Source organism: Electrona antarctica (assembly GCF_951216825.1).
Source record: "Electrona antarctica genome assembly, chromosome: 19".
Classification (NCBI taxonomy): Eukaryota; Metazoa; Chordata; class Actinopteri; order Myctophiformes; family Myctophidae; genus Electrona; species Electrona antarctica.
In genome coordinates this window covers 1,833,223-1,966,321 of record NC_136800.1, presented here as the reverse complement: position 1 = coordinate 1,966,321, position 133,099 = coordinate 1,833,223, and the positions used below count along the sequence as shown (strand labels likewise).

Sequence of the window (133,099 nt, the reverse complement as noted above, 5' to 3'; positions counted from 1 at the left end):
AGCCTGGCTAATAAGCCAGACTAATATCACACAACACTGTCGCGGTATATTAGTCTGGGCTGGCTCCACTTGGATTTCATTTCCCAGGGGGCGGGTTCAAACATTTTCTCTTTGACGCAATTGGTCAGAGCTACTGTCAGTCAAAGGTCTCAAGCATTGAACGTCACTGTACCAAAGCCCGCCCATATTGCATACCGTGTCCCGATTGGCCCGACCTGTTCTCGGTTGTAGGAAAGAGGCGTGCTACTGAGCCTCGCCAGACCCTAATCCGCTGGCAGGCAAAAATTTGCCAACGGCTGATTCGGTCTGGTTTATTAACCAGGCTACCTCCGATGTCCATGGCTGTCAGGTTCTCTGCCTGCAGGATACCTACTACCAGCTGGAGTGTGTGTGTGTGTGTGTGTGAGAGAGAGAGAGAGAGAGAGAGAGAGAGAGAGAGAGAGAGAGAGAGAGAGAGTTTTTGATTGATTGATTGAAATATTTATTAACAGCAGAATTACAGTACATTTCAAGCACAACTCAATACAAAGACTGTTAAAGGTATATTCAGTGATTTTTGAGAGAAATATCACTTACTTTTTCTTTTTTTCTGGATAATCCTCCCTACTATAGAGTGTGCTGACCATATAAGGAGTTCCTCCCTGTCCCCAGTGAGCCCTTCGGGTCAAAAAACCCTAGTTTAAGTTTTGGTGGCGGGTGGCAAAGCCTTCATCCAATCAGGATGAGAGGGGCCTTCCTCCAATCATGATCGACTGGGGGCGGGCCTTGGTGCACATGCTGTTGGCCTGTTGCACTTCTCCCCACTGTAGAGCGTGCATGTGCACATTTTGTTACCGGGGCGGACTGGGTGGTTTTCCAAATCACCCAAATCCCTGAATGCACCTTTAACTGTGAGTGGACGACCCAATTAAGCATTACACTTGTTTACAAGAGGGTCCACCTTGTTCAATTCATCAAAACATTTAGAGACGTACAAATATACACTTCTATATAGCCAGAGAACAGAACAGGAATTCATCATAAAGGAAGTAAAAAGGGAAAAGAAACATATACAGTGAGGGGAAAAAGGGGGGTGGGGGGATGGGGGGGATTCCGAATTTATGGGGGCCAGTTTCGAATTGCAGCCGTCCGTAGGTGCACTTTGAGAGTGGTTTTGAAGGAGTCAAGGGATTCACATGTCTTAATGACTGTTGGTAGGACGTTCCCAAAATGTGGGTCGTCCACTCACAGTTAACAGTCTTTGTATTGAGTTGTGCTTGAAATGTACTGTAATTCTGCAAACTGTTAATAAATATTTCAATCAATCAATCAAAAACTCTCTTTCTCTGTCACACACACTCCAGCTGGTAGTAGGTATCCTGCAGGCAGACTGCAGAGAACCTGACAGCCATGGACATCGGAGGCACCTCTGACCCCTACGTCAAAGTATACCTGATGCCGGAGAAGAAGAAGAAGTTTGAGACCAAGATCCAGCGCAAGAACCTCAGCCCTGTCTGGAAGGAGAGCTTCACCTTTAAGGTCTGTTCAGCTCAGTGTTGCCAGATGCATGATAATTAGTGTATTTGTACGATATTTTTTACCCTCTGTACGATGTATGATCAATAATTACAAACATTGTAATGCCCAATTTTTGTGAATTTTCAAAATTCCCTGCTTGCTGATTCGGGATGTGGTTTGGTTCGGAAAGTGTCCAGTGTGTCCAGTTGCCTGCTTCCACACATCTGATGCGTCTTTTGTCACATTCTTGTCTCAAACAAGGTATTTTCTTACACTAAATACGCTATTCTTTGTGAGATTTATCTTTTTTTTGGTTGTGTATGGTAGTTTTCATTCAAATACGATCATTTTAAGCCTCCGGTACAATCATTTAACATTTCCTATCTGGCAACACTGGTACAGTTGTATATAAGTTACTTATGACTCATTGACGCTTATACTCATTGGCACACACACACACACACACACACACACACACACACACACACACACACACACACACACACACACACACACACACACACACACACACACACACACACACACACACACACACACACACACACAGTCACACAATCTGCATGCATATTCATAGCCTCATTTAAATTCTTCCGCTCTTTCTTTCTGTCCTCCTTCATCCCTCTGCCCCTGGTCTCTCTCTCTCTCTCTCTCTCTCTCTCTCTCTCTCTCTCTCTCTCTCTCTCTCTCTCTCTCTCTCTCTCTCTCTCTTTCTGTCTCCAGATTGTTAAGGTGGTGTTGCAGCACAACGGGAAGCGTCTTAAGAAAAAGAAGACAACGGTCAAGCCGAACACTCTGAACCCGTATACATCAACGAGAGCTTCAGCTTCGAGATCCCCTTCTCCCAGATACAGGTAAGCATGCCAGCCGGCCACGGTTCTATTCTATGACCCCTATACCGTTCCTTCCAAACGTAATACCCCCGTAGTATGACTCTCGCACGATAGAGCATTCATTTACCCATTCAAACCGGGAAAGCATCTGTGCCAAAGATTGATATATATATATTTGGCCGCAGACCAGAATCTGAAAATGTTTGTGCCAGGGTGGTAAAAAATAAATAAAACACTTTAAAGAATTTTCAAAAGGGACCTTTCTTTGTGGAGTTTGCATATTCTCCCCGGCTAGGGTAGGTACCCTCACAAAAAAACATGCAGTGTCCTATAGTCGGGCCCTGCAATAGTCTATACTGCCTCCCCCTGGCCAGCTGGGGAGCCTGATGGAGGGGAAAGGAACTGGTGATCCTTCCACACGGGGAAACTCCCCACTGTCAGCCAGGTGAGGTGATAAGAAGCGACTTGGGACTCCTCATGCATTGAAGGAAGCATGGGGTCAGTCTGTTGCTCTCCCCAGTTTGACAGAGGGAGTTTTGCACCCAGGATTACATTAGACAATTGACGCTGTGTGATAAAAAATGTTCAAAAATAGCAGATGTACAAGCTCGCAGAGTGGCACAAAGATGTGAGCTTGTCCATGGCACAAATCATTTTCAGATTCTGGTCCGCGGCCAAATATACAGTATATCAAGTTGGGGATCCATGGCACTCAAATCTTTGAGAACCACAATACCTCAGGTCTTAATACCCACTTCAGCCAGAGCAACACTGCCACACTATACGGGGGTATTGCCCTGTAGTGTGGCAGTGTTGCTCGGGGTGAAGTGGGTAATGTATGTTTTGTAATAATAATCCAAATCTACAAAGTTTTCAAATGTATGTAGTGGAGTAAAATTAAAATACTTCCAAGATATAGTGGACTAGAAGTTAAAAAAAAGAAAAAGTAAAAAAAAAAAAGCATTGGAAATTGGCAATACTCAAGTCAAGTAAAAATACCTCAAAATTGTACTTAAGTACCCGTACTGCTTAAACAGATCAGTTCTTCCTGGCAAAGGACACCGTTGCGCGATTTCCATATTTAATCGCAAGTCGCAGTGATTATCTCTCTCTCTCTCTATCTCTCTCTCCCCATGCAGAAGGTGCAGGTGCTGATCACCGTGTACGACTACGACAAGCTGGGCAGCAACGAACGACACCATCGGCAAGTGCTGGATCGGCTACGGCCCCTCCGGTGGCCCAGTGGCACGTGCTGCAGCAGCAGGAGGAGGAGGAGGAGGAGGTGAACGAGGCCCTGAAGGCTCCTATCCGCTAAACTACACTGTTTCCCACAAACACTGGGTCGGTCGGGACCCATTTGTGGGTTCGCCGCCCGGGACACATTTTTATTTTAATGGAGCCCTTCATTTTTACTTGAGACATTGGCAGAGGGAGAGGGACTGAATGATGGTGTAGTCGTCTAATGATCAGACTCTCATCACAGATATTTCATGTTCAAATCCCAGTCCTCTTACAGTTCATTGCTTTTCAACTTTACCTAACTGAAGGCTAAAATACAAAAGACCACTTCAACAGTACTCAGAGATGGTGTACTGGAACTGGTGTGATGATCAGGCTCTCAACACAGAGGTTCCATGTTCAAATCCTGACTGCTGATTAAACTAAACAGACTGTCAGTTTGACAATACTATTCTTGTACCATTTTCCTCCTGTCTAATAAAATAAGACTCTTCTATCTACAGTTGAGTCCGGTCTAGAGCCCCGCCTACTGTATCCTGTAATTTAAACGCAGGAATACAGAAGGCTATTTCCATATCCGCTCTAGAGAGGATATGCAAACTGAAAGCAAATTGGATCTATGTTAATTTACGTTCCGTGACCATTTTCTTAATCAACATGGCCAACCCAGCATTCTGACAAAACGTGCATGTCATACATGTGTTTAGTAGTGAACTTTTGCATTCTATCATTGCCTGTTTGATTTCTTGTCCGCACAAAAGCAAAGGCGTAGATAGCAGCTTCGGTGACCCTGTAACAGATGACCTTGATGTCACCGTTGACCATGTGATTGGCTGGCTGAGCGAGCTCGCAGAGCCACAGACTATATACACACGGGCCGAGCAAGGTATCGCATCCGGAGTGATGTAAGACCATTGAGTTAGTTTCAATGGAAATAAACTACGGGAATTTGAGCTTACTTTGGCTGTTAACCGAGAGGATGGTGGTTCGAGACCACTCAGGGACGGCTACTGCACTAGTGAAATGTTCAGGTTTCATGTCTGTAAAATACTCACTTCAATGTATCCGTCAGCGTACCCAGACACACTGCTCACGCCTTGAACCTGTGACATTCTGCTCACCACTGTGATAGGACACTGTCTACATGATCAGAATGTCATGGGTTCAAATCTTCCTGGATCTTTAACTTGTGAAATGGGATATTCTGCATTACTTTTTGTACTTTGTTGATGCCATACTTTCCTGTACTACATTGCCATGTTGATACTTTTATTTCATAAAACACATTGAATACTTCTGTCTTCTTATTTCTTAAGGCCTATTCATATACTCCTGTTTTAGCTCATAGTGTGCTTCGCTATGAGCATGTAGATCTATTTTTGAGAATTGTGAAAATGTGTGCAAGTCCTGAATATATTAATGTAGCCTGGGTTCCATGTCACTCTGCTCATTTTGAAATGCTTTGTAGTTTCTGAGTTATTTAACTTAAACGCCCAATACATTCTCAATGGCAATAGCACAAACTTTGGCATGCTACATACTTACACCTAGAAACCCCATTCAAACCTATTTAGGTTCATCTTACGGTGGACATGGCCTGAAAAGGAATCTTTGAAATGTTTCATAGTTTTAGAAATATAGTGCTTTCAAATTTGAGACATTTATAATGGGGCTCAATGGCAGCTCTATGGCATGTCAAAAAGTCACTTTCACCTATAAACTCCATTCACACTTTTTATAATTCAGCTTACTGTGGGCACACATGCTGGAACTTTTTACTTTGAAATGTTTTGTAGTTTCTGAGTTATTTAACTTAAACGCCCAATGTATTCTCAATGGCAATAGCACAAACTTTGGCATGCTACTAGTCCTACATATTTACACCTAGAAACCCCATTCAAACCTATTTAGGTTCATCTTACGGTGGACATGTTTGCCTGAAAAGGAATCTTTGGAATGTTTCATAGTTTTAGAAATATAGTGCTTTCAAATTTGAGACATTTATAATGGGGCTCAATGGCAGCTCTATGGCACGTCAAAAAGTCACTTTCACCTAGAAACTCAATTCACACTTTTTATAATTCAGCTTACTGTGGGCACACATGCTGGAACTTTTTACTTTGAAATGTTTTGTAGTTTCTGAGTTATTTAACTTAAACGCCCAATGCATTCTCAATGGCAATAGCACAAACTTTGGCATGCTACTAGTCCTACATACTTATTACTTACACCTATAGAAACCACATTCAAACCTATTTAAGTTCATCTTACGGTGGACATGTTTGCCTGAAAAGGAATCTTTGAAATGTTTCATAGTTTTAGAAATATAGTGCTTTCAAATTTGAGACATTTATAATGGGGCTCAATGGCAGCTCTATGGCATGTCAAAAAGTCACTTTCACCTAGAAATTCCATTCACACTTTTTATAATTCAGCTTACTGTGGGCACACATGCTGGAACTTTTTACTTTGAAATGTTTTGTAGTTTCTGAGTTATTTAACTTAAACGCCCAATGCATTCTCAATGGCAATAGCACAAACTTTGGCATGCTACTAGTCCTACATACTTACACCTAGAAACCCCATTCAAACCTATTTAAGTTCATCTTACGGTGGACATGTTTGCCTGAAAAGGAATCTTTGAAATGTTTCATAGTTTTAGAAATATAGTGCTTTCAAATTTGAGACATTTATAATGGGGCTCAATGGCAGCTCTATGGCACGTCAAAAAGTCACTTTCACCTAGAAATTCCATTCACACTTTTTATAATTCAGCTTACTGTGGGCACACATGCTGGAACTTTTTACTTGGGCGTTTAATTTAAATAACTCAGAAACTACAAAACATAGTTTCTGAGTTATTTAAATTAAACGCCCAATGCATTCTCAATGGCAATAGCACAAACTTTGGCATGCTACTAGTCCTACATACTTACACCTAGAAACCACATTCAAACCTATTTAAGTTCATCTTACGGTGGACATGTTTGCCTGAAAAGGAATCTTTGAAATGTTTCATAGTTTTAGAAATATAGTGCTTTCAAATTTGAGACATTTATAATGGGGCTCAATGGCAGCTCTATGGCACGTCAAAAAGTCACTTTCACCTAGAAACTCAATTCACACTTTTTATAATTCAGCTTACTGTGGGCACACATGCTGGAACTTTTTACTTTGAAATGTTTTGTAGTTTCTGAGTTATTTAACTTAAACGCCCAATGCATTCTCAATGGCAATAGCACAAACTTTGGCATGCTACTAGTCCTACATACTTATTACTTACACCTATAGAAACCACATTCAAACCTATTTAAGTTCATCTTACGGTGGACATGTTTGCCTGAAAAGGAATCTTTGAAATGTTTCATAGTTTTAGAAATATAGTGCTTTCAAATTTGAGACATTTATAATGGGGCTCAATGGCAGCTCTATGGCATGTCAAAAAGTCACTTTCACCTAGAAATTCCATTCACACTTTTTATAATTCAGCTTACTGTGGGCACACATGCTGGAACTTTTTACTTTGAAATGTTTTGTAGTTTCTGAGTTATTTAACTTAAACGCCCAATGCATTCTCAATGGCAATAGCACAAACTTTGGCATGCTACTAGTCCTACATACTTACACCTAGAAACCCCATTCAAACCTATTTAAGTTCATCTTACGGTGGACATGTTTGCCTGAAAAGGAATCTTTGAAATGTTTCATAGTTTTAGAAATATAGTGCTTTCAAATTTGAGACATTTATAATGGGGCTCAATGGCAGCTCTATGGCACGTCAAAAAGTCACTTTCACCTAGAAATTCCATTCACACTTTTTATAATTCAGCTTACTGTGGGCACACATGCTGGAACTTTTTACTTTGAAATGTTTTGTAGTTTCTGAGTTATTTAACTTAAACGCCCAATGCATTCTCAATGGCAATAGCACAAACTTTGGCATGCTACTAGTCCTACATACTTACACCTAGAAACCCCATTCAAACCTATTTAAGTTCATCTTACGGTGGACATGTTTGCCTGAAAAGGAATCTTTGAAATGTTTCATAGTTTTAGAAATATAGTGCTTTCAAATTTGAGAAAGTTATAATGGGGCTCAATGGCAGCTCTATGGCACGTCAAAAAGTCACTTTCACCTATAAACTCCATTCACACTTTTTATAATTCAGCTTACTGTGGAACCTTTTACTTTGAAATGTTTTGTAGCTTCTGAGTTATTTTCGTCTTTTTTTTCCAAACAGGCTTTCATCTGCTTGTAAGGAGTTTGGTCTTACCATCAGTATAAAGAAGACCAATGTCATGGGACAAGATGTTGAAACTCCACTCTCCATTGACATCGATAATCAGACTCTGGAATGTGTTAACACCTTCACGTACCTCGGATCTGCAATCTCCAGCGACCTTTCACTTGACACAGAACTAAATACCCGTCTTGCAAGAGCCGCCACAGTGATGGCCAGGCTGTCACAAAGAGTATGGTCAAACAACCACCTATCTACGCGCACAAAACTCCAGGTCTACCAAGCCTGCGTCGTCAGCACACTGATGTATGGCAGCGAGGCCTGGACCACATACACCAGACATGAGAAACGGCTTAACAGCTTCCACCTGCGTTGTCTACATCGCATCCTGGGAATCTCTTGGCAGGACAAAGTTCCCAACACAGAAGTCCTGGAACGTGCTCACTCCACCAGCATGTTCACCATGCTGAGCCAGCGCCGCCTCAGGTGGCTTGGCCATGTCCACAGGATGGACCCCAGCCGGCTCCCCAGGGCCGTCCTGTATGGAGAGCTGTCAACAGGCTCCAGACCTCTTGGTCGCCCACGCCTGCGCTTCAAGGACGTTTGCAAACGTGATATGAAGCAGGCAGGCATTGACCACAACAACTGGGAGGAAGCTGCAAAAGACCGTGGCGTTTGGAGGCAGACTGTCGCTGCAGGAACCCGCCGTGCTGAGGAGAGACACATCTCCTTGTTGCAGGCGAAGAGACAGAAGAGGAAACTGCGTGAAGCAGCCCCCACTCCTGTTCCAGTCCCCTCTCGTTTTGTCTGCGCAAACTGCGCTAAAGACTGTCACTCCGGAGCAGGGCTGTCCAGCCACAGCCGCCGCTGCAAAAAAACATGACCACTCAGGCGCAATCCATCGTCAACACTGACGGACGGATGCCTATGATAGTATTCCATCTGAGACCATGCGCTATAAATTATGAAAAACAAGGATTTTAAAAAAAGACGAAAATGACTCCGAGACCATGGGCTATATATAGTCCATGGTCTCGGAGTGATTTTCATATTTTTTTCAAATCCTCAAAAATGATGAAAAACGGCATGCTATAGTATGCTGTCTGAGACCATGGGCTATATTATAGGGGGTGCATACTTAGTTTAGACTAGTAGTCATTGGTTAGACATGGGCTGGGCGTTTGTTAAATAACTAAAAAACTACAAAACATTTCAAAGTAAAAAGTTCCAGCATGTGTCCACAGTAAGCTGAATTATTAAGTGTGAATAGAGTTTCTAGGTGAAAGTGACATGCCATTCTGCCATTGACCCCCATTATACATTTCTCAAATTTGAAAGCACTATACAAATACAAACATTTTTCGGCCACCTTAGGCGGTACCAAAATCTGGCTCGGACCCTGGACTAGGTGTGTACCCTGATCTAGAAAACATTGAGAATCATACTGTTGCATATTTTATTTTACAATCAGTCCAAACGGTAATGCTGAGGCTAAATTAAGGCACAGAACAAACATGTGGGAAAATAACCAATCTATATTGTACATTTACTGTACATTGTTAGGCTACTTTCTATATTTACACATTTTCAAAGATGTTATTTTCTCCAATAACTTAAGTACATCATGTATGTACAGTTTTAATATAACTGCACTGAAACAAACAAAAACATCTACACAACATACTATAATTTCCACTTTCAAATTTTGTATAATATATAAAATTGTTTTTGAGAACAATTAAACCGCCTCTTATTCCAAACAGTATATTTGGAGGACACCAAAGAACATTATCTTTGTCTTTTCAACTTAAAAGTGTTGATATTTAGTGGCCTGCCTAACGTGACAGGCTACAAGCTCGTAGATCGGCTATTCTCGGTGCACAAGAACGCAAATACATCGCATGGATGCAACTGGGACGTATCCTCAGTGATGTATCCCAAGGTCATCAGGGTTTCGGGTCTCGCGAACATCATACCCCTCACTCGGGTGACCCAGCCGGGGTGATCAAGTCCCGACTTACGTCCCAGTAGCTACCCTTGATCAGACCCACTAGGGAAAGACCAGGGCCACACAATCCGTTGGAACCACTCCGGAACTACTATGTCGGGACTGAGAGGTACAATTCTGGCATGTGGAGGGACTAGGCTCTGTGGGTTGCCTCCTGTCCGGGCCCCTCCTATGTCTCACCAGGTCCACTCCTGCTCACCTGCTCACCAGGAGTACAGCGAGGACCTGTGCGTTGCACCAGACTCCCAGCACCAGCAACCAAGTAAAACAGGGGTTACAGTGTCACTCGTCTGTCTACCCGAACCTAGTACCTACTAAGCATACTGATGCTATACCACAGAATCTGCATTATGTGATATTTATTTATATTCTGATAGTAATCATTGTTATAGGTTATATAGAGTGTTTTTCCAGTAACAGGAGTCTCCATGTTTCTCCAGCCCTTTAGAAAACAGAAAATGCATTTTCAGGTGGGGCCCGGGGATACCAATTTCATCCAATCAGGAGGCAGATAGAGCTCACACGGGATAAAGAATAAACAAGTGAAATTGGAAGTGATGATAAAATTGGAACACGATACAAATGAAGCTGATAAATTTATTAAAGAGCGGGCTCTTTAATAAAGGGACGGACCTCTGTTACTGAACAAATACTATAGCAACAATTACTATCAGAATATAGTGCCATAACAAAACAGTTTCAACCAAAACATTTGGTTTCCTACAAGAGTAGTTTTTTTGGGGAAAATCAAGGGTTCCAATAACTGTTACTGGATATACGTGTGCATACTGAATGTCTTGGTCAAAGTGTCTTATGCCTGATTAGAGAGGCACCACTCTCCTGATGCTCTGCCTACATATGGGACAGTTGGGCTGGCTGTGGCAGGCAGGGCCTCATGCCTGATAGAGAGGCACCGCCACACCACTCGCCTGATGCTCTGCCTACACATGGGACAGTTGGGCCGTGGCAGGGCCTGGTAGCAGCTGAAGCAGCAGCACACATGTCCACAGCCGCGCCGTCCTGCTGCGAGGCACCCGTCCCCGCCGTCTCCAGTCCCTCCAACTCCCTCCTCGGTTGCTCGCGGTCCCACCTCCTCTTCAGGGTGCCGTAGTAGCGCCGGCCCACTCACAGCGGCACGGCCGCCCCGGCCAGGCGAACGCGGAGGCCAGCACCTGCCACACCACAGCCTGGCTCTCCTGCTCCGCTCGCAGCGTCTCGAAGTCCGTCGTGGTCAGGAAGTAGTCCGAGCCGTTGCTTCAGGACCCGGTCCGTGTCCAGGATCAGCTCACCCACGCCTGTGAGCGCAGCGCCCACCTGCCCAAAAAGATTATCCTGTGGTGTATCGATAAGGTGTGGTGCTATCAGATTGAAAAAGATCGGCTAGTGTAAGGCAGCCTTTAACAGTGCCGCAGTTGTGAAACACAGGAAAGATAAGTAGTGTGTGTGTTTTACCTGGGGTCCCTGCTCAGTGTGCATGTTGTATCATAAAACATCATAAAAGCCGTTTTAAACAGCACTACACAACTCCAAATGAAATATAGCAGCTGCTAGATGAAAAAAAAAAGAATCAGAACAGCAGACCAGTATCTATGACAAGCCTTTAAGCACACTTAGGTAATTGACAAAAATGTCTTCTCTAAAGAAATGAAAGTGATGACACTAAAATATGTCACTCAAATAATAGTGATTAATGATCTAATTGTGTGTTTGGCATTGAACATTGGAACATATGAATCAAAAAGGAATGTCTGTTTGCCTTTTAGGCATGACAACTTAAATATACAATGAAATTATTGACATTTAATCATTTTTGAGTGGCGCTAGGCCCTCCTATAAACAGCTATAGTGTACATTCTGTCTGAACACAAACATTAAATGCCATTGACAATGAATAGAGAATGTATGTCATGTGTCTGAGCAAATCGGCTGTGTATGTATGTCGGTGGCCACCCTTGGCCAATAAGGGACCACCATTCTTGATGATGATGTAGGATGATTAGAGCGCCCCTCACTTCACACGGGTGTGATTTTATGATCTACATATCAGCCTCTGTCTCAATTCATCACTGTTGTGCCCAGGTCTTAACCAGAGGTCCATATTGATAGTTGCTGAGTAAGCAGGCCACAGTCCACAAAGAGTTAATGCTTCCCATCAAGGCGACAGGGATGTCAGACTGGAAGAGCTTGCACAGTTTAATTCTTCCAATTATTCTCTCAACATGGACTCGAAGGTGTGCAATCTCCTGGGTTTTATTAACATCTGCTGCTGGCATCTGGCTTTGTTTTGAGAGGAAGGGCGGGCGATACAGTTGACCTGGGATACAGTCAACAAACAAAACCTTGTCTGCCATCACAGCCATATCGTCTGTCAGCAGGTCTTGGAGGCCTGACTGCTTAAACAGCTCTTTGTGACTGATGGAGCCAGCATACAGGTCTGAGATGAAGGTGACTGCACCGTGAGGCGCCATACCGATCAGGCCCTTCAGGGTGGAATGAGACTTGTAGGATGAGAACATCTCACTCTGAAGAGACACACTGTCTGGCTGTTGGCATCTTAGCTCTGTGCAGTCGACAATCACCTACAAAATGAAGTAACATCAGGAATTATTTTTCAAACATCAAAGTGATGCAGAGAAAACAGTTCTCAGGTTTTAACAATGTCTGGAGAGATACATTGATCCGCCCATGCTCACACAACATTAAGACTACACTGCCCTCTACTGACCACCCTATGCGCGCTGTGGACCCCCTTTCCATCTAGACCAGAGGTGGGCAACTTTGACGATGGAGAGGGCCACTATATTTCCACACTCACTCCAGAGGGCCACATTGCATACTTCCAATTGGCAAAAATAGCCAATCTACAAGCTCAAAATGTGTTGCACTGCGACGCATTTTGAGCTTGTAGATCAGCTATTTTTTCTATATTTGAATTTAAATCCTGAATATTTTTTGGCTATTTTTTAATTGGAATCCTGAAAAGTAACCTTTTTATATAATTTCAGTTACCGTAGTTATGTTGACTTTATGAACAAAATACAAATGCATTGGAGATAAAACAGACTAACATTTTAATACTACTCATTAAGCTACTAATCTATAGACTGAAGTAATTAAAGCGGGTCATGTTTGCATGTTTGGAATTGTATTGTAACAGCTGAAATAAATAATATATGGGCCGCATTAAATGAATGTGGGGGCCGCATGTGGCCCCCGGGCCGCCAGTTGCCCATCCCTGATCTAGACTAATGCCAGTGATCGTGTTTACCTGTGTATCAGCGTATTTGCTCTGCCTGAACTCCCTCGGCAACACAGCCTGAACCTCCTCTTGGGACATCCAGAGTTTCAGTGAGCCCAGCAGAAAGTACAGGTAATATGTCCACGTTGTTATGATCCGGCTGACCGTTGATGGGTGGATCCCGAAACGATCTGCCAGGTCAACTTCTGTGGACCCCAACGCCAGGTACATGAGGAAGAGGAAGAATTCATCCAGCGGAAGAAGAGCATGTCTCTGACAGAGAATGTGCAAAACATAGACAATTATGTCTAGCAATGTTGTTACAGAATAGGAAAAAAATGACATGCATTTGCCACATTGTATAATCCAGGGCAGTGGCATGACTTATGCATACTATACATATTCCTGCCATTGTACACCCCCAGTACTTTAACTTCACATGGTCTTGATTACACCATTACGGGTATGTGGTATAGCAGAGTTTGGCAACCTTTTTCACATGAAGTGACATGTTTTTATTTTCTTGATAGTCAGTGTGCCATTCACATCTTAAGTTTAATTATGACAACACATCAATTAATATTTCCAACATATTTTGATTGTCGATATATTATTTTCTTTCACATCAGGATGCAAGGATCAGTAGATTCAGTCAAATAACCCACCTATCTCTCAGACTCCCTCCCCAGTCAGAGTTCTGAGTTTGAATTAATGTAGAATTATGTGCAGAATATAATTTGCATACATATGTGAGACTACTACATTTAATTATTTTATTTTTTAAATATCCTCTCTCCCTCTCACACACTTATGCCAGTGTGCCAGTGTTCCCCTCCCCTGTGCCAATGTTGGCCCCAGTGCTAGGTTGCCTACCCCTCTGGTATAGCGATTCTACAGTAACGGTTAGCACAGTACAAAATATTAAAACAGCCCGAGTAAACTTACTGAGTAAGTACATGGAATAAATATTTCCTCATTCCTCTGCTGGGCTCTCCGTGCCCGGGTGACTCGGATCATGTTGCCTGTGGATGGTTCAATCAGGTGCCAAAACGCCACCAGGTGCTCATAGGTAGCAAATCTTGGAGACAAATTAGGACCATGAGCAAGGTTACACTTTCATGTAATGACATTTACATAAATAAATAATGCATATGAAATTGGTATGCTTTATGCAAGTTATTCTCACCTTGTGAAGTTTCTAATCTGTGAGTCTGAGCCTTCAAATCGATGTAGCCCAAACCTACATTTCAGTGACAACTTCAAGTCCTCCACCTGCTTCTTCAGTCGAGTGATTTCATCCTCCATCTCATCCCTCTCACTCCATGTCAGGCCAACATCGGCAGGTTCAGGGGCTGTGCAGTAGTCGTGGTCACAACAAGGCACTTCCATCGCAGTTTCAGCATCACCATCCACGTCTCTGACTCTGACAGTCTGATCTGGGCAGTTAGTGGGTCTTTCTCTCCTCTGCCAAACACTAACGCGTTGACGGACTTCATATCCATGATTCCACTCGAACAACACAGGCAAGGCCCCCTTTCTAAGCCGATGAAGTCCAGCTGGAGTCTTCTTTATCACGTCTTCTTTCATAAAGTGCCTACTACACACATAGCACCGAGGAGTGACGGTGAAGTAGTCCCTTCTTATATTAACCAGCCATTTGGCCCTCAGTTCAGCATCTTCTGGGAAACGGTGAAAACTCAAAGTTGTAAACTTTGCTGATGAAGTGCAAAGAGGCACTGAACAATGCTCCGTAGAGCCCACCGCCCTCTGCATCAACTTCACCGTGCCTTTCTTCATGTCGAATGAAGTCACTACACTTCAAAGACACTGTCTGATCAACACAACGACAACACGTGAAAACGAACGATAAAAACGAACGGCAAGTAAATTAAGAATATAAACACAACAAAAACGAACAATTTCAAGTAGTTTTAAGTATCGGAATAAAGCGTGGGTTTGTTACGACCGCAGCATTCCTCCACTCCACCATCTGTTTACATACTAGACGCGGAAGTAAAGCGGAAGTGACCGCATGTGAAGAGGAATGCTCGACTCCGCCCCTTTCTAGACATTGAGCAACAGTGCTGCCTAGCAACGGTTTGCGCGAAAGCGCTGACGTCACCCGAATCAACAAACGGGTTGCCATGGCGACATCTCCACGTCTGTCTGTGTCCCTGTAATGCCCATATATGGAGATCTATGATGACATTGCTAGGCAACGGTTTGTGTACTGCTGATGTCAGACAGGTGTGCTGAGTCAGCGTGATGTCAGACAAACCTGCCTGTATAAAAGGGGAAGACATTTTATTATTAATCACTCTGAGAGATACAGCAAGCAAGATACTTATACATACAAAGCCAAAGCGAGAGACATCATTTTACACTAAGCCATGTCTCCCCGGTATGCCTTGAGCATTCTCTATGCCTTGTGCGTTCTTTGTGGATTTCTTCTCCCGTCCTGTAGCGCGTTCACCAGTCATGACAGCATTCCACGAAAGACTCTGGCCTACCACCACGGGCTGAAGACGTTCAGAGAGGATGGCGTTTGGAACTACACCACTATGCTCCTGAGAGAGGATTTGGGTCTGCTGCTTCTTGGGGCCAGAGATGCCATCTATGCCCTGGATATCGACAACATCACTGACAAGAAGGCTGCAGAATATTGGCCAGTTAACGAAGATGAACGTGTCACCCGTCACAATAGCTGATAATGACATACTGAAACCGTGAGTATGTGGAAAATGTCCATACTGGGCCCATTGTATGGTCCTAATATCATTATCAACGGATACAATACATGATAACAACATACTGACTCGGCTGGTGACATTGTTCAAACAACAGTATGGGCATTCTATAATGAAAATACCCTTATCACCCGTCACAATAGCTGATAATGACATACTGAAACCGTGAGTATGTGGAAAATGTCCATACTGGGCGCATTGTATGGTCCTAATATCATTATCAACGGATACAATACATGATAACAACATACTGACTCGGCTGGTGACATTGTTCAAACAACAGTATGGGCATTCTATAATGGAAATACCCTTATCACCGGTCACAATAGCTGATAATGACATACTGAAACCGTGAGTATGTGGAAAATGTCCATACTGGGCCCATTGTATGGTCCTAATATCATTATCAACGGATACAATACATGATAACAACATACTGACTCGGCTGGTGACATTGTTCAAACAACAGTATGGGCATTCTATAATGAAAATACCCTTATCACCCGTCACAATAGCTGATAATGACATACTGAAACCGTGAGTATGTGGAAAACGTCCATACTGGGCCCATTGTATGGTCCTAATATCATTATCAACGGATACAATACATGATAACAACATACTGACTCGGCTGGTGACATTGTTCAAACAACAGTATGGGCATTCTATAATGAAAATACCCTTATCACCGGTCACAATAGCTGATAATGACATACTGAAACCGTGAGTATGTGGAAAATGTCCATACTGGGCCCATTGTATGGTCCTAATATCATTATCAACGGATACAATACATGATAACAACATACTGACTCGGCTGGTGACATTGTTCAAACAACAGTATGGGCATTCTATAATGGAAATACCCTTATCACCGGTCACAATAGCTGATAATGACATACTGAAACCGTGAGTATGTGGAAAATGTCCATACTGGGCCCATTGTATGGTCCTAATATCATTATCAACGGATACAATACATGATAACAACATACTGACTCGGCTGGTGACATTGTTCAAACAACAGTATGGGCATTCTATAATGAAAATACCCTTATCACCCGTCACAATAGCTGATAATGACATACTGAAACCGTGAGTATGTGGAAAACGTCCATACTGGGCCCATTGTATGGTCCTAATAACGGTTGATAACGCCTATTATATGCACTGATAACAGTCGAATGGGGTGCCTGCTTTCTATATCAGAAACAGTGTTTGAGTGAGGATGTGCATCTCCTGTTCACCGTTTTAACAAGATAGAGGCAGTAATCCTCAAACTTGCATTCTTTTACCCACACCTATTGCTCAGGAATCAGGATAGATGATGTCAACTCAAATTACTGTAACTTTTAAATGCAATGACGCAAGAATACAATGCTGAGCCACACACACACAGTATGATTACTGGAAGGTGAGTTCAACCATCACTGTGCACAAAGAGATCGAAAAAAAGAAAATGATACAGAGGGGAAGAAGGCAACAGGGGAAGATAGGTAGTTACCGGTAGACACAATGTCAAATGTCCTACATATCACAGATTTTCAATACAGTACTGTCAGACGGAAAGACAGACGTACATAATTACAGACAAGTATTTCAAATGTTATTGAATGTTTACCAGATTTTCCATAAGAAACCGCACTTTTTACACTCTCTATTCAGTAAATATGAACTGGGATCATTATCGTTATATTGTGTTTTTGCATTCTTTAATTCTTACATAATTTTGTCCCAACGACAATTAGCAAAGATCTACAAACTTAGGACATCACATCATCCTGTTATGAGCTTGTAGATCTGCCATTTTTAGAAAAAACGTCACCTACAGTATAATGACATGTCCAAACTAGGGATGCCAGGTTGTAAGTTGTAAATTGCATTGTTGTTCAATGCAGCCTACAGAAGTAATAGTAGTGTGTTTTACCAGATGGTTCCAGCACCAGGAGCTTTAGAGATGTAGTGAGCCTCGTCCATGTCTTTGGTGAAGACAGCAGCTGCCAGGCCGTCTCTCTCCACAACCTCCTCCAATGTCTTGAACTTCAGAATCTGCATCACTGGACCAAAGATCTGCAGACGGTAGAAGCCTTCAATACACATTTAGACCCGATGCCACGTCTGTGTCACCTTACAGCCTTTAACCACTTTATTTTAAACTTTAGCTGTTGAAAAATGGCAGATCTACAAGCTCATAGCGCAGCACAGTGCCGTAAAAATGTCTGTCCTGATTCCTCAGTGGATCAGACATACCTACTCCCTAAGGCTAGCGATGGTCATGTTGTCATGGACGTCTCCGAACACGGTGGGCTGGATGGCCACGCCTCCTCCACACATCACCTTCTTCTCATTGCTGATGTAGTAAACTGCTCCTCATCCACCTGCACAGATGTTGTGGTTCATATACTGACTCAATACAGTTCACCATTGTCATGCCTCAAATCATTCAGTGCATAATCAATGAGTAGTTCGACCTGACATTTAATTTAGAACAGTGATTCTCAACCTTTTAAATTTCCAGTTTGATGAGCATTCAGCCACGGATCCCCATTTTTAGACAACTTTCTACACTGACATTTTTACTAATTTAGTGTGACCGTCTTTTTTCATGAACCCATTTTGACCTGAGATCAGATTCTAAAAATGTCTTCTACATCCTGACAGTTTTCTGAAAAAGCTATGTTTCTATGTCAGTCGTTCGATTTTTCAAAAATAGCAGACCTACAAGCTCGTAGCGCACCACTCGGTGGCTTGTAGATCTGCTATTTTTCAATAGCTAAAGCATAACATAATGCTAACACCAAAAGGGGTTCCCGCCCAAAATGGGTTAACCCAATAGCACCCGAGCCCGATTCTACAAATCCCTTCAAAATCAGTAGTTCTCAAATTGATGATGTTCACAAATGGCAGATATGAGCTTGTATATCTGCTGATGTCCAATGCAATAATCTAAAATGACACTTTGACGGTTTGAATGGGTTAAGTGTGCCGCAGTTGTGAAACAGGAAGGATAGAAAAGAGATGAAACTACTTGAGAAAGGCAGTGTGTGTGTGTGTGTGTGTGGGGGGTGATTTACCTCGGGTCCCTGCTCAGGCCTCATTCACACGTACCAAACACCAATCAAGCAATGTTTGGTCGTTTTTTTGGGCCACCACAATGCTTTTCCAATGGGAGTCACATGGTTTGATCAAACATTTGTGTTTGATCGCTGATTAATGATTGCTCCCCCCTCATCAAACAAAAATGTTTGGTCAAACCATGTGACTCCCATTGAAAATGAATTGGAGCAGCAATCAAAAAGCAATCAGGCATCACACACGGACCAAACATTTGTTGTGTAGGTGTGAACTAGGCCTCAGTGTGCCTGGTCTCCCACCGCCACCACACCTCCTAGCATGATCCATGGTGGTATCTCGGATACCATTGTGGTGATTTCTGTAACACAGGTTTGTTCTGTCTACGGATTGTCCTTAGTTGATCTCTTTACCCTTTGAGCTGTCCGGCATGTACCTGCCATGACCTGCTCTCTGGGTTAAGAAATACATAAGCTCCTCCGCCAACGTCAAGGCGACAATCCATGGGAGGAGACCCAATTTAGTCATCACCAATTCCCAATTGCCCCAAGTGTTCTTGAGTCCCTGTTGCTGGCACCACCACCCCCACAGCTGGGGAGGTATAAACTACTGTGTGCATCCTCCCATACACACTTGCAAGTAGCTTCTGCAGTGCAGCAAAAGGGACTTGATCCATCGCCAGATTAAGTTCCCACCCGTAAACACGGCATCAACATGATCAACATGATGCACCCCCGTTGTTGAGGAAAAACCCTGTGCATGCAGCTGCTACAATGAACACCGCACCCCAGGTCTGTCTGAGTTACAGTCTTAGACCAGTCTTGCTTCGAGGAGGGCCTCTGTCGATGGTCACATCGGCATCGGTCTTCCTCTTCAGCGATGGCGAAGGCGCCCCGTCACTAAAGACGATACGCCTCCTTACCTTTTCTTCAGGGAAGCTACAGAACACGGACAGCTGCATCTGTCCGTCTGACCTATAGACAGTGACCCTCCACTGCCGCTGGACTGGCTTTCCGCCGAGCTCCCATGTGGCGGAGACACCAGAGATGACTCTGGCCAGCTGCTGACCGTTCACCTCCACGAGGTCATAACGGTTGCCACGGGAGTTCCAACACCTGAAGGGGGGAATTAGGGTATCAGGGTGTGGTGGAGTCACAAGGGACCCAGAAAACTACCCAGAGCAAAAGAATGTTGCTCTGGGTAGTCACTACGGCTTTTGGTGGCGTGGGAGGGCGGACTAGCACCCACGTCTTAGTACTGTGGACGTACCGCGAACAGAGACACCGCGGGACCGAAGTAATGAAAGCTGGTCTCCACTGCTTTCTACGGCGGTCATAGCGTGCTCGCACCGGCCTCCACTCGTTAGTGAGGTGGTCATAGTAGCATGCACAGGGTCTCTCCTCAACAAAGGGTGTGACATCCTTCGGAGGTCTGAGCAGCTGCTTCTCAACTACTACTAGTGAGGAAACGTCACATACCTGGCGGTACAGTTCAGGGACGGACGCTGTGATGGCGGCCAAGTCGTCATTGGTCAGGGCACGGTTCATCAGGTTGTCCACGCGGACGTCTACCTGCCTTCTGGAACGAGCCCTCAACTTACCTGCACGTCCAGAGACAGCCGGCTCGATGATCAAACTGATGCGATACTGCTCCATTCTGTGGAGAGAGAGAGAGAGGTGCTGCTCTGTGGAGAGAGGTGCTGCTCTGTGCCTATGGAGAGAGTGAGGTTCTGCTCTGTGACTGTGGAGAGAGAGAGAGAGAGAGTACTGAGAGATAACTGAGAGAGAGCTGAGGGTTGTACAAGGCGAGCTCTGATACACCTGTGAAAGAGAAATGTAAAAAACAAAAAAAACACAGATCTAACAGTATTATTGATGCTGCAAGTGGTTAGCTTAGGTCTGGTCTTTAACAGACACGGTGACTGATTTGAATGCAGCTATGTTGTTATAGTTTGATTCAAAATGTAATGGCCGAGCCACAATTTGAGTTAACTTTTAAATGTAGGCCGCCTAACAGGCAATAATTAAGACGGGAACCTGACGACGGTGGCAGGTGCAAAAAACAATTGCCCTCTGTGATAGTAGTTGTGGCCAAGCTAGGCTACAACGGCTACCGACAGCTTAAATGCTTACAAACGTATTTGAAAAACACAACTACAGACGTTATCGACGCAACTATACTGACAGGTGGCAACGGTAACAGACCGTTCCCCGGCCCTTACCCCAAGCCTAGCCTCGGAAACCCAGACGTTTTTATTTCCAGGAGTAATTCGAAAATAAAACTCACTGTTGAAGAGGAAAAGCTAACAATATTATCACTGCTGCAAGATAAACACTGGTTGGCGATGTATATCCTCTCTGTAACTGTGTGCAATGGTGGTCCGTTAGTGATGTAGCTGATGAGCAGGTAGGTTGCTGTTTAGGCAAGTGGTAAATGCGACTGGTTCTGTAAAAGTCTCAGTGCATCTGACGTGAAAATCGGTGTGAGCCCTTTTAAACTCCAGCCTCTACGCGAGCTGTGGCCCGCCCCTCGTCGTTGATTAGTCGGCTCGGCTGACGTGGCCTCTCGCTGGTCGCTGATTGGTTCGGCTGTGGGCTGTCGCTGGTCGTTGATTGGTCGGTTTAAATGTCAGTTTCAGTTAGAAGTTAAAAGTACGAACGCTCGTTTATTGCGTGTGTGCTGCGTGTGTGTGTGTAATAATAATAATACTAATAAATAAAATAAAAATGTGACTTTGGTTTGGTTGCACCACACACACATACAGTCGAGTTACATTTATGACAGATAACAGTGATAACAGTTCACTTCTTTCGAAAATGTATCGCGATACTATACGTACATACGTCTTCTCATAGAAACCGCAGCACGCATGCGCCACGCGTGCGACGCGAGGCCTCATTCCTGATTCTGATTTGTCAACTCAACGTGCGGGCCTCAGTCATTCCTGATTCTGATTGGTCAAATCAACCGATTGGCCAAACTTTTGAACGCTTCGGCGGTAAATACCGTCGACGCGAGCAGAGCAGGTGTAGTCTTGTAACGAGAGAGGAGAGAGAAGCCACGAAAAGAGAGAGAGAACCAGTTATCACTACAAGTACTACCGACCAACCAACCAACCAACCAACTGACCAACTGACTGACGGACTGACTAACTGACCGACCCGGACCAACCAACCAACCAACTAACTGACCGACCGACCAGTTACCCGTCCCTAACCAACCGAGCAACCGTCCATCATGGGCCAGTGCGTCTCAGGACCAAAACCCCGTCGTCCGGATCCAGTCGACGACACCCAGAGGACCAGCTGGGACTCCCTTCAGCCCTTTAATCAGGTAAATGTCATTAATATCATCATCATCCAGCCTGCTTTAGTTTGATGGGACAGGGGAAGTTGACATAACGGTGCATTTAGAGACGACATGCTTGTGCGACCACACTATGGTTTTGTATGGGAGCCTGTGGCTGTGCCGTGTGCCTGTGCTCCAACAACGGGCGTTTAAAAATGGAAGCCGGTTAGCTCTAAAGTGGTGGACTTCTCGTTCCAAACGGCCTCTGCGCTATATGTTGTTTATTGTATTGTGGTTCTTATTTTGATATCATTTGAACTTGTGTTAACGGTATAGTAAATGTAGCTAGCTAAATTGTTTTGATTTTAAATTAGACCGGTAACCCGGACTGTCGTTGGTCTATCCGTGTACAGTAGGTCCTACATGCAAGTTTGGATTTGAAAATAGACTGGACGTTAAACGTATTACGGTTACGGGTCTGTAACGCGGAGACTTGTACAAATGCAACCAAATGGATTGACCATTGGCTCCTTTCTGGCTAACACACTTTGTTGTGTTTAGGACGACATCGTCCTCCCAGAGTTAAATTGACACTTTACAGTGAGATTGTACTGTAGTATCAAATGGTGGTCCTTGGCTTGGCCTAATGTAGGCTATATTAAAACCAACATGGTCTTCCTTAGGTAGTCAGAGGGATACATGTTAGGTTGAAATGTGTCCGTTGCTCTGTCCGTGGAGAGGTAAATGGAAAAGGACATTAACTGTGGGCTGCTTTCTCGGTGTGTGTGTGTGTGTGTGTGTGTGTGTGTGTGTGTGTGTGTGTGTGTGCGTGCGTGCGTGCGTGTGTGTTCAATCAGATTAATCTTGGAGAACTAAATAAATAACAATATTCTCATCTGTTTAATTTCCAGGTTGATCTGAAGATGAATGGTGCCATCCTGCCACTCCCAGCTACAGGACCCACACTGGAGGTAAGTGTTTCATGAGGAATTATATGAGCAAACAACCATGAATGTCATTTCCTCATAAATGTATTTACTAATGTTAAATGGACATGCTTGACACATTAAAGCAAAATTACACCTGGGTAAATGGTGCATTTATATAGCGCCTTTATTAAAGGCGCTTCACAAATTGACATACAGTAGATTGTGCATTTACATTCACCCATTCACACACGTTCATACACCGATGGAAACCATGCAAGGCACCAACCAGCACATCAGGAGCAATTAGGGGTTCAGTGTCTTGCTCAAGGACACTTCGACACTAACTCTGGGGGAGCCCGGGTTTGAACTGGCAACCTTGCGGTTACCGCTTGACACATTAAAGCGAAATTACACTTTGAGTTTCCCTGTTGATTAAAAAAAAGAGAATTCTAAATATTCTCCCAATTAACTTTGCACAATGAAACCGGTCTCAAAGTCAATCTTTTAGCATACAAACAAACAAAGTGGATTCTGACCATAATGTAACATGATCCTCTGAGATTCACTGTGCAATGTAATTCAATAGGGAGACTATTTTGGACTATCAATTTCTAATCAACAGAACTGAAGATGTCTCACCATTTATTTGAAATTACATCCTGTGCCTATTAAAGATAATGTTATTTTTAAAGAAAAAGTTGAAGTTCTAATCATCGCTTAGAGTGTTTGTTCAGTAACTGGTGTTTCCCTTTCTCTCAAGCTCTTTGATATTTTTATTTATTTTTTGTAGTCATATCTTTTTGTTTCACTACCAGCTCTACTTTAAATGAAATATTGTAGTTAATCTGAAATAAGTATTACGATGGTTAACACTATTCTCTTCTGCCAGGTTGCAGTAAACGACGAGGGATACGGCACTCTGGAGACAGTCCGTCGCACCAGCTCTAAGAAGCCTGTGAAGAGAGTCACATTTAACCCTCAAGTTCAGGTAGGAGTATTTCATTAATAATACGTTAGTTACATTGGCATGATTGCATTTGCATATCTCTGGCTCTGCTGTCGGGAAGAAACCACCTAACTCCAAAATGTTCAAATTTCAGGAAATTAAGAAAACCATATATTTTTAAAACAAAGCAATACTGCCTCATCAAAGCTGGTGTTGTGACTTTATATATTATCAATTACTTGCATGAGAGGGGAGAGGTGGTGGAGTTAGTTTCTTTAGTCGTTTCCTCCTGACAGCAACGATATATAATATTTAAACAAATAAAATGATAACGGCTTCTTAATAACAATATAAGATTTCAAATCTTTGTATGATTTTAAGGCACTAACCCATTTTCTTTTTTCTTTTCTACACAGGTGCAGGAGTTCGAATGGGAGACCCACGAGAGAATCAGACTCGTAATCATACCTGATTCTGAGTCTGATTCTCTCGAGTCACCCGTTCCTCCTAGGGCTAGGGTGGCGAGGAGGAAGCCGAGGCAGAATGTGGTGACCTTCAAGTGGGAGGACGTTTTGGCCCAGGTGTATGGACAGCCTCTGGCCATGCCCGTGAACCCAGGCCTTATTTAGGGTGGGTTCATCTTCTACTGGCTGGACAACAAGCCATATCTGTTCAATGGACAAGAACATGTGCTACTGTTTGGTACAGCAGTGAACACTATACAGGACACTCAGAGAACATCATCACTGGAACATTCAGACAGTGGAAGGAAGTTACCACTAAAGCCCAAACCACACCAAAGGGTCGGGTCGGGACAAAACGGTTTTTAAGGTCAACCACAACCACATTAATGCAACTCATTGCAGTGGTTGATCTTAAAAAACGTTTTGTCCCGACCTGACCCTTTGGTGTGGTTTGGGCTGTGAGAGTGATAGAGTGATGCCTTGGAGACTTGTAAATATGTGTAAATATCTTTGTACTTTTATATTGTTATTGTGTGAATTTGACTTTTTTGCATTTATTTAGCTGTTGCCTGTTATAATTATACTGTTTGTGGAGTTATTGTAAATAAATGAGTGTGTGAAATTAACATTTTTGCTTTTATTTTTACCTGTGAAACAGATTACTTGAATACAGAATGTTATAAACATCCTCAATTTAGCGGTTCTCAATTTTTGACGGTGAGATGAGTTGAAAAATATTCAGCTGTAAGAAATGAGGTAGGTCATCATCAGAAACGCTACTTGTTACATGCAAGGAGTGAAGATCTTACTTGGTAATACGACAAGTGACACTCTTATTTTTTTTAAAGATTTTTGGGGCTTTTTTGCCTTTATTGATAGAAGTACAGTAGGTAGACAGAAACGGGGAGAGAGATGGGGGAGGAAGACACAGCAAGGTTCGTCGGGATTGGGACTCAAACCCGCAACACACTGTCGTGCTGGATTACCAGCCTAGGTGCCTGGACCGCTAAACCGGCCCAGGCCCAAGTGACACTCTTATGACTGAGGGAGTCTGTAGTGCTGGGGTTGTCACTTGACTTGGGGTATTGGTATTGTTACACCCATATCTGTCAACACCGCCTTGTCTTCCATGTGGCTGATAGCTGATCATTGTGCCTAACAAATACTGGCAGTAAGACACATGTAGAGAACACTGTCTTTAAAATAACATTTTATTTTATTCAGTTTTGCTCTCAAAGATTTAAAGCACTGATATTTTCTAACCATGGCAGTTAAAACCCATTTTGGGCGGGAACCCATTTTGGTGTTTTAAGCATATGTTGTACTTTAGCTGTTGAAAAATAGCAGATCTACAAGCTCATAGCGTGGCACTTGGTGCCGCACTATGAGCTTGTAGATCTGCTATTTTTGAAAAATCATGAAAATGTGGCGCAAATCTTTGAATATATATTCTTTCAGAGCGAACTATTTTAACTCAAATCTTTGCTTATGGGAGGGCCCTGGACCAACATATTTTCAGATGGGGGTCAGCAGCAAATTACATAATAATCTTGGAGGTCCTTGACATGGAAATGTTTGAGAATGACTGACATAGAAACATGGGTTTTTCAGAAAATGGTCAGGATTTAGAAGACATTCGTAGAATCGTCCTCAGGTCTAAATGGGTTAAAGGCACTGACCTTCTATGAGATTGTTACACGAATGTCATTCTCCAAATGTGTTGGATCACGTGTGTGGATCACACGGTAACTCTGTCATTTCTCAACCGTTTCGGACGCGGGGCGACTCGCCAGAACCGGCCCGGCCCCCTGGGCGTGTTCCTGGGGGTCTGGATGTTCCGGGGACCCCCACACGGTAACTCTGTCATTTCTCTACAGTTTCGGACGCAAGGCGGCTCGCCAGAACAGGGCCGGCACCCTGGGTGCAACTGCATTCCTGTGGGTCTGGACCACTCACTTCACACGGGTGTGATTTTTAACTGCTGAATGGGACAGAGTCAGCAACAATATTAGTTGGTGGTTGAGATCGATGGGAAAGTTATTCGGTGAGATGATGTAGGCAAAGAGTATCGAGGTATAATGTGATAGTGCTGCACGATTCTTGCTCAAATGTGAATCTCGATTTTACTCCAAAAAAAAAACATAAGAGTAACTAAAATGAATTAGACAGCCAACTAGTGCTGCAGGATTCTTCACAAAATGAGGTGTCTGAATCTAGATGTCGATCTTTTATTTCGATGAATTAAATGTGCAGCACTATAATGTGATATGTAGTGTAGAATAGATGAGTAAGTGCAGGTTTGGTCAGATGAGAGAAGTAATTCTAGCCTAGGACAACATAGATTACAATATCACAAGTCACAAGAAAATCTGATCCCATTCATAACAGATGAATGCAATGTGCAACACGGTGTACTCCGGCAACAAAGCAGAACAGCATGATGAAAAAAGGGAGAAGAATCACTTATGAATACAAAGATCATAAAGGCACCGCGAGGAAAACATGCAGAGAATCAACAGATAGGACGGCTTGTGTTGAGAAGAGAGTGCGATAGAGAAGCAACGTTAGAATGGAGATGTTGTTGGTAAACACCTTGTGCTACTCCACATGGGTGGGATCCCAGGATACGTGTCTCCCATCATGCAATCTGCCCAAAGTTGCCATGTCCACCTCCTGCAACTGGAACCCAAACACCTGAGAGAGGACGGACAGACGGTGGTGGTCGTGGTGGCGGTGGTGGTAGTAGTAGGGGATTTAAAAGGAGAACGAAACTGGGTATATTGATATTGACAACGGTTGGAAATGGGCAGTATGTTTCTGGAACACCTTGGGCAGTATTATGCGTGTCTTAAGTACCAGGTCTTATGACTTAACTTAAGACCTGGAGGCGTGATCAATGCCATTTTGCTATTCTGAGTGGCCAAATGGCATTGATCACGCCTCCAGGTCTTAAGTTAAGTAATAAGACCTGGTACTTAAGACACGCATAATACTGCCCCTTGTGTTTTCCCACTGATTCTTTACCATTCATTTTTTTATTACCGACTTCCCTCATTTGAGGCTAAAGTGATGGTGGGGTCAACACACAGCAAGTGTTTATGTTGAACTCTCTTGTACTCTCTCCTTCTTGGTAGATTTGGGTATTGTGACAACACCATTCTATAATGGAAAAATAATTTAACACATTAATACATATAATAATACATGCATACTACATAGTTAAAGGCAATAATAATTGAAAGAGTTGTTAACCTTGGGGATAATGTGCTTTTATGGCCTACAGACCAGACTAGATTGTCAATATTATGACATGATTAATACCTGTATGCTCCAGCGTATGCAGATTTGAGCAGGGGTGTTTTGGTACTTTCGGGCAAGCTGTAGAACAGCTACCAAATTACCAGCAAATATCAAATGACTCATGTTGGTGGGCTAGCATCGACATATTGTATTTGAATGTCTCTTAAGGTGCTAGGGTGGCACAGTGGTAAAGTGTCTACCCACCACCAAGGAGATTGTGCGGTCGAAGTGTGTTAATGTGTCAACATACTAACACTATATTGCCCATGTAACGCTGTGAATATACAACATAATGCAATTTAATGTTGGGTAGGTTGACACTTAACCTGAACCAAAGGTTGTAGTGAGACTCACTGATCAGCCAGGACTGGACAGTGCACTTAACCTGAACCAAAGGTTGTAGTGAGAATCACTGATCAGCCAGGACTGGACAGTGCACTTCACCTGAACCAAAGGTTGTAGTGAGACTCACTGCTCCTGGATCAGCCAGGACTGGACAGTGCACTTAACCTGAACCAAAGGTTGTAGTGAGACTCACTGCTCCTGGATCAGCCAGGACTGGACAGTGCACTTCTCTGGATGCATGTGTCACAAGCAGCAGCATTCTGGTAAAGAGTAGCCCATTTAGTGGGAAGACAGTTGGGTGATGTTTACCAATACAGGGGAATAAGATGATTATCACAGTGTGTGTGTGTGTGTGTGTGTGTGTGTGTGTGTGTGTGTGTGTGTGTGTGTGTGTGTGTGTGTGTGTGTGTGTGTGTGTGCGCGCGTGTAGTGTGTGTGTGTGTGTGTGTGTGTGTGTGTGTGTGTGTGTGTGTGTGTGTGTGTGTGTGTGTGTGTGTGTGTGCGCGCGCGCGTGCGTGTGCGTGCGTGCGTGTCAATGTTGTGCATAATAGAAGACAGGAAATTACTTTCACATGTATGGTCTGTACTGTAGCCTATCCATGCAGAGAGCTCTTTTTATTTTTATTTCTAAACGTTACAAATAATACACGTCCTTATTGTAATTAATTAAACACAGGGGTCCATTTGGTTATATTGTTTTGAGCTGTCTCACATCATGTGAATCCTGACTTCACTGCCTGACCACGCCCACATTAAGGACCCTTTCCAGGCAGGCTCTTTTTACTTTGAGAGAGAGAGAGAGAGAGAGAGAGAGAGAGAGAGAGAGATACTTACTGTTCATCTCTCAGCCTTAGCAACAGGGATACAAGACTCTCCTATTGGCCTCTGCTTCTCCTTGACTCGTCGTCTATTGGTCATCTTCACTGCCACTCAGAAGGGGAGGCTGAAGACAGGACAACACTGTGGGGATGCAGATAACAAGGGCAAAAGGGTTGGGGAGAATCTTGCTCTGATGCGCAATAATGGCAGTGAATGCAGATGGAGAGGAATCATGTTTGTTTAGCCAGTGGAATGATTATATTTAAATGCAAGTAGTGCACAATTCAAGGCCTTGCTGAGTCGCTTCACGTTTTGTTTTAATCTAATGATGCTAATTTATATAGCCAGTAATTATCACCCTATCTAGCGTGATACGCAGCCTACACTGTTGCAGCAAATGCAACATTTTTCTCAATGCAGTTTCAATCTCAACGGCCCTTGACTGTGGAATATTTGATGCACATCTCTAGTCGCCCATAAACGACAACAACCTTGCAGGTAATTAAGGATTCAATTCGCTGTCATTTTGTTGTTTATGATGAGCTTGTGTTCTATCGTGATCTAGCCGCCGGGCATCACCACAGGTAAACAACAAGGATCATGCATGATTTGTTTTTTCCTTCAGAATTAATATCAAATGATTAGGCTACACGTAATTTGAAATTTCACAATGCATCGACCTTGTTCTTGCAGTCCAATTGGTACCTTAATTATTATACCATAATTTCTTGCAAATGTTTATCTTGAATTCTTAATTTGTTAAATTGTTTAATCTTTATGCAATTGGAATGCTAGTAGGGACTAGGATAAACAAAATAGCTATCTACTCTATCTGTCATAAACAGTGACGTAGGCTACCCCAAATGATGTTTTAACAGGGCCAGTGCCACCATCACCTGCAAAACATTCTCTGCAAAATATGAAAGAAGAATCGTCTGCAATGTATAAAGTGGGCCTATATTTTGCAGCAGTTATTGCATGGGGCAGATCAGCTTTTGCCACTTAATGCTGTGTTGCAAAAACAGTGTATATATAGGCCGTACAGGTGGAAATGTAGAGCAGCAGCACACTGTGTACCTAATGTGGGCCAGAAGATAATATGGTTGAATTACATTAGAACAAATTGACTTTGAGGTGAGGGAATTCTTAGAGGGAAGAGAGGTGTTGATTTTGATGAGCAGAACCTGGTCATGTGGTGTATAGTGGCGTAGCTATAGGTCACAATCATCCAAACCTTGAAGCTATAAGGATAGACTGGCTTGACATGTTGACACATCCTTGTCACATCCTGTGTCACATCCTTGACACATCCTCATTACTGTAGGCACCTTATTATGGAAAATGCTGTGAAGTTAAACATGCTAATAGTGTCAAAATACAACAACAGACATTATTTTGAACAGATTGGCATTTCAATTCCATAACACTCCTAGTAGTCCAGTAATGTAATTTGACCTCAATCTAATAGCAGAAAAACCAAACTCAGCTGGTTTTGCATCTTCAATATATCCTGAATAACAGAAAAAAAGTTGCCTGGAATTGTCTGAGGGGAAAGTGTTGAAAATGGCCTGTAGCCTACAGTTTGGGCAAGTTGCTATGGCTAAATTTAGCCCAATGAGTGTTTTTGTGCAAAACTAATGCTTGGAATGGATTCAGCATCATGAAAACCCCCTAGTTTGACATGTCACATGCTACTTAAAGCAGTGGTTAAGGACATTTAGAAAATATTGCCTTATAATAGGATGTTGGCCATACTGTACAAGCCATTTTCAACACTTTCCCCTCAGACAATTCCAGGCAACTTTTTTTCTGTTATTCAGGATATAATGAAGATGCAAAATCAACTGAGTTTGTTTTTTTTGCAATTAGATTGAGGTTGATCCTGTATCTTACAGAGGCCTCGCTTACAGAGACCTCGCTTAGTAGTCCCTCTGCCCATTCAAAACCCATACAGTAAGCCTATTACATATAGGTAAATAAAATGGGCAGTTGAACCTACTGTACATAGGTTGTACTGTAGGCCTTTTTTATGTAGGCATAATATTACACATGCAGTGATGATTGTGGAACCAAACAAAATTATGTCTGTTAGATTAATTTCACTATAGTATCCAGCGCATTTTCGAGGGGCACTAGCCCCACCTATGCCCAGCTTTCCGTGTTTGTGTGGTGTAAACACAAACACATTGAAGACAGAACGTGAGGACAGAAAAGTGAAGACGCAAATTGTGATGGCCGGAATCGATTTGATATATTATATATTCTTTTTTGTGAATGTGATGTATATGATGTATGATGATGTAGTATTGTAGTATATCATCATAAGAGCGCCCCTCACTTCACATGGGTGTGATTTTTTTGTTTAGTTCTGAGTTTTGTGTGATTGTATGCTTTCATGCTGAATGTGTTGTAGACCAGTGGTTCCCAAAGTGGGGACCGGGGACCCCCAGGGGTCCTTGAGGGAGTTCCAGGGGGTCCCCAGCTAAATGATAGTTTGGAACCAAATGGACCCTTATGGGTCTGTAACTCAGAGAGTGTACACATGGAACCAAATGGACATGTTAAACATTGATTTTACAAGATAAATTGGGGTCTCAGAGATAGAAATGCCATTAAATGGGGGTCCGGGCGTAGACTAATGCATGTCAAACTGGAGGTCCTTGAAATTAAACGGGTTGAGAATCACTGCTAGAGCCGTCAACATCTTCTCTTATGGGGGGTCCCTGACATTATCTTTTCAAATGGGGGTCCGTGGGCTAATTAGTGTCAATTTGGGGGTCCTTGACATGAAACAGTTTGGGAACTGGCATGACAATATGCTTCTGGTTTTCTCTCCATTTCGCCCCTTGAAACAGGATAATGGTGATGCACTGACCTTATTATAATTATGACTGCTGCCAGAATCCACCCCAAACCTCACCCCATCATGTTTCTTCCTCTCACCACCCTTACTCCATCATTAGTCAGAGGATATTAATAAAATCTGGGAATACATTTCTTACCAAGAATTTTCTTCACCAATGTGTTTGTAAAGGTGTCTACTAACATATCCCACGTTGGTTTCTATTCAACCACCCTAGGGGCATTTTTGACAGCTGCTGAAAGTTGGTTTACAACAACAACCATTAGGCAATAACCATAAGGCAAAATGTTCTAAATTTCATTATGCTTTAAGTAGCATGTGACATGTCAAACTAGGGGTTTTTCATGATTCCGAATCCATTCCAAGCATTAGTTTTGCACGAAAAACAATCCTTGGGCTAAAAACGGCCATAGCCGTCATCACAAATTTGTGATGAAGTCAGCACATTTAGGCATATTTGGGCAAATGGCTATGGCCAAACTAGGGGGTCTATGGCCAAACTAGGGGGTTTTCATGATTCTTTTTTTAAAAAGATTTATTTAATGATAATGCAAACATCATCATTCAAAACAACGAATTACAGAATCATATATATTTTTTAAAAACAAGACAAGACAAACTCAAAAAAGAAAACAAAAAACAGCAAAAACAGGTTTTCATGATTCTGAACCCATTTCAAGCATTAGTTTTGCACTAAACACTCCTTGGGCTAAAATGGCCATAGCTGTGTGCTGAGGTCAGCACATTTGGGCTGGAATGGGTTCAGAATCATGAAAACCCCCTAGTTTGACCCCTAGTTTGGCCATAGACCCCCTAGTTTGGCCATAGACCCCTAAGTTTGGCCATAGCCACTTGCCCAAATGTGCCTAAATGTGCTGACTTCATCACATTTTCACATTCTGCCTTATAATGGTTGTTGATGTGCCCCAACTTTCAGCAAAAATTCCCCTAGGGTGGTTGAATAGAAACCAATGTGGGATATGTTAGTAGACACCTTTACAAACACATTGGTGAAGAAAATTATTGGTAAGAAATGTATTCCCAGATTTGACATTATTCTGATAATATTCCCTGACTACATCTCTCGATCTGTATAACAATATCGTTCACTGAGTTTGACTGTGGTGAAGCAGAATAATTCCTTCTGTATCTCATTTGTCTTTTCCCTTAACAAACCTTTAACAATTTGCCTGGGGAGCATTTATCCTGGGTGGATATTGTAATTAACAACCCGAACGAAACCGTTAGAGATCACTAGCAGGATGCAGTGTGGTATTAATACTTTTTCTTCTTCCACTTATTTTCTTTAATTATGGATACATTTGGGGGTTGAAGGAGGAGGATATGATTTGGGAGGAGGGGATCACTGAAAGCTTCCAGTGAGACCAAAACATCAAATCTTTCATATCTTTTTTATTTACGTACATATTCTAGGTATTAGCTATTAGGTACCGTACGGTATATTGGTGTGTGGTTTTATAGCATCTGTCTTCTACTGAAGTTTGTTTATTTAGCTAAAAAACAAAAAAAGTTATGCCTCCAAATGTAGATGTGACACTTCCTGTTCTGTTTCTCTGTGATGAATTATCACAGGCAATAATAGCACAATCTAATGTGATGTGTGTAGTTCTTTATAGATCTAGCCTCTTCATTTTTATCTCAAAGTGCACCAGATTGAAGCATTTTATCGCAAATTTAAAAGAAAATCTGGAGCCCGGAGGTGAAAGCCCCCTCCAGACCCCCCCCCCCCCCCCGGGCGGGGCAGCGCGATCATTCGAATCTTGCATAGGACCACCTGAGTCCTACAACTGCCACTGCCTGCTTGATTTAACAACGCAATATGATATTTTTTTTGCCCCCTCAAATATCTCAATTGTCCCCTCAGTCATTTCATCCTGCAGCCGGCCCTGGTGATAATCAGTGTACAGAGAGATATATGAAACTATTTGCCCAAGTGCCAAACCCTGCCTGAGCCATGACTGGACACAAATTCAGTAACAGTAACAGTAGTCTTCACGGAGCTACACTTTACAGTGTAATGTTGTATATACAGCATACTGGAATGAACCATGGCATGTGTCACAGTGACTGAGTCTATTTATACACAAGGAAACTAGCCATGCTGGAAAGAGATGTGTCTATTTATAGATTGTATCAGTAATGTGAATAGACTCAGACGGTCGGACGGTCCCATTGCCAATGAATTGACTTATGCAAGGTTATTGTGTTATTGTTGTCTGTCTATGGGTTGACTTTGAATATCTGAATGCTTTAAAGGACCACTTCACCACTTTTCAACTTCTCTTCCTATAATTGGTCCTAACTAATGTTCATGATAAAATACCACCATTTTTTTCTACTCAGTCTGTGTCTCATAGGAAGGCTGTGGGCAGTTCAGAAACCCGTCCACCAGTGACATCATCGATGGTGAATCCAAGCTAATAGAAACGGCAGGCTTTCTTTTCCTGAAAAGTTGCAATGCAAAAGTTGAAGCCATCGTTCTCACTATAATAAAAATCTAAATATATTTTAAAACAAATCTTGTTTAAAAATAAATCTGCCTAATGATGATGTCACTGGTGGACGGGTGTCCGAACTGCCCACAGCCCTCCTATGAGACACAGACTGAGTAGGAAAAAATTGTGGTGTTTTAACATGAACATTAGTGAGGACCAATTATATGAAGGGATGTTGAAAAGTGGTGAAGTGGTCCTTTAAGGTGAGTTACACTGTGAGTGAAAGGAGAGGACTCTGTTGTTTGACATGGAGTATATGGGTCTTTGTTAAAGATGGAGTGCCGTGATCTTACTTTTTCTGTTTTGTATGTGTCTATGGATGGATGGATGGATTTTATTTTGTCATTGGACACAAGTGTACAACGGAATTAATCTGTTGGCATCAATCCAAATGCAATACAAAAGGGTAATCATATAGTAATGCAAAGGTCTATGGAGTTAACATTACTCTAATAGACCCCCAGGTGTTTTGTATGTCTATGGAGTTAACATTACTCTTAATAGACCCCCAGGTGTTTTGTATGTCTATGGAGTTAACATTACTCTAGTCTTAATAGACCCCCAGGTGTTTTGTATGTGTCTATGGAGTTAACAATACTCTTAATAGACCCCCAGGTGTTTTGTATGTGTCTATGGAGTTAACATTACTCTAATAGACCCCCAGGTGTTTTGTATGTGTCTATGGAGTTAACATTACTCTAATAGACCCCCAGGTGTTTTGTATGTGTCTGTGGAGTTAACATTACTCTAATAGACCCCAGGTGTTTTGTATGTGTCTATGGAGTTAACATTACTCTAATAGGCTACCGGTAATATTCAAATATGTCTTCTCTGTGTATTTTTGGTTTTCTTCCTGAAAGCTGAAAGCCTTTGAGTCAAAATCGAAATACACTACTTTAGTGTCATCATAACCCTAAGCCCTCCACCATTATCATACAACAACAGCTGTGCTGGGGCGAGGCTTAAGTTCAGGTGGCTGGTGATACGGTGAAAACCAGGTATAGTTAATGAACTGGTGGGTACTGTAACCACATAAAAACATAATTTTATCACTTTCTGTGCACTGTACAAAAAAATATGCCTCCTAGTATAATCATAGTACCTGATTATCATGTTTTTTGGGGGGGGGGGGGGACACGGCACTCTCTCACACATCTTTATTGATGTTGACAGCAAAAAGGTCTGTTCGGCTTCTGTCATAGGATTGAAAAGATTGAAAAGACTGAAAGGATTACTGACAAGAAGGGAAACATTTAGGATTAAAGATTGGTTGGTTATTCACTGATGTCACGCCTATACCGGTAATCACACTTGTTTCCCATCATGTCACAACATTGTGTACTTTGTTTTGGAGGGGCGCTAGCCTCTCCTATGTTCAGCTTTGAGGGTTTGTACTTTGTGCACATACAAACATTGTGTTAGCACAAACATTGTGTTAGCACAAACATTGAATGCCATTGACAATGAATGGACAGCTTTGAGTGTTTGTGTAAACACCAACATTGTTCTAAACACAAACATTGAAGACGATGGTGAGGACGCAAATTGTGTTTGGCCGGAATGAGATGATGTATGATGATAAGAGCGCCCCTCACTTCACACGGGTGTGATTTTTTAAGGGGCGCTAGCCCCTTCTATAAACAGCTTTTGTCCCCACACGTCTCAAGATTTGCCATTGACAATGAACTGAGAAATTACGTCAGAAATATGACGTAAATTAAACATCAAACGCCATTGACCTTGAAGGGAAATTTTACGTCATATATATAAACGAGCAAATCGGCTAACCAATCACAGGCAACAGGCATTCTGATTGGCCAGTATGAGATGACCCATGATGATAAGAGCTGATAATTCTGCTAAATATGACGTAAATTAGACATCAAAACATTAAACGCCATTGACATTGAAGGGAAAACTTAGGCATATGTAAACGAGCAAATCGGCTAACAAAACACCTGGTGGTGGGAGCGCTTGACCAATAAGGGGACCACCTTACCTTATGTAGCAATGTCAAATATCCGCTTACATAAATTGATGTACGATGATAAGATCACACCCTCACTTCACACGGGTGTGATTTTTATACACATACACATCAGTGTGTACCTGTACGTGTGTGTACCTGTACGTGGGACCCAAAAAAATGAGCATGGTTACTATGGTCACTGACATTACGTCAGACCACAGCTGATCAGGCTATATAAAGACCTTGCACCACTCAGTTCACACAGGTGTGTTTTTTTTGGCTATATTCAGCTATAGTGTAGATTTTCGTCTTACACAAACATTACATTCCCATTGACAATGAATGGAGAATTTACGTCATACGTGGACGAGCAAATCGGCTATTTCTGTCCTACACAAAGATTACATTCCCATTGACGATGAATGGATGATCTATTCTACGATGATAAGAGCGCCCCTCACTTCACACGGGTGTGATCTTTTACTACCTAATGTTACATTTCAAAGAATACAGTTTGGCGATGATGATGACAAGACATTTCTGTGTTTCTGTATCATTGCAGTTTGCATTTGCAGATTTCCCTCATTGCCTGTGCTTCTTTCTTTGTCATTGCAGGTGAGCACCATGCTGACCAGCATCGCAGAGGGTATCCTGTGCTGCTTAACTGGGAAGGCTGCCAGCCTGGTCTTGCCCCTGGACTCCTCTGAACCCTCTGATGGCTTCGAGTTCGTCGAAGTCAAGCCTGGACGAGTCCTCCGTGTGCGTCACATCATCCCCGAGCGTCCGCCCGTAGTAACGGAAGACCAAGTGTCGGGGAAGGAGAGCAGCGAGTCTCGGGGTGACGCCGACGACCGCCCTGAGGATTCTAACGACAACGACGAGCGCACCGGCGGTGGCCGCAGCAGTGTGCACTGCAAGAGGAAGATCACCGTCTACCGCAACGGCCAGCTGGTGATCGATAACTTGGGCGACGTGCTGCACGCCGAGATCCTGCAGGGCCAGGACGGGGACCTGGAGCCCTGCAGCACCGTGGAGGTGGAGCTGGCCGACTACCGGGAGCTGGCGTCGTCTCCGGACCCCAAGCCCGTGCCGCCCGCCGTTCCTCCGCCCTCCGGCGGGGAGCAGAAGCCCGCCCCGCCCCCCCGCCGCCGCCGCCGCAAGCCGAAGCGCACCGTGCTCATCGACTCCACGAGGGAGATCACCAGCTGCAAGGGCACGCACTCGGACGTGGCGCTGTTCTTCGTGCACGGGGTGGGCGGCTCCCTGGACATCTGGGGCAGCCAGCTGGACTTCTTCTCCCGCCTGGGCTACGAGGTCATCGCGCCGGACCTGGCGGGACACGGCGCCAGCACCGGCCCGCAGATCGCCGCGGCGTACACGTTCTACGCGCTGGCCGAGGACCTGCGCGCCATCTTCACCAGATACGCGCGCAAGCGCAACATTCTCATCGGTCACTCGTACGGGTGAGTCTTTGTATAGTCTAGCGTGGCATTTCTGTTAAAAAAAAGATATTCGCAATTGATTAATCACTTTTGCAAAGTGAAGCATTTCTGTGCTAGTTCACTATGATCAGTCAATAATGGCTCATAATAGATTTGCTCCCAAAACCTCAAAACACAATAACATTTAATTTAATTGGGATTCTTCCTATCCCAAATGTTAACACATTCTGGGCGGGGAACCCCTTTTGGTGTTTTAAGCATGGTGTTATACTTTAACTATTGAAAAATAGCAGATCTACAAGCTCATAGCGCGCCACCGAGTGGCACGCTACGAGCTTATAGGTCTGCTATTTTTGAAAAAACGTGAAAATGTGGCGCAAATCTTTGAATATATTCTTTCAGAGCGAACGTTTTTAACTCAAATCTTTGCTTCTGGGGGGGGGGGGGGGTTCACTGGAACAACATATTTTCAGATGGGGGTCGGCGGCCAAATACAGATAAATCTGGGGGTCGTTGACATGGAAAAGGTTGAGCACCACTGACATAGAAACAGACATAGAAAACTGTCAGGATTTTAGAAGGCATTTGTAGAATCGTCCTGAGGTCTAAATGGGTTAACATGTTGCAACCATTCCCATCTTATGTCTCCCATGCAGCGTGTCATTCTGCACCTTCCTGGCCCATGAATATCCTGAGCTTGTCCACAAGGTGGTGATGATCAACGGAGGCGGTCCCACAGCTCTGGAGCCCAGTCTCTGCTCCATCTTCCAGCTGCCTTCGTGTGTTCTTCACTGTCTGTCCCCCTGTCTGGCCTGGAGCTTCCTGAAGTAAGACCTGAGGACTGGACTGCATACAAAATTACCCCATTTTGGCCTGACGTCAAAAAAAAAAACGTTCGCTCTGAAAGAATATATATTCAAAGATTTGTGCCGCATTTTCAAAAATAGCAGACCTACAAGCTCGTAGCGCGCCACTCGGTGGCGCGCTATGAGCTTGTAGATCTGCTATTTTTCAATAGCTAAAGTATAACATAATGCTTAGTTAAAACACCAAAAGGGGTTCCCGTCCAGAATGAGTTAAGACATCTAGGGGCTCCATTTTCTCAGCTCAAGCTCACAACGTGTCAATGTAGATTGGCTAGTTGAACTATTCAAAAATGTTTTTCAAAATAGTAAAACAAGGCAATGAAGTTTAGGGATAAGGGGTTTAGCGGTGACGGAAATGGAGCCCCTAGAACAGAACAAAGTAACTTCCCTCAACACACATAAGCCTAACAAAACGACATTGTTTAGTGGTAGTGCAGAATACACACTGAAATATTTTCATATTGGCATTACCTAAGTGTTTAATTTGACATCTAAAATGCATACAAACCCTCTCTCTCTCTGTCTACAGAGCTGGTTTTGCCCGTCAAGGTGCCAAAGAGAAGCAGCTGCTAAAGCAGGGCAATGCCTTCAACGTGTCGCCATTTGTGTTACGGGCCATGATGAGCGGGCAGTACTGGCCCGAGGGGGACGAGGTGTACCACGCTGAGCTCACCGCGCCCATCCTGCTGGTGCACGGCATGTGCGACAAGTTTGTTCCCATGGACGAGGACCAGCGCATGGCTGAGGTATACCACACGTTTCCCCAAACAGTTGTGGGTCGCAGACACATTTGTATGGTTCCATTTTTTATTTGTTTCCTACTCTTTATTTTTCTTTTTTTTTTCTTTTTAACTCTTTATTTTTGAATTTTAGAATATGCAAGACAAGACATAAAAGACACACAAGGCAAACAATAAAACAAAAACATCAACAGAAAAAACTAAAAAACAGAATAAAACAGAAGAGGTCATGGGATGTACAGCAACAAGCAACAACAATACATATTACAGATTTTTGGAATCCTTACATTCATCGACTTCAGGAAAGACACAGCCCATATTCACTCCAAGCCGATCAACAAGCTCATAACATGGAGCGAAGCGACACGTTGTGGGCTTGTAGATCGGCTATTTCACTAGCTTGGGTCCTGGGTAACCACTAGAGACCAGCGGGTGGCGGATTTAGCCGCGGTTGCCGCGGGTGAACCGCAGTTTAGGGTGGATTAGGGTCAATTCATATTATTATAAATTAATATAGGATAAACCGCGGGTGAAATAATGCGGGAAATAAAGTAATGGCATAATAAAGTATATAAATATGCTTATTATAGCTTTTAAAACGCACACAATCTCGGCGTGCGTGCGTTGGTAGTAGTATTTTAATTTAATCATTTTCCATGATCTGGCACAAATTAGCCGCCTATGAAGTTGGGTCCTGTTGCACAACAACAACAACACAGTGGTCTCCTACAGGCAGCTACGCTAAAGTTGCTAACAGGCAGCTAGTGAGTCTGAGAGAAACTTAAAACTAAGTAAAACAGAAGGGAGGAATATACGTTCGGCGTGGGACTGGGAGTGATTAAGTTCTTTACCCTGCCGCCGATGACCGCTGGATATGCTGTATGAAAATACGTCGCGAAAACGTGGACGGCGTGTTACCATGGAAATGGATATATACAACCACTACGTAACATTGGTGAACTGTCGAGAGAGTGGTGAGTGACATTGTTTGTACAAGTAGTATAAATAGCCGATCTACAAGCTCACAACGCGTCGCAGCGTCGCGTTGTGAGCTTGTAGATTGGCTATACTGTATACGCTGGGCGCTTCCCTGCGCAGCGGATTGCGGGTGGTGCGGATTAATAAATTGGATTAATTAATAAATTGCGGTCGGATAACGGGCGGATTATAATTATGCACATGCGGATTCGGGTGACAAAAAAGCTCATCCGCTGTTCTCTAGTAACCACCGAATTTCTCGTTTGGGTCACGTACGGTCTAAAAAGGTTTGGGAACCACTGACACGACGAATCCAAAACAGATCCAAAACTTATCAAATGCAATATTGATACAAAATCTACTTTTATTTTACCTTTAAAGACTTTTATTGGAGGGAATTACATCATACTGTAATTTCAGTCAGGACAACTCAAGAATCATGTATCATGTAATATATATTATTGAATATAAAATGAGCAATATATTTATTATGGTTTAGCGATGAATTAGATCTGCTTTTTAGGCAGTGGGCACTGAGATCAAGCGCATCAGTCCCAACCATAGGGACTCCGAATCCCCCGTACCTAAACAGCAGATACAAAAAAAACGACAGGTGGTAGCTGGGGTGGAGGAGGGTGAGCAGCAAAAGTTAAAGCAGACAGTTAAAGCAGACAGTAGCACAGCAGTATCAATGTGCAGTATCTGCAAGCAAGCAAGGAGATTGAGCAGTGCAAACTTCCAGTTTAAAAGTGAAGTGAATCATGTGAATGAGAACGTGATCCTGAGCCGTCACAATTAACGGCCGGCAGCAACTGCACTGAGTTTCCTGACTGAACTTGCTCTGTGCATGTCTGTGACAGGCACGATGCCTGTGAACATATTCAGTTTAAGATTGCATGTCACATAAACATAATGTCATTTTAATCCTAACCATTGTGTTAATCATGCAAACATTACTTTTGTTTTTTTGTGTAGATTCTCCTGTTTGCCTTCCTGAAAGTGATCGAGGAGGGAAGCCACATGGTCATGATGGAGTGCCCGGACATGGTCAATACCCTGCTGCATGAATTCTTCTTATGGGAGCCTGACATGTCCAAAAAGATAGACACGGAGAAGAACCCTAATCTCAATGGCACTAACCAGACGCTGAGAGTACACAAGTCCTCGGACAAATAACCTGTAAGGAGTTACTTGCTTCATGCTTGGGGTCAATTAAGAGGGCCTGCCTTTTAGCACGTAAGTTCTTAAGGCTTGTTTCCGGGCTGAGGGCTATAGATGAAGCCACATCTCCAGGGTGTGTGCAGCTGCTGGTGTTTAAGAGGTGATTAAGAGGGGACTATAAAGAAGCAGGGAGAAACTTACCAGAGAAAATGTGAAGAGGAGGGGACCAGTTACAAAAACGGAGAGTGCTTGTTTCTGCTTCTCTTTTTGACATGGTATCTGTGCTCCATCGTGTGGTGTTCGTAAGCTCACAAAGTAATGGGAGGTCCACAGGACAATGACCATTTTGTCATTATCGTATGAACAAACCAAAGTGCAAAAGGCATAACGTACATAGAATAGTGTTAGTTTCCTTGTTTTCATCCAATAATACCTTCTGTAAAGTGCTACAGATCTTATAGCCCTTGTGAAATAATCACTAGTAACCTACCATCTTACATGTTTTCAATGGAAAGGCACAGGGATACACTGTACTGTATGTACAGTATGTAGTCAACAACAGACAGAGGAATCATATAATGAGATTTTGCACATGTTGATGGGGAAGATCAGAGTATGAATTGTAGTTACACAAGTTGGTGATGATATTGTACAACCAAATACTGACTGGATGGTAGTGTGGAATTGGAAATTGTTTTGACATAATATGCAGTATATTGGCTAATAGTGGCTACAAAGAGGAGTTAAATAATATGCCTAAATGTAACAACCTCACCACACCAACATGTCTTTGTTGCTATGCCAAAGCAGAGGTGATTATAAAATATCAACTGTTCGACCATAATCCATTCACCTCATAATTTTGTGCCCATACACTGTGTTCCTCATCAAACGCGGTCACGGATATTGTGAGTAACAATGGATCATCTATGCACAAGTACTAGAAGGTGGCCATTTAAAATTCTAAATCCTATAATACTAACTGTGTCTACTCTATGCAGTATGATAGTATTAACACTAATATAATATAATAATATATAATACCGAAAATATGAAATATCCTACTGAAAAACCTAAAGCATTTTCCTATTTTATTTATATATATACTGTGTATATGTGTGTGTGCGTGCGTGAGTGTGTGCGTGTCATGTGTGATTGTGTGTAACAGCAACTGCCATAGCAGATAAAACCATACGTTGTTTTATTAACAGTTGATGTTAGAACTTGAGGTGATAAATGTATATGAAGAGCATACCCCCCTACTACCCTCCAGTCAACTATATATCTCTAACAGTGTTACAAGAGAAAGCTCAACCTGGTATCTAAGAAAAAGACATTCGTTCATGAATGTTGTTTTGTCAGTGTCTCATAGTGAGACAATGAAGATAAGTGAGATTTTAAGTATGAAGCACAGTCTAACACAGTCCTTGATCTCTGTTGATAGCATGGCTTGTACTGTTTGTTTTTGTTTTCCTGGTGCAGCAAATTATAAGCAAATGGGTGGAGGATTTAAAACAGTATTTCTAAAAGCAGGAGCTCAAATATGAGTCTGTCAAAGGAGAACGTCTCCATCCGAAGGAAGCTCACCATTTATGCTATATAATATTGCCAGAAGATGCAACATGACTGGACTTATGCAACGTGGACAAAAATAGACGTGAGTTCGAATGTTGAGCAATGAAAACCGAGGCTATTAACAACTAACAAAACCAAGAGGAGCTGACTTGGCTATGATGTCTCGGAAGAGGAAACGTCAATAATATGACTTTTACAAAATACCAATAAATGCTGCTGATGCAATATGTCTCATTTTGGTGTAAATGCTCCATAAATGTAAAAGACTGCCGGGTGCACATATACATCGTCCTCTGCTAAAATTGTGCGTATAGAAACTTTCAGTGCTCCAATGTGCTATATCATTTGTGGATGATAATAATGTGTTAATGTTATTGTTGCAGTTATGGAAATCCTAACATATTATGCACTGCCCGAATGTAGATGCATAAGACAAATTATATAGCCTAAAACTGTTTCATTGAACTGTCAAATGAATGTGCCTTTCCTGGCATGAAATAAAACCAATGTTTGCAGTTCATGCGTGTTAGTCTTTGTTTTACGGTATGTGTTTTTGTATTTATGGTTGCTTTTTAACAAAGCTATAAGTATTATACAAGATCTCTCTATGTTGCCCCAAGTAATGTGTGTGTATATATATATATATATATATATATATATATATAGGTAGGTCATAGTACTACAAGTAACAAGACATCGCTAGTAAATGATGCATGATTTGGGACAGGTGGACACTTATAATGAATAAACTCCATCTTTGAATTATTGTGTTACTGTTGTCAAACAAACAGTTAGGCTATGGAAAATACATGTGATATTTGCTTTTGCCTCGGCTGAACCACTCTCGGTGCAGAGAAATATGGCTTATGTCATGTCCTGTGCATCAAGACCTCCCAGTTGTTTTACTTGTTTTCAAGTGATTCGCCCATACAAGATGGGTGCCCTTCTTCCCCTGGCATCCTAGGGGGGCAAGGCAACAGAACAGCAACTCGCAGACTGGTCGAGAAGCCCCTGACTGGCACTGACTGCAGCTGGACTGGTCCGGGCATGTCATATCTGGCTTTTTGCCATAGAAAAACCGCCTGGGACCGAGGCTAGTGGAGGGAAAAAAAACTCAGAAAATCCTAAGCCTCTGATTGGCGGGGCTGTCCATGGTGTTGGTCTTCTAAGGAGGTCCGTGGTTGGTCAATTCACATGCCTGTCAAAGCATTTTTATTTTTTTTAATTTATTTTGTAGGAGGCGGTCCTGAAACTACTTTTCACTAGTAGTTATGCTGCCGGAAACTGCAAAAGAAGTAAGAACAGGACAAAAGTGTGGTGTAATAATAAGACAGTCTAGAGTCTAGACAGACAGTAGTTACTGGTATAGTACCACAGCGCCAGAATAATCAACATGATCCTGATGATAAGTAAAGAAGCCATGTACAACAGCGGTACATAAGAACCTAATTTACGGTCTATGATAAGAGCACGTACGCCCATCTTCATGGTTCCGTGTCCCATCCCCATGTGTGTGTGTTGGTTGTAAACAACACCGGGGAGGATGTGCGTGCCGCGTGCGCATGTGTACAACAAGAAGTAATGGAGGACAGGGAGCTCGCGTTGGTTCACCACTGGCGGCTGACTGAGTGAATGGTCCAGCGAACGTTTCATGGTCGTCACGTCAGTTGGATCATATATTTATCCACGTTGTCTTCGATCATCGATGTACCACCGTCCGTGAGTGAGTGCTGATCACACCACGACATCCACGCCGTAGCCTGAACCCAGTTGGCACAGAGTTGGTAAGGATGTTCGCACTTGTTTTGGGCCGTTGGTTGTTGGGGCTGCCTTGCCTACATAAATACATCATCACCAGATTTACCGTACCGTCCATCATCAGCAGAACGTTAGCCCCTAAGCCCAGCTAGCTGAGCTGCTGCTAAGGTGCAAGAGTATCTTCTAGTTGCAGTTAGCTAAACGAGGATGCGGGACGAATCTATTTACCGGGGACTGTCTACAACAATTCACTTATTTTAAAATGACAACCTAGGGTCTATAGTTTTGCTCTTCCAGATAGCCAACACGGTGCAGTGTGCGTATTTATAACGACAATGTAATTTGCCACTTATTTAATTAGCGTATTAGGGACATTTGCGAAAGTTTCTCCCGTGTTGACATTTTAACCAAGCGGTCGGTGTTCATGTGTTTAGATTTGATATGGGGCTGTAGATTAGATACTGTACGTTTTCAGGTAATAGTCGGTGTCCATCGTGCACTGCACGGCCATTCATTTGCTAGCTAACGTGAGCTCGTTTCGCGGACGTTTCATGCGAAATAAACTGAGTTGACAGTCTCGTTCTTATAATGGCATACTGTATTATGGCCGTGCACTTCATATTGCACGACTGAGAGAGTGGGACACCTAATAGGACGGCAAGCAAAGCAAGCTAGACGTGAGTTAACGTTAGCATGGTAGCTAAGTATTTGATGCTAGCTGACTACTCGGGCCGAGTTAAAGAGACGCTGCGCCTGGCCAATCAGAGAAGGCGTACGTATGTAGAGGAGGGGGCAATCCTAGGTATTGGGTACATTGTTTTATTTTATATGCGTAATTTTTGAGTATTTAGCCAAAAATCGTAGGTCATGTTTTACTATGGAATGGCCTTAATACCCATGGGGCGCCATGTGTGTTAAGGCCATTCCATAGTAATGCAACTCTTGCAACTAACTGCCATTGGGGATAATGTTTGCAAGTAGTTGCATGTTGCAAGGAGTTGCATTGGTGTGGAGTGGACTGGCCTTTTAGATGTAATGGAAAAGTGCTTCCACTTTTACGTGCAGTCTGTCTTAAGGCAGCAATGCATTAATCACTTTATTACATTACATATTATGTATTGTTACTCATCTCAACTGTGACTGGCCATACTTATTTGAGTATTTATTAATAATTAATAGAATACTAGAGCGGTGTCCGTTGGAGCCTCTACAGCGGTGGAAATGAATGCCCCACCCTGTCCCTTTTATGCCCTTATATGGAGTTCTTTGTCAGGCATGTCCAAATATGGAGTCTAGACAATGCAGAGATTTCTGTATCTGTCTCTGTGTCCCTTTATTCCTAAATAGTTCTGTCAGACATGCCGAAATATACCTTTATTCCTATATATGGAGTTCTGTGTCAGGCATGACCAAATATGGAGTGTTGTGTGAGGTCAGAACAAGCCAGCTCCATATATGGACACTGGGCAGGGGCCCTGTCCAGAGCCCGGGCAGAGGCCTTTTTGGGGCGGTTCTGGACAACAAGTGGGCCCGACCGACTCGACACCGGGCACTGCACTCCCTGTAGTGGTATGGAACGCATGTGTCGAATTTGAAGTCTGTGGGGCGAACGGTTCTCCAGTTACGTGGATTACAAAAGTACACACACTGTGCTGCCACACTATCGAAAGAGCTGCGCACGTTCTCGGCTGCGCGCAGCTTCAATTCTGAGTTTTTAGACAGCTGGTGGATGGAAAAGAAGCTCCACTTCCGCAGACTTTTTGCGCGACGGCCAGATTCCCGGAAACGCTCTCCTCCTCGCAAAAAGTCAGCGGAGGTGGAGCTTCTTTTCCATCCACCAGCTGTCTAAAAACTCGGAATTTAAGCTGCGCACCGCTTAAGAAGTGCGCAGCTTAAGACCGTTTTCCGCTAAGGTGTGGAGACGGTGACAGACAGAGACTTGGTCCATTTATAGTAAATATCACAAAATATATGACTGGCATCATCATCGTGACAAGCATTCAACCGGCCCTATATAAAAGTGGTTGTTGCCCTTGAGAGTTGGAGAGGTTAGCAGCTCCTCGCGAGTGACTCCAAAGACTGTTCGAGACAGGATAGTTGGCCTTAAACAACCCTGCGATATCTGGCCTTACAACAACCCAGATATCGTTGTGTCAGAGATTTCAGCATCCCGGTTAAGCTCTCACCGGACACCACTGCGGCAGGTCTTAACCCAGACAACCTGCTCTAGTTTGAGTAGTGTTTTATAAGGTCTGTAATAATAAATTGTTGAACTAAATATCACATAAGAAATAACATAGATTTTGGTGGGACTGCTGGGCTTCTTTGTTGATCTTTTAGGGGTTGGCACTGGCTGGGATTTGCAATGGCTTCGGATTCAGTCTCCCTGAACCCCAAGGCCATCATGACATTTCGTCCCACTGTTGAGGAGTTCCAGGACTTCAGTCGATACATCGCCTACATGGAGTCGCAGGGAGCGCACAAAGCAGGCCTGGCCAAAGTGAGCATGGCGTCAACATAGTGTATCTATCTGCTTCAGCTTTGAGTAATTCTTTGAAATATTGCAACATTATGTCTACAATAACTGTTGGAATTACTGGAGTATGGCGGTTTATAACAGACTTCAATTGTTTATTTTACCTTGTAGTTTTTGACTTATTTCTGCCAACTGGCATGTCGAACATTGTTCATCAAGCCACATCTCGTCTCTATTGCATTGCTTTACAATCCAGTAACCACATGGCCTTGACTGTCACTAATAATCGCATGAAAAAGGAAGGCAGTCCACATACTGTTTAGCAGAGGTAATTTTATTAGAAGTAGGATGGCAAGTTTGGCAACGTTTCGACCACAAACGGGACTCGTTTGTGGTCGAAATGTTGTCATCCTAGTCCTACTCCCTTAACCCATTTAGTCCTGACAATAAATAATAATAAAAAAAACTTCTAAATCCTGACAGTTTTCTGAAAAACCTAATTTTCATGTCAAGGACCCCCAAAAATATATTGAATTGGCCGTTGACCCCCATCTGAAAATATGTTGTTCCAGGGACTCCTCGGAAGCAAAGATTTGAGTTCAAAACGTTCGCTCTGAAAGAATATATCTTCAAAGATTTGCACCACATTTTTGTGATTTTTCTTTCTCCCCCCCTCAAAAATAGCAGACCTACAAGCTCGTAGCGCGGCACTCGGTGCCGTGCTATGAGCTTGTAGATCTGCTATTTTTCAATAGCTAAAGTATAACAAAATGTTTAAAACGCCAACAGGGGATCCCGTCCCAGAATGGGTTAAATAAAACTACCTCTGGGAGCTGATAAACAGCGTGCGGACCTCCTTCCTTTTTCCTGTACATTCTTTGTTTTTTTGTTACCAATAATAATCACATGCCCATCACTGTGCAATTCTCTATTCCAAAAGATTGTCCCACCAAAGGAATGGAAGCCCAGGCACAACTATAATGACATAGATGACCTGGTAATCCCAGCACCCATTCAGCAGGTGGTGACTGGCCAGTCTGGTTTGTTCACGCAGTATAACATCCAGAAGAAACCCATGATTGTCAGTGAGTTCCGCAAGATGGCCAACAGTGACAAGTGAGCAGTGCCAGATATCGTAGAACCGCATAGCATTGCATTTGTTGTTGATGCATCAGAGTTGCATTATTATAATATTATTATTGTAATAATAATGGGTATGGGTGAGCTTTATTTCATCAATAGTTATTCACTAAAGTTGGGTTATTGTTTTTGAAGATTTTGCAGCCCACGTTGTGCTAACTTTGAGGAACTGGAAAGGAAGTATTGGAAGAATGTGACCTTCAACCCTCCCATCTATGGGGCCGATGTCAATGGAAGCCTCTATGGTGCTGTAAGTTGCGTTATTGTTGTGGAAACTGTACATGGCGGTCAAGTACTTTTTGGGGTTTTGAGTTCATGACCCTCATTTAATTTGCTTTCACAGAGCCAACAATAGCCTTGATTATATCCATGTTGATTTGGTATCATCATCATCCTCGTTTTATTATGTATAATTGGTCCTACAAATCTCCTGCAGGATGTGAAAGAGTGGAACATTTCGCGCCTCAACACTATCCTGGACACCGTGGAACACGACAGTGGCATCACCATCGAGGGAGTGAACACACCCTACTTGTACTTTGGCATGTGGAAGACCACCTTTGCCTGGCACACTGAAGACATGGACCTGTACAGCATCAACTACTTGCACTTTGGGGAACCCAAGTCCTGGTAAATACTCCTTCTCTCCGCATTAGGTCTCCCATATAACAAGATATCAATCCACTGTAGACTGAAAGCATTTGTAGCAATGCTAATAGAAATCAAAGGGGTGTCTACTTGGGTAATTTCAGAGTTCAGACGTATAAAAAGGGAACTATGCCTATTACGCTACGAGTGACTGAGCAATGTTGTTGGGGATTCTCTGCAGGTACTGTGTTCCTCCAGAGCATGGGAAGAGAATGGAGCGTCTGGCACAGGGTATGATTTGAAAACCATAAATAAAAATATCATTAATTTTTTTCATGTACTTTTGAGACCTCAACAGTAATACCCTCTCTGAATGCTTCTACAGGGTTCTTTCCTGGCAGTGCCCAAAACTGTGAAGCATTTCTTAGACACAAGATGACCCTCATCTCCCCCTCTATACTGAAGAAATATGGCATTCCCTTTGAGAAGGTACATCGATGTATTGGCTCTTAATATTTGCACTTGATTGACTGTTAACTGTTGTTGTATATACTGTATGCATGCAAGAAAGAAAATCACACCCGTGTGAAGTGAGGGGTGCTCTCATCATCATACATCATCTCATTCTGACCAATCACAATTTGCGTCCTCCCTTTTCCGTCCTCACTTTTCGTGTGTTCACTTTGTATCCGCAATGCGTACTTTGCTCAGCCAGTCAAATCATCGCTATGATTCACACAAACACACACAGCTGGGCATAGGACGGGCTAGCGCCCCTCAAAAATATGTAACTGTAAATATTAAGAGATTTTGTATGCATTTGATACAAATCAGATTTAAGGATAGCTCATTTATTGAACATGTGCAGTCTTTGTTGGTGTGACTGTGATCGGTGACGGACACGATTCAAGTTGTTTTTGTGGATTCTTGCCAGTCTAGGTGAACATTGCCAAGGCAAACAAACACCTGTGGTCCGCGAACCATTGAACAGTAGAATAACAAGACACTTAGCTGCCTGCAGCTCTCATACATCTAGAAATGTGTGCTTCTCTGTGTGGGAGATTCCTTGACCTACAAACATCTTTGATCACATGACTACAGAGATGTGTACCAATTTGAGTGAGGTTTGGACATAAACAGTTTTCTGAAAAACCTATGTTTCTATGTCGGTGGTGCTCAACCTTTTTCACGTCAAAGGACCCCCATAATGTTCTGTATTTGGCCACGGACCCCCATCTGAAAATATGTAGTTCCAGCCAGGCACCCCTCAGAAACAAAGATTTGAGTTAAAAAAACGTTCGCTGTGAAAGAAAATATTTTCTAATATTTGCGCCACATTTTCATGATGTTTTTAAAAAAAAAGTGCTTTGTTTTGCCAATTTTCAATAGCTAATGTATAAGATAATGCTTAAAACACCAAAAGGGGTTCCGGTCCAGAATGGGGTAAAGATGATCTTCATACATTGTAGACACAAAGCAGTTTAATCATTATTCTTGTTAATGTTTTATTCCATCAGATTACCCAGGAGACCGGTGAGTTCATGGTGACCTTCCCCTATGCCTATCATGCAGGCTTTAACCATGGCTTCAACTGTGCAGAGTCAACCAACTTCGCCACCCAGAGGTGGATCGATTACGGCAAGCAAGCCATACTGGTGAGAGAACTACTATTTATCAAATATTTTGCCATAAAATTACCCCATGACCAGAGCACAAGGTTTTCATCGCATTGGAATTCACTGTTTTTTTTAATTTATTATAATGACGATAAACCAAACTAGAATATCATTCTTTTGTATCTGCATATTATATGACAAAGTAAGAGAACATAATACAGGGTTCCCACAACGGACATGAAATTCCTGGAAAAGTTTTTAAATTAGAAATTACTTTTTCCAGTACTGGAAAAGTTTTGAAATGGATCAAAGGTCCTGGAAAAAATATTCGACTATGCATTTTTTTGGGTAATTATTTTGTAAATAAAAAACATTTCCAATACATTTTTACACGAAATATGTAACAAAATTCGTTTTTTTTGTGAAGTGGGCTGCATGATTGCAGCATAGGTGTAACAAAAAGAACAGATCTACAAGCTCACAGTTTGCTTCAGCGTGACGCGTAGTTGGCTTGTAGATCTGTTCCTTTGTCAAGTGACACCAACCTGTGCAGCTGCAGCGCATGAGCGGAACGTCATAGTCCTGGAAATTGGGTTAAATATTCCGGGAAAGTTTTTAAATTTCATTGGAAAACATGTGTGGGAACCCTGATGATGATGATAAGAGCTCAACCGAGTTTGTTTTCTGGTGGATGAGATACAGACAAATATTGTATTGCCAAAAATCTTCCCCATCAATCAGTGCTTGGGTAATTACTTTGTATCTCCACTCTTGTCGCCTTCAGTGCTCATGTCGCAAAGACATGGTGAAGATTTCCATGGACGTGTTTGTGAAGAAGTATCAGCCGGAGCGATACGCACAGTGGATGGAGGGGCGAGAAACGGCAGCCATTGACCACTCGCGGCCCACCCCGGAGGCCAAGGAGTTCCTGGAGGAGGGCTTCAATGACATCACAAGCCACAGTGACGGCAGCTCCGTGGAAAGCTGTGTGGAGGAGGGAGAAAGGAAGAGGTAAAAACCTATGTTCTTGTCAGTGTTGTCGTTGGCAGCAAATTTCTATTTTAGTTTTAGTCATAGTCTTTTGAAACGTTTTAATTTAGTTTTAGTCACCTGGAATGTTTTAGTGTTTAGTCTAAATATCATAAGACTTTTGTCTAAAATGTATTTTGGCGGGCCTTGATGCCGTCATAATGTCTGATTTTACACTTCACACAACGTGTCGCGTCGCAGCGCGACACGTTGTGAGCTTGTAGATCTGCTATTTTCAGCATGCAACCAAGTGTAAAATGACTTTTACTGGATCTCTTGTCCACTAGTGCCTTCCTAACATTTTAGTCTATTTTTTATTTGTAGACAAAATCGACAGTATAGTCTTAGTTTTAGTCACCATAGCTTAGTTTTCATTTAGTTTCCATTTAGTTTTCGTCAGTGAAAAAAGGTAGTCGACGAACATTTTTCGCCATAGTTTTAGTCGACGGAAACAAACACTGGTTCTTGCATGACTCTCGTGTGTTTGAGATGCTCAGCATTTATCCCCCAGTTCTGCTCGACTAGTATATTAACACAATATAGCTGATGCACTACTCTCTGCTTGGTGAACCCACAGCCACACACAGAGGATTGAAACCAAGAGACACAGGGTTTGTCTGGAGGTGCCCGAGGAGGTGGTTCCTAAGGATGAAGACGAGGAGAAGCAGTACGGGAAGAGGCCCAGGCTTAGCCTGATGCCTCCGCGGACTGCATCGCCAGACTGCAGGAGGACTAAAGGTATCATGTGACCAGTTTCTAAGTTATACTACATCTGGAAGGGCTTTGGCTAATGTTAACTTTTGTATTTCTGACGATTAGGACAAAAACTAACATAACTTAACCCATTTAGACCTGAGCTTGATTCTACAAATGTCTTCTAGTTTAGACAGTTTCTACGTCGGTCGTTCTCAAACATTTTCATGTCAAGGACCCCCAAAAATATATTTATTTGGCCGCCGACCCGCCATCTGATAATATGTTGTTCCAGGGACCCCTCCAGAAGCAAAGATTTGAATTAAAAAAACGTTTGCTCTAAAAGAATATATATTCAAACATTTAGGCCACATTTTCATCCTTCCTCTACAATAACGACACCACAAATTGTTCTTCCCAAGGCCCACCGAAGTTGGTCGTCACGCCGACCAAGCTGACCCTAATGGACCCGTTCCGCCGGTGTTTGAGCGGCGGCGGCGGTAGCGAGGCGACTCGTCCCCCTCACTACACCAAGACCCGAGCGCCGGCCATCTCCTCTCCGTCCTGGCACAGGAACGGCCATCTCACGGTGGCCGCGTCGCCGGCCTGGAGCCAAGAAGACGACACGGCGGCTCAGCCCGCCCGCAAGATGGGCGTCGCCAGTCTGCTCTTTCACAAGACCCTGAGCCCCAAGGAGGCGCTCCACGTGCACACGTACGCCCTGGACAGCAGCCACCATCAGAGCAAGCCTCACACGCAGCTGCAGGTGCACAGCTACGCCAGAGAGCACCAGCCTCGCCACCTCCAGCACAAGGCTCACACGCAGGGGTCCCACCACGCACAGACGACGACGACGCAGCCGCCGCCTCACGTCCAAAGTCCAAACCCCGAGGAGACCAAAGCAGACAGTCCAGAGGCAGAGGAGGAGGAGGAGGAGGAGGAGGAGGAGGAGGAGGAGGAGGAGGAGGCGGTGGCGCAGAGTCATCATCCGGCGGCAGAGCAGGCTGTGGCGCAGGCGCATCCCGCAGAGGAGGGGGAGCAGACGCAGTCCAAAGAGCCAATGGAGGCGCAGACCTATTCAGACGAGGATAAGGATGTTGATGTTGTTGATGATGATGATGTTGATGATGCTGAGCTCCCCAGTGTGCCTGCTCCCGCCGCCGCCCACACACCACCACAAACGCAAGTGAAGAAGGTGAAGAAGGTGGAGTTGGACAGCTCCAAGAAGAATACGCGAAAGGTTGGTTTTCTTGTGTGTGTGTGTGTTCTGTTTTAGAATTTGTCGTTTCCTCCACCCTCTCTCCATAGAAAATGCATGAGCTTCACGACGTTTGTCAGTATCGCATGCTCTGTGTGTTGTGGACTTATAAGCATGCTAGCCAGATCTTATTTCATCCCTCTTTCCCCTTTTATTTAGACAATATAGTCTCGAGATGGACTGTTGGGCTCACACAAGTTTGAAATTCTTCCACCTCACAGTTAGAAGATTGTGAAAGAGTTAGAATCATGTAGAGTGGATAGGGTGCACAGACTGATAATGAAATGGTGATATAATAAGTGATAAAAGCCAGTAACTTTGGTCGGTTAATGTCAGCTCTACTGATTCCACTGGACTACAGCATTTGTCAAACTTGCAAACCTATGGTTGTACTCTGCGTTAACAATGTTCTGCTGCCCTCTTGTGGCTTCAGTGTACAAAAGAAGAACACAACCTATGATCAATTGGCAGCAAAACATATGCCTAACTGTGGCAGTTTAGTTGTTTTTCTAACACATATTACACCATAGTGTCTCACTAGTCCCGCCCCCATCGACAGGCCCGGAAGAGAATTCCCCATTTAATTTCTCCCATAGACGTTTCAAAAAGTATTTATTTAAAGACCTTTTAAGCCTCGGACAAAGCCAACTCTTGTGACAAATCATGACAATAAAAGTGCAAGGTACTTTTTGTTTTTCTTCATTATTTGATCGGCCCAAAACATTGTGTTTTATTGTCATGATTTGTAACAAGAGTTTGCTTTGTCCAAGGCTTAAATGTCTTTAAATACTTTTTGGAACGTACGTTTCAAAAAGTACGTACGTACCATGCCTGTCGTCGTCATGAAAGGCATGTACCAATGACGCACTTGCTAGGCAAACTAAAGCCAGAAGTTTGATGGAATTCATTGCAGTCAATGTCAGTTGGCAAGTGTATGAACAAACAATATTTGTAATGATTTTTAATTGATTCTGTAAAATATAATACCGGTAAGACAGTTAAAAATTTAACGTGTAGCTATTGAGACGGAGCCTCGCTGGCAAGACTAATGTCGCGATAACGGCTCATATTGAATGCACGGTCAGAAACATACTCTTTGCTGTATTATAGACGCCTCCATAAAAACATGCGACTAATTGTTAACTGTCAAATCTCGCAATCACTCAAAGATAGTTTTGTCATACGCTTCTCTACCAGGCACTTATTCACGTCAATACATTGAATGCATTCCATCAAACCTTCCTCTCCAGTTTACCTTCCACTGTGTCAATCTGAGATCTGGACAGCTGAAATTGCCACGCCAAGAAAGTGATGCGGCGTCCTTTCTTTCTTTATGGCCTTGCATAGAGCCAAGAATTTTGCTACTCCTGTGACATCGTTTGAGTCGGTACAGTTCAGAATATTTAACCCATTTTGGGCGGGAACCCCTTTTGGTGTTTTAAACATTATGTTGTAATTTAGCTATTGTAGCAGATCTACAAGCTCGTAGCGCGCCACTCGGTGGCGCGCTACGAGCTTGTAGGTCTGCTATTTTTGTAAAATCGTGAAAATATTTATTTCAGAAAACTGGAGGATTTAGAAGATTTTTCTTTTTAATTTTGAGGTCAGGCCTAAATGGGTTAAATACATGTTAAAGAGGGAGATAAACAAACCACTATTCCAAAGTATTGGTATTTGCAGGTGACTTTACTGATGCATTTTTCAGCACATTGTTGCTATTCTAATCTCTGAGAGCGCTTTATATTGTTGTAACTAACGGCTGCTAACGCAACGCTTCTTGCTCATCCTGGTGGTGGTCCTCTCTCACTCTGCTGGTGCTGGGGAACGAACGCTGTCTTTTTGGTCTTTGATGCCACACCAAATTCTTATTTCTAGAGTTGACTAGTGCTGCTGTTGTGGATAACATGGCTATCATGCTGTTCAAACCACAGACCAACCACTCGTGCCTTCGGGATGGTGACACTATTATCCTTCAGGACATCGCCACTTCCACCAGAAAAACAAAGCAAAGCGACACCAAAGCGATCACTCCTCCCAGTCCCAAGCGTCACGTAAGTATAGTGCTCGGCCAGTGACCACGAGTGAGGCCCGCAAGGGACTAGAACGGACCTAAATCCTTTGCCAGAGAAGGGATCCGCAGCAGCAGCCGCAGCACAGTGCTCCCAGCATGCCTCACTAGTGTGCAGATAGAAGAGAGACCTCAAAATTAGGTCTTTGCAAGCATAGATATGAATAGAATTTTAGATGCCTCATTGGCCTTGCCTTGCAGTTCATTGGAGCGACGTGTGTCGACGCGAGGCCTGGGAGGCACGCTACGCCAACGCTGCCACTCGAGTGACAATCACAACGCCTCTTTTTCCGGGGACTTCCGGTCAGACCTGAAACGTCCTCCCTGTGACACACACAGAAGCTTCTGTGAAGCACTAATAGTCTCACGTGGCCAGACTGTTGCCTCTTCTAGTTGTCTGGCTACGCGATACTACTACTGATGCACCAACCAAGGAAGCTTATGCCCTCACTTTTGCACATACAACCATAGATATTATAAGAAATAGATGCCTCATTTGCCGCTGCAGTTCATTGGAGCGACGTGTATCCCAATGAAGGCGGACGTGCAGTGCTGAAGGCTTTTTTTTTTTTTTTTTTTAACAAATCATGAATTATAACAGTCATGACAATATACATTACAATACAAAACAAGACCAACAAACACAAACAACAAAGTTATTAACAATACAACATCAGAGCCAGGGGGGATTAGATTACTAACAGAAAACATTAAAGAGTGAACACAAAGCAACAGTTCTCCGCAGCTTTCTTATTTAGAAGTGCTGAAGGCATTTGCTGAAGGCGACTGCGTCGCTGCCCAAGTGACGTCACTCATGTGACTCCTCCATGTCTCTCGCTGTCACTCAAGTGACTACTGGCCAATCACAGCGCGTCTTTTCCGGGACTTTTGTTACGCACGCGGAAGCTTGACAAGCTTCCGCTTTGCTTCCGCCTTCAATGGTGACACGCGCCTCAGAGCCGGAAGGGGCGTCTATGTATATATGTCTATGCATACAACAACAACAACGCCCCAGAGCCGACGGAGGCGTCTAGCTTTCTATAAGACAAATTCCAATACCCCCAAATCTCGGCCACTCGCTCACTCACACTCGGTCACTCCAGCATGGCGGTGTTATGGTGAAATTGGTGACCTGCTGACGTATGTAACCATCGGGTAGACGATCACATAATGTCAGTGTCCGAATGTAAATCGTTGCAGTTTTGTTTATTAGCAGAGTTCAACCTGGTGGTATTTAGGCCACGTATTTAACCCATTCAGGACGGGAACCCCTGTTGGTGTTTTAAGCGTTATGTTCTACTTTAGCTATAGAGGGTATGCGTGTGACATCATCATCAAACCAGGAAGTTATGCAGGAACGCCTACTGAGTGGCAAAAAACTACTTTCTGGCCTTGACAGCCCATACATCCACACAGAAAAGTCTTATCTGATTGCATTAAACAACATTAAACAATGTTAAACTCACTTTGCCTGTTGCTTTGCCACTCGATTTGCCACTCGATGTGCCATTCACTTTAAGCATGCGCATACTCTCTATTGAAAAATAGCAGATCTCCAAGCTCTACAAGGTTGAAGATCTGCTATATTTGAAAAATCGTGAAAATATGGTGCAAAACTTTGAATATATATTCTTTCAGAGCGAACGTTTTTAACTCAAATCTTTGCTTCTGGGGGGTTCCTGGAACAGCATAATTTTCAGATGGGGGTCGGCGACCAAATACATATATTTTTGGGGGTCCTTGACATGAAGTAGTTTGAGAACCACTGACATAGCATAGCAACATGAGGTCGTGATTTATAATAATAATAATACTATCTCAAACTTATATAGCGCTTTTCTGAGTACCCAAAGACTCTTTACATGGGGGGGGCTTTACAGAGGTAACGACAAAACAAAAACAACTATTAGGAAAAGGAAAAACACTAAAAGCTAAAAACATTAAAAAGAAAGCCGGTGAGAAGGGTTAGCTAGGGAAGGCAATATTGAAGAGGTGGGTCTTGAGGGCGGTTTTGAAAGTTTGGAGGGTGGGGGCATCTCTGAGTGCCTTAGGGAGGGCATTCCACAGGGTTGGGGCAGCAAAGGCAAAAGCTCTGTAGAAGACATTTTGTAGAATCGAGCTCGGGTCTAAATGGGTTAAAGATCTCCACATATTAGTTGTGTGGTCACATATTTCTGTCAGACGTCGGGTCACCAATTTCACCATCAAGTGTGAGTGAACGAAATTTGGGGCATTGGAATTTGGCCTATATGTCTATGTTTGCAAACAAGCACACGCTCAACTCTGTCCTGATCTTTCCTCTTTGCTTTAATACCTCTCTCTGTCCACCAGGTGTCAGGGGAGCAGTCGTACTGCAAGTCACTGGCGGTCAATAAGCAACAGAAGGCGGCTCAGCTCTGCAAACTGTCTCGCAACCACCCGCTGCTCCGAGAGGTCACCAGTGACGAGGGTATGTATGACCAGACAAAACCTCTATTATATTCATTCATAAATGAATCCCTGGTTTACTGACATGTACTGTACATGTTGACTGTAATCTAACCCCCCACCCCTTCTATTTTTATCCTATTATTATATCTGTATCACCGTAGGTTTTTACCACTTTTTTTTTAAACTTTATTTTTCGCAGTTTTGTTTATTCGAGATTTCAGGGTATACAGTAAATCAGATGATATAACAGTATATGTGACATACCAAAAAGATAACATGTAGGCCTACCATATACCATAACCACCTTATGTAAAATATTGTGGTAGCTTTTTACCACTTTTAACCATTATTTTAAGCTTTAGCTGTTGGAAAAATAGCAGATAAAGCTCATTTTAACTTGTATCTTTGCTTTCGGGTTGGGTTCTCCCTGGAACAACATAATTTCAGATGGGGGGGGGGGGGGGGGGGGGGGCTCATTCACAAATGAAAAGGTTTGAGATGTGTGTAGAATGGGGTCCTCTGGTCTTACTCTTAACCCATTTTCGGGCGGGAACCCCTTTTGGTGTTTTAAGCATTATGTTATGCTTTAGCTGTTGAGAAATGGCAGATCTACAAGCTTGTAGGTCTGCTATTTTAGAAAAATCGTGAAAATGTGGCGCAAAACTTTGAATATATATATTCTTTCAGGGCGAACGTATCTTTGCTTTATGGAGGGGTCCCCGGAACAACATATTTTCATATGGGGGTCGGCCGGCCAATTTCTGGGGGTCCTTGACACGGAAATGTTTGAGAACCACCGACATAGAAACATAGTTAGCAAACTGTCCCGAATTTAGAAGGCATTTGTAGAATCGTCCTCGGGTCTAAATGGGTTTAACCCATTCTGGGCGGGAACCCCTTTTTGGTGTTTAAGCATTATGTTATACTTTAGCTATTGAAAAATAGCAGATCTACAAGCTCATAGCGCGGCACCGAGTGCCGCGCTATGAACTTGTAGGTCTGCTATTTTTGAAAAATGGTGAAATGTGCCTTTTTTTGAGAACCACTGATACAGAAACGGAAAACTGTCAGGATTTCGACATTTTTTAAATGTCGACATCAGGCCTAAATGGGGTTAACGAACGGTTTCATCTCCATCCTTCCAGACGTGACCGTGCCGGTGCAGCCTGGACGCAGGGAGAGGGAGGAGTGGGCCAAGTCGGTGGCTCAGCTGTGGCAGTGTCTGCCCTGCGACCCCCAGGCAGAGAAGGACTACAACACACTCATGGGCCAGCAGGCCCCCTACTGCTCCATATGCCTGCTCTTCCACACCCATCACCAGGTCAGGCCTGTCCTCTTGTCGAAAATGTTCCCCCTCCATTTTAGCCGACGAGATCGAAAATCTTAAAACGTTAACTCCTGATCTAAATCATTCCGTCCAATTCTAAGAAAAGATTATGTGTTTTATTATGCGTTAGAATTAATCATACCTCCCGTTGTTGTCGATCGCCTCGGGAGTGTTTTGGCTACATCTAGCTGCTTCAGCCACACCCGGGAGAACATCCGGTCCGTCGCTAAATGTGCTCCGCTGCTATAAATCGCTGGGCGCTCTGATTTAATGGATTAACTAACCCCAGGCGTTTGGGGTGTTAACACGAAACGCAAGTTAAAAAATGGACGGATGGTGTTTGGCAGTGAATGGATGTATTATTATTATTCATTCAAACGAATTCCATTTGTGTATTGGTAACAAACCTTTCTCCGTCTCCCCTTCACGTTAAAAACAGTCTGAGGGGTCCAACGACGGCTCCTCCAGCGTGACGGTGGTGCGTCGCTCGGGGGGCAGACAGTGGTCCAAGCCGCTCATCCCGGAGATGTGCTTCAACAGCCACAGCGGCAAGGCCACCGAGAGCGAGGAGGGACAGCTCTCCAACCCGCGGCTCACGGACGAGGGCACCAGTCGGCTGGTCAGCTGTGCCCAGTGCTGCGTCCGCGTACACGCCAGTAAGGAAAATATATCGACCTCTTTTTCAACCCATTTAAAGGCCTGATTTGTTTTTAAAAAAAGAAAATTCCTGAAAAACCTCATGTTTCTATATCAGTGGTTCTCAATATTTCATGTCAAGCACCCCAAAAATTATATGTAATTGGCATCCGCCCCCCCCCCCCCCCCCATCTGAAAATATGTAGACCTCCCCCAGAAGCAAAGATTTGAGTTAAAAACGTTCGCTCTTAAAGAATATATATATTCAAAGATTTGCACTACATTTTCCCGATTTTTCAAAAATAGCAGACCTACAAGCTTGTAGATCTGCTATTAACACTAAAAAAGTGCGAAGTGACAGTGCAATACTACTGTCAAATACTACTATCTACAAATGTCTTCTAAATCATGACCGTTTTCTGAAAAACCCTATGTTTCTATGTCGGTTCTAAAACTTTTTCATGTCAAGGACCCCCTTAATGATATGTATTTGGCCACTGTCCCCCCCCCATATGAAATATATGTTGTTCCAGGGACAAAGATTTGATTTAACAAACATTCGCTCTGAAAGAATATATATTCAAAAGTTTTGTGCCACATTTTCACGATTTATCACAAATAGCTGCAATTTTTCAATAGCTAAAGTATAACATAATGCTTAAAACACCAAAAGGGGTTACCATCCAGAATGGGTTAATGAAGTGGCTGAATTCTGAATCACCAAAACAGAACAGTAATCTTCAATAACCCATTTAGGACTGAGACCGATTCTAGAAAGAAGAAAAAAACACCCTGTAAAGTTTTCTGAAAAACTAAAATCTAATATTTATTTCAAAATGACAAATATGTTCTATTGCTAATATACTGTACATGGCAACAAGAACCCCAAAAAGGTGTTCCCGTCCAGAATGGACTCCTTAGGAGTCCACTTGGTTCCATTTGTACACTCTCAGAGTGAACACACCCGTGCGGGGCCAATTTGGAACCCACTCAAGGACGCTTTGTAGCAGTGTTTCCAGTGAGCCAATAGCAGCACCCTGACTCTTGTTTGACCAGAATGGAACAGAGCCTTCATTTAGTATCGGCGGTAACACCTGTGAGGGAAGTAGGGCCCCAAGTTCTTCAGTCTATATGTTCAGTCACTTATATCTGTTTAGCAGTATAGTTACACCACACTGGAAGGTTGCCAACTTTTAACGGTCACAATGTTTTGGAAACATTTCGCCCCCCCACACCCCCCCCCCCCGCCCCCCTGAGCTCCGTGTCTGTCTTCAACTCAACTGTAGCTCTCACCATTTCCTGGTAATTCTAGTTTAGGTTGGCCTCCATCCAACTCTTATTGTGTTTTAATTGTTCTGTTGTTGTGGCTTTAGACACACAGTCACAGTTGTTTGTCTGCCATTGGTGAGACGTCTGAGCCTTAGCTAACCCATTTTGGGCGGGAACCCCTTTTGATGTTTTAAAGCATTATGTTTTGCTTTAGCTATTGAAACATAGCAGATCTACAAGCTCGTAGCGCGGCACCGAGTGCCGCGCTACGAGCTTGTAGGTCTGCTATTTATTTATTTTTTAATCGTGACTGCGGCACAAATCTTTGAATATTTATATATATTTATATATATTATATATATACTTTCAGAGTGAACGTTTTTAACTCCTATCTTTGCTTCTGAGGGGTCCCTGGAATAGACGGGGGTCCGTGGCCAATTACATATAATCTTTGCGGTCCTAACTCTTATTGTGTTTTAATTGTTCTGTTGTTGTGGCTTTAGACACACAGTCACAGTTGTTTGTCTGCCATTGGTGAGACGTCTGAGCCTTAGCTAGAACACCACATTCAATGTCATTGTTGATTGGTTTGCAAATGTGAACAGCTTCACTAATTACTTGTTTTGACAACACGGATAAACTCAGTCCCTGGATTTTTAGAATACCGTGTAAACATCATTCATCGTGCTGGAGTTCTCTCACGGAAATCGCTCCTTCTGTGAGCGCTATACCTATTGAGAATAAAGTGTCTCCTGATCTTTCTTTTAACCCATTTAGGCCTGACCTCGAAATTAAAAAAAAAATCTTTCACTTTTCTGAAATAAATATTTTCACGATCTTTCAAAAATAGCAGATCTACAAGCTCATAGCGCGCCACTCGGTGGCGCGCTATGAGCTTGTAGATCTGCATATTTTCAGATGGTGGTCGGAGACCAATTACATAACATTTTTGGGGTCCTTGACATAAAATATTGAGCACCACTGATATAGAAACATGAGGTATTTCAGAAAACTGTCATGATTTAGACATTTTTTTTAAATTTCGACGTCGGGCCTAAATGGGATAAGTCCTACTACTGTCTGAAAAGATTCATCAGCATTCCCTACAAAAACAGCTTTAGCTGTGTTCCTAGGGGGACTGCCGATGCTTTTATTCAATAACGTTCCATTCAATCTTAACCCATTTTGACCTGAGATCAGATTCTAAAAATGTCTTCTACATCCTGACAGTTTTCTGAAAAAGCTATGTTTCTATGTCAGTCGTTCTTCGATTTTTCAAAAATAGCAGACCTACAAGCTCGTAGCGCGCCACTCGGTGGCGCGCTACGAGCTTGTAGATCTGCTATTTTTCAATAGCTAAAGCATAACATAATGCTAACACCAAAAGGGGTTCCCGCCCAGAATGGGTTAAATTGTGCATCATCCTGTTTTTGCCACCGTCCAAAATACTACAGTGTGACCAGACCAGTGACAACACACGACTATGAAACCGATAACCCGGTTGACCTTCTGTAACGGATAAAAAAGGGAGTCACGACGGCTGATGTTTATTTTTTCCTCCTCCTTCCCCCTCAGGTTGTTATGGAGTGTCTGGTGAGGAGGCGGACCTGGACGACTGGCTGTGTGCGCGCTGCGATGCCAACGCCATTACGAAGGTTAGTTCATATTAGGGCATTAACCGTTTCCGTCCGTAGGACGTCGCCACACGTCCTAGGGGTCCCAATCGACGCGTACATACGACGTCCTCAGACGTCCTAGCGCATCCTCAATGATACCGGGCGAGATAAGAATATTCTGATTTTTTTCCTTTTTTTTTTTAATTTGTCAGTTCGCCTTTCGGCTACCGTATGCTACTAGTTCATATCGGGGCCTTAGGTATTCTCCATATGCAGACCGCAGTCATCTTACCATATAAGTTAATGGCAAGGCGCTACCTAGGTGCAACTTCCAATGGCAGCCCATTCATCCAAACAGAAAAGTCCTATCTGATTGTATTAACCCATTTTGGGGCGGGAACCCATTTTTGGTGGTTTAAACATTATGTTATACTTTAGCTATTGAAAAATAGCAGATCTACAAGCTCATAGCGTGGCACGAGTGCGGCGCTATGAACTTGTAGGTCTGCTATTTTTGAAAAATCGTGAAAATGTGCCCTATAATCTTTGAATATATTCTCTTTCAGAGTTTCATCTTTGCTTTTGGGGTGTCCCTGGAACAACATATTTTCAGATGGGGGGGGGGTCGGCGGCATATTACATATAATTTTTGGGGGTCCTTGACATGAAATATTGAGAACCACTGATGCAGAAACATTTTAAAAAGACAAATGTCGACGTCAGGCCTAAATGGGTTAAACAAACCAACATTGCAGCTGTACGGAAAGCCTTGAATTATTCTCTTTCTATCAAAGTGTTTGTTTCATAAAAATCCACTGTAGACATGTTATGAGCTACTTTGTGTCCTTGCAGGTGATTCTTTTTTCTAAGTGCTGGAGTTTGGAAGTGCTCGTTAGATATCACTCAACTGCCCTGTGCGTACCACCTGTTTTGAATTAGCACATAATGCAGGAGGCAGCAAGACATTGCTTTACTGAAAACGAGTGCTTCCAAACTCTGATGGCAACATGGCCGCGGTCTGCAAAAGGTCAATAGACAGAGTTACGCAAACTAGCGTTCACTTCATGGGGCTTCAGTCCAATGGCGGCTCTCCTACATAGACTTCTATTGAGACTGGGGACAACCAAACTGGGACAAGTCCTGGACCGGAAGTAGGCAGAAATGCATTGGACTCAGGCAACAGCCCAGCTTTAATGATCTTAAATCCCTTTTATTTTAGATTGTTTTGTAGTAATAGTACAACATAAACATTAAAGAGACTTTAGTTGTTACTGTACAATACTTTAAAACATGTGTCATGTTGCACACATGCTTAAAATAGCTCTTGTTTGCGCCGCCCTCGTTGAAAACAATGTATTTCCAACTCCAGCTTGTCTCAGTTCAGGCTGCATGAACAGTGCTCGAGCACTCTGTTTCCGCCCCTCAATATCGTTAACTCTTCTATTAGATGGCTCTGGTTCATATGACAGATCCTTGTTCTTCTGAAAGAAACGCTGGTCTTGGTCACCTCTGTACCGTGAAATCATGAGACATTTTACATTGCAGTATATTTGGTAACAAACAAACAATCCTATAAAACGGGTTGCGTTGCAGAATGCTACTTTACTGACCTTGGAACATTGCTGTGTGGGCGTTTATAAAACGTCTTAACCCATTTAGACCCGAGGACGATTGTACAAATGCCTTCTAAATCCTGACCGTTTTCTGAAAAACCCTGTGTTTCCATGTCAGTGGTTCTCAAACATTTTCATGTCAAGGACCCCCAGAATTATATGTAAATGGCCGCCGACCCCCCCCCCCCCCCCCCCATCTGAAAATATGTTGTTCCAGGGACCTTCCAGAAGAAAATATTTGAGTTAAAAATATTCGCTGTTAAAGAATATATATATTCAAAGGTTTGCGCCACATTTTGACGATAAAAAGAACAAACAGCAGATCTACAAGCTCGTAGCGCGGCACTCGGTGCCGCGCTACGAGCTTGTAGATCTGCTATTTTTCAATAGCTAAAGTATAATAACAATGCTTTAAAACACCAAAAGGGGTTCCCGCCCAGTATGGGTTTAACGTTCTCAGCCTTGCTGGTATCAACGCACACTTTACACAAGGTACACAAATCCTGCCACACTACTGCAGTGTTGGAATAGAAATGCTCTTAATTGATTCTGCAGAAGGACTAGTAGTACATGCAATTACGAATGTGGACTTGACTTGGAAGATGAAGAGCTTGAATTGAATGTTGTTGTTGGGTGAAGTGGATAATCTTTTTTTCCATTTTTATTTTCTCGAAAATCTGAACACACTGTCGATACGTGGCGGTCGCTCCATCCATGGCAAACAAAAAGTGCTTTATCTCAAGTGTCGGTAACTAAACTGTGGGACATGCACACCCACGTTCCAGCCAATACATCTGCAACAGAAGCAACAGCACTTCTACACATGCTAAATCCAAGCACGTTAGATTTATAGTCATTCTGGAATATGTTCTGAGAGGGCAGCGTTTAATTCCATTAACCCATTCAGGCCTGACGTCGAAAGAAAAAAAAAAAAAAAAAAGTTTTCTAAATCATGACAATTTTCGGAAAGATTTGAGGCACATTTTAACGATTTTTCAAAAATAGCAGACCTACAAGTTCATAGCGCGCCACTCGGTGGCGCGCTATGAGCTTGTAGATCTGCTATTTTTCAATAGCTAAATTATAACAATGTTTAAAACACCAAAAGGGGTTCCCGCCCCAAAATGGGTTAATGGTTAATGTGGTTAAACGCTAACGTGACATGGATGCGTTCCAGGTCTCAATGGATTAAGCATTATGTTGTACTTTAGCTGTTGAAAAATAGCAGATCTACAAGCTCATAGGGCGGCACTATTTTTTTGAAAAATGTGGCGCAAATGTTTGAATATATTCTTTATATATTCTTTCAGAGTGAACGTTTTTAACTCTAATCTTTGCTTCTGGGAGGTCCCTGGGGGGGAGGGGGGGGGGGGGTGATTTGCACCACTCAGTTCACACGGGTGTGATTTTTTTTTTTGTTGAATCGTCCTCGGGTCTAAGTGGGTTAAAGCCGTGCTGTAGCCCAGTATCGCTGTTACAAATCATATGCACCCAAATGCTCATGCTCTGTGCCATCATCTTTCAGAACAATGTACAGTATGTGGTCGTGGTGTTGCACGATAGAGCAAGCAGTCACCAATTTGGGTCTTCTAAACTGCAACGTGCTGTGGATAAAAAAACGGCTTCAGTAGCCACCCTATATATGCTACCATGATGTGGGTTCGCTGACATTCTTACGTCCCTGACATTTGGCATTGTCAGATAATTCTGGGGGGTCCTTGACATGAAAATGGTTGAGCACCACTGACACAGAAACATAGGTTTTTCAGAAAAGGTATTTATTTAGAAGCCTTTTTTTTTTTTTTTCGACCTCAGTCCAAAATGGATTAGAATGAATGCTCATTTTGGCACCAACACTTCCTCCCTCCTCCACCAGAGGGCAGTGCTGCCCTGAGCAATGAGCATACCATTAAGTGTGTTTTTTCTGTCCAGGCATATCGGGTTCTTCTTCTCTCTTTTTTTAGGGTCTAGGGCCTGATTTAGACTTGCTTGCTGATCTACAAGCTCACTCCTCTTGCTGCTGCAACACTTTGTGAGTTTGTAGATCGGCTACATTAAGGTACGCGACAGACACCCACGCGCAACTAAGTATGACTCGGGCTTTTAATATGTATTCTCTTCCCATTTTGATGAGTCACAAAATAGTTTGACCCAGTTTGAGGCTTGTTAAAGTGCTCCCCGCAGACAATGTGCCGAGACGGTCTCTAAGGCAGTGAGTGGTTCCCAAAGTGGGGTCCGGGGACCCCCAGGGGTCCTTGAGGGGGGGTCTCCTCTCAGCTAAATGATAGTTTGGAACCAAATGGACCCTTATGGGTCTGTAACTCTGAGAGTGTACAAACGGAACCAAATGGACCCTTATGGGTCTGTAACTCTGAGAGTGTACAAACGGAACCAAATGGACCCTTATGGGTCTGTAACTCTGAGAGTGTACAAACGGAACCAAATGGACCCTTATGGGTCTGTAACTCTGAGAGTGTACAAACGGAACCAAATGGACCCTTATGGGTCTGTAACTCTGAGAGTGTACAAATGGAACCAAATGGACCCTTATGGGTCTGTAACTCTGAGAGTGTACAAATGGAACCAAATGGACCCATTAGGGTCCATTTGGGTCCATTTGTACACTCGGCGTACACAGAATGTGCCGTGACGGCCTCTAAAGCAGGGGTTCTCAACCCGTGGGTCGCGACCCCTCGGGGGGTCGCCAAATTATTTTGGGGGGTCCCCAAATTATTTTTCAAAAAAATATATATATATTTTATTTTTTTCCCAAGTGAATGGATGGAAAATTGAAAATTAAGAGTTTACATGGTACACTACACATAGTACATGCATACACCTTCCTAATGATTATATCTGGTTTCAGTATTTATTTATGGTGTATTGTCTCTATAGGTTATTGTAGCAGTCCATTTATATTGGGGGTCGGGAGGGGGCGGGGCGGGGGTCCTGAGACATTGCCAAAACATTTCCGGGGGTCCCCGGCCAAAAACGTTGAGAACCCCTGTTTTAAAGGATTGCCTGGAACAACTATTGTCATCGAGAACACTTTTCTGGGGCGCTCGATCATTAACCCATTTAGACCTGAGGACGATTCTTAAAAAAATGTCTTCTGAATCCTAAAAGTTTTTCTGAAAAAGCTATGTTTCTATGTTTTGGTGCTCAACCTTTTTCATGTCAAGGACCCCCCCCCCCCCAGAATTATCTGGCCGCCGACCGACCCCCATCTGAAAATATGTTATTCCAGTGACCTCCCAGAAGCAAAGATTTAAGTAAAAAAAAAAAAAAAAAACGTTCGCTCTGAAAGAATATATATTCAAGGATTTGTGCCACCATTTTCAAGATTTCTCAAAGATGGCAGACCTACAAGCCCCTACGAGCTTGTAGATCTGCTATTTGTCAATAGCTAAAGTGTAACATAATGCGGGTTCCCGCCCAGAATGGATTAATGGGAAGATATGTCCACCAGGCTTTCATCCAAGAACATTCAAGTGTTATCTTATGTACACACTGGTGGTGGTGCATTGCATCAGAATGAAAGCTATTGGTTAACCTCCTCTTGCTTTTACCAGTGTGTGTGTGTGTGTGTGTGTGTGGGGGGGGGGGGCGGGTAGGGAGGGTATGTGACTCGACCGAGCCAAGCCCACGTTTTATTTGAATGTATTCTGAATCGAAGAAGTGCCGTGCAGCGCTACATTCATGTCTATGACACATTAGCTAGTTGGACTGTGTCGGTTTGTTACTGATGCCGGGTTATTGTTGTGTCAAAGATGTATGCGTTCCGGCACCGAGTGCCGCCCTACGAGCTTGTAGGTCTGCTATTTTAGGAAAATCGTGAAAATGTGGCGCAAATCTTTGAATATACTGTATATTCTTTCAGAGCAAATGTTTTTAACTCAAATCTTTGCTTGTCGGGGGGGGGGGGGGTCCCTGGAACAACATATTTTCAGATGGGGGGGTCAGCAGCCAATTGCATATATTTCTGGTGGTCCTTGGACCTTGACATGACAATGTTTGAGAACGACTGACACAGAAACATGGGGTTTTTCCGAAAACTGTCAGGACTTTCGAAGACGTTTGTAGAATCGTCCTCGGGTCTAAATGGGTTAAATGTATGATTGTCTGTGTAAATATTGGACTCAAGTCTTGCTGTTTCTTCCCCACTCTCTCTCAGGACTGCTGTCTGTGTTCCCTGAGAGGCGGCGCGCTGCACAGAGCCAACAATGACAAGTAGGTAGTGCCAGTAGATGGTGCAGTCTCCACCCTTTTTTATTTATTGCGAACGCAGTGAGCACTAACTATGAGACCTAGCAGAACATGTCTGTCTGTGTGTGTGTCACGCTGTAACACCACCTGCCCGCCACCAGAGGGCGTAACTATCACACACAAAACACACACACACACACACACAAAACTTAACTTAAAAAAAACTTTAAAAAAAACTTAAGAAAACTTAAACACACACGCACGCACACATACACACAAAAAATAACTTAAAAAAAACCTTAAAGTACGTAATTTATTCTAATTGTTTCGCTTGTTCGCGCGTCTTACTCGTAAATAAAATGGAGACGCTCGGTGGGTGTGGACTATGGTCTTCATTACATCGTCTTGATGTAATCTTCCTCCTTCTCATTATTGAAGTGCTTCATTGTACACAATTGTGTAAACTCACCAGTGAAGTCCAAGCTAAAGTTGCCAGGAAGACTTTCAGACTGTTTCTAAGGTCCGTTTGTCTTGTTAAAACCACAAATGGCTCTCCATTGGCCTGTCACAATTATTATTACATAATTGTCTAAATCGCAATTAGTTGAGATCATCTTAATTATTATTTTTTTGCATAATCTTTAACAATGTTGGAAAAACTTTAAAAAAAAATAGCGGAGATGGCAGGATTGGCTATTTTCACTTTTTCCTTTTTTTTTCTTTTTTTTTTTACCCATTTAGACCCGAGCTCGATTCTACAAAATGTAATTGGCCGCCGACCCCCATTTGAAAATATGTTGTTCTAGGGAACCCCCGGAAGCGAAGACATGAGTTAAAAACGTTCGCTCTGAAATAATATCTATTCAAAGATTTGCGCCACATTTTCACGATTTTTCAAAAATAGCAGACCTACAAGCTCGTAACGCGGCACTCTGTGCCGCGCTATGAGCTTGTAGATCTGCTATTTTTCAACAGCTAAATTATAATTATGCTCTGATGAAGGCTGCATGCATTCACACAGACTTTTGTCATCAGGGGCGTCGGTATAGCTGGGGGGTGGAGCCAGGGTTCTCCCAACCGGAATAAACAGTGGAGTGTTGGGTTTTCAAACGCAGATGCTTTAAAGGGTGATTTGGGTGATTTGGAAAACCACCCAGTCCGCCCCGGTAACAAAATGTGCACATGCACGCTCTACAGTGGGGGGAAGTGCAACAGGCCAACAGCATGTGCACCAAGGCCCGCCCCCAGTCGATCATGATTGGAGGAAGGCCCCTCTCATCCTGATTGGATGAAGGCTTTGCCACCCGCCACCAAAACTGAAACTAGGGTTTTTTGACCCCAGGGGCTCACTGGGGACAGGGAGGAACTCCTTATATGGTCAGCACACTCTATAGTAGGGAGGATTATCCAGAAAAAAAGAAAAAATAAGTGATATTTGAATTAAGTAAAATCACTGAATATACCTTTTAAATACTACTCATTTAAAAGTAGGCGTCATGGCTTGCCAGATCACAGGCACAGATCCTTGTTGCCACTCGACAAGAAAATGAAACAAGCTAGAGGCCGATTGGAATGTTTTCCTTGACTGCATGGACATGATCCAACACAACACACAATGGCCTGATATATTCGCATGGTAAGAGACACTTTTCAATAGATATGATCACTAAAAAGCCATGAATTCATCAATGATGTTTATAGAACATGTTTTAGTGATTTTCAAGTAGGCTACCGACACCATTCGTTTCGACCGCACAACGATGGCTCCGTGCCAAGTTCCAACTGTCTCTAAACTACTTAGAACTCACTACAATGTGTTCTGTAAACATTATTGATGACTTAATGGCTGTTGGTTTTTGATATTATGTTAAGTTTAATTGATCATATCTATAGAGTGTCTCTACCAGGCGAGTAAACACTGCGCCGCGGTAACACAATGTTTTGTAACATGGAGGGAGAGGGAGATTGATGTCTGATTTCAGTGGTGGTTATGCTTGTGCAACTTCACGCATGCAATAAAGAGATAAGGATACTCGGTGACTATAAACCACTTGAACCCCAGGTCCCCAGCATAAACCAAAAATCTACAAACTCACAACGCGTCGCAACGCGTGGTAGCCCTGGCCTGGACTGAAGTGCTTACGCCTACACAAATGTTCAGATTACAAATATAACGTGCTCACCCCAGGGGGCCATGGATGTTACAATTCTGCTAGGGCGGGAATAAGTACCGGTATCTTCCCTATTTTTCAATAAAAAGCAATGTTTAATCGGTTTCTGGCCATGCGCTTTCAACTATGCGCCCCTATCGGTTGGTGCATTATAACTCTGATAAAATGGCCACAGATCGGATTAAAACGCTTTTTATTGAGCAATGCGGAAGATACGGGTACTTCTACCCGCCCGAGGAGGATTGTAACATCCGTGGCTCTGGGACGAGCACTTTATATTTGAAATCTGAACATGTATGTAGACGTTAACGTTCTAAATGGGCAAAGTGCATAAAACGGGTTTGAAGTTCCGCCATGACAGACCAGCGCCATGTGAACCATGGCTAAATCGTCTCGTATACGTAATAATTAATAATAAAAAGTCAACTTTCCGAGGGCGAGTGTTCCAGATGTCCTCCTGATGGATTTTTCTTGGCTGTCAATATTTCTATCCTCCAAGAAATCGCTCTGAAAGTGATGCAAAGGACCGTACGCTATTAGAACTCTATGGGGAAGACCCCGGGCGAAAACCGGATGTGACATTTGTGTCTAGCTTGGTGTGAATGTATAGCCGTAAACGCGTATTTTGGTGTGTGCCAATAAAGAAATGGAAATGCGAGTACCTTTTTCTGCCATTTGTTTAATTTTTGGATGTGCTACCCTTTTTGGAATTTTTAAATTCCTATTTTTTTATATATATATATACTGGATTTGGGTTTGGCACTCCACTGAAAACCATTGCTGATGCACAACCTCTTTTTCTCATTTAGCTAAATTATAACATAATGCTTAAAACACCAACAGGGGTTCCCGAAACCAACCTGGGGTGTCGGGGCTTTCTCAGTTCCCCCCCCCCCCCTCCCCCCCCTTCCCTAATCCCTATGGGACTCACTCACTCCCAGCTCACATCAAAGCTGCCCCCCCCCCCCCCCCCCCCATCCTCACCACGTTTAAAACCCACACTCAATTACAATTTAGGCATTTAGCAGACGCTCTTAATCCAGAGCGACTTACATTAGGCAGGAACAAAAGTATGGGAATACATCACATATATAAAATGCATTTATCAAGAAACATGCGTAAGCTAAGAACGTAACTAGAACATATCTATATAATGACACTATACATATTAACTATACATATATACTATACTATGCTATACATATGTACTATGATGTCCTATGACTACATACAATGCACTTATTGTGCTGTCTACATGACATGCTATAAGTCTGTTTCAAATGCTATCTAAGTCTAAAAAGTGCTATCTAAGGGGGTAGGATAAGTGCTATGGGCCATGATGGAGTCTGAAAAGGTGGGTCTTCAGACTACGGCGGAAGATTGGGAGTGATGCTGCAGTTCTGATTGCAACGGGGAGTGCATTCCACAGTTTTGGGGCCAGAAGGGAGAAGAGTTTGGGACGTGTGGAGCGTTGTCCCGGCGTTTTTAGTGAGGGTACTTCCAGCTTTCCTGCGTTGGCTGATCTGAGTGCGCGGGAGGGTTTGTAGGGTTCAATCATGCTTGCAAGATATGGGGGAGCCATACCTTTGGTTGCTTTGAATGCCAGCATCAGAGTTTTGTATTCTGTGCGGGCAGCGACTGGGAGCCAGTGCAGGGAGCGGAGCAGGGGGGAGACATGTGAGAATTCTGGCTGGTCAAAGACCAGACGAGCTGCGGCATTTTGGATCACACTCAAAACCCACCCAACGCGTTTGTCGGATTTTAGCGGTTTTCCGAAAAACGCGTCCAGTGTGCAACCACCTTTCTACTTTTTATTTCTGCAAATCTTTTTCTTTTCTGTTCTTAGTTTTTAACATTTTAACTTCTTTTATTTCCCTAATAAAAAACGTTTTGTTTCTGGTTTGTAAAGCGGCTTTGAGTATTTAGAAAAGCAATATGTTTTTTAAAATGGTATATGCCCTTATCTGCCCTTTTGCCAACTTTCATTTACAAATCCAAAAAGGCAAAACATTAATTGTAGTTTCTATTCATATATTCCAATGTTTAACCCATTCTGGGCGGGAACCCCCTTTGGTGTTTTAACTAAGCATTATGTAATACTTTAGCTATTGAAAAATGGCAGATCTACAAGCTCATAGCGCGCCACCGAGTGGTGCGCTACGAGCTTGTAGGTCTGCTATTTTTGAAAAATCGTGAAAATGTGCCACAAAAATTTGAATATATATTCTTTCAGAAGACTTCGGGTCTAAATGGTTAATGTTAATGTCAAAATCACATACAAATTAACACACACATTCATCACAATTATTAGTGTGACAATTAAGCGTCAAGTCAAATTACATGATCGTGACGGCCCTAAAGGTGGCCTTACACTAGCCGATTTTTGACATCCGATAGCACCACACACTACAGGATAATCGGAGCGGGGCAGAGCAAAATATCAAACATTCTTGATGTAGATCGGGCCGATCCCGATCGCGCTTTGAGCGGTCGGGCACCCCCAAAAATGCCCGATTATCGGCTAGTGTAAGGCCACCTTAACACATTTTGTGCCCAAAACGTCTGTGGACGTCCTGGGTATTACCGCACGTGCATAGCCCAAGACGTCTGTGGACGTCTTTGAAAAAAAAAAAAAATATATATATATATATATATATATATATATTTTTTTTTAAACACGTGGTGCCAAAGTTTGTGTTTTCGCCATTGAGAATGCATTTGGCGTTTAAATTAAATAACTCAGAAACTATAAAACATTTAAAAAGTAAAAAGTTCCAGCATGCGTCTCCACAGTCCGCTGAATTATAAAAAATGTGAATGGATTTTCTAGGTGACAGTGATTTTGGGCAGTTTTGCGTGGGCTCTCAATGTGTTAAGAGCTCACACCGTAGCACAGTCCAGTTCCACTGCTACCGGTCACTGTCAGAGCAAACCCCCCCCCCCAGGCTAAAAGTGTGTTGTTGGTTTTTCCTCCCTTCACATGCACGCATGCTTGCTCTTAACGTAGATTTACTACGTACCCACACACACAGGGCAGAGGCCTCGCACTCCTCGGAGCGCGTGCACGCTGAAATACGCTTATTTAGGCCTGACGTCGAAATTTGTGCCCAAAACGCCACTCGGTGGCGCGCTATGAGCTTGTAGGTCTGCTATTTTTCAATAGCTAAAGCATAACATAATGCTAACACCAAAAGGGGTTCCCCCCCAGAATGGGTGAAACGAATGTCAGTCTAAAAATTACAGGAAATGCCGCTAGAAGTAAGCCACCCCGTCTCGAGCTAATGGCGTGGTCATAAACGTTGCAGTGACCCCATTCGTCCATCCACGGCCGAGTTTCCCCAAATGCTGTTAGATTTTTTTACTTTATTGAGTCAATCACATGTACAATTCCTTGTAACAAAAACATTTGCTTCTCACATGTTTCATGTCACTGTTGGCTGACTTTGACCCCTTTTTTTTGTTTTTGTGCATACATGCAGACAGCTATATCCCTTCACCTATTTCAACACAAGAAAACACAAAGAAATTAAAAAGAAAAAAGAAGAGCATAGGCCCATGTTAGACTAAAAACTTCCATTTCATTAATTTATCTGTAGACCTATAGGGGTAAGGTACACCTATAAATGCTGTTTGAAGTGAATGCAGTGAGCTTAAAATATTGAAATTTACAACCCCCTTCTTGGGATTTACAATCCCAAGAAGCTTCTTGAGTGAATTCTGAGACTGCAACCAACAGTTTTGAGGTTGAGGTTTTGATCTTCAAGTTGGATCAGCAATTGTTTTGCAGACTAAACAACTGAGCCCGGGTTTTTAGAAACGTAATGTCCTTGGAACCCAGCATCCTGAGTTTTTGTTTCCATGTGGTGTGTGTATAGGTGGGTCCATGTGCTGTGTGCCATCACCATACTGGAGGCTCGCTTCGTCGACATCACCGACCGCACTCCGATCGACCTCAGCGCCATCCCCCTGCCCAGGTTCAGACTGGTAAGATGAGACAACCATCAGGATGTTCTTTTTCTGGCATGCATTTTTTTTAATAGCTCTGCTGAGAAGAGGAGGGAGGGAGGCAGGTCAGGCATTTCTTAACCCAATTAGACCTGAGGAAGATTCTACAGATGTGCAGTGAGTCTCAAACTTTTTCATGTCAAGGACCACCGGAATTATCTGTATTTGGAGCTGACCAACCTTTTCAAAATATGTTGTTCCATGGACCCAGGAACGATTTTTCAAAAATAGCAGACCTACGTACAAGCTCGTAGCATGGCACTCGGACGGGACCGCCTATTGGTGTTGTGAGCATCATGTTATACTTTAGCTATTGAAAAATAGCAGATCTACAAGCTCCTACAGGCACCGAGTGCCGCGCTATGAGCTTGTAGATCTGCTATATATTTTTTTTTAATCGTGAAAATGTGGCACAAAAATTTGAATATATATATATATATATATATATATATATTCTTTCAGAGTGAATGTTTTAAACTCAAATCTTTGCTTCTGGGGGGGTCCCTGGAACAACATATTTTGAGATGGGGGTCCGCAGCGAAATACAGATAATTCTGGGGATCCTTGACATGAAAAAGGTTGAACACAACCGATATAGAAACATAGGTTTTTCAGAAAACTGTCAGGATTTAGAAGCCTTTAACACTAGCGCGTCGGAGCGGTCAGGCTGACCGATTTTGAAATTTTGAAGTGGATTTTCTTTGCCCATGAAGTCCTGAGAAAGTTCCCCTTGCATGACTTTTTCTAAATGTTCGATTCAAACCATCTCTGTTTTTTTTTTCATCTGAAACGTTTTGGAAATATGATTTTAGACATAATTCTACTAAAATGTCTGCTCTTTTTCGGTCCGTGGTACCGCTCTTAGAGCCCTCACCCTTTCTCCCCCACAAGCAGTGCTTTTCACACCTCCCTCCCGGCTGGAGACGGGCATTGTTCAAGCTAATGTGTCATTTGCATTCCAACTAGCCTTCCACATGTAGGCAAACTTACATTACAAACTTACATAAACTAAATGTTGTTTTAGATGTTATATTTGTTATATGCGGTTTGCAGAAATAACGATGTCTGACTTTATTTCTCGAAACGGAAAAATAAATATGGTGTGTGGTATTGTTTCCACCAAGCGCATAGCTCAATAGATATAAATACATGTTGACTATACACGCCATCTTTAGCATAATTATGTTGGAATAATAAAGTTTATAGCATTGTGACTATGTCGCGCATATTCATTTCATATATCAGCGCATCAAAAATATGGTGAAATATGGTGTATTGACTGACTGGCGTATTGTTTCAACCAAACGCATAGCTCAATAGATATAAATACATGTTGACTATACACGCCATCTTTATAGCATAATTATGTAAGGTGGCGATGATAAAAATGAATCAATTATCCTGGAATAATAAAGTTTATAGCATGGTCTGTTTGACCCGACCGACATTTCCTTGGAGCGAGAATGTTCGCCGATGCGCGAATCAGCGCGATGCCAAATAAAAATGACAGTGTTTGAAATCAGTCCAACCCGATAGACGTCCCGAACTTCTAAATGTTTTGTCAGTAAGAAGAACAGTTCTGTCCGTCCTTCGTCTGTAAACTTTTCTGCACGCGACCAGTGGAACTGATTTCCACGCATCACAGCTCTCTTTTTTTCTCTCTCCCTCTCTCTCTCTCCCTCTCTCGTGGAGAGGGATAAAATATCCAAGTAACTGCCGGTGAGGTATGCGGAAGTGCATTTTAGATAACGCTGTAGCACTATTTGTGGCGGTGATGCGTCACATGACTTGATCTATCCTATGGTGTATATATAAACCGTGCTGCTGCTACGGACCTTTCTGCTGGCACAATAAATCAAATATATATAAATGACATCGATCATAGGCGGCGGGTATGTAAGGCTAGGCCAGGCTTAGCCTTCCCAAAAATTATGCTGGGTATTTTTAAAATATATATAGGCTAATATGTGCGCAGCATTATATAGAAGGCTAGCCGCTCCCAAACTCCCAACTCCTTTGTCTGTAGCCTAAACTTTTCTGATTTGCACGCACGCACAGCTCTTTCCTTTTTTTTGGCACAATCAATCAAATATATATTAATTACATCGATGTTTCCCCCTCTATATAAAATGACAATATATAACTAATGTCGTATTTCGTCTGAGCAATGTGCCTGGCTCTGGCAATAACGTGTGGTAGCCTATTGTATTGGCTCAATACAAAGTCGGACAGTGTTTGCTGCGCAAGGGTATTCAATAAAGCGCTCACACCGTCACTATAATTATAGTTTGGTAAACTGAAATAAAAAATAACTTTGAGTTGTCCTGTCTAGTTGAAACTGCTGCCTTGAATTCGTTGGAATGTAACATTTAGAAGACAATGGCAAGCCGTCAACGGGTGCAGAGAGAGGTGTGAAGATCATTAGACAGTGGGGGAGACAATGGCCAATCAAATAGCACGAAAAACACCGGTCAGCCTGACCGTTAGCCGTCATATTAGTAGTGCATTTTTTTCAGACATCCTAGTGTTAAAAAATAATAATAATCAACCTCAGTCCAAAATGAGTTAACCCATTTTGGGCGGGAACCCCTTTTGGTGTTAGCATTATGTTATGCTTTAGCTATTGAAAAATAGCAGATCTACAAGCTCATAGCGCGCCAGGACGGAAGGTAGTACTTCTTGCCGGTTGGGGCTCCTCTCTAACAGATGAGCCACATTTGGTACAGTTGCAACACAGAAATGTGTGGGGATTATTCATTGGCATAACAGCCAATGAATAATGTGTTTTAACACATTTTGTGCCCAAAACGTCCACAGACGTCCTAGGAATTACCGCATGTAGTGCCCAGGACGTCTGTGGACGTCTTGTTTTTTGCTTTGTTTTTTATGTCAAAAGGTGGGTCTAAAAGTGGGCACCCTGGTTCGCCATTTTGAAAGAATGAAAGGGCACATAATGTGTTAACATGGTTCATCATGATGGCTTTATTTGTGCCTGGCTCCTGTAGCCATCTTCTTTCATCAAGCCTTAATTTCGTGTGTGTGTGTGTGTGTGTGTGTGTGTGTTAAGGCTGTACCTTAGCCCTTTTTTTAGGACTCGAACTTCGGCAGGAATTTTCGAGCGAACATCCGGACCATTTGTTTCTAATTAATTAAAAAAAATAACCTTTGAGATATCCGTCTCGATCAGAGCGCAGCGCGTCTCCCCGTCAAGTGGCTCTGCGAAAACAGCTGATCTGCAAGCTCATGTGAGCTTGCTGGCAGGCAGCTAAAACAGCGTATATTGCTCGTTATTTGTCCCACCTGTGTATTCTCAGAAGAGCATTGAAGTGCTTAACAATGATCAGAGTTCCCTGCTTTTTGTGATGTGATGCTAGAGAGCATATGCTAATATATCATGGCTAAGAACGGTTCCCCCTGTCAGCGATCATGCTGGTGTGTGTGTGTGTGTGTGTGAGAGAGAGACACGTCAGACATTCCATTCAATGGAACTATTTTGTTCTCACAGAACAAGGTGAGAAAGGTCAATCACCTCAGCTGCAGGCCAATCACCAAATTAAGAGATGCACGGGAGATGGGACAGCAGAACTAGGAGATATTTCTTTAAAAAATCATAACTTCTGACAGGAATGCACTAGAAACTTACTTTTTGTTTACATGCTCATATCGCATTCTCGCCGAGATATATTTTCGAGTTAATAAAAAAAAAAAGGAAAAAATAATATTTTTTATTTATTAAAAAAAATAAAAACAACGAATGGTTCAAGCCCATTAATTAAGATTCGAGTGCCAACCCTAACGAGCGAACATTCGAACCTTGAATGTTTGGGGACTGTGTGTGTGTGTGTGCGTGTGCGTGTGCGTGCGTGCGTGTGCGCGCGCGCCGCCTGTTAGTAATAGTCCATGCTGGGTTTTTGCTTCCCATTTTGGCTCGCACCACTTCCATTGTAAGTGTTGGGTAGCCCCAAAGCACAGGGTAGCACTATAACCGTGCACTGCAACCGTGTGGAAATAGAAACTCTAAATTGTTAGAGACACATGTATCACCCACACGTCGTCATATGCATGTTCCCTACAAAGGTTTTTACTGTATTCACTAGTACAGCATATTTTCCCTCTCCTCACATAATGAGTCGGGAGGCTATATTAAGACTTCACAGTCACTCTGGGTCGACCTTGTCGCCATTGTTCTAGACTTGGAGCTCTTGATCTTGTGTTTTTCCTGAATGAATCAATGTTTCAAATAGGATATGATTTAGGAAATTGCGCCACCATTGAAAGAAACTTGTGTTGATTTCCTCTTACCACCTTCTCACCTCCTTGGTTCTTAATTCCCATGACATTTAAAGCCGTGGGGAAATGGAACAATGTTTTTTCACACTTCTGGACCATATCCGTGGTCATCAGAGCCTACCTACTGTAACAATCCATGACAAAACAATGGGAAAAGTTCCATCTTTTGTGCAAGTCCATAAAAATCTAATTTTACTTAACTTCCGTTGAACAAAAACGTGATGACGTGTCGAGTCCTGCATGAATAAAAATTAATCTTGATTTCATTCACCTGGGCTGATTCCCATCGCTGCACGTTCCTCCAACACAGCTGGTTTTGATTACAGAACTACTCCGTTTTTAATCTCATTCAAGATGACATCCAGACAGTGTACTGCATGTGTACTCATTTTAAACTTAATCATCACGCTAAAATATGTATTTGAAAAAAAGAAAGAAAGGAAAACATTAGAAATAAGCCACGAGCTTTGCTGCCCGTCTCTCTGTGACATGTAAGAAAACAAACAACGCACGGGGAAAGGAACTGGTCGGAATAACGTGTTCCTTCCACGCGCTACGTCCAGCCGGGGAAATTGGCAGAGGAAGTGTAGCGCCCAGGATTAGATTATTGTCGCTGGGTGAAAAAATGGGTTACAAAATCGTGGGGGTAAAAATTATAAAAAAAATTTAAAAAAAAACACACGCGTCACGCATGTAGCGGAGCTACTACGTCCCATACCCTGAAGGGATGCGACGTTCTGATTTGGTTAAAAAAACACACGGCTTTCCATTTCGGAGTGAAACTTCCAAATAAAATGTGCCAAAAAGCCATTGCACCCAGTCTTTAACACCATGGAGGCCCGGGGCGGAGATCTCCGTCAAGGTCATGGTCAAGTGCCCAAGCCGGAGATTGATAAATAGGACGGAGATTAATGATATCAAAACCGATCGCTTCGCTCCACAGCCTAGGAGCACTTGTTGCCCGATCCGATGACGTGTCAAACAGTGACACGTCATCGAAAATGTTCCCTGCCTGTTTAGCGGACGAAAACGAAAATCTTAAAACGTTCATAACTCCCGATCTAAATCATCCCGTCCAATTCTGAAAAAAGATCCTGTGTTAGACGGCGCTCCGCGGTCCAGTCGCTAGTCGCGATAGATTTATTCTTACCTCCCGTTGTTGTCGATCGACTCTAGAGTGGTGTGGCTATTGTTGGCTGCTACACAGACATGCACAACAACTTCCGGTGCGCTGGTAAAAGTGGTCCGGGCGCTATAAATGATGGGCACATGGATTAAATGGATTAAATAGGTCCGGGCAAGCAAGGTGTTAACAACCTGTCACATGCTGCCATCATTCCTCGCACAACCAACCAACCTCCACGCTTGCTTTTTTTTCTTTCCCTCGACCCTTTCTCACCGCTCCTCTCCTCTCCCCTCCCCTCTTTGTCTCGTCCTCCTCTCCTCTCCTCTCCTCTCCTCTCCCCTCTCTCTCTCCCCGTCCTCTCTCTCTCCCCGGTAGAAGTGTTCGTACTGCAGGAAGCGCATGACGAGGGAGGTGACGGGCTGCTGCGTCCAGTGCTCCCATGGCCGCTGCTCCACGGCCTTCCACCCCACCTGCGCCCAGGCGGCGGGCGTCCTCATGTACCCCGACGACTGGCCCTTCATCGTCTTCATCACCTGCCACAGACACAAAACACAAGCCATACCCGAGGTACTGACTATTTCTCTCTTTCCGAAACCTGGTACCATCTGCAATTATATTATGCCAGACGGTATCTCAACCTTTTTCAGGCCGGGACCTCCAACCATAATCATGGCGTTTTGTGAGCTTGTAGATCAGCTATTTTCACTTTTGTTGACAATTTGACCAATATTCACCATTTATTATAGTACTAGTAATAATAATAATAATAATAATAAAACTTTATTTATATAGCACCTTTCAAATTTGCATTACAAAGTGCTTTACATCAACAAACAGAAGAATATACAGCAGAAGACATTTCAATAGTCCTTACCCGTTCTGAATATATGAACAGCAAATGATGTTGGCTTTCAGGTGCCTGTGCCACGCAACCCGCGCGTTGGCCGCGATGCTTCCCCAAAGAAGAAGTTATGTCGACTGACGCAAGAGTAGCTAGTCGTAACGGGGTCCGAGTTGTTTTCCCTGTGTGGGTCTGTTGCGCGGGGAAAAGTGTGTCCCAGTATTAATCTGTGTCCGTCCCAACATGCATTTCACTGGTGACACGTGATTTGCGGGGAGATGTTGTTTTTTTTCCCTACGCAAATTAATTTAATTAAGATGAATGTTAGAATGTTTGGCGTGTGTGTGGTAATGCAGGGCAGATTGAGGTTGGAGGACAGGGCTGTGCGGCGCTAGGTTCCGTGAGGCGGTCCGTGCGTCGTGACGTTGTGAGATGGCGCAGAAAGCGAGCAGCTGTCTTGCTCTATGCTAAGGAAGTACTCTGACTGACTGACAGACAGCGACCGAGCGATTTTAGACAGCGAGCGAGCGTCCGCTAAATTATTAGATAGATGGTTTGTTTATTACTTTTGATGCAGTTATGTTTTTATTCTATCCTTTTTTTTTTCTTTTCTTTTTTTAAGGTCATAACTCTATCTCCACCGCTAGCTGTTAGCATAAACCCCAGCTCCAGTGGCCAGCATACACGCTCACTTTAATAAGACGGTGTTTGCCCGCCCCATCGTAACTCGTAGCCAATTATGTGTAACACTTTAAGTTGTAAAGTGTATTATACCACCAAGGTGTGAATATTTTTTGTGTGTAATTTCCAACCTTTATTTATGCTCAAAAGACACTGAGGTTACCCTCATGTACAGTGATGTTCAGTGAACAATGTTAAATGGAAGCAGAAATGAAATGAAATGATTACTATATTTACCCAGGGTATCTGGGCTAAGCTCAAGAACTTGTTTCCAGCCAGGCCCTGCTCATAGAACACATTTCATCGTAGTGGTTCAATGCCTTGTTCAAGGGCACTTCAGCGGTGGTAATTTTAACGTGTCGGACAGCTGATTCGAACTAGCGACCTTCCGGTATCAAGACCGCTCCGCTATCCGTTCGGCCACCGCTGCCAAAAGAATTATGTATTATATAATTAATGTTATATTATATAACAAACTCTGGACAGAGTGACTACCCCCTCCCACTTTCCGCCAATCTGACATACATTTGTCATAAAATGGATAGCTGTTGGTAAGAGCACATTCTAACCGTGAATACAGACATAAGCAAATGATGATTGCCATTGTGGTTTTGGAATTTTCACACTTTTAGAGCATATCCGTGGTCATCATATGGGCATTACCTAACAATGGATGCCAAAAAAAAGGGAAAATTCAAATTTTTGTGTTTTTTTTTATATCAAAAGTCCATAAACATAAAAATGTAATTACTTCCTTAAAACGAAAACGTGCTGCGTGATGACGTGTAGAGATACACATCAATAAAAGCCAATACAAATGAAGCTCGCCAGTTTGGTTCCCATTGCTGCACGTCTGTCCAAACACAGCTGGTTTTGATTACAAACTACTCCGTTTTTAATCTCATTCAAGATGACATCCAGACAGTGCATTTCTCGTTTTAAACGTAATCATCACGCTAAAATATGTATATAGGTTGTGTACAGGCTAGAGATAACCCCCTAGCTTTGCTGCAGGTCTCTCTGTCACTTGTAAACAAACCACTGTGCATGTGCGTGCACGTGGTCGTGCATGAGACGGACCTACGTCCCCATAGCCTGGAGGGATGCGACGCTCTGATTGGTTCAGAAACTAAGATTCTGCCTTCAAAAAACTTCAGAAAAATGCCCCAAAAATCCATTTCACTACACCTTCAAGAAAACATAACAGGAGGTCTGAGATAAGACAGGAGGACACAGACATGCAGGTTTTGCTGTTCCATGATGGCAAAATAGGATTTTTCCTAGCTCTGCCATTTAGGATAAGATCGAACGTATACACTTCTGAGACCCCTGGGGCTCTTATTCCCAAGGTAATCCTCTAATCCTTTTGCAAGATGATGGACAGCGATGATCTTTCTGCCACAGTGGTCTTAACCCATTTAGGCCTGACGTCGAAATTTAAAAAAATGTCTTCTAAATTCTGAGAGTTCTGAAATACCTATGTTTCTGTATCAGTGGTGCTCAATATTTCATGTCAAGGACCCCAAAAATTATCTGTATTTGGCCGCCGACCCCCCCCCCCCCATCTGAAAATGTTATTTCAGGAACCCCCTCGGAAGCAAAGATTTGAGTCAAAACGTTCGCTCTGAAAGAATATATATTCAAAGATTTGCGCCACATTTTCACGATTTTTAAATAATAGCAGACCTACAAGCCGAGTGGCGCGCTATGAGCTTGTAGATCTGCTATTCTTCAATAGCTAAAGCATAACATAATGCTAACACCAAAAGGGGTTCCCGCCCAAAATGGGTTAAGCAAGCAAGTGCTGGGTCCAATTAGCCATGCAGAGATCCGTTCCCATGTCTACTCCGTTGCCTATCTTGGACCCCGGCCATTGATTTAGTCAGTATACCAGACAGAGAACGGTAAAGGCTGCAAAGCTATTTAGCTCCAATGTGCCGCAGGGGTTCTCTTGACTTTTGTGCATGTTCGTGCTGCTTTATTCACTAATTGGCGGAGACAGAAAACAGTTTGTTGGCATCGGGAGACACGCAAAGACAACTGTACGGCTGTAAATGTCAGTGAATGTTCCCGTTGCACTGGGATTGCTTGTAATGCTGCAGCTGTGATGTTTACTTTCATGTTTTGTTTTCATTGCTAGAGAAATTGCTGCGTTTGATTGTTGCGTTGATGCTATAAATTGCTGAAGAATTAAAAAAAAAAAAATACAGTTAACCCATTTTGACCGGAGGATGATTCTAAAAAAAAGAAAAGAAAAGGCTTCTAAATCCTGACAGTTTTCTGAAAAACCTATGTTTCTATGTCGGTGGTTCTCAACCTTACCATGTCAAGGACCCCAGAATGATCTGTATTTGGCCCGTGGACCCCCATCTGAAAATATGTTGTTTCAGGGACCCCCCCCACCCAGAAGGCAAAGATTTGAGCTAAAAAAAGGTCAGCTCTGAAAGAATATATATTCAAAGATTTGCGCCACATTTCACACTTTTTCGCCACGCTACGAGCTTTGTAGATCTGCTATTTTTCAAAGCATAACACAATGCTTGAAACACCAAGAATGGGTACCCGTCCTGAATAGGTTAAGTCGCCTTCCTCTGGGTCAATCAGTCAATCTGACCAAATAACAATATTATTTATCTTTTAATGATTCTCGGTGATATAACAACATATTTTCAGATGGGGGGGTCGGCGGCCAATTACATATATTTCTGGGGGTCCTTGATGTGAAATAGTTTGAGAACCACTGATATAGAAACATGGGTTTTCAGAAAACTGTCAGGATTCAGCAGTGGCGTGCACAGATAGACACTAGGGGGTGCTAGAGCACCCCTAGTGCCCTTTTGCAATGTGCCCTTTAGAAAAAGGGCACATTGGGCATATTTTGTACAGTTACACTGTACAGTATGTGGACCATGGTAACATTGATCAATTCTTGATAAAAAGCTTCTAATATATTATTTAGGCCCCACAATCTATAAATGTCACACTATTAAGGCAACCGGCCGGTTCCACGCGCTGCACAAAGTGCCCTTTTTTCCCCACTTGAGCACCTGCCCCTCTAAATGTCTGTGCACGCCACTGGGATTCAGAAGACATGTAGAATCGTTCCCAGGTCTAAATGGCATAACAGAAGTAGAGGGTGGATTCAGGCAATGTAGACGTACTCCTAGGCAGGCAAAGCACTAGTTGAGGCAAAACTGTGGAATGCACTTCCCGTTGCAGTCAGAACTGCGGCATCACTCCCAATCTTCCGCCGTAGTCTGAAGACCCACCTTTTCAGACTCCATCATGGCCCATAGCACTTATCCTACCCCCTTAGATAGCACTTTTAGACTTAGATAGCATTTGAAACAGACTTATAGCATGTCATGTAGACAGCACAATAAGTGCATTGTATGTAGTCATAGCACATCATAGTAGCCTACATATGTATAGCATAGTATAGTATATATGTATAGTTAATATGTATAGTGTCATTATATAGATATGTTCTAGTTACGTTCTTAGCTTACGCATGTTTCTTGATAAATGCATTTTATATATGTGATTCCCATACTTTTGTTCCTGCCTAATGTAAATCGCTCTGGATTAAGAGCGTCTGCTAAATGCCTAAATTGTAAATTGTAAATTGAGGGCCATCAGAGGCAGTCTTTTTTTTTTTTTTGCAGAAATACCTGCAATGATTTCTTGGCCAGCAATAGCTTTCAAGTTCTTCCTTGGGTGTATGTTGGAACTTGTCTGAGTCTGCGCAAAATAATGGCAATGCGCACTGGAATGATTTCAACACACATTTCTTGTTCATATAACCTTTAGCTTTAGGTTAAGTTGGCATGCGTCGATGGTATCGGTGTAATGATGTAGTAACTGCATCGAAAAAGAGATTTTTTATTTTATTTCAAGAATCGGAAGTATTAAATGTAAACGGCAAACATTGACTTTGTATCGTATCGTTTTTGCAATGCAAATAATCGGTAGTCGAATCGTTTTGCAATGCAAATAATCGATTGTATCAATACTAAGTACTTCTGCATTGTATTAAACAATTTTAACCCATTCTGAACGGGAACCCCTTTTGGTGTTTTAACTAAGCATTATGTTTATACTTTAGCTATTGAAAAATAGCAGATCTACAAGCTTGTAGCGCGCCACCGAGTGGCGCGCTACGAGCTTGTAGGTCTGCTATTTTTGAAAAATCGTGAAAATGCGGCACAAATCTTTGAATATATATATATATTCTTTCAGAAGAAGAAAAAAGGACGAGGGGTTTCATTACTTTTCCTTTCAATATCGCTACACTTGGTTCATCGATAAATGTCCCCTCTCTCACTGATGACGGCTTCAGTGATTAAAACACCCCGAACGCCCGGGGTTATTTAATCCGTTAAATCACATGATCTTTGCTTAGAAGAAGTCTTGATTTAGATCAAGAGTTATTAACTTTTCAAGATTTTCAGTCTCGTCGGCCAAACGGTGAACATTTTCGATGACGTCCCACTGTTGCGCGACTTCGAGTGTTGCGCAACAGGCGCTCCCCATGCTGTGGAGCGATGCGGTTTTGATATCAATAACCTCTGTCTTTTTTGAGTGGTGCAACCACTCCAAGGAACAGCAATGTCCGTGTGTGACTATGAGTAGCAGTAGGGGCAAAAGTGGCGCTGTTGTGCCAGAAACACAGAGAGAGAGAGAGAGATAGTGCTGCACTGTTGCCTGCTAATTAGGCCTATCTCACAGCCCCCTTTCCACGGCCACTTCCGGTAGATAGTGGTGTCATTTAACATTAGGCATTTACACTTTTTTTTCCTCTGGAGAATCTAAGTACATTTCCTAATGTTAAAATGTCAAAGACCGGTAATAATATGAAGAAAACACAATGGTTTAACAACTCAAATAAGTAAAATAAACCTTACCTTTACAAAACGGTAGTTTGTGGCTTGTGAAAATACCTCTTTTAACATGGAAGCCTATGGACCGCAAAAAAAAGAACACCACTATCTCCAAAAGGGGGCATAAAAAGGGGGCAGGGAAATGCTGTGAGATAGGCCTATGAGAGAGAGAGAGAGGAGGGGGGGGGGGGGCATGGGGAGAGGGGAGTTGCACCACTCGGTTCACACAGGTGTGATTATTTTTTTAAATCAATCTTCGTCCTGGGCGCCTGGGTGTTACTAATTGAAAAGGACGGTGAACGTCGTCCTGGAGCCGATCAGGAATGTTGATGCTGGCTTTTTGTCTTTGGTGTACTCCAGCGTGACAGAGCGTCCATGGAGCTGAAGCTGGCACTGGGCCAAAAGGTGATCTGTAAATACAAGAATGGCCGCTACTACCACAGTGACGTCACGGCCCTGACCACGCAGACCTTCTACGAGGTGGGGTTCGACGACGGCTCCTACAGCGACAACCTCCTCCCGGAAGACATTCAGGTGCGCTTTGCAATGCTTCTAAACGATCGCTTTCCATCTTAACCCATTTTGGACTGAGGTCGATAAAAAAAAAAAAAAGGCTTCTAAATCTAAACAATTTCAGAAAAAAACATGTCAGTGGTGCTCAACCTTTTTCATATCGAGGACCCCCAGAATTATCTCTATTGGGCCACGGACCCCCCCATCTCAAAGTATGTAGTTCCAGGGACCCCCCCCCCCCCCCCCAGAAGCCAATATTTTGAGTTAAAAATGTTCGCTCTGAAATATATATTCAAAGATTTGCACCACATTTTCACGACTTTTCAAAAATAGCCGACCTACAAGCTCGTAGCGTGCCACTCGGTGGCGCGCTATGAGCTTGTAGATCTGCTATTTTTCAATAGCTAAAGCATGACATAATGCTTAAAACACCAAAAGGGGTTCCTGTCCTGCATGCAGTATGTTATATAGTATTCATCTGTATTACTGGCTGTTTCTTTTCTTTTGCAGAATCGCGACTGCGTTCGGCTCGGCCCTCCAGCCGCCGGTGATGTGGTCCAGGTACGCTGGACGGACGGCCTGATATACGGGGGCAAGTTTGTAGCGGCTCACTCCATTCCAATGTATCAGGTAATGTGATCTTCCCCTCCCCCCAACACACACACACTAGTGTTTTCGTCGGCTAAAACTAAGACGAAAAAAAAGTTCGTTGACTACCTTTTTTCCAGTGACGAAAACTAAAAGGAAACAACATGAAAACTAAGCCATGATGACTAAAACTAAATATGCGGATGATTTCGTCAACAAATATAAAAACTAGTGATGGGAGATTAATCGGCAAACACATCGGTATCGGCCGATTGTAGTTGTTTTTAGATTAATCGTCATCGGTTCGATTAATCAATCAGACTGATTAATTAATCGGTCTGATTTAACGGCCCAAAGTAACGGCTCGAACAGATCTACAAGCTCACAATATTAAATATAAAGGTATTAAAGTTAAATGTGACTTGCCTAAGGATGCAGTCCTGTTGCATGTGTTTTTCAGAATGGACAAAATGATTATACATACATCGGTAATATCGGTTATCGGCCATAACGGCTATTAATTATATCGGATATCGATATCGGCCAAAATGTCTCATCGGCACATCCCTAATAAAAACTAGACTAAAATGTTAGGAAGGGACTAGTGGACAAGAGATCCAGTGTAAGTAATTTTACACTTGGATTGCATGCTGAAAATAGCAGATCTACAAGCTCGGCTTGTAGATCAAAGCCCGCATCAAGGTCCGCGCCTAAACACATTTTATTTGACTAAATCAACTAGATTTAGTCGACTAAAATCGTATGACATTTAGTCGACTAAAACTAGACTAAATACTAAAACATTCCGGGTGACCAAAATGTGACTGAAACTAAACTATTGAAGAGTCTAATGACCAAAAACTAAAATCTAAATGTGCTGCCAAAAACAACACTACACACACACCACACAGACCTAAAAAAGTACACGGAAAGTGCGTGGTCGGCAACATTTCCTCTCTTTATCTCCTCATCTATGCTAAGTTTTGGTGTGCGCGTTCTTTATCAGGTGGAGTTTGAGGACGGATCAGCGATTTCGGTGAAGAGAGAAGATATCTACACTCTAGAGGAGGACCTGCCCAAACGAGTCAAGTCACGAATGGTAGAGTTCCGAAACAAACCCGCACGCTGATATCATATCAGCATTTTGCAATATGTTGAAAACTCTCCCATTGCTAAGCCTGAGACTGCCTGGTTGACATTTTTTTATCAGTATATTGTCTCAAAAGAGATTGGATGCTATACAAGTCTATCAGCTGTGTTTTCCAGCATAACTTTTGGTGTTTTAAACATTGTTATAATTTAGCTATTGAAAAATAGCAGACCTACAAGCTCATAGCGCGCCACCGAGTGGCGCGCTACGAGCTTGTAGGTCTGCTATTTTTGAAAAATCGTGAAAATGTGGCACAAATCTTTCTTTCAGAGCCAACGTTTTTAACTCAAATCTTTGCTTCTGGGGAGGTCCCTGGAACAACATATTTTCAGATGGGGGGGGGGGGGTCGGTGGCCAATTACATATCATTTTTGGGGTCCTTGACATGAAATATTGAGCACCACTGATACAGAATTTACAGGATTTGGAAGACTTTTTTTTTAATTTCGACGTCGGGCCTAAATGGGTTAAAGAATTGCCCCTTAGGGCCCATTTATACTTCCAGGGTCCAGTTTTCCTCAATTTGAGTGGAATTAACGGAAAGGATTTTACTGCACATTCTGGATCATTTTGTTATAAATGATGACAATATATATGATCCAAAATAATGCAATAAGCTTATTGATACCCGGTACTCAATAAATGTGTTATCGAGTTTTCTTCGGGTATCTCATTTCGAGCTCCATCCCTAGCAAAACTGTATCGAAGCCCAATCAGTCGGCACACTTAACTCTTTGTGTGTGTGTGTGTGTGTGTGTGTGTGTGTGTGTGTGTGTGTGTGTGTGTGTGTGTGTGTGTGTGTGTGTGTGTGTGTGTGTGTGTGTGTGTGTGTGTGTGTGTGTGTGTGTGTGTGTGTGTGTGTGTGTGTGTGTGTGTGTGTGTGTGTCCGCTTCCTCAGTCTGTGGCGTCGAACATGCGCTTCGAGCTCTTCACCCAGAAGGACGTGAAGCAGAGCTCAAAGAGGCAACGCGTCATCAACTCCAAATACAGAGAGGACTTCATTGAGCCCATCATCTACAGAACCATCATGGAGTAATATGGCCTTGCCTCCCTCCCTCCCTCCCTCCCCTGGAACCTTCTCCTCGGAACGGAAGCGAAGAGGAATGACGGCCCTCCCCTTCGCCCGGTGGCTTTCAATACCTCTTTGGGCTTTATTATAAAAACCACGGCTGGGACTTTGAATTGACTTTTAGTCTGCGTTTAATGAATTGCACCAAATGAACCCTTTCTCCTGGTCTTTCTCCTTCTGTAAATGTTATCCTATACCCAACCTCCTCCCCTCCCAAATCTTGTTTCACTCAGTTGGACGGAAGAGACCTGCTAGTTGGGGCAAGAGGGTTTAACCCATTTAGGCCTGACGTCGAAATTTATAAAAGGTCTTCTAAATCTGCGCTACATTTTCGCTATTTTTCAAAAAATAGCAGATCTACAAGCTCATAGCGCGCTATGAGTTTGTAGATCTGCTATTTTTCAATAGCTAAAGTACAACATAATGCTTGAAACACCAACAGGGGTTCCCGCCCAGAATGGGTTTAGTTTAGTTGTTTTTTTTGTTTGTTTGTTTGTTTGTTTTTTGCCACTTTATTCAATGTCCAGTTGATGTCATGCAGATAATTATGATCCAAACCGCGTTGATGCGTTGGCATACAAACCGTGTTAACCTACCTATACCTTTTTAGAAAGTGTAGTGTTCAGTAAGCTATCCAATCAGAATCCCATGTTTTTTTTTTCTCTAGGAATCTGCTCCAATCATCACGATGCTAGTATGAACGGGTGTATGTATGGGGAAATCCTACTGGTGGGGAAAAACCGCTATTGCAATATTGGTATCAAAATTGGTCGATTTATTAGCCAAATATTTTAATATTCCATAAAAATCCAAGAATCATGAACGGAACACATTAAGATCGTAATCTACGTGAACCCTAGAATCCCTGTTCTGAGGGCAAAACAATCTGCAAAGCTCTCAGACCGTAAACGTTATGAACTTGTAGATCGGCTATTTTCTGCATGTGGTGTAGAAGGGTGGGGGGAGCCCTGGGAGACCCTGGTCAACTAAGTTTATAGGGTTTAAGAGGCTAATAAAATGATTTTTTTTTAACGTTTAACCCATTTAGGCCTGACCTCGACATTAATAAAAATTATTCTAAATCCTCCAGTTTTCTGAAATAAATATATTCACGATTTTTCAAAAATAGCAGACCTACAAGCTCGTAGCGCGCCACTCGGTGGCGCGCTATGAGCTTGTAGATCTGCTATTTTTCAATAGCTAAATTATAACATAATGTTTAAAACACCAAGGGGTTAAACTTGATGCTTTGCAGTAATCCCCTCATTGTATTTTCCCCTCACGTTCTCTTCCCAACATGCAAGGATTGTCACTGCATCTACTGTGAAGATATGAGTAAAGTAGGACTAGGTTTAGAACTACTGTGAAGATCTGAGTAAAGTAGGACTAGGTTTAGAAGCCACAGCCTTAAAAGGGTCAAGCTTATTTTTTCCGTTTTACTTTTCTCTTAATTTATATCGGCTGTGTTGATTTTTTTCTTTTTTTTTTAGATCACAGCTATTTATATAATTGCTTCGCTGTGCTTTAACAATCTTCGGAGAGAGAAAAAACCCCAGATGTATTTATATTTGTTATATGGATGGGTTTTTCAATTATTGTGTTTGGAAGTAGCAGGTTGGCACTTGGAAGAGGGTTAGGTAGTGTGTTCATGTCAAGTGTCTCCGCATAAAGCACTCCTGCAGTGAGTGTCTTCGTCTCGAAGGATTAATCATTGACTTGAATCAAAACCACTCGATAGATTACGACAGATCAGTGACATCACCTGGCAAGTGGCCCCCAACAGCAGATGACCAAGTTAGCTAGAACTTCACCATTAAATATCAGGGTTCACACACATCTGGTTATTAAGGGTTGGTTAATAGTTTTAAGTCCCATGTACTTTACGGCGCATATGCAAGAAGATATTTAGTTTTTGGGCTTTGTTCGATGATGGCTGACTGACCCTTCAAATAGTTCTATTGAGTTTACAGTCAGTTAATTACAACTTAATTAAGGGGGGGGGGGGGGTGTTGGGACGGTTTCTCTTCTCACTCTGCGTAGCTCCGTCTGTTCCGTATTGTATGTGACTCAAAGATGACGTGACCTAACGTGAAACAAACCATTTGTAATCCCAGGATGGTAATACAGACTGCAGAAACGTCTCTAGCCCAAAACGGTTTGGTCTCCATGGCAACTGTTGTGCTTGTCCCAATTAAGTGCTCGGGGTCTGGCTGTGTGTTCATATACGCCTGAGAGACCAGCATTGTTTCTGTACACTCTTTGTAATAAGAAAGACTGCTATCAACTCCTTAAGTAAAGATTTGCCACAATAACTTATCTGCTTTTGCTTTTCACTTCTATCAATTCAAGTGTGCTCCTTGTGAGCACAGACCTCTTGCCAGGCCGTGTTGTGTTTGGGCATGTCAAGAACATGCCAGTAAACTCTGTGGTCGTGCAAAGTACCTCTCCATGTAATGCAGTGATTTGATAATCGGATGAAAGGTAAGTAGCGGTCGGCAGCAAAAGGGGGAAATTGTTCTTGCTCAGTGACCATTGACAGATTAGTTTAAACCCTAAAGGATCAGTGTTGGTGAGATTAAGACTAGTCCATCAATGCCATTCCAGTGTTGCTGGATTATCTGAACTGTGAACCCTTTTCTGCCAACTGATAGATCCTGTTGTTTGCATCTGACGACTTCTCTCGCTCTCTCTCTCTCCTGAGCCCAAGGGCCTGCAGATGTTGCTTATGTTGGGTGAGCTTTGTGAGGTGTGCAGAACACCCTTGGAATGTTGTTGGAGAGAGATGGCCTCTGGGCGCTCGAGGTATTGTTATGTACTATACTGATTCCTGTTGCATGTGTTTTGAATGTAGGTGTGGTGGTGGTAGATGTTTTGATCGGGTCACTGGGTTTGTTGAAGGGAATTCGGCTGTATCTCACACACACACACACACACACACACACACACACTGCTGCAGTTCAGTGCTCAAACTGGCGCAACTTTATGTGAAACATTGTTGAAGCCCTTTGCAGTTAAACATCCACTGAACCTGCCAGTGATAATGATTCACGAGCCGTTTGCAGAGGCCTCCAGTAAAGCAAGACCATACAGAACTGCGCTCATACACTGTGGTCCTTCAGGTCTATCTGTGTTGTCTTTTAAGATAATGACTGTACATGATTTATCAACATGGGCCCAGGCAACTGCTTAATGTTCCCACCCTTGTGTATTCACCTTTTTCATATGGTCCCTAGTGCATTACGTTTGTGTGTGCATAAGTTCCTCTTTCTCTTGCTGTGTTGCCAGTTTTGAAAGAGAAACAAGTGACCAGGTCTATGAAAACTAACCACAAATGAAAATAGCTGATCTACAAGCTCACAGCGATACATTGTGAGGTTGTACATCTGTTATTTAAAAAAACACATTGAGAATAAATCGAAATATTTTGATTTTTTTTTAATACATTTTCATTAAAAAAGGCAATATGTTCAGATGGATGTCCGTGGATAATTACATATTTAATCTGGGGTTCCTTGATGTGAAGAAATGTGGAAGCAAGCCCAAATAAGCAACCAGTGTACACTTTAGAATCAAGCCCAAAAAAACCCAGCAACTACCAATAATTTATTTGCAAGTGACTTTACAGAGAAAAACAAGTCAAAGGTTGCTTATAATAAGCAGAAATGGCAACGCAGCCTGAAGGAAGCAAAGCACACACACAAGGAGCCCCAGTGCCTTGGCGGGGAAAAACGTGGATATCGCAGTGGTTCTCAAATTTTTTCATGTCAAGGACCCCTAAATTAATGTGTATCTGAAAACATTTTGTACCAAAGGACCCCATACAAGATTTGTGGTGTTACAAATGACACAAACATTTTCAAACAATGTCCAGGTTTCTGAGCGCTAGCCCGTCCTTTATATACAGCTTTTGTCACCACACGTCTCATATTTGCCATTGACAATGAAAGGAGAAATTTGGTCAAATATGATGGCCATATGTTTGTGTTGTGGCAACACAAACATTAAATGCCATTGACAATAGGCCTATCTCACAGCCCGCTTTCCACGCCCACTTCCGGTAGATAGTGGTGTCATTTAACATTAGGCATTTACACTTTTTTTCTCTGGAGAATCTAAGTACATTCCCTAATGTTAAAATGTCAAAGACCGATAATAATATGAAGAAAACAATGGTATAACAACTCAAATAAGTAGAATAAACCTTACCTTTACAAAACGGTAGTTTGTGGCTTGTGAAAATACCTCTTTTAACATGGAAGCCTATGGACCAGAAAAAAAATAACACCACTAGCTCTAAAAGGGGGCGTAAAAAGGGGGCGGGGAAATGCTGTGAGATAGGCCTATGAAGGGAAACTTTACGTCATATCGAGCAAATCGTCCAACCAATCGCATAAATTCAGTTGTTCATGAGATGATGTATAATGATAAGAGTGCCCCTCACTTCACACAGGTGTGATTTTCTTTTAAAGTAGCTGATTGTATATAGAGCCCTGGGGGTCCCCCCGGACCCCACTTTGAAAACCCCTGCACATGACAGAAGTAGCCTAGAGGTGTAATTCGAACAACTCACTATGAACTAAAACCACTCTTGTGTCACCAATGCTCACCATAGTTTCTCATCAGTCAAAAGAGTTCTAATCTATATCGAGTGTATCCTTCAGTGTTTATTTTGTCGACTAATACTACGACGAAAAATGTTCGACTACCTGTTTTCACTGACAAACTAGATTAAAACCAAGCTATCGTGACTAAAACTAAGACTAAATGTATTTACAATTTCGTCAACAAATAAAGAGACTCAAATGTTAGGAAGGGACTAGTGGACAAGAGATCCAGTATAAGTAAAAGTCAAGTCATTTTACACTTGGTTGCATGCTGAAAATAGCAAGCTCACAACACGTTGTGAGCTTGTAGATCGGCTATTTTCAGCAAGTGTAAGATCAGTCATTACGACGCAGCATCAAGGCCCGCCAAAACACATTTTAGTCGACTAAATCAACTGTAGATTTAGTAGACTAAAATCTTATTTAGTCCACTAAAACTAGACCAACACAAACATTCCAGGTGACTAAAATGTGACTAAAACCTTAATGAAAACTATTCAAGAGACTACTAAAACTGGTGCCGACTGCAGTCCAATTAACATTCGAAGGCAAAGGAACACTTGGGAGCTTGATGAACTTGTGCTCTGTGGTGCTGAAGAGTTCACATGTTGCTTCTTAATCTGTGGTCATTGTTTGCCAACTGTCATGACGGTTTAGTGTCATTGTTTATGTAAACTGTTAAAAGTGTCCTGTAAGTCCATATGGGCTGGGCTTCTTCGGAACCATGACACTTAAATAAAGAATCAATCAATCAATCAATCTATGGCTTTGGTCCTCGAGTCAAATATAAGGTGATCTTGAGGCAAGAGAGCTTAAAGGAGAATTCCATGCTAGAAGGCTTTCTTACCTTTCTTACCTTTCTTTGTAGTCGTTACGTCCCCACCAAAGAGGTCCAGGTGTTTTTTTGTGCAAAAGCTCCTTATTGGCTATTTCCCCTACCATAAGCCCTCAATGAATTGCATTGAATTGAATGGGAATTTAATGGGGCTATGGGGTGTTGTGCTAATTCGCTTATTTCCATCGCTCAAATTTTTTATTTTTTTGTATATATCCTCTCTTCATAATGTAAATAATATCCCAAGCGGCACACTTTACTACTTATTTCGATGGAAATAAGCGAATTAGCACAACACCCCATAGCCCCATTCAATTCCCAATCGATGCAATTCATTTAGGGCTTATGGTAGGGAAATAGCCAATAAGGAGATTTTGCACAAAATAACACCTGGACCTCTTTGGTGGGGACGTAACAACTACAAAGAAAGGTAAGAAAGCCTTTTAGTATGGAATTCTCCTTAAGGTGCAGAAAACGTGTGGTTCGAGCTTTGACCAGATCTTTGATCAGATCTTTCCATTGATCTTTCATGTTTCGTTTTAATATTGTGAAGAATTTACGTCAGCAAACGTGATTTTAAAGACACAAAAGTCAACTTTGGCTCGAATGGAAGCTTATGAACATGGGCAATTACTGTAATATTCACCATAAAAAGATAATCTTTGGAGATGATATGCTTAATATTTTAAAATGGCAGCAAGCCCCAGAAACCCTGGGTGCGTTCCTGTGGGTCTGGAACCCCCCCCCCCCCCCGACCCCCACACGGAGTTGCACCACTTACTTCACATGGGTGTGATTTGTTTCTTTTTTGAGGGGTGGTAAAACGGCATCATTTGTTATATTTGATGTTTGATGCTTCAGACATTCAGCCAGGCATTAACTTGGTATGAACCCATATTGAATTGTAAAGGAACAGAGGACGTGCAGTACTCATTTAAAATGAAGTGGTGGTTTCGAATTGCAGTAAGTAGCACTCATGTAGGTATTGAATCACTGCATCTGAAAGGGCATCTGAAAGGGACAATATACTTCAGCAGGAATGTGTGGACAGAGAGCTATAGACTTCTATACGTGCACGCGTTGCTGTCGGGAGGAAACCTCATAACTCCATTTTTGAGGTTTTTGATAATATTGAACCAATGGAAAGTAGTGAAACGACTCTTTGGAGAAAACCTCTTAACTCCATTGGACCCTCAAAATGACCTGATAAAGCAACTATAACTCCACCACCTCTCCCCCTCCCATGGAAGTAATTGACAATATATAAACTCACAACACCAGCTTTGATGGGGCAGTATTGCTTTGTTTTGAAAATATACGGTTTTCATTTTCTGAAAAATGAACAATTTGGAGTTAAGAGGTTTCTCCCCGACAGCAGAGATATATTAACCTGACACCGCCAGATGGGGCAGCAGAGAGTACACTGGGTTCCCCCCTCCTGCTCCCATCTGGGAACTCTCAGGCAGACTTGATGCCCGGCCACAAAACAGCCTGGCCAATCAGCAGCAGCTATCCCGCCTCTAGCTGGCGGAGTCAGGTTAGAGATATATAGGCTAGTCTAGCAATCTGGGCCTTAAAATAAGAACATCTAATATTAGCTATTATTAAACGGATGCTAGGTTCATGGTAGCCCATCCTAGTTTCAGTTTCAATGTAGGCCTATACAGATTTTTATTTTGATAGTATTTGTAGACTGATGCCTGGGATCTTAGTTTCTTGAGGTGTTTCACTGTATCCTTCTATTTATGATTATTTCATTGCTTATTGTAAGTAAAGGCCTGTTCGTTACTCCCAGTTTTGGGTGATAATAAGGTGACCACCGAAAACTATACATGACGTCACACTGCGGTGGTAAGCTAAGCAACCCACCGCTCACCCCAAACACATCTCTCTTGTTTTTACTAACCACCTTATCGCCTAAGATAAGAGAGATCCCCCCCCCCCAGTCCGCCCCGGTAGCAAGATGTGCACATGCACACACTCTATAGTGGGGGGAAGTGCAACAGGCCAACAGCACGCACACCAAGGCCCGCCTCTGCTCGATCATGATTGGCGGAAGGCCCCTCTCATCCTGATTGGATGAAGACTTGGCCACCTAGCCAAAAACGAAACCTATGGTTTTTTGACCCCCCCCCCCCCAGGTCAAACTGGGGGGCCCCTTGAAATGAAAAAGCTTGAAAATCCCCCCCCCCCATGTTTTCAAATGGGGGTGGTGGTGGTGTTGTGGTGGGCTCTCTTCTGTGTTTTTGTCTCTCTCTCTCTCCCATCTCGCAGTCCTCCCAGAAGGGGGCTGCAGGGCAGACTTGACAGCAAGCACACGGTGTACGCCTGGCCCCGGTGAGCCTCCTCCTTGCCTCGCTGGCTGGCGCTGCTGCATGGGAGGTGTGTGTGCCCCAGCCAGCCAGCCAGCCAGCCAGCCTAGCCTCTCTTCCATCTCGCAGTCCTCCCAGAAGGGGGCTGCAGGGCAGACTTGACAGCAAGCCACCTGCAGCACACGGTGTACGCCTGGCCCCGGTGAGCCTCATCCTTGCCTCGCTGGCTGGCGCTGCTGCATTGGGAGGTGTGTCTGCCTCAGCCAGCCAGCCTAGCCTCTCTCTTCCCTCCCTCCCTCCACCCCCCCCCCCCCCCCCTCTCTGTGTCCACAGAGGATCATATCAACATCTGCTGACAGACAGCCGATGATGCCAGGGCCTTGAACTGAGCAGCTTTGTTTGCATTTCCTGCTGTAATGCTGCCAGCTGCAAGGAGGGGGGGGGGGCAATGGTGTCATGAACCTGCAAAAAAAAAAATACAAGAATAGTCGCTGTTGCACTTCCGAGCTTTCTGAGCTCAACGAGTCCCAAATGTTAAGTTATTATAATTCTTAAAGCCAAAACTACTGGAGTATTATGGTATCATGCTGCAGCTCTAGTGGATTCGGAACGGGAACCCCTTTGTGTTTTAAATCAGCATTATTTAGCTATTGAAAAATAGCAGATCTACAAGCTCATAGCGCGCCACCGAGTGGCGCGCTACGAGCTTGTAGGTCTGCTATTTTTGAAAAATCGAAGAACGACTGACATAGAAACATAGCTTTTTCAGAAAACTGTCAGGATGTAGAAGACATTTTTAGAATCTGATCTCAGGTCAGAAAAAACCAGCGTTGACACTGATGTACAGCATTATGATTGGAAGTAATCTGTTGCAAATTCCATGCATTCTTTCCTGTTGAATGTTTTTTTTTTTTCTTTTTCTTGCTTGCTTGATCAAACAATTGGACATTTCCAGCCTGCTGGAACACAGTCAAATCCTCAGCGTTTGCATTTGCCTCTGAGAGTGTACAAATGGAACCGAATTGGACCCGTAAGGATCCATATACACTCTCACAAAAGGTTACAAATGGATAAATGAGCACTGAGGATATCACTGTGTACAGTATAGGCCTACGTAGGTTTATCACAATGCATGGATTCATTAGGCCTGACGTCAACATTAAAAAAATGTCATCTAAATTCTGTCGGTTTTCTGAAATACCTATGTTTCTCAGTGGTGTTATCAGTGGTGCTCAATATTTCATGTCAAGGACCCCCAAGATTATATGTAATTGGCCGCCGACCCCCCATCTGAAAATATGTTGTTCCAGGGACCCCCCCCCCCCCCCCCCCCCCCCCCCCCCCCGAAGCAAAGATTTGAGTTAAAAACTTTGGCTCTGAAAGAAAGATTTGCGCTGCATTTTCATGATTTTTCAAAAATAGCAGACCTACAAGCTCGTAGCGTGGCACTGAGCTTGTAGAGCTGCTATTTTTCAATAGCTGAAGTATAACATAATGCTTAAAACACCAAAAGGGGTTCCCGCCCAAAATGGGTTTTAATAACATGAACAACACACGGGGACATTCGCTTTCCATAGAATTCGTAGTTTGACCGACGGCTGTTAAATTCACCATTCACAATGTCATCACATATTATTCAACATTGTTCTCATCTCTGCAGGTACCTTTGGTGTCCACATGCTGACGGCACCTTCTTTGTGTGCAGTGTATAGCTAACCTCGTTTTCTCCTCATGGAAGCATGTCACAAAAAGCACTAATGGCCATAAAACATATTGACAACAACATAAAGCAAAGTCAATGGCCCTCATTTATCAACCGTGCGTACGCCAACATATGGGTGTACGCCGAAATTACCGCAATTTTCGGCATTTACGATTTGCGCCAAAGCTTGAAAATGATCTTGTGCCAAGACAAAAATCGCGTCTGGTCGGGAGCTGTCGTACGCTTTGTCCTCACCCGTTATTCTGTCGTAGCAGTTTTGACCAGCTGAGAGGCTGTCACAGGCATCGAAACATATGTATTCACTCCTAAAATGTTTATATAAAACTCTATAGGTATGTATATGGGCTAAATGTAAAATAAATTAGTAGGAGATTTCCAACTTTACAAGCAAGCAATTAAAATCGCGCATTTAAAAACAATGTTGCAAGTTAGATGCGTAAGCCATTTAAACAGTGTTTTGCATGATGAGCGCATACATGCGAGGATTTGGGCTGTCTGTGCTGAAATATTTCCATGACGGGACGTTGGAGAGTATAGTGCAGTGCTGCAGCGCGGAGGGTCCCAACATGGGTAGCCTACTGTAGCCTAATCTACAGCAGGCTGATGTCTTTCTGGAGTTACAGTATGTGCAATCTCCTCCTCGTTTAATAAGCCAGCCTGCAGCCTACCACCACCACTGTCCAGTGCCACATAAGGCTACGGTTTTGGCTGCAATATTCATATAATTGACAGTTGACAGCGAGGCAATTTAAATAGACTGAACGTGCATGGTCAATTGGTCACGGTGTCACGGACGGACCACAGTGATATAGAGAGACAGACAGGACAGGAGATGCACCTTGCAAAACAGCAGCGTGTGTGCGCGCCTATTTGTTATATAATTCATGGTTCACAGGTTCAGGTTTTCGTTCACTAATATATCTTGTTGTATATTAAATGAATAAAGACTTTAATAATTGAATATACAACTAACAACACAGTGACAGTTGCTTGCAAATTGCGATATGTGCGTGCGTGCGTGCGGGGGGTGAGGCGGGCAGCAAGGGAAGCGAAGCGAGAGGAGAAACAGACAGGGTAGTCCTACAGCTTTATTTAATTCATGCAGGTTTATTTATTTAAGATACAACAAGTTGCGTGTGTGTGCGTGCGTCTGTGTGTGTGTGTGTGTATGGGAGGGGGCAGCAAGGCAACTTAGGCAAGCGAGTGAAACTTTTTTTTCTTCCTGTAACCATGGTTTCCAGGTCGTATTGCAGTTGTTCATGTCGCAAAAACAAGGGCGAGGCTTGATTTCATAGGGCGTGCCAGATTGATTTCAGCCGTCACATTTATCACTGCTAGGAATGAAATTAGGAAGGATCAGGTGTCTGCGATCACTTTATAAATGCCGACCCGACGTGGGTGTACTACGAATCCTACACTCGAATTTGGGGCAGAATTTACACTCAATTGATAAATGAGGGCCAATGAGTCCCATGGCGAATAGTGAGTTGTTTTTATTGTTGGTCTTGAATGTGCCATTGTTTGTTATCACCCGAGTCGAGACCATGTGGGCGCTTTCAATGGATCCTCATATTACATTTGAATAATACAGTTATGCATCATGCAAAAAGGCGTTGATGCGTTGAAAGTGGATTATCACCAAGAATAATCTTATATGATGTTGTGGGACAGAAAGGCCAGTGTGTGAATGAATGAATGAATGAGGACATTGGGGTCATGAGGAACCATTTGAGACTTGTACCATTTTCGCTAGTAAAGAGTTATTTTAAAGTCCTTTTGAAGTACAGCTCCTAAAAATGTAATCCAGTGTGTTGAAGTGTTATCTCATAAAATCCTCATGGCAATTATATAATGTTTTTATTTTTTAATATAGCGCTGCAAATTCCTCCTTTATTGCCCTTTACTTTTCTGCCTTTACTTGCAACTCGATCTCTCATAAAGGTTGTCTCTTTCATCTCCTGTTTTCTTTCCCTATTCACCTCGCATATTTGTACCCATCTGATACCCTTTCATTTGTGCGAATATGTGATTTGCATGGCTGCGGTGTTGTTTTCGTCGACAAACTATAACAAAAAATGTTCGTCGACTACCTTTTTTCACTGACAAACTAAATGGAAACTAAATGGAAACTAAGCTATGACTAAAACTAAGACTAAATACTGTATAGTGACAATTTTGCCAACAAATACAAACTAGACTAAAATGTTAGGAAGGGACTAGTGGACAAGAGATCCAGTATAAGTCATTTTATACTTTATTGCATGCTGAAAATAGCAGATCTACAAGCTTGTGAGCTTGTAGATCGGCTATTTTCAGCAAGTGTAAAATCAGCCATTACGACGGCATCAAGGCCCGACAAAATACATTTTAGTATACTAAAATCTTATATTTAGTCGACTAAAACTAGACCAAACACTAAAACATTCCAGGTGACTAAAATGTGACCAAAACTAAATGAAAGCTATTCTATTCAACGTACGTATGACCCAAACTCAAATCAAAATGTGCCGCCAAAAACAACTGCATGGCTGAGTTTCTTTGCTCTCTTCTTGTCTCTTCTTTAACGGGGCACAGGATGCAGACAAACAGGTGGGTACATGCATACTGCTGCACAGTGAGCTTTTACTTCAAAGTGTCCTGGACACAGACAGAGACGGGTAAGTAAGCTAAATATCCTTTCTTCTGGTCCCCCCCACCGCCCTCCTCTCTCTCTCTCTTTCTCTCTCTCTCTCTCTCTCTCTCTCTCTCTCTCTCTGCGTGTCTGTGTCTCCCACCCTCTCTGCATGCCTTTCGGTTTCACCTCCCACAGCAGCTCAACCTCATGTAACCCTCCTCTCTCTCCTTGGCCCTCCTCGACGCATCTGCCCTGGCAGCTGTGCATGGCCGGCTCCCCGGGTTAGGAAGTAGAATGCTTTTGTAGCACCTTCTTAAAACCAAAGTTCCATTCCAAATTAGGAAGTTGTGCTTTATTGTTGCACCTTCTTAAATCAAGTTCCATTCCCGCTGTTATGCTTTTTCTCATAGGGGGCACGATGGCACGGTCGGTATAGTGCTGTCGCCTCACAGCTAGAAGGTCCTGGGTTCGATTCCCGCTGGGGACGCTGTGGGCGCTGGGGGGCGTGTTCCCCCCTCCACGCCATCAGTGCCCATACCCGAGGCGGGGTTGGCGAAAGGGCCTTTCTGTCCCCTAGGGTAGATACCCTCACATGTTCTCCCCGTGTTCCCTAGGGTAGGTACCCTCACATGTTCTCCCGTGTCCCCTAGGGTAGGTACCCTCACATGTATTCCCCGTGTCCCCTATAGGGTAGGTACCCTCACATGTTCTCCCCGTGTCCCTAGGGTAGGTACCCTCACATGTTCTCCCCGTGTCCCCTAGGTATACCCTCACATGTTCTTCCCGTGTCCCCTAGGGTAGGTACCCTCACATGTTCTCCCCGTGTCCCCTAGGTATACCCTCACATGTTCTTCCCGTGTCCCCTAGGGTAGGTACCCTCACATGAGCAGGTGCTCCTGGTGAAGGGGAAAGGAACTGGTCGGAATAACGTGTTCCTTCCACGCGTATAATAATGGGAACATTTAAAAGGATATAAAACGGGACACAAAATCAGCAAGATGCATATTACTATGTTATATGTATATAAGAATATTATAGGCTTTATGTTTGCCTTGCTTGTTGCCCTGTATTGACGATGACTTACTTAAAGGAGCATTCAGTGATTTGGGTGATTTGGAAAAGACCCTGGTCCGCCCCGGTAACAAGATGTGCACATGCCCACGCTCTACAGTGGGGGAAGTACAACAGACCAACAGCACGTGCACCAAAGCCCGCCCCACTCGATCATGATTGGAGGAAGGCCCCTCTCATCCTGATTGAATGAAGGCTTTGCCCAAACCGAAACTAGGGTTTTTTGACCCCAGGGGCTCACTGGGGACAGGGAGGAACTCCTTATATGGTCAGCACACTTTATAGTAGGGAGGATTATCCAAAAAATAAGTGAAATCACTGAATATACCTTTAAAAAGAGGTTGGAATGATGTCACGATGAGTGGAGGTGGGATGCAATCCTAGCCCCTTTCTTTCACTTCTAGATGAGAGAGATGTTGCATCATGTGGACCAATAACAACTACAGACAGAACATCATAGAAGGTTATTATACGCTGGAGGGATACCTCAGCCTGAAGCACCAATTAAAGACTTATTTTATGACCAGCAATGGTACTGTATATGTCCACTCATCTCACACTGTAAAGACGTGAGGTTTAGTTCTATACAGAGTGTACACTGTTTCCCTCTCTGCAGACATGTGGTCTGCGACGTCACAGGACAATGAATATGAGACACCACAATGCAATCCTTCATCCATAACCGTTCCACAATTTAGGTTTTAGGGTCTTCTTCGGTTGTACAATTTTAGCACATGAATATTGTCAAACTGTAGGCCCGTAAACCTAGGGTTCCCCAATGGGCGGCCTTCATGCGGACCATTTGCGGCCCGCGATGACCATCTGTCCCCCCCCCCCCCCCCCCACCAATCCCTTGAGAGTTAAAGATCCAAAGGTTAATTTGGTTACCAACTCTCCATCATTTAGCATGGGGACCACCTGGAACCCCCTCAACGACCACTGGTGGTCCCCGGACCACTGGTTGAGAACCACTGTTCTACATCTATTCACGGTGAGAACATCTATATAATTCATGAATACAATAAATCACACCTGTGTGAAGTGAGGGGCGCTGCCTCGCCTCTAATCGTCGTACATCATCGAAAATGGAGGTCCCTTATTGGCCAAGGGTTCCCCCACCGACATACATATGCCGATTTGCTCAGACACATATGACGTAAATTCTCCGTTCATTGTCAATGGCATTTTTAATGTTTTTCAGACAACACAAACATTAAAGCTGTGTGATCTTTTGTGGCCAGATGTAATTTCCTGTGGTCTAGTAGGACTATAGTAAATAATACAAAAATAAATCGCTATAAAATTGTGTAAAAGAGTACATATTTAGCCCCATGTTCGAATGCCCCCGCCCCCCCTGTCAAAAATTGCTCAAATCGCTAAAACGAAAGAAAGCAGCAAATGAAAAAATAAATAACACGCCGCCGAGTGGCGCGCTACAAGCTTGTAGGTCTGCTATTTTTGAAAAATCGAAGAACGACTGACATAGAAACATAGCTTTTTCAGAGAACTGTCAGGATGTAGAAGACATTTTTAGAATCTGATCTCAGGTCAAAATGGGTTAAACTAAACAGAAAGAGGCCTGGCATGGCCAGGCCAGTCCATGATGGGCAAACACTAAACAAATGTTTCCAGACCGTGAGGATTGGATTGGTTGTGGTGAATCAATTACACTAGTCTCTCAAGATGAAAAATGGGATCCGTTTAAAGTAGTGGTTTTCAACTGTGGTTCTCCTGGGAGCCTCAAAGAACTGTTTGGTTTTCATTCCAGCCATCAAATCACGGAAAGTTATTCCTGCTGCCTGGGACACAAAAGGAATACAACCATCTTCCTTGACAGAAATGATCGAGATGAGAACCACAAATTTAAACTGATCCTTTTTTAAAAGAAAATGTTTCAAATATTTTTCAGCTTTTTTTTCTTTCTTTTTTGCCTAAAATGGCAAGCCCATTGTTTGTTTTTCTTTGTATGGGTGATTGTCTTGTAATGTTCATTGTTGTTCATTGTATTGTCATTTGTGTGGGGAAAAAAATAAAAATAAATAAAATGGCATGCCCAGAATACGGAAGCCAGGTTGAAAGTATCACACCTTTCAATAGAGCGTCGCAGTCCCGCCCCCTACCCTGGACCAGGAAATGAAACCCAATGCATTATTCTCATAGACATTTCTTAAAGTATTTATTTAAAGACGGTTACGCCGTGGACAAAGCCAACTCGAGTCGTGACAACTCATGACAACACAAACAATATTTTGGACCAAACAAATAATTACAAAGAAGAAAAACAACAAAAAAACTGTTGTAACCTGCCGTTTTTTTCTTCTTTCTTTCTAATTATTTCTAAAAATTGTGTTTGTTGTCATGATTTGTCACGACTCGAGTTGGCTTTGTCCGCGGCGTAAACGTCTTTAAATAAATACTTTCTGAAATGTCTATGAGGAAAATGAACGGAGAATCATTTCCTGGTCCAGGGTAGGGGCGGGACTGCGACGCTCTATAGGGCCAGTATGGCCATACTGGCATACTCACCCTTGGCTGAACATAGCCTGTTCATGGTTTCCCCCTGGTGGACGTGTCATTTCTAACTATTGTCAGCGCATGGAAACTAGGGGCTACTAATATATACATAATACTATTCTCTGCCTATCGGTACGTAACTCGGACAGCGCTGAGTCGGGTCTGGTGGCCAACAGACACGGCGCGCCTCCGTCAGGACATCAGTGACATTATCACCCGTCACAATAGGTGATAATGACATACTGAGACAGTGAGTATGCCAGTATGGCCATACTGGCCCTATTGAAAGGTGTGATAACGGCCATACTGGCCCTATTGAAAGGTGTGATAACGGTCGAATGGGGTGAAACTATAGTTTGTTTGTTTCCTGTCATCAGACACCTGTCTTGGTGTCATCAAGGCTAGGTGAGTCGGACTGTGCAGTATTAAGATCACTGTCCTCAGAAGCAAAGATTTGAGTTAAAAACGGCAAAACGCTCACTCTGAAAGAATACATATTCAAAGATTCGTGCCACATTTTCAGGGTTTTTTTCCTGTGTGAGCTTGTAGATCTGCTATTTTTCAATAGCTAAAGTATAACATAATGCTTATAAAACACCAAAAGGGGTTCCCGCCCAGAATGGGGGCGGCAGTGGCTCAGGGGTAGAGTTTCCGGATGGTAACCGCAAGGTCGCCAGTTCGAACCCGGGCTCCCCCAGAGTTAGTGTCGAAGTGTCCTTGAGCAAGACACTGAACCCCTAATTGCTCCTGATTTGCTGGTTGGTACCTTGCATGGTTTCCGCCGCCATCAGTGTATGAATGTGTGTGTGAATGGGTGAATGTAATGCACAATCTATGTGAAGCGCCTTGGATAAAGGCGCTATATAAATGCCCCATTTACCATTTAATGGGTTAATGACCTTTGGCCTCCAGTTGACTGATACTTTAATGTCTGATGCAACTTCCTCCAGTGTCGGTAGCTGTTTCATCATCTTCCTGTTCTTGTTAACGCTGCCTATTGTATTTACTGTAGAAATGGACTCGAGTTCACATATTCAAGAAGGGTGTCATGGTTACATTGACTCCCAAACACACCATCAGCATAACACGCACACCACACACCACACACTTTCTCCCACACCACACCTTGCAATGTTGAAACGCTTTCATGTTGTTTGTCATATTTGTCTGTACAGTCAGTATGTCATGTTGTTTTTTTTGTCACTTCTCTGTTCCTAGACATTGTTATGTGGGTCCCCCTTTGAAACCGAGATGGTATTTCTCAAGGGGTTTGTCCTAATAATAACCCCTTTATCCTGTATAGTCTTATCGGCAACAATGAACCAGAATTTAGGTTAACATCAACCACAAAGTACTGTTCAACGTGCGACAACAACAACTCTTGATCTACATCTTTCACTTACTCGCGATACGACTGATTGTCACTTTGACCGTGACCCTGATTGTGAGGCTGAGATAATCCATCGTGATAGGCATGTTGATCAAAATAAATGTCCCACATTCAGGAATCAGGACTGATGGGAACATGGACCACGACCTCACATTACATCTTAACCCATTCTGAACGGGAACCCCTTTTGGTGTTTCAAGCATTATGTTATGTAATGCTTTGGTTATTGAAAAATAGCAGATCTACAAGCTCATAGCGCTACGAGCTTGTAGATCTGCTATTTTTTGAAAAATCTTTTTTAAGATATTTTTTTGCGGCTTACGCCTTTTATTGGTTTTTGAAGGGACAGACAGTAGGCTGACAGGAAACGGGAGAGAGATGGGGGAAGACATGCAGTAAAGGCCGTGTCGGGCTCGGGAGTCGAACCCGCGGCACACTGCGACTGGATTACCAGTCGGGTGCCCAGACGGTTACGCCACCGCCTGGGCAGAGCGAATGTTTTTAACTCAAATCTTTGCTCCCGAGAGGCTCCCCTGGAACGACATATTTTTAGATGGGGGTCGGAGGCCAATTACATATATTTTTGGGGGTCCTTGACATGAAAATGTTTGAGAACGACTGACTGTTTTTTCAGAAAACTGTCACGATTTAGACGACATTTGTAGAATCGTCCTCGTGTCTAAATGGGTTAAATCTAACCACAGTGTGTACTTGATGATACTTGCCTTGACTTGAGTTTATATGCTGTTGGTTTTCTCACATAAACCCACCTCAGGGGCTCGACAGAGCTTCAAGGCTTGCAGCCCCGCCCCCAACCCAAAGACTTCTCCTGCAGCTTCTACTGCAGCCCCTCAGCTGACATCCTGTCATCGTTACAGTGAATAGCTAGCCCTGAAGGAACAAGTTGCACTGCGTACGTAGACATGGCGATGTGCCAACGTGTCAAGAGACTGTGTGTGTGTGTGTGTGTGTGTGTGTGTGTGTGTGTGTGTGTGTGTGTGTGTGTGTGTGTGTGTGTGTGTGTGTGTGTGTGTGTGTGTGTGTGTGTGTGTGTGTGTGTGTGTGTGTGTGTGTGTGTGTGTGTGTGTGTGTGTGTGTGTGTGTGTGTGTGTGTGTGTGTGTGTGAGACGCGAGCCCGCATATGTGAGCAAGAGACAGAGAGTCTGCGTGTGTGTACGTACGACTCAGAAAGACATAGTGTGTGCATACGTATGTGCGTGTATGATGTGTGTGTCAGTGTCTGTAATGTGTTAAAAATACTACTGCAGTGCAGCTCTTCTGCGTTTGTTAGGACGGTCGGTGGCTCAAGTTCAAGTTCATTCAAGTTCTTTATTAGTGTCCCCGGGGGGCGGGGGGGGGGGGGGGGGATTTGGTTTACAGCATAAGTATAGAGGTTTGAAACGAAAAACGGTAGGTCTACAACACAACAACAGACATGTGACAACATAGCATATGGGACAACACGCCATGTCCTCTTGAACCGGCTCCCCCTCCTCAAGGCTATATGACTGGGGCTGCCTCCACATTCTATTTGGGCTATAGGCAGCAAGTTCAGTGTGTCAGTCAGACACAGTGGCCATGCAGCACGCTTTTTGGTTTAGAGTTTAGACAATGCTCCTCCTCGCGCTTACATGTCACTCTCATGCCATTCTGAAGTTTCACGATACATCGAGGGCCATGTGGCCTTTGGACGTGAGGTGACCGGTTTAGCGGTGACGAAAATGGAGCCCTTTATGTGCCGAGGGACGCCGTTCACACTTTCTTCATGCTGTCCAGTCCAATCTGGTCCTGACAATGCGGGGTTGATGATATACTAGGGTCCAAGAGAGGATGTGAAGTTGCGGCCATGGTTTTGGTCTGGACAGTGGTGTTAAATGTATGCCCCAGCACCCTGGTTTCACTGTGTGTTGAGATGCAGTTCTATATACCTTTAGGTGAGCAGTATGGGTTGGCGCCCCAGCCTGTGTCTTCCGTGAGGAAGAAGCCCAACAAACCCACGGTGAGGCCTTTAGGAGGGCCATTCAAGCCTCAAGCGGAGCCTGCAGAACCACCAAGGGCAAGGTGGAGCCTGCAGAACTGTTACGGCTCGAGAATCCACCATTCCTGAATAAAGTGCCTGGTGCTGGGAGTCTTGTGCAACACACAGGGCCTGACCTGGTGAGAGCAGGAGTGGACCTGGTGAGACGTAGGAGGGGCCCGGACAGGAGTCAACCCACAGAGCCTAGTCCTTCCACGCGCCAGAATGGTACCTCCCAGTCCCGGCAGAGTAGTTCAGGAGGAACGGATTGTGTGGCCCTGGTTTTTCCCTAATGGGACTGATCGAGGGTAGCTACTGGGACGTAAGTCGGGACTTGATCACCCCGGCTGGGTCGCCTGAGTGAGGGGTATGATGTTGGGAGACCCGAAACCCCGATGACTTTGGGATACATCACTGAGGATACGTCCCAGGTGCATCCATGTATGTATGTATTTTGTTTAGTCAGACCCTCATATGGGCGCGGTCCTGCTCCACTGTATCTGAGACCAGGAGTCAAGGTCTATAACCGCAAGCACCGACGCACAGCATGTCGGACCAACGAGTGTCGGGAGTGGAACGGGTGATTTGCGCATGTCGGACTTTTGGTGTGTCGGAGAAGCGTGCACAGTACACCCCGAGCTCGATCGTCTGAGGAGGACGACCTGAGACATCGTGTCCCGATATTGACGTGTTGTGACTTTTAGATAGATCTGCTATTTTCACTATACTTCTTGAAAGTTAATTATTTTTAGTTTTATTTTATTCTTTATTCTTAAATCTCTTGGAAATAATTTAAAAAATCACACCCGTGTGAAGTAAGTGGTGCAACTCCGTGTGGGGGTCCCCGGGGGGAGAAATGACAGAGTTACCGTGTGGGGGTCCCTCTACTGTACCCTCCACTGTACTGTACTGTCACTGTACTGTACTGGCACACCCGAAATCACCATATATACAGTTAATATGTGCGTGTGTGTTTGTGTGTGTGTTAGGTTGCGCACAGGTGGTGAAAAACAACCATGCTGTTTTCGTGCTCATACCCAGACACCCACCCAGCCAGCCACCCGGCACCCACACACATAGTCACTTAAGGAAGTGGTTGCACCACTTAAAAATAAATCATCATAAAATAATAATAAATAAAATAATAATAAATAAAATGTGTCTGCTGCTGAAGTTACGCCACGTTTTAGCTGTGCTCCGCTGTCATGCTCAAATTAGTGACCCTAAAGAATTCTGAGGCAACATGGCTGGAGACGAGGCAGCCAATCAGAACTGCTCGACTAAGCCATGCCGTGCAGACAATGGGATGTTATGGGTTGTTGCCAGTGGTGGCAACTGGGTGCCGTGTCATTAGTCAGAAGGTTCATTGTTCCGAAACTACTATCCCTATCTAGGTGCTGCCAGACTTATAAAAGAGCCGCGCATGTCTTAAGCTGTGCGCAGCTTATTTTCCAAGTTTTTAGACAGCTGGTGGATGGAAAAGAAGCTCCACCTCTGCGGACGACTTGCGCGACGGCCAGATTCCCGGAAACGCTCTCCTCCGCGCAAGTCGTCCGCGGAGGTGGAGCTTAATTTCCATCCACCAGCTGGAAAATACTCGGAAAATAAGCTTCGCACAGCTTAAGACGTGCACGGCTGTCGGCCGTTTTGCGCTTAGGTGTGGAAACACTGTCTCTAACAAGAAATGACATCTGAAATGACATCTGGCCACAGAAGATCACAGGATCTACTGAATGTCAAGGTAGCCTTGTCAATCCCCGTGTCAATTTGGGGGTCCTTGACATGACAAAGTGTGGGAACCACTGACTTAGAGGACACAATGGTGCATCAGATAGAGAGTAAGACTTAGAGGACACAATGGTGCATCAGATAGAGAGTAAGACTTAGAGGACACAATGGTGCATCAGATAGAGAGTAAGACTTAGAGGACACAATGGTGCATCAGATAGAGAGTAAGACTTAGAGGACACAATGGTGCATCAGATAGAGAGTAAGACTTAGAGGACACAATGGTGCATCAGATAGAGAGTAAGCAGCTAATTTACATCAACAGGTAAGAAGACAGGCCTCCAGTTGAACTGTTTACCACAGGACAACAAACACGTCATTGTTCCGTCATCACTTTCATCTTCAGAGGAGATATGTTCAGGAGAGATTAGCTACTCCCGAACAAGAACATGTTTTACATTATTTACATAACTATGACACATACAGAAAGGCTCAGGAGGATAGTTAAAGAGAGGATAGTTATTAGACAAGCTGCGAGGAATCAAGACAACGGACTGACATTCACACAGCATACTGTAGGTAATAACGGTAAGGTCAAACTTTCCTCCTATTTCAATTGTCTACAGGTAATATGTTCTTAACGTATTTTGTAAAACAAAATTGGGTTAGAATCCTACATTTCTAAATTATAATTAATTACAATATTTTGTGTTTTGTTAAGTTTGTGTTGACACCTTGGTCGATTTCACCGACCGTTCTGTAGCTACAATATATGATGACTTCTTATGTCACAGAATGTCATCCTATATCCTCCTATTTGTATCTTTCCAATTTTAACTAGACTATTTATTTATTTATAGAATATCAAACTTGTGAGTAAAAGCACCACCATGAATGCAAAATGAATGGCACGTCAAAATCCCCATGGATTGAACTGTTGCGCCTTTCTTTGTCCTTTTTTACACCGGAACAACGCTCCACACGTCCCAAACTCTTCTCCCTTCTGGCCCCAAAACTGTGGAATGCACTCCCCGTTGCAATCAGAACTGCAGCATCACTCCCAGTCTTCCGCCGTAGTCTGAAGACCTACCTTTTCAGACTCCATCATGGTCCATAGCACTTATCCTACCCCCTTAGATAGCACTTTTTAGACTTAGATAGCATTTGAAACAGACTTGTAGCATGTCATGTAGACAGCACAATAATTGCATTGTATGTAGTCATAGCACATCATAGTACATATGTATAGCATAGTATAGTATATATGTATAGTGTCATTATATAGATATGTTCTAGTTACGTTCTTAGCTTACGCATGTTTCTTGATAAATGCATTTTATATATGTGATGTATTCCCATACTTTACAATTTACAATTTACAATTTAGGCATTTAGCAGACGCTCTTAATCCAGAGCGACTTACATTAAGCAAGAACAAAAAGCATGGGAATACATCACATATGTAAAATGCATTTATCGCAAAACATGCGTAAGCTAAGAACGTGACTAGAACATATCTATATAATGACACTATACATATAAACTATAACTAGAACATATCTATATAATGACACTATACATATAAACTATACATATATGCTATACTATGCTGTACATATATACTATGAAGTGCTATGACTACATACAATGCACTTATTGTGCTGTCTACATGACATGCTATAAGTCTAAGAAGTGCTGTCTAAGGGGGGTAGGGTAAGTGCTATGGGCCATGATGGAGTCTGAAAAGGTGGGTTTTCAGACTACGGCGGAAGATCGGGAGTGATGCTGCAGTTCTGATTGCAACGGGAAGTGCATTCCACAGTTTTGGGGCCAGAAGGGAGAAGAGTTTGGGACGTGTGGAGCGTTGTCCCGGCGTTTTTAGTGAGGGTACTTCCAGCTTCCCTGCGTTGGCTGATCTGAGTGCGCGGGAGGGTTTGTAGGGTTCAATCATACTTTTGTTCTTGCCTAATGTAAGTCGCTCTGGATTAAGAGCGTCTGCTAAATGCCTAAATTGTAAATTGTAGCCTACTGGGGGGAAGCCACACTGTGTCAGTTTGACACATTCAGTAGATCTCGTGATCTTTTGTGTTCAGGTGTAATTTCTTAGGATCTAGTAGGACTATAGTAAATAATAAAAAAATAAATCGCTATAACATTTTGTAAAAAAATACATATTTAGCCCCATGCTCGAATGCTCCCGCCCCCCCTGTCAAAAACAGCTAAAATCCCTAAAACGAAACCTAAAACATGATTCTTGGTTGAAAAAAAACTAAAGTTGTCCTAGTGTACATGTGACAGAAAGAGTGAGTGCGTGCGTGGAAAGACTGGGCCATTTGCCTATTTCATTGCCTAATCAATGTATAATTGTAATGATAGCCTTTAAGCCCTATCCACACCAGAGGGTTGCCATGCAACTCCTTGCAACCATTATTCCCAATGGCAGTGGCAAGGAGTTGCATTGGTGTGGTTTGTTTTGTGGCAATTAAGGAGTTGCGAGCAAGGGGCCAGTGAGATATTCAACGTTGAAGCACTGGGCCCTAGTGGTAGGAGGAGGGACTACAGGCGGACCCGTGGATTCATGACCGGGAAACCCCGTGCAGCTGGGCTTTAACATTGAGCGCTCGGTTGCACTTCCGCATTTGACCACCAAAATTTGGTGGTCAAATGCGGAAGTAGACGTTCTGAGACGGTACTTCCGGCAGTCTTGCGGGTGCTTCAAAACGCCACTGAGCAACTTCCACTGACATGAATAGCTGGGGGGGCGGAGCTTCGCGCCAGTTCAGTCTCTATCCTTTTATATACTCTATGGTTGCGAGTAGTTGCAAGGAGTTGCAGCTGGTGTGGTTTGGGCCTTAGGATGTATCACAGGCCTACAAACAATTCAGCAAAAAACAAGGCATGTGTATTGTCTTTTACGCTTTGCTGCACAACATGGACATACTACTAAAGATGCAGGAGCGGAAAGTACTGGCAAAGTGGCAAGCTATAGCCAGCTGTATGGAGGATAAAGATGAGTGGAAACGCCACTGGAGGGCTGGTCTGAGGACAACACTACTAGTCTGTAATGTAAATGTATAGTTTATTAGTTTCCCCTTTGCGTTGCTCTGCTGACGTTCCACACGTCAATATAAAATCACGGCACAGTTTAATTTTATTATATTCTGTAGAAGGTCAAACACCTCATTTGCTTTGCCATAATGACCTCGATTTATAGATTTAATTGTGTTTAGTGACTCTAGTCTAGTCTATATTGTGGTCCTGTTGTTTTGTTGTTGGTGGTGGTGGTGGTGCTTCGATGCCATGCTCTATTCTTCTGTTTCATGTTGTTCCCACTTCATTATAGGCAGCAGACTGCAGCAGTTTAAGATAAGCCTATAGTGTTCCCCCAAGGCACCACTTCATCACATGAGGAATACTAGCCCATAATCGTCTGAACAATCCGGCTCTGCTGGCATGCAATCTCTCCCGGTCCCCAGACCCAATCACTGCTGCATGGTGTTCCCGAGGTTTGACACATTATGCAGAGACAGATTTCTTCAACAAATCCAATCCAAACTGGTGTGAAAAAGCCATATAACAAAGTCACCAAAATGTTTCTGCGTTGGTTTGGAACGGCACAATCTGTTCCGCTCACATGCAAGCGAAAGGTTGACCTTTTGACATGTCACATGTCCCGACAAAAATAACCTCAACAAAAGTAGATGGGGAAACATAATATCAGATGCCTTGCTCTTATACTATTATATATACTGAAAGTTTACAAAGTGTAAAATACAAGCAACAAGGAAGCATACAGATTTACAGAAGGGTATGTGTATAATTCAATATGCTGAGCAAATAATCGAATATGTTTACAAACATCGTGTGGATGATCTACATTCTACAGTATGCACAAATATACAATACAAACCTCCTGCTAGAAGCTTGTTGTGCCTGATGTGTTTATGGTGTTATGATATCTCTTGAGACTCAGGATTTTACAGTGTAAGCAACATGTACCTATACTGTATGGACCGGCGTTAGCCAGCAAAATGCTGTACCCTTTGCACATACATATCTTTTATTCCTCCAAAAATCTAGTCACCTGGGCGCCCGCTGGCCTAGTGGTCCAGGCGCTTACCATATCCACCTTTTTTCCCCGCCAAAGTACTGGGGCTCCTTATGTGTGTGCTTTGCTTCCTTCAGGCAGTGTTGCCATGTCTGCTTATTATAAGCAACCTTTGACTTGTTTTTTCTGTAAAGTCACTTGCAAATAAATTATTGATAGTTGCTGGTCGATGTTTTTTTGGGCTTGATTCTAAAGTGTACAGTAGTTTCTTATTTGGGCTTGCTTCCTAATGTTGTTTAAACCATTGGTTCCCACATTTCTTCACGTCAAGGAACCCCAGCTTATTATGTAATTGCACAGACATCCATCTGAAAATATTTTGTGCCTTTTTTATAAAAATATTCAAAATATATCGATTTATTGTTTTTAAATAAGTCAGATGTACAACCTCACAATGTGTCGCTGTGAGCTTGTAGATCAGCTATTTTCATTTGTGCTTGTTTTCATAGACCTGGCTACTTGTTTCTCTTGCAAAACTGGCAACACAGCAAGAGAAAGAGGAACTTACAGTATGCACACACAAGCGCAAAGACTTATGGGCTATAAGAAAAAGGTGAATAGGTATGTGCCTGACAGCGTGTCCGCGCCGTGGGTTCGAGTTCCGATCTCGACGGCCTTTGCTGCGTGTCATTCCCAGTCTCTCTCGCCCTGTTTCATGTCTCTCTCCACTATATCCTATCAATAAAGTCAGAAAACAAAAAATAAAAAAATAAAAATAAAAGTCGCCAGAGTATTTGAACATATCCCTTTAATAGCCACGTGTCACAGTATATGTGGCATACCGGTATTTATATTTTGTGACTCACAAAATATGAATTATGGCTTTATACAGAAAATGCCAGAGCAGTGCTTTCAACTCTGAAGGATAACATGGACAAATAGATTGTTGTTCTTTTAGCCAGCCTTCCCGTTACTGGTTAACCAATGTGTAGGTCACACTCACAGCCAAAACAGGCCTTTGGAATTGTCTCTCGTTGCCAGTTACTGTACTGACTGAGGTTTTGACCTTCGTTAAGTCATTAACAGAATCCGGTCTGATCCATTTATTCTCTAGACAACGTAACTGAGAGAGAGAGAGAGAGAGAAGGACAACAAAAAGGTATTTTTTATTTATGTTTATCTCTACGCAGTACTGTACAATCAAGACACACTGTGACATCTGCCTTCAATCCAAGTTTGCTTTGTTTGAAACTGTTTTTTATCATCAGGAAAACAAAAACAAACAAAACGTATTGGCATGTATACACAAACTGAGAGTGCATGTTATTTGACAGTATAGCCTACTAACAAAAATGTTTGAGCTTGGTCAAAATGAAAAATCCATTGGCTTTATATCCGCAACTGATAAAACCACATGTTCTACACTTGATTTCACTAAATTCAATACATTTATATGGTCTCTTGGTGTACTGTACAATCATTTCCTTCTCATAGTTGATGTGCTTAATGACATTTAAAAACAGAATTGTGTAAACTCTAAATTCAATCACAATTGATACAATCTTTTTCCTAATTTATGCTCAATCGTCCAACGGCGTTGTGAGCTTATTGAGTATAATCAGCACGTGGCTCCTCCTTTAGAAAGACGAGTCAACATTATATCCTGCACATGTAGCCCACTGTACATTTTACAACCATGTGGGCACTGTTTCCCATATGGTGTGCTGCTGCAGACAAGGCACACTGTACTTAGCCTGGCTAATAAGCCAGTCCGAATCAGCCGTTGGCAAAACAAAATTGCCTGCCGGCGGATTATGGTCTGGAGAGGCTCAATTGTACGCCCATTTCCTACACCAGAGAACTGGTGTGGCCAATCGGGACACGGTATGCAATATGGGCGGGCTTTGGTACAGTGACGTTCAATGCTTGAGACCTTTGACTGACAGTAGCTCTGACCAATTGCGTCAAAGAGAAAATGTTTGAACCCGCCCCCCGGGAAACAAGATCCATACACAGCATCTCCAGACTCAAATACCACACGACTGATTTGAGTCTGGCTTATTAGCCAGGCTACACTGTACTGACTCATGTGCTATGAGACTGATCTGCCTTGATTGATTTTTTATTTTATTTTTTATATATCAATACTTTTTGCACATTTCCAAAAATACAGAGGCAAATGCTATACCCTACCACAGACGAAAAACAATCTAAGTCCAAATTTCATTCTGACCCCTCCACGAAAAGGCCTCGTTGTCCTGACCCCTTATCTATCATTTATACATTATGGATCAATAGTGTGGACTTAGACTGTTTTTCGTCTGTAGCATTCAATTATACATTCAAGATTCAAGAAGTTGTGTCACTGATTTATACAGGTACAAGAAGCGAAATGTTGTTGGGACAGTTAGGCAGATTGTACTACACACATACCATAATAATACATATTTTAACCACTTTTAACCTGGCTTGCCTATTTTGGGCATGCCATATTATAGGCAAACCTTTTCAAATTAAAATGGTATTATATATTTCCTCCACACACATAGCCAGAACAGCAGATCAAGCTCTCGCAATGAGCTGTGGGCTTGAAGACTATAAGGTGTGCTGTGTTGTGACATTTCTATTGGTGTGCCTTGGGCACAAAACATTTGAAAACCACTGGGCTCCACTGTAGGACTACAGAACATGTGCTGTACTGTATGCGTGTGTAGTGCAGGGGTTCTCAACCCGTGGGTCGCGACCCCTCGGGGGGTCGCCAAATTATTTTAGGGGGTCCCCAAATTATTAAAAAAAAAAAAAAAACATTTTCACGGTTTTTCAAAAATAGCAGACCTACAAGCTCGTAGCGCGCCACTCGGTGGCGCGCTATGAGCTTGTAGATCTGCTATTTTTCAATAGCTAAATTATAACAATGCTTAAAACACCAAAAGGGGTTCCCGCCCAAAATGGTTTAAGGTTATTGTAGCAGTCAATTTATATTGGGGGTCGGGAGGGGGCGGGGCGGGGGTCCCGAGACGTTGCCAAAGCATTTTCGGGGGTCCCCGGCCAAAAAGGTTGAGAACCCCTGGTGTAGTGTACAGACATGTGCAGTGTTTGTCATGTCGGTTTGTGTTTTTCCTGTATCCGTTAACTTATCGCCACAATTGTTTGAGTCATGACCGTGGGACAAATATGTACTCGTGACCTTCCCCTAAAACGGCTTCCTCAATCCTCATAATGATAGTGTAGTAAAATAAATGGTTTAAAACAGGGGTTCTCAACGTTTTTGGCCGGGGACCCCCGGAAATGCTTTGGCAATGTCTCGGGACCCCCGCCCCGCCCCCTCCCGACCCCCAATATAAATTGACTGCTACAATAACCTTAAACCATTTTGGGCGGGAACCCCTTTTGGTGTTTTAAGCATTGTTATAATTTAGCTATTGAAAAATAGCAGATCTACAAGCTCATAGCGCGGCACCGAGTGCCGCGCTACGAGCTTGTAGGTCTGCTATTTAAAAAAAAAAAACGTGAAAATGTAGCGCAAATCTTTGAATATATATATATATATATATATTCTTTCAGAGCAAACGTTTTTAACTTTTTTTTTTTTTTTTGAAAATAATTTGGGGACCCCCTAAAATAATTTGGCGACCCCCCGAGGGGTCGCGACCCACGGGTTGAGAACCCCTGGTTTAAAACATGCCAGAAACTCTGTGTTCTACTATGCTAAAATGGCTATTTTGGTGATAAATGAGATATTGTATAAAAGTTTAAATCTGTGACATCTCTGTGAAAGTACGCACATCCAAACGATAAAACAAAAAGTAGGTTCTGCACATAAAAGCACTATATATGGAACGAAAGAAGTAAAGTCTACTCTGCACACTAGAAAACGCTCCCGGATAAATTATTTATTACCACACCCCCGGAAATGCTTTGGCAATGTCTCGGGACCCCCGCCCCGCCCCCTCCCGACCCCCAATATAAATTGACTGCTACAATAACCTTAAACCATTTTGGGCGGGAACCCCTTTTGGTGTTTTAAGCATTGTTATAATTTAGCTATTGAAAAATAGCAGATCTACAAGCTCATAGCGCGGCACCGAGTGCCGCGCTACGAGCTTGTAGGTCTGCTATTTAAAAAAAAAAAACGTGAAAATGTAGCGCAAATCTTTGAATATATATATATATATATATATTCTTTCAGAGCAAACGTTTTTAACTTTTTTTTTTTTTTTTGAAAATAATTTGGGGACCCCCTAAAATAATTTGGCGACCCCCCGAGGGGTCGCGACCCACGGGTTGAGAACCCCTGGTTTAAAACATGCCAGAAACTCTGTGTTCTACTATGCTAAAATGGCTATTTTGGTGATAAATGAGATATTGTATAAAAGTTTAAATCTGTGACATCTCTGTGAAAGTACGCACATCCAAACGATAAAACAAAAAGTAGGTTCTGCACATAAAAGCACTATATATGGAACGAAAGAAGTAAAGTCTACTCTGCACACTAGAAAACGCTCCCGGATAAATTATTTATTACCACACATCATTTCTATGAGAGAATTTGTGCCGTTTTTACTTTTTTCTCAACCTGACTATACTGCGTGTGTTCCAAAGATAGGAAACCTTTCTGAGCTGCATGGCTTTGCATTTGACTAAACTATTGTTGACACAATAATGCAAAGGGCACTATTGTGTCAACAATAGTGAGATGCAGATTTCAGGTTGCATAATGGTGCATGGTGCTGTGTTGATTTCGTCGACTAAAACTAAGACGAAAAATGTTCATCGACTACCTTTTTACCACTACCACTACCACTACCACTGACAAACTAAATGGAAACGAAATAAAATCTAAGCTATGACGACTAAAACTGAGACTAAATATACTGACAATTTCGTCAAAAAATAAAAACTAGACTAAAATGTTAGGAAGGGACTATAGTGGACAAGAGATCCATTATAAGTCATTTTACAATTAGTTGCATGCTGAAAATAGACGATCTACAAGCTCACAACGCGTCGCGCTGCGACGCGTTGTGGGCTTGTAGATCTGCTATTTTCAGTGTAAAAACAGTCATTACGACAGCATCAAGGCCCACCAAAACACATTTTAGCCGACTAAATCAACTGTAGATTTAGTCGACTAAAATCCTATGATATTTAGTCGACTAAAACTAGACATTCCAGGGGACTAAAATTCGACTGAAACTAAATTAAATCTATTCAAGAGACTATGACTAAAACTAAAATCAAAGATTTCTGGCAAAAACAACACTGGCATGGTGCATAAGTCCATGCAAACACATCCTTATGATGAAGGTCTGTGAAACACGCGCTCAGTGCCGTCTCCAGGCACAAATCAGCAGGGGGGCATACTTTTTTCCAAACGGGGCACTTAATTTTTCAAACCCCCCCCCTATGTATAGAGAGTATGCGCGTGACATCATCAAACCCGGAAGTTATGCAGGAATGCCTAATGAGTGGCAAAAAACTACTTTCTGGCCTTGACAGCCCATGCATCCAAACAGAAAAGTCCTATCTGATTGCATTAAACAACATTAAACAATGTTAAACTCACTTTGCATGTTGCTTTGCCACTCGATTTGCCACTCGATGTGCCATTCACTTTAAGCATGCGCATACCCTCTATAACAAATAGTCGCTATTAACAAAGTGATGCTTGAAAAAGTATAGGCTACAATTACGCAGCAGCACCAACAACAAACAAAGAAATACAAATATGTTGAGCATTATGTCTTATTGTCTTCTGCATGCATATATTACCTTGTATTTCTATTAACTATTCAATTAATTTGAACATGTATGTATATATTTACAATAATCATGGAGAACTTATAGATTTAACATTTGTAAAACATTAAAATATCGGTAGGGTAGGGTACTACTGGCCAATCTGGACTGGAGGGGCACAAAATCCAATCTGGGGGGGGGGGGCAATGCCCCCCAATGCCCCCCTGTAGAGACGGCACATGCACACGCTATCACGCTGAGAGGACCTGACCCAAATGGAAGGGAGAGTTAAAGAGTTGTTTCTTCTGATGGAGGCAAAGTGACAATTAGCTTCATATAGGCTTTCATCCTCTCCTTGGGGGGAGCTATGCTACGCAATAAGTGGTTGCTAGTACTCTGGTCAGTTTGCAGTGCTATATGGATGTAAATAATGGGGGTATGGGGAAATTGTGTTTCATTCAAGCTTTAGTTCCTTTCTGTATACTGTCTCCTTGCTTTCTTTTAGTGTCCCATTAGGACGCGCTTGTTTCCTGCCGGCGCGGTACCAAATAGTGGAATGCTTCATCTATGATTCAGATGACACTGCGATCAATTATTTATTTAGATCACTACGGTGAACTTTTAGAGAGCTACATGTTTCCCACTGTGCTGTTATTCCATAGATGTTATCACCAGTGGCAGTAAGACGACCTGAGGGTGAGAAGCGACCTTGCGTGCATCACGCATCCGTCTGGGTGACGGCAGACTGCGCTGGTGCTTTGGGGTCAGATCAACATATGGAATGAATTCTGTACTGGCCATAGATGGAGCGTGTGTACAGGGTTTGATGAGGTCAGATCAACATATGGAATGAATTCTGTACTGGCCATAGATGGAGCGTGTGTACAGGGTTTGATGAGGTCAGATCAACATATGGAATGAATTCTGTACTGGCCATAGATGGAGCGTGTGTACAGGGTTTGATGAGGTCAGATCAACATATGGAATGAATTCTGTACTGGCCATAGATGGAGCGTGTGTACAGGGTTTGATGAGGTCAGATCAACATATGGAATGAATTCTGTACTGGCCATAGATGGAGCGTGTGTACAGGGTTTGGTGAGGTCAGATCAGCATGTGGAATGTCAGAACAGGAAGGACGGGTGGGGTAGGATCAACATATGGAATGTCAGAACTAGGTCAGCTCCATATATGGAGATCTAAGGGTTTGAGATTTGAGGTCAGATGTAGAGTTGCTGGCCGGCTCCATATATGCAGATCTAGGTGATGATCCAGTCTTCTCCATGTATGGTTATCCAGTACAGGGTTTGATGATGTCAGATAATGACATATGGAGAGTGTCACGAGGCGTGATGTCACGAGGTGTGATGGACTGACGACCATACACGGAGATCTAAGGGTCTTCATGATGTCACGTGATGTCACAAGGCGTGACCATATAAGGAGATGTTATGTCACGAGGCGTAACCATATATGGATTACGTGATGTCACGAGGCGTGACCATATATGGATTACGTGATGTCACGAGGCGTGACCATATATGGAGGCATGGGTGACTAACTAACGGACGGACGGACGGACGGACGGACGGACGGGAGATGCAGGTTTTCATAGTAAATGCAACCTATACGGTCGCAATAAACATATGTGCAAAATTACAAAAAACATTATTTTCAAATGGTTATAACTGTAAATACATTGTTGTAATCTCCTTTTGTCTGAATTCAATTCTATCAGTTCTGCACTTTTGTTGTTAATTGTATCAAGTAGAAAATGCCATAGAAGGCCTATTTACAGTAGACACTATACTCTTTTCCCAGATTGGTATCTGATTTGCAATGCTGCCATTGGTGTGTGGAGATTTTCTGGGAAGCTTCTGGGAAGCACTTCTAGAAGTCACTAAAACTCCATAATATAAATAGTCGAGGGATTAGATACAAGCAAAGCCAAAAATAATACAAGAGTGCACCCCCCTATAAGCATATTTTAACCGTCCCACCATGAAGGAAATGCTTCTCTTGTAAATGTAAGCTCCTGAAGTGAGCTTAAATGGGAGATTACACAAAGTATATGACATGTGACTATGCCTGGTGGAGAAAAAAAATGCAAATCCCTGTCACAGAGCATGATATAGCATCCCTGTGTGAGTGAAGGATTTTCACCTTTTTCTTTCTTTTTAATCCCACGATTTTTGCAACCCATTTTTTCACCCAGTGTCAATGTAATCCTGGGCACTACACTTCCTCTGCCAACCTGGGGGGGCAGTGGACTGACCTCATGCTTCCCTCTATGCATGAGGAGTCCAAGCTGCTTCTTTTCACCTGACAGGGGAGAGTTTCCCCGGCCGGACGTAGCGCGTGGAAGGAACACGTTATTCCGACCAGTCCCTTTCCCCTCCATCAGGCACCCCGGCTGGCAGTTTAGAGACCAGGATTATTGCATGTTTTTTTGTGAGGGTACCTACCCTAGGGGACACGGGGAGAACATGCAAACTGCACACAGAAAGGCCCTTTTGCCAATCCCGCCTCGGGTATGGGCACTGATGACGTGGAGGAGAGAGCACGCCCCCAGCGCCCACAGCGTCCACAGCGGGAATCGAACCCAGGACCTTCTAGCTGTGAGGCGACAGCACTACCGACTGTACCACCGTGCCCCCAAGGATTTTCACCTTAACTTTCTGTTAGGATTTAGACAAAGTGTCTGTTGTCATTAGACACCTGGCATTCAAGACACCATCATCTTGCCAGTTTGAAATCAATTAAGGCAATGCACACAACAGACAGAGAGACTATAAATGGTATCATTAGCCTGTCAATACCATACAATACAGCTTCTTAGTAAGCACAAAGTCTTCTGGCATTGGCATTCTCCCCCAGGTTAACCACTATGGATATGGGACATCATGCCCGCAGCCTGTATTTTGGCAGTACACAACTTAAAAAAGATGTGTTGTGGTTTCACCGTTTTTTGTGCTGTTTAAAGGATACACCCATCATGGTCATATCTACTTCAACCCTTCCTGACAAATAAGACAAGACAGAAATAACTCATGCTTTCCTCTTGAGCAACACCTCAAGTTGAATTAACAGGATGCCATTGTGAGTGTGAACAAAAACAACAATTTTCCAAGAACATACTACTGTGTGCAAAAGGCCATTCAAATGTGTCTATAGCTGCCAAAGAATGTATTCTCATATAAGCTGATGATGCCACTCTGTGCTAGTGTGTGTGGGTGCAGATGTGTGTTTTTTTGTAGTATGTGTACTCTTGTTTCTTGGCTCCTGGTAATCTTCTGACCGGCCCAGAGGGAGAACAGTATAGGGGAGAGCTGCAGACTGCATTTCCTGCTTGATTCATTTATAGATTGCTGCTATGCTATATGACACTACACTCACTATAATAATGTAAAAGAAAGAGCCATTTTCCCTGCCCTCCCCAGCTTGGCATTCAGCCCACAACAGCTTATATCACAATTATGAACAAGGCCTTATAGGTCCAAGACGGAAATATTAAATTAACTCAGCTGATGGAGACTGCAGATCAGGTGATCAGTCTCCATCAAGCACTTTGGCTGACCTGGCCAAATATAATATGAATGGACCTTCCAAATATCACGATGCTCTCACGATGTCTCACGGCACTGTGCTACAGAATCAGATTATTACTGTGGTCGGCTGTGTATGTATGGTATGTATGGTATGTATGGGCCTGTCCTCGGTGGGCCCTAATTGGCTGTTATTGACATAATTAAGATATGTTTCAATGTTGGGTGGGTAAAAGGTACTGCGATCCGGCTATATGTCGGTGTTGTCCGTCGGCCAATGGGGGACCACCATTCTTGATGACGTCACGTAACTAAGGTGCGTGGGTAAGAATGGTGGTCCCTTATTGGCTATTGATGGTGACGTAACTAAGGTGCGTTTCAGGGTTGATATTAGGTCAATAACAGGTCTAAAGGATTTCGAACAGCAGTTGTAATAGACATTAGTTAGTAGCAGTACTTGCACGCTCTGCTTGCACACAAGTAGGCCATTTATGGCCTATACTTGTGTGCAAGGTGCAAGTTGGTACCACGACAGAGTGCATTTCTAGTTGTATTTATGCTCCAGAGGCGTATCTACAATAAGGCGAGGGCAGGCCGCCTGTCCAAATCCATTTCTTGCCTGGCCAAAATCCATACAATGAGAAGAAATCACACCCGTGTGAACTGAGATGTGTAAGGTCTTATATAGACTATAGATATAGCTGTGGTCTGACGTAATGAAATCACACCCGTGTGAACTGAGATGTGTAAGGTCTTATATAGACTATAGATATAGCTGTGGTCTGACGTAATGAAATCACACCCGTGTGAACTGAGATGTGTAAGGTCTTATATAGACTATAGATATAGCTGTGGTCTGACGTAATGAAATCACACCCGTGTGAACTGGGTGACCATAGCAACCATGCTCATTTTTGAGTGGTACGGACAGACACGTAAACTAACAAAGCCAGTTGTAGGAGTGGTTTACACTCAAAAAGAGGACATGAGCCCAGGCGGTGGCGTAACCGTCTGGGCACCCGACTGGTAATCCAGTCGCAGTGTGCCGCGGGTTCCACTCCCGAGCCCGACACGGCCTTTACTGCATGTCTTCCCCCATCTCTCTCCCGTTTCCTGTCAGCCTACTGTCTGTCCCTTCAAAAACCAATAAAAGGCGCAAAAAATATCTTAAAAAAAAAAAAAAAGAGGACATGAGAACATGAGGACATGAGAACTATTAAAATGGACAGCTGATTGGCCGTTGCGGTAGAGTGCGACCCTCAATCACCCATTGGAATGTAAATGCATGCCTTTCAGCCTTTGTATCCCACTCGTCTGGCAGATATATCTCTTTGAAAACCTACGATTGTGCGCGGGGAGACGACAATTAACATATCTTGCCTGGCCAAAACGTAATTCCTGGATACGCCACTGTTATGCTCAAAGGAGATATGAAACTGTTTGTCTCGCGGCCAACACCCAACACCATTACCATCAAAATAAATGAAGGGCCACAAGGACCACATAAAGACCCTCCTGAAGTGCTGTGCTATCCAACCCTCTGTACTGGAAGACCTGGCTGCTGATCGCCACACCTGGCGCACCATCAGCCACGAGGGCATCGCACACCTCCAGGAGCAGACCACGGAGAGGAGAAAACAGAAGCGCATACAGCGACACCAGCGTGCTGCAGGGGACCTCCCCTCATCTGAGGATTTCATCTGCCCCACATGTGGCAATCCATATGGCTCACGCATTGGCCTGCATAGCCACATGCAATGGCACCGTCGCAACCCCCCTCAATAACCCACGCTTGGAGCAACGTCATCATCGAAATCGATGGACAGCCATAAGCAAGTAAGTAAGCAAGTGTTGAGGAATTCTGGATCAATTAGGATAGGATGTTGAGGCAAACAGTAGATAGAAGTTGAATACATTATAATTTAGAACACATATAGGTCAGTAAGTACTAGTAGCCCTCTGATTAAAACAGGGTTTAAAAAAAGTGAATATGTAAAAGTAAGAAATATAATCACAATGAGTATTGGGTTGGATCACATGTGAGCTGTCAGTGTGAACATGAACAGTATTGGATATATGATGTCTCATCATACAGTGAGTATATGGGATGATACTATAGCAGTTTTTGAGTGGTGCAAACCACTCCAATAACCAGCTTTGTCTGTACCCGTGTCTGTACCTGTGTACCAGGTGTGTACCTGTACGTGGGGCCATGTACAGGTGAGCATGGTTGCTATGGTTAGTGTGTGACGTCACTGCACCACTCAGTTCACACGGGTGTGATTTTTATGTTTAAATTAGGGATGTCCCTAATGGTATCGGGAATCGGTACCGATTCCCGATACCACAAATTCTGTGTTAGCCGATACCGATACCAGAGAATAATATTTATAATAATACAAAAAGAAAAAAGATCTTATTTTGAAGTCCACCAACCAAGAATAGTGTTTATAGCTATCTAGCTAATATCTCGTGTTGTGTTTATAGCAGACTCAAATGTGCACAAGCAGTTTGGGCAACTCCAAAGCAAACTCCACATGCCCCCAACATTTTATTTACCTGCCATAGTGTCAACCCCTTACCCCTGTGTCGCATCTGTGCTTAGACTGGCATATTCACCGATACCGATATGACCCGATATGACCAAATAAGGGCTGATCCGATACTTTTCAGATACCGATACAGTATTGGGACATCTCTAGTTTAAATGATCATAATTTGATGGGACCTACTGTAGCTTCCAGACTACCTCAATGAAAGTCATGGTGATGTGAGGTTACCTCAAGCTCAAACATATATATAAAATCACACCCGTGTGAACTGAGTGGTGCAAGGTCTTATATAGACTGATCAGCTGTGGTCTGACGTAATGTCAGTGACCATAGTAACCATGCTCATTTTTTTGAAATCACACCTGTGTGAACTGAGTGACCATAGTAACCATGCTCATTTTTTTGGTACGAACACGGGTACACGGGTACAAAGCCACTTGTTGGAGTGGTTTGCACCACTCAAAAACCATAGCTGGTCATGACAAATATGTCACACAAATATGGTCTTCTTTTGATTATGAGGAGACTTATAAATTGAGTTGATTCATTCTCAACTCCATGATGACAATGATGCAGCCAAGCCACAAAATAAAGTGCAAGCAGTGCATTAACAATTATGGTGTACTATATCTAGGCAATTGAACTAAGTAAGAAGTAGGCTACTGTACATTATTATATCTCTATCATTGCTGCTGAATAAGGTTAACGACAATAGGGGGGGGGGGGATTTGATGGGTAAATAAAAGCATGCCAGCAAACATTGCAAAGGCATAACACAATGCCACGTAACAGCTGACGAAGAGCGAGCCCACCACGTGAAGAATGAGCTGAAAAGGTGCATTCAGCTCAGTTAAAAAGAGAGAGAGGGCATAGTAAATTCAACTGAAATGCCCATGTGACTGCTGCTACTGACAGACCGAGCTGTAGGTCTGACTCTGTGGAGAGGAGGAGGATGATGAGGGTGGTGATGATGATGAGGAGGAGGAGGAGGAGGATGATTAAATAGAAAAGGGGGGCTTGTTTCGTTGTACCGGTGTTGAGCAGGGACGGCGGTGTGGGTACGCTTAATGGGATTATAGAACTGGAAAGAGAAAGCAGACTGCATGAGCGTCTTGTCTTGACTTGAGCTCTCTCTCACACACACACACACACACACACACACACAGCTTGCTTGGGGAGACTTGATCGCTGGATTGTTCGACATGATGATGGTCGGGAAAGGGGGGAGAAGAACGCGGTCGTGTTATCGACCTTTTCATTATTTAAACTAAGACATATGTTTTCTCCCTTCTTCATCCAAGGACCGTCGCGCGTAAAGGGCAAGGTAAACTATTCATATCTTTTTTTTCTCCTCTCTCCTAATCTAATCAATCGAGGGAGCATGATTTATACACAAAACCAACCGTCCACGTCTCGTGTTTGAGTCGAAACAGCGATGGTGGTAACGGTAGTGAAATTAGGCAGAGAGAGAGAGAGAGAGAGAGAGCACAGCGTCTGGTGAAACAGCAGCTTGTGTCGTTGTTGCTGTTCCAGTAAAACAGTTATTTGTGCCGCTGCCAGGCGGTGGTGCGCAGCATACTGTATCACACAAATACAATATTATCTCACGGATCTGAGTCATCTGACATGTTTTGCTTATTCTCTGAACCCAAAGCCCCTTTGCTTGCCTTGCCACACACACACACGCATTGTGATGTCGTTGTTGTACTGACTGTCTGACTGCAGCAGGCCCGCGGAGGACATCAAAAAGACAAATCCCTCACACCGCATGTCGCTGGACAAAGATGACGTATTTTCAAATGGGATTTTTTTGTTTGTTTACAAAAATATTAAAATGTGTCATTTTTGTCGAACAACACGGGTCCCCCCGTGTAAATCAAGCCCCGTTTAGCTCTACTGCCAACGGTTAGCTGTAGCTGTTAGCTGTGTGTGTGTGTGTGTTCGTCATGATCCATTTGCTCTCTGTAACGTTAGCCTATCAAATATATAACTTGGCATATATATATTGGGTCTGATCGGTGTAGAGGTGTAGCGTTACTCCAGTAACTGCACAAAAAAGCGTGACTGAAGATGTGAAACTAGTTGCAACAACAGATGTTTGTTGAGCTGCTGTTGTATCACAAATGCGTGAGCTAGCACACGTACATTATAATGGGATACCATACCATACCAGGCAAGCATAACCAACGTACCGTTATTTCTGTGGCTAGCGGCTAAATTAGCCAGTTATAACTTCCCTGGAATACGATGCCACACGTACGGGCACAGATTCCCCCCTCTTCTTTTTAAATAACATTAGAAAGAGTGATATTTGATTCAAAGACATCGGTCAGCCCCAGAGAGAGAGCGAGAGAGAGAAAAAGGTGACACTGTCCCTGTCCGCTTGTTTAATTGTTAAGTGTCCTGTTTGTATTGTGAGTGAATGTGTATGGCTGTTACAATGTTTCTAGCTCTGGTCCACCATAGTTTCATGTTATTTCTGTTGGTGTTTCTTTACTGTAGACATAGCAGATGCATGCTGTTCTGTTAAAATGTGTCCTGGTGGTGTGCAATGTCGTGTTCTGTTTGTGGTGGTGTATTTAGCCTAGACTCTGGTAGATGGATGCATTTATCGATTCTGACATGTCCGAATCGATCAATTCTAAATCTTAGGCTATTGTTGTATTGCTGATATGCGATGAATGTAATGTGTTCTTCTGTTGTGTGTGTAGTAGGCCCCTTGTTGATAACTGTTGCAGCACTGTTTGGTTTGTTTGTTCCACTGAAGGACCCATTGAAATATGAGTAGCCAAAACACCTCTATAGTCACTACTTAATCATCAGTAATTGGATACAGTATGCAACTGTCTGGGCAGAGTTCAGGAATTCAGCTCTTCTGTATTCTTGAGTAATCTTGAATGCCATAGGCTATACTGTCAAGTATAGATGGGGCGGCTGTAGCTACAAGCCTGAGTTTCACAATTTATTGTCCACGCTGTGTTTTCATGTTCTCGCTAGCTAGCACTGGGCAGGTGGAGTGACTAATCTCTCTACTCTGTGGGTCATATAGTACTGTGATTTTCTTTTAACCCTTTTGGATTACACCTGTTGTCCTTTTTTAGGTTTACGCTCCTGTACCATTTGAAATGATTCTGGCATGGTTGAGGCATTACAAGTGGATCTGGGATGGCTCAGAGTCAGAGTGCAGCTCGGGCACCTGCCAAGAGTTTGCAAACCCTCATTTGCACTTACCTCCAGCTGTTCAGAAGATGAAAACAAGCAACTACATTCTAAGTGAAATCTGAAATGAGGCCCACTGGTCCCGTTTTTTAACATTTTATTGGCCTACTGATCCTGATGGCATACTTAAACATAAATGTATGATGTAAACAATATAGGCAACCCAGTGTATTTAGTGTAGGTAGGTATTTTACTCGGACTGAGTCACAGATATTCCACACACATGGGTTATATGGTCTTCTCTCTTCTACCATAAGTGGCATGCAGGCTGGGTGTGAATCACAGCGCACAGTGGGTCATCTTTGGTCAATTTAAAATCTCTTGTACCAAATGCTTGTTTACCACCTGTTGCACGTAGTGGCTTCTATTGAATGCAGTGGAAAGGACGACTAGGAAAACAAACCAATGGTCATTTGGTCTCTCGAATAAGTCATATTTAAGTAAATAAATACACATATACAACATATTGATTATTTAATTGATTTCTTGCATAGCCTGATCACTCTCCATGCCGGCTTATCTCATCAAAATGCATAAGGGGAGAATGCCCACTTGCCCAGGCATACTGTCTAGTTTCTGACCTCCTTGAATTTTGGATTGAAGGGGAGAGACTATTAAATGAGAAGAAAAAGGCAATGCATTGAGAATTTGAGATAAAGCCTCAAATCTACTCGAGTACTAACGATTAACCATCAAAGCTCTGTCCTCGCGGTCTGCGTTGACTGCGTTTTTATTCCTGTAGTGTAGAAGCTTTAACATTGGCTGACCCTTTACCTCCTTCCCTAGATTCGTCCCGCCACTGCCCCCCCCCCCCTCTCTCTCCTCCATATGTACTCGAGTTTTCTCGAGTGCTCTCAATCTTTAATTGCATTTCTGGTTTACGTTTCAGGGGTAAAGTGTTTTTATTTTATTTTATTGCTGGTAGACGAACCGCTTCTTCCTTCCTTCCTACTTCCTAGGGAACTGTAAAGCCACAGCCAGGATCTTGGCCTCTCACTCAGTCTCACTCCAGCATGACAGTGTTATGGTGAAATTGGTGGCCTGCTGAAATATGTAACCATTCTTGTGGAAGTTGTGGACTTCACGTAACTTACATGGAGGCCTTTTTAAATACGTGGCCTAAATACCGCTTGGTTGAACTCTGCTAATAAACGAACCGGCAATGATTTACATTCGGACACTGACTGTTATGTGATTGTCTACACGATTGTCACATATTTCAGCAAGTCACCAATTTCACCATAAAACACCACCATGCTGGAGTGACCGAGTGTGAGTGAGCGAGTGGCCGAGATTTGGCGTAATTGGAATTGAGCGTTTAGCCCATTCTGGGCGGGAACCCCTGTTGGTGTTTCAAGGATTATGTCATACTTTAGCTATTGGACTGTGGCTCAAGAGGTAGAGCAGGTCGTCCAATGATCCATGGGTCGGCGGTTCGAATCCCGGCTCCTCCTGTCTACATGTCGAAGTGTCCTTGGGCAAGACACTGAACCCCAAATTGCTCCCGATTTGCTGGTTGGTACCTTGCATGGCTTCCGCCGCAATCGGTGTATGAATGTGTGTGTGAATAGGTAAATGTAATGCACACCAATCTATGTAAAGCGCCTTGGATAAAGGTGCTATATAAATTTACCATTTACAAGCTCATAGCGCGCCACCGAGTGGCACGCTACGAGCTTGTAGGTCTGCTATTTTTGAAAAATCGTGAATGTAGTGCAAATCTTTGAATATATATTCTTTCAGAGCGAATGTTTTTAACTCAAATCTTTGCTTCTGGGGGAGGAGGGGGGTCCCTGGAACAACATATTTTCAGATGGGGGTCGGCGGCCAAATACATAGTTTTTGGGGGTCCTTGACATGTAATGGTTTGAGAACAACTGATATAGACAAATTCAGAAACGGGTCTCATGGTCGCAGCTTATGTATTTCCTATAGGCGGAGCCGACATGGCTGCGGGGTTAACCCGCACGTCTTCTACTACAGTGAACTGTAGAGAGACTGATGTTAGTCTGCCTCAAACGTTACTCTTTTACCTGCTTTTTACTAACACTAACATTTCAAAGATGGCCAGAACATCGGGATGAACCTGTGTAGTTTATGGCTGCTCCAACAGTAGTGGCAACATTCCAAAAAAGAAAAAAAACGAAATGTCAAAATATCCACCGCGGTGGCTGAGACCAGAGCCATAGCGTAATGGTTGAGACGAAGCAGTGAAAGGTCCTGAAAGATACATAACGTCAGTCTTACCCAATACCCAATCTTTCTGTTTTATGAACACAAGGTACTTTATACCTCATACTAAGCAATTAAAGTATGAGAAGAGGTGCGGGTTTACCCCGCAGCCATGTCGGCTCGGCCTATAGGAAATTACGTAAGCTGCGACCATGAGACCCGTTTCTGAATTCGTCTATACATGCAGTAGAAACAGGTTTTTTCAGAAAACTGTCAGGATTTCGAAGACATCTTTTTTTTTTAGAATCTAATCTCAGGTCTTAACCCATTTTGGGCGGGAACCGCTTTTGGTGTTAGCATTATGTTATGCTTTAGCTATTGAAAAATAGCAGATCTACAAGCTCATAGCGCGGCATCGAGTGCCGCGCTACGAGCTTGTAGGTCTGCTATTTTTGAAAAATCAATGAAAAAAACTGATCGAAAACTGACAAACATAGCTTTTTCAGAAAACTGTCAGGATGTAGAAGACATTTTTAGAATCTGATCTCAGGTCTAAATAGGTTAGGTGAATCTCTCTCTCTTGTCTTCTCAAGGTGATGAGCCGAATGGTGCCATATCAATGACTGAAGACCATGATGCCCTTCCGCAAGCTGCTGTTCGTCCTGTGTCCCATGCTGGTCCTGGGCTTCATCTACTACTCTTCTGGGAAGTTACACCTGCACGTATGGGGCCAGAAGCCACGTGAGTAACACTAGTCGACACTCTTCTTTTTGTGCTCTCTTCCTGTTGGGCTTTTACTTGTTTGTCTGTCCCCTTTTTATAGTGCCAATACTGTTCCATATCCCCCCCCCCCCCCCCCCCCCCGCTAGTTCTGCTTGGTCATCT

At 43.1% G+C, this 133,099-nt stretch overlaps 4 protein-coding genes and 1 pseudogene across 9 annotated transcripts in view; 4 read left to right on the top strand and 1 right to left on the bottom strand.

Moving 5' to 3' along the window:
- The first annotated feature begins 1,378 nt into the window (after positions 1–1,378).
- Positions 1,379–3,634, top strand: LOC306943775 (synaptotagmin-1-like; annotated as a pseudogene). The gene is made up of 3 exons: positions 1,379–1,518; positions 2,239–2,369; positions 3,488–3,634. The product of its transcript is annotated as a synaptotagmin-1-like (transcript).
- An 8,249-nt stretch (positions 3,635–11,883) lies between these two features.
- On the bottom strand, positions 11,884–14,463 carry LOC306943774 (uncharacterized protein; the record flags this gene model as incomplete). Its single annotated transcript, XM_079530304.1, has 4 exons — positions 11,884–12,415; positions 13,105–13,347; positions 14,020–14,152; positions 14,261–14,463. The coding sequence occupies 4 exons, from the start codon at positions 14,461–14,463 to the stop codon at positions 11,900–11,902; spliced, it is 1,095 nt and encodes a 364-aa protein (XP_079386430.1). The 3' UTR covers positions 11,884–11,899.
- Positions 14,464–29,166: 14,703 nt separating this feature from the next.
- On the top strand, positions 29,167–43,609 carry LOC306943360 (protein ABHD8-like). Its single transcript, XM_079529637.1, has 5 exons — positions 29,167–29,482; positions 36,948–37,795; positions 38,431–38,601; positions 39,170–39,386; positions 41,334–43,609. Exons 2-5 carry the CDS (start codon positions 36,957–36,959, stop codon positions 41,532–41,534), a joined length of 1,428 nt encoding a protein of 475 aa, XP_079385763.1. The 5' UTR covers positions 29,167–29,482; positions 36,948–36,956; the 3' UTR covers positions 41,535–43,609.
- An 843-nt stretch (positions 43,610–44,452) lies between these two features.
- kdm4ab (lysine (K)-specific demethylase 4A-b) lies at positions 44,453–92,443 on the top strand. Of its 2 annotated transcripts, XM_079530130.1 has the most exons (23): positions 44,453–44,878; positions 47,193–47,352; positions 48,269–48,444; positions 48,604–48,718; positions 48,905–49,098; positions 49,298–49,347; positions 49,442–49,545; positions 50,574–50,711; positions 51,457–51,683; positions 52,279–52,439; positions 52,817–53,634; positions 55,584–55,703; positions 58,052–58,169; positions 59,296–59,471; positions 59,917–60,133; positions 62,958–63,037; positions 68,786–68,841; positions 74,864–74,972; positions 80,785–80,976; positions 87,172–87,345; positions 87,835–87,954; positions 88,919–89,011; positions 89,961–92,443. In XM_079530130.1, exons 2-23 carry the CDS (start codon positions 47,218–47,220, stop codon positions 90,096–90,098), a joined length of 3,711 nt encoding a protein of 1,236 aa, XP_079386256.1. In that variant the 5' UTR covers positions 44,453–44,878; positions 47,193–47,217; the 3' UTR covers positions 90,099–92,443. The 2 variants fall into 2 exon arrangements, with proteins under 2 accessions (XP_079386256.1, XP_079386257.1); XM_079530131.1 differs by lacking the exon at positions 55,584–55,703 and having other exon boundaries at positions 44,456–44,878.
- A 35,433-nt stretch (positions 92,444–127,876) lies between these two features.
- st3gal3b (ST3 beta-galactoside alpha-2,3-sialyltransferase 3b) overlaps positions 127,877–133,099 on the top strand; it is an 86,925-nt gene continuing 81,702 nt past the window's right edge. For 3 of the 4 annotated variants that reach the window (XM_079530163.1, XM_079530162.1, XM_079530160.1), the window contains exons 1-2: positions 127,877–128,147; positions 132,808–132,955. In XM_079530163.1, coding sequence (XP_079386289.1) covers positions 132,847–132,955 — 109 coding nt within the window. In that variant the 5' untranslated portion in view covers positions 127,877–128,147; positions 132,808–132,846. Of the gene's footprint in view, positions 128,148–128,791; positions 129,187–132,807; positions 132,956–133,099 lie in introns of those variants that run through there. The other variant, XM_079530161.1, reaches the window with a different exon arrangement.

What these genes read in the sequence shown, in the direction of transcription:
- LOC306943360 (XM_079529637.1), top strand. Translation starts at nt 36,957, where the DNA reads ATGCTGACCAGCATCGCAGAGGGTATCCTGTGCTGCTTAACTGGGAAG. An exon ending in CTCATCGGTCACTCGTACGG is followed by an intron (nt 37,796 to 38,430) that starts GTGAGTCTTTGT and finishes TCTCCCATGCAG; the next exon opens with CGTGTCATTCTGCACCTTCC. An exon ending in AGGACCAGCGCATGGCTGAG is followed by an intron (nt 39,387 to 41,333) that starts GTATACCACACG and finishes TTTTTTGTGTAG; the next exon opens with ATTCTCCTGTTTGCCTTCCT.
- kdm4ab (XM_079530130.1), top strand. Translation starts at nt 47,218, where the DNA reads ATGGCTTCGGATTCAGTCTCCCTGAACCCCAAGGCCATCATGACATTT. An exon ending in ATGGAAGCCTCTATGGTGCT is followed by an intron (nt 48,719 to 48,904) that starts GTAAGTTGCGTT and finishes AATCTCCTGCAG; the next exon opens with GATGTGAAAGAGTGGAACAT. An exon ending in CCAAGAAGAATACGCGAAAG is followed by an intron (nt 53,635 to 55,583) that starts GTTGGTTTTCTT and finishes TTCAAACCACAG; the next exon opens with ACCAACCACTCGTGCCTTCG.